Genomic DNA, 144,179 nt, shown 5'->3' with positions numbered 1-144,179 from the left:
CAAATCTGGAGAAAAATACAACTATTAGGTCACCAGTCAGATTCAACATAACCAAGTTTATCTATGAACATATTATGATCAAGCTCTCCAAAGGTGAAGATAAAAAAAAGTTCTTAAAGCTGCAAGAGAGTGGCCAGTGCTGTGGTGTAGTGGGTTAAACCACCACTGTGGTGCCAGCATCCCATATGGGTACCTGTTTGAGTCCTGGCTGCTCCACTTCCAATTCAGCACCCTACTAATGCTCCTAGGAAAGCAGTGGAGAATGGCACAAGTCCTTGGGGCCCTGTGTTCATATGGAAGACCCAGGAGAAACTCCTGGCCTCATCCTGGCCCAGCCATGGCCATTGCAGCCATTTGGGGAGTAAACCAGCAGATATAGGACCTCTCTCTGTGTCTCTCCCTCTTTCTCTCTCTAATTCTGCCTTTCAAATAAATAAAATGAATCATTTTTTAAAAAGCTGTAAGAGAAAAGAAGCAAATAACACATTAAAGGGTTGCAATTTCCCTGATTCCAGACTTTTCAACAGAAACCTTACAATCCAGGAAGGAGTAAGATGAGCCCTTTGTAGTACTTAAGGAAAAAAAAATGCCGGCCAAGAATACTGAACCCAGCAAAGTTATCTTTCAGACATGAGAGTGACATAAAGACATCCTAAGATAAAGAAAAGCTAAGAGAATTTATTACCACCAGATCTGTCTTGCAAAAGATCTTAAAGGGAATTCTTCAAACTGAAAGAAAAAGACTAAAAAATAAGAAGGAAAAATCATAGGGGTAGAGGAATGACTGCTAAGAGCAACTATACCAACAAATTCAGAATGCTGCAATATTGTAAACATGGCGTTGTTTATATCTTTACTGTGAGAACTACAGCAATTATAATTACTACATGAAAATGTTGAGACAGTTAATGTGGAATGAGGTCAGACGTAACATCAAAAATTCAGATTGTAGGGAGGAATGGAGTGGAAACATGGATTTCTTTGTCAAGATTTCTTATCTTTTTGTTTTTTGTTTGTATCTTTGTCTTTATAATCAAGATTAAGTTGTTATCATTTCAAGGAAAAAGGTTTTTGTAAGCCTCATAGTAACCATGGAACAAGAGCCTGTATTAAGAGTGTGTTCCTTTTGGGAAGTCAAGCTGTTTTCCTTATTCTTGTTTCTTGAATCTCTGTGTTTATTTTTAGGCATTTGTAGAAATACTTGTAGGTTTTTTTCCTCTGATTTCTTTTCTCTTTGAATTATACTTCTATGGCTTAGTGAAGTGTCTGCTCTTTCAGTGAATACCCAGAAGTGTTTATTGAATGGGGAAAAGCTGAAGGCTTTCTATGGTCCAGAACAAGAAAAGATATCCCCTTCACCATTTTTATTCAGTGTAGTACTGGAGGTCCTAGCTAAGGAAATTAGGCAGGGGAAATATTAAGGATATCCAGGTTGGAATGGAGAAAGTTAAGATGCCACTGTTTGCAGATGACATGATCTTATCTACAGGAAACCCCAATGACTCCATCAAAAAGCTGTTATTTAGTGTATTAAGTGGAGGATAGTCTTATGTCTCATAAGTTTTAGCTAAGCCTAAGTGCCCAAATCCATTGCCTGTCTCCTTAGGTGCTTCTTTGATTAATGATAAAACTTGTTCTCAAATAAATATGTATATTATCACAAAAATTAAAAGAAAAATAAAAAAGGAAGCAAGAGAAAGGGTGAGAGGGAGAGAGGAAGGGAGGATGGGGTGGGAAGTGTCATTATATACTTACAAATAATAAATTCAGCTAAGTTTCAGAATACAAAAATCAGTAGCATTGTTATATGTACCAATAGTGAATCATCTGAAAAAGAAATCTAGAAAGAAATTTCAGTTCCAATAGCTCCAAAAAATACTTGCAAATAAATTTAACTGAAGTTGTGAAAGATATCTACAATTAAAAATATAAATCTTTGATGAAAATAAAGAGGACAGAAAGAAATGGAAAAAATTTATTGGAAGGATCAACATTATTAAAATGTGCATAGTACCAGAGCAATCAACTGATTAAATGAAATCCCTATCAAGGTCCCAATGACATTTTAGGAAAGGCACTAGTAAAATTTGTATAGAACCACAAAGAACACTGCATATCTTGAGTAAAAAAAAGACAAGACATGGAGGCATTGCAACTACCTGACTTTAAACTATAGTACAAGGCTACAGTAGTTAAACATCATGGAATTGCTGTAAAAACAGATCCCTAGGGAACTGGTGTTGTGTTTTAGTGGGTAAAGCAAACATCTGCAGTGCTGGCATCCCGTATGGGCAGCAGTCCAAGTCCTAGCTGCTGCATTTCTGATCCAGCTCCCTGCTAATGCACCTAGGAAAGTGGTGGAAAATGGCCCAAGTGCTTGGGCCCTTACCACCCATGTGGGAGACCCAGACAAAGCTCATTGTTCCTGGTTCCTGGCTTTGTCCTGGCCCAGCCCTGGCTGTTGCAGCCATTTGGGGGACTGAACCAGTGGATGGAGGATATCTAGCTGTATCTCTCCTACTTTCTCTGTGACTCTTCCTGTCGTAATAAATAAAAAATTATTTATTTTATAATTTCATGTATACAGATTTAGAAATATGGTGATACTTCCCACCCTACCCTACCTCTTGCCCACACTCCCATCCATCCTCCTTCTTCCTCTCTTATTCCCTCTCTTAATTTTTACACTGATCTACTTTCATTTTGCTTTATACTCATAAGATTAATCATATACTAGAATAGTCTTTTTAATGAATGGTGTTTGGAAAATTGAAATGCAGAGGCAAAAGAGTGAAACTATACCACTGTCTCTCACCATTTACAAAAATAGGCTCAAATAGCTTAAAACCTAAATGTGAGATCTGAAAATTTTGAGACCATCAGAAGACAACATAGAGATAACACATCAAGACTCTGGGATGGGCAAGGAATTTCTTGATCAGGTACTAAAATCTTAGAAAATAAAAACAAAAATAGACAAATGGTATTTCATCAAATCAAAGAGCATTTGTATAGCAAAGGAAGCAGTTAAGTGAGTGAAAAGATGACCTTCAGAACTGGAGAAAATATTTGTAAACTATCCGTGTGACAAGGGCTTAATATCCAGAATAGATAGAGAATTCAAAAATTCAGTAGTAACCCCCCAGACAGTCCAATTAAAAATAGGTAATGGATCTAAATAGACATTCCAAAAAGGAAAACATGCAAATGATCAATAGGAATATGAAGAAAGCAGCATCACTAATCATCAGGGAAATGCCAATCAACACCACATGATAGATCACCTAACTACACTAAGATTGGCTATTATCAAAAAGACAAAAGATAGAAAATGTTGGCAAGGATTCATAGAGGAGGGAATTCCTGTACACCATTGGTAGAAATGTAAATGAGTACAGACATTGTGAAAAACAGTATGGAGTTTCCTCAAAAAATAAAATAAAATTACCATATGATTTAGCAGTCCTACTTTTCCATATATATTCAAGGGAATAGTATCTGTCAAAGACAACTGCACTCCCATGTTTATTTCAGCACTGTTCGCAATAGCCAAGAAATGGAAACAACCTAAAATATCCTAAAATATGCTCGATACATTATTACTTCTCCATAAAAACATGAAATCTTGTTGTTTGCAGCAACAAGGATGGCACTGAAGGTCATTAGGTTAAGCGAAATAAGCCAAGCACTGAAAGACACATATCACATGATCTCGTTCACATGTGGAGTCTAAACAAGTAGGTGACGTCACAGAAGTTAAAAATATAGTTGTGGTTACGAGAGCCTGGAACAAGTGTTGGAAAGTGATGGATTAGGAAAGATTGACTGACATATATTGTATTATAGTTACATAAGAGTATTAAATTCTGGGGTTCTATGGCATACTATTGTGAAGGTAGATAATTTACTATTTCTTTATTAAAAATACAAAATAGGATTTTGGGTTGTTTTCCCTATCAAGAGATGTTAAACATGAAAAGGATAAATATATTTACCCTGAATGGACATTATACAATGTGCATGCAATTAAGCATCCCATAGTATCTCATAAGTATGTACAATTAAAAATATTATTGGAGGGGATTCTGAACCCCAAAGACTATAGTGAAACTGCTTGCAACTTCCCCTTGAATGTATCCACCTTTCTGACCTCCAAGCCAGATTACGATTAACACTGAGTTTCTCCTAGGATTCTCCAGATGTAGATGGTACCAACAATAGACATTTTTCTCAAAAACTTCAGATCAAAACCCCATAATACCAGAACAACTAACCACTACTCTCATCTTTCTCTTTTCGTGACTGTCACATTCAAGATTTAAGGATTTTGATTGTGAAAATGAGATTCTTTCAGGTTATTCCCTTAATCCTGCTATTCTGGATAAAGCAGTATAATCTTGCTTTCTGCAGATTTGGGGTGGGTATAGACTCTGTCACGGCTGGTCTCAGCTAGGACCTGGTCTTGTTAAAAGGCATTGCTCAAGGCGTTCTGCAAAATCTCCTTTCATTCTTATGTCCAAAGTAATTTCCTCTGTCCTCTCTAGATGCTTAACTACTTTTATGCAGCCACTCACTCAACAAATGAATTAAATTCAATTACAGAATAAAGGTCACAAGAAGCTCTGATGGCAGTCATCAACAAATAGGCTCAGGGTACTATTGCTGAGCAGTCTAAAAAAAAAAACAAATAGATCAGGAGTTTTTAAAAATAAAACACGATATGGTTGATAAAGTTGAGACTTGACATCCCTGTGGACCAAGACAAGAGACCTTGAGCAACCTTGAATGCATAAAAATTTTCTACTTTGGCACTGGAAAGATGTTAGCTCCCACAACCATTCCTTCCACCTTTTGCTGGTAGTTCTCACATGATCTTAGCGCCCACCCTTACTGATAAAACTACATGGCTCAGCGAAAGGTTCCAAACCACAAGAATAATTCATCCCTCTTCCAAGACCCATGTTTGATGAATCTTTCCTGAAATTAACAGTAACTCAGTGGCCTACTCTTCCTAAAGTTTAGAATATCAGTTTAATCGTTCCTGAGAGTAAAGCACATGTGTGTGTGCATGTGTGTGCACACACAGAGACACACACACAACCCACAACAGGGTTTGCCTGGATGCTCCCTTACCTATTTCACCCCTATTCATTCTTCAGATATCAGGATTTAAATGTCTCAGAAAGGTCTCTTTTTCCCCCTGCTGTATACTCTTTCTCTTATATAATTCACATTTATCTACTAGGTGATTCTTCCATGACCATCTTTCTTCCTGAATAAACTGTATGATTTTTGAAAGCAAGGACTGAATCTGATTTGATGCCATTTTATGCCCAGTTGCTAACCACAATGTGTAGCATGTAGTGACCTCATGTAAAGTGTTGGGAGAATGAAATGAACAAAGTAATGTGATTTCATTCATTCATAACAGTAGGCAGGAGTGATTCATCCATGGGACTGAGTTTCAACCATCTAGAATGAAATTTCTGCATTGTCTCTGCTGCAGGTGCTTTGACTGGGCTTCATTTTTACAATTTATGGCTCTTACTGGGCATTTCATTTTCCCTGTTACTAAGGCTGTCTATCTTTCAGCTCTGTTGATACAGGTAACCTAATAGCCATTAGGTTTTGTTGATCTGAGTACTCAGATTATTTAATTAATGAGGAAGAGGAGAGAGGAAGGAAGAGAAGAAAGAGATAGAGGAGGAAGAGGAGAAGAAGAAGAAGTAACTTTAATAATGAGACATATTTATAGAACAAAATATATTGCATTATTTTTGGAGGTAATTTGACTTAGTATTACCATAAGCTACATTTGAGCCAAAGGAGATCTGATTGCTGCCTGATCAGGCAGTGCCTCAATTAGTGTGTGATGTGTTTTTCATGCCCTTTTAGAAGGAAAATTGTGAGCTGTCATAACATGGTTCCAAATGGAAAGATAATGTCAAAACTTCTTATAAAACACTGTAGGGTATTTCAATTCTCTTAGCAAGAAAGAGCACAAATTTAATTATGGATCAAAATGCCTTCTGCATCCAGTGGAGAGAGGTGGATATTGGAAATCCTGTGGTGCCACTTATTTTTCAATATGACAAGAAACCAGAAACCCAAATATACAAATGATCCAATTTATATTTGTTCCCATGGTTTCTAATATGTAGCAATACTTCATACACATCTATTTGAAAACAAAAAAGGTTAATGAATTTCTTAATAATATGCAGGTATACCTAAATCTGTTTTTATGGTCTCCGGCAACATTCACAAATGCACACATTTATAATCGTTGGGGTGCTGGTAATGTACTGCTGATATCACACTTACCAACACCACAGTGAATTATTACTTGCGACTTGATTAGAACGTTCCTAGAGTTGCAAAGGTCTGAAAATCAAGATTTCCATAACAGCATCACATGCTAAGCCTGGGAGCTGGAAAGCAAACTCAGGACAGAGAACCTCCTGTCACTCCTCCTTGGTGAACACTCAACCTGTAGAGTGAAACCCAGTCACAGCATTGTTACTGTTCACTGTTTTCCTGTGGATAAACTATAACCAGCAGGAGCTAACATTTTCTGTCCTGGATTACCAAGAAAATGGACGCAAGTCCACATTCCCATTATAACTCTCATGTAGGCAAGAGTAGAGGCTACTGAGAAGCAAGAGTTGAGAGTAGCAACCACTGTCAGCGTCAAGAGTAAGGCAATAACACATCCTGTGTCCTTCATCGCATGAACAGAACCGATACAAAAGCAACTATGAGTGATTCTTTTGGGTTTAATGAGTGAACGTTTGATCTGAAAATAAGAATGTTCACTTTTTTTTCTCATGAACAAGAGTACTTGGAAATATGTATCAGGAAATATTGCACTTAAATATTTTATAACAAATGTTTCAAGTTTGAAATAAACAGCACTCATCAGTTCATTCTAAGAACTCTTTGTGGTAGGCACAATGACCTCCCAAAGATACCCGCATCCAAATTGTCCAGAATGTGTGATGTTACATTGAACAGTAAAGGGGACTTTGCAGATCTGATTCAGTTTAGGATTTAAAAATAGGGAAATTAGTTTGATTGCCTGGACAGGTAATCTCATGAGCCTTTAAAAGCAAATTTCCTTTTCCTGGAGGCAGAAGCAAATGTGTAGAAAGGAATGTGGAAGATTGATGGAAGAGATACTTAAGAATTGGAAGCACTTGGCCACTATTTCTGGTTTGAGGATGGATGGGTAACCGCACGAGGAATGCAGGGAGCCAAAGAAATCCAAAGAGGCTCCTGGTCATCTGCCAGCCGGGGCATGAGGAACTCAGCCCCACAGCTGCTAGAAGTTCGGTTCTACCAACAACCTGAATGAGCTGGGAAGCAGAATCTTCCCCAGGGCCTGCAGACAGAAGTGGTCCTGCCTACACCTTGATTTTAGCCCTGTGAGACTCCAGGCAGAGGTACAAGGAAAGCCATGCTATACTTCTGGTTAAAAGGAGCTCAGGTAAAGCCAAGTGCTGTTTTGAGCCACTAAAGTTGTGATAATTTGTTAGGGAAGCAAAAATGGCTCCACCTTAGATTACAGTTAGATAGGAAAATAAAATTCTGGTGTTCTATTGCACAGTAGGGTGACTATTGATAATGATGATGCAATGTGTATCTCAAGAAGGCAGAAGAAAGGATTCAGAATGTCTTCAACATAAAGACATGAGAAATGATTGAGGAGCTAGATGTGTTTACCCTGATTTGAACATCCCATGATGTAACATGTTCAAATGTTGTATGTAACAAAACATCATATGGTACCCCATAAACATGTTCACTTTTTATATGTCAATTAAAGACATTTAATGGATTATGCGTCTGATTAAATTTACTGATGTATAAAATACAGAAAATCTTTTTGTTCTCTGAGGTATGTTTTCTCCAAAATGTTCCGATTGCTCGATAGGAAAAAAAAACGTAGAAACAAAAAGCTTTGAACTCTGCTGAGAATCTTGAAGACATATATTCTGAGACAGCTTACACATGGCAAGACGTGTCCGTCCATCCTCTGCCTTTACTTTCTCGCCTAACCAGGCAGAAAAGCCCTCCCTGGAAAATTGGAAGCCATAGGTAATGCTGTCATGCTTCCGTTCATTTAACACCTGCTGCAGAGCCCCTCGTTCTTATTATCTCAGCAACAGATTTTGTCCTTGAACATTTTGTTCAGCAGAAGTACAAAAAGAAGCAGGCTGTTGACAAAAAGGGATTATTGTTTTTCTGAATCGGCCCTTTTAATTTAAAGTGGAGCTGTAGAGAAAAGAGGGATTCCTTTGCCAGGTTTCCTTTCAATCTCTCGGGGGCTGAACAATACTGCTGTTAAGATCTGGTGCACCCCACCCTTGAATGCCGGCTCCTCCATTGTGCTCTGTAGTCTTCAGTGCTCAATAAAGGCTTGTAGAGGAATGTGACAAGAGTAGTCATTTTATTCTACCTGTCCTGGAGGGCTGAGGCCCAACTTTTATGCAAAGTTTTATCTTGAGTTTGCGGTACCCCTGGCACTGCATCAGCTCACTGTATAGAGTATCTCATGCAGTTTGGGGCACCATACCTGTGTATCACAGCACGGAGGGTGTCCTGCACTTCTTGCCTATGGAAAGTTGCTCTTGCCCTACAAACAGCACAAGGACCTGGGAATCATAGGATGTGTCTTGAAGCTAAAGGAGCATCACTTTTGTAGGCTGTGGAGGGGCCCATTCACTTACTGCTGTGGAGAGACTTGCACTGACATTGCGCTCACAGAACACCTAACAGCTAAGGTGTGTGTGAGGTGAACTGAGTGATGCCCTCACTGATGCTAAAGCCAAGCCAAAAACAAACAGTACATTTTCTTGTGCAGGAATGATTTAATTTTCAAACGTACGCATCACTTAGAAGTTTTCTGATGTTAAGGAAATGATAATTTTGGTTTTTCTGCTTACTACCTGTTGTATTCTTTATTTGATGGAGGTTTAAGCTTGTGACTATAAAGTAAATTGAAAGTTTGTCATTGTAAAAAATTAAAAGAAAAATAAGAAAGGGAGGAGGGTGGGAAGTACCATTATGCTCTTAATATTGTATATATGAAATACATGAAATTTGTTCCCTTTATATAAATAAGAAAGTAAAAAACAGTAAATTAAAAAATTGAGGCCAGAGTTCTAATATTTGAGGGATAATTAACTATAAAATTTTACTTTTAAATTTTCCTATATTTTTTTAGGGAGTAAATGGGGAAGCTCCTTTATTAGCTCCCTAATAAACTTTATTAGTGACATATTTAGGTGTACACACAAATAGACGTACATATTCTTTAGTTACATGTATTTTATCTGTATATATATATTTTTTTTTGGTCAGGCAAACAGTGAGAGAGAGACACACAGAGAAAGGTCTTCCTTTTCCATTGGTTCACCCCCCAAATGGCCACCACAGCTGGTGTGCTGTGCTGATCTGAAGCCAGGAGCCAGGTGCTTCCTCCTGGTCTCCCATGTGGGTGCAGGGCCCAAGCACTTGGGCCATCCTCCACTGCACTCCCAGGCCACAGTAGAGAGCTGGACTGGAAGAGGAGCAAATGGGACAGAACTGGTGCCCTGTGGGGAGCAATCCGGACTGGACTGAGTTACTGGAATTAAGACTTATTCTATGCATCTGCTCTCCCACAATATGGCACTGGGAGAGAAGTAAACAGCTTCCGCACAGCTGCCTCCAGTTCAGCTAATAAACTGTAGGACTTGCTCCTGATTGGAGGAGAGCAGCGTACTCGGCGTGTGGGCAGCCGAGTTGGGATTGGCGGAGGAGGACTATAAAGGAGGAGAGAGACGGCATTCACCAGGAACATCTATGGGGAACATCTAAGGGGAACACCTGTGCAGCCCCCGAGAAGAGCCGGCCGGCGGTGTGCCGCTCCCCTGCGGAAGTGGGGAATGTGGCCAGGGGGAACTGCCCTTCCACGGAGGTGGAAGGGATAGTAGCCAACCCGGGAAGAACCAGCAGCAAACCCGGGGAGGGCCGAGCAGACGAAAGAACAGCGCAGGGTCCTGTGTCGTTCCTCCACGAAGAGGGGGAACGACATAATGGTGCCGTGACTCGGATAGGAAACTTAGGACGGATGGGAAACTTAGGAGGGAAGAAACGGGAAGAACTGGGAAAATATCGGAGAGAGAGACTAGCAAACAGCCTAGGGAAAATATCGGAGAGAGAGACTAGCAAACAGCCTAGGGAAAAGCCGGACGAAAAAGGTGCCGGAAGAAGCTATTGAAAGCCTAGGCATAGACTCAGATACGGACTACGGGGGGAAGCTGGGAGAAATCTCTAAGGTCGAAAGTGAAAGTGAAAGCTAGAGCAAACAGACTCGGATACGGACTGTGGGGAGAGGCCAGGAGAAATGAGGGAGGAATATTGTTGGAAGAAAACTTAGGGAAACATACCGGGTAGAGAAAAGTGTTAGGGAAATTGAAGCCGCGCAGAGCTGTGAAGCCGCCGCGGGTCGGGCGCCGGCGGGGCGAGGCGCCGGGAAGCCGCGCAGAGCCGTGAAGCTGCCGCGGGGCGAGGTGCCGAGAAGCAGCCTCGGGCGGGCGCCGGGAAACCGCGGGGATAAGAGAAACAGAAGTTTAGAAGTAAAATGAGAGAAATAGGAATGCTGGAAGATAGAAGTAAAATGGGAGAAATAGGAATGCCCGGAGATAGAGAAATAGAGAAATAGAAAGGCCTCCCCTCAACATGGCAATGAGAAAGCTTGGATTCGGTCTGCCTGATTAAGTGAGGCGATGAGCACCTGCGGTGGCTAGCAGCTTATGCGCCGCAGGTCACCGAAGACAGGCACGAATTAACATCAGTAAGGCCTCCCCACAATACAATTAGGAGGCTTGGATTCGGTCTGCCTGATTAGGCGATAAGCACCAGCAGGCAGCTCGACCAGAGTATGAGCTGCAGGTCACCGAAGATAGGCACGAACCTAATAAGTCTCCCCCACAATACGGCAATGAGAAGGCTTGGATTCGGTTTGCCTGATAGGGCTTGTAAGCCCCTGCAGGCAGAGCAGAGCATGCGCTGCAGGGCACCGAACACAGGCACGCATCAGCGCCTAAAAACCTCCTCACAACATGGCGAAGAGAGGACCCGGATTTGGTTTGCCTGATTGATAGGACTTGTAAGAGCCTGTGGCAACTCTAGCAAGTAGAGCAGAGTGTGTGCCGCGGGACACTGAAGACAGGCGCGTATCAACGCCAAAAAATAAAAAGAAAGGGGGATCTGTGGGGAGCAATCCGGACTGGACTGAGTTACTGGAATTAAGACTTATTCTATGCATCTGCTCTCCCACAATATGGCGCTGGGAGAGAAGTAAACAGCTTCCGCACAGCTGCCTCCAGTTCAGCTAATAAACTGTAGGACTTGCTCCTGATTGGAGGAGAGCAGCGTACTCGGCGTGTGGGCAGCCGAGTTGGGATTGGCGGAGGAGGACTATAAAGGAGGAGAGAGACGGCATTCACCAGGAACATCTATAGGGAACATCTAAGGGGAACACCTGTGCAGCCCCCGAGAAGAGCCGGCCGGCGGTGTGCCGCTCCCCTGCGGAAGTGGGGAATGTGGCCAGGGGGAACTGCCCTTCCACGGAGGTGGAAGGGATAGTAGCCAACCCGGGAAGAACCAGCAGCAAACCCGGGGAGGGCCGAGCAGACGAAAGAACAGCGCAGGGTCCTGTGTTGCTCCTCCACGAAGACGGGGAGCGACAGTGCCCCAACCGGGACTAGAATCCGGGGTGCCGGTACCGCAGGCGGTGCTGGCCTTATCTGTATATTTCTGTACTCTTTATTTGTGGTTCTTTTTCATTACTCAGAATCCTTGAGAATATATATCTGAAAAGCATTACATTATGAAAATATTTATGCCTACTTTTTAAAAACTGGGAAAAAATTACAGTGATGTGTTATGACTTGGATGACTCCAAATCCTTCCTTGTCCTTAATCCCATACGACTGCTTGCCAGAGGGGTATTTGGACACAGGTGGGCATGCAGTGAAACACAATGGCAATGTAAAAATGGGCATTTCCAAGCCAAGGAGAAAAACCTGGAACACACGCTTTACTCAAAGCCCTGAGGAGCCACTGACCCTACCCTAGGGTTTCAGCCCCATAACCTCCAAAAATGCAAAAGAACGCATTTCCATTGGCTCAGCCACACACTTGGGGTATGCTGTTATGACAGCTCTAGAAAGCTCTTTATTTATTTATTTTTTATTTTTTGACAGGCAGAGTGGACAGTGAGAGAGAGAGACAGAGAGAAAGGTCTTCCTTTTGCCGTTGGTTCACCCTCCAATGGCTGCCGCGGCTGGCGCACTGAGGCCAGCGCACCATGCTGATCCGATGGCAGGAGCCAGGTGTTTCTCCTGGTCTCCCATGGGGCGCAGGGCCCAAGTACTCCGGGCCATCCTCCACTGCACTCCCTGGCCACAGCAGAGAGCTGGCCTGGAAGAGGGGCAACCGGGACAGAATCCGGCACCCCAACCAGCACTCGAACCCAGTGTGCTGGCGCCACAAGGCGGAGGATTAGCCTAGTGAGCTGCAACGTGGGCTCTAGAAAGCTCTTGCACATGTTTAGACTACTTATCAGCTTGCCTCAGTACCTATCTTTGTGGTAGGCAGATGGCTGTTTAAAAATCCCTACACTGTGGTCCCGAGACCTGAGAATGTGCAAATGGATCACGTGTAGATGAAATTAAGGCTATGTACCTGAAAGTAGGGGAGATTATTTATGTTATTGTGGATATCTGTACACATATAATGAGGACAAAACCACAAAATAAGCCTCAGACCTACCTCGGCTAGGTCTTCCAGCAGGCTCAGTGGACTGAAGTAGCAAACTTGTGTCTTCTAAAGTCTGAATGAGAATTTATCATCCGTTGTCATTATTTAAGTATGTTAAAATCATATTAATTTTTTTTTTTTACAGGCAGAGTGGACAGTGAGAAAGAGAGACAGAGAGAAAGGTCTTCCTTTTGCCGTTGGTTCACCCTCCAATGGCCGGCACGGCCGGCACGGCTGGCATGCTGTGGCCAGCGCACCGCGCTGATCCAATGGCAGGAGCCAGGTGCTTCTCCTGGTCTCCCATGGGGTGCAGGGCCCAAGGACTTGGGCCATCCTCCACTGCACTCCCTGGCCACAGCAGAGAGCTGGCCTCGAAGAGGGGCAACCAGGACAGAATCCGGTGCCCCAACCGGGACTAGAACCCCGTGTGCAGGCGCCGCAAGGCGGAGGATTAGCCTAGTGAGCCACGGCGCCGGCCAATTTTGTTTGGATTTCAAAGCCTATTGAGGATGGTGTAAGATTTTTACATTTATAAACTATGGGTTAAAAAAGGTGAGGCCCCGTCTACATTAGTGTTTCCTTCCTGCGTTCAAAATGATCCTCTGTGAATGGGGAGGTCCCACTCCTTCACCTCGCATGTGCTTCTCTACAGGAAATAGAATCACACAGAGTGAGAGACCTGCATGTTCATTAAAAGAAATGGTATTGTGTTAGCTTTTAGAGACTTTTCAAGGTGATTGCCATTTTATACCCTCTCTTTATTTTTCCACATTGATTTTTAATTGCTTCTAACATCTTACATTTTTTGCCTTGCATGCTAACCTATAACTGCCTGCTCCTCTTCTCTCTTTGTCCAAGCGGCTTTTATTTTCAAGGCACTGAAGTGAGTAACTCACACACTTACAGATGACCCTTTTATATGTCCTCAATGTCTTAATGTATTTCGTCTTCACTGTACACCTGAGACACACCTTTTGCAGCACATAGAACATCTTCTATGTCAGGAAGCCGACTTCATGCCCATGTTTTCGGCATTATCAAGTGCTGATGCTAATAAGGATTCTAGGTGTGTGTGCATGTGGGTGACTGCATGCACTTGAAAAGAGGATGTCTGTACTAACTCCCATCCTCTGCACTTTGCCTTTTATGATGAAATGACTAAACACAATCTTCCTAAGCTTATCAATTACTGACTCCATTTTTACAAGTCTAAGTTGTGTCTGATAATCACAGAGAAACTGCATTATTTTTCTGACAAGAGCTTTTGACTAACTCATCCGAAAGCGTGCTGATGAGTCGGCAAGTCAATATGGCACGTTCCTGGTTTGTAAGCTAAGTTTCTCTTTTGTGTGAAGCAAGAGACTGGTCTTTGACAGCTGGGGAGAGGTACCCTCCGGTGCTAGCATCCTGGTTAGGGGGCCCCTGTGAAATGAAGCAATTCATGCTGAGTGCAATCTCTCCCTCACAGCTCACTGCCATAATTTATCCAGGGCTTCAAAGGTCAGGTGAGGAGGCTGCTGTACAATAAAGCAGAGGGCTCTTTTCTGTCCTGCCATGTGGTGTAAATTAATATTTTTGGAGTTATATTAAAGGGGGTGTTGTTGATATCCCACTGGTAGGAGAATTAATTCATTACTTGTGGATTATTAGTGCATGCTCAGCAAATAGGTTTATAAGATTGGTAAGAGGCAGCAAACATGTTGGCTAATTAAACTTCCCATTTACTTTTTAGGTTTCATTTTGGAACTTTCAAAACTTGTGCTTCGGTGGAACAGGCTTTTTTTCTTTTAATGGAGATTTTAAATTGACAATTTTATGGCAACAAAAAAATTGTCCTAAAAGCCTTGTCATTTTAGTACTAAAGAGACTGAAGAACAGATTTCTGGCTTCACAGAGCTATCATACACTGAAAAGAGTGGCTGCAGTTCTTCAGGTTTTATAAAAGTCTCATTTAAAATTGTAAGGTCTTAGACCAGCACCACGGCTCAATAGGCTAATTCTCCGCCTTGCGGCGCCGGCGCCCAGGGTTCTAGTCCCGGTCAGGGCGCCGGATTCTGTCCCGGTTGCCCCTCTTCCAGGCCAGCTCTCTGCTATGGCCAGGGAGTGCAGTGGAGGATGACCCAAGTCCTTGGGCCCTGCACCCACATGGGAGACAAGGAGAGGCACCTGGCTCCTGGCTTCTGATCAGTGCCATGCACTGGCCGCAGCACGCTGGCCGCGGCGGCCATTGGAGGGTGAACCAATGGCAAAGGAAGACCTTTCTCTCTCTCTCTCTCTCACTGTCCACTCTGCCTGTCACAAAATTGTAAGGTCTTATCTCACATGAGAAGAAAAACTGTTCAGATGCAAAATAAAGAGAAGAATTGCTTGATATAAATTTGCTTAATCTCATTAGAAACCAGCTTTAGGGCAGGTGTTGTGGCACAGTGGGTTAAGCTGCGGCCTGCAGTGTTGACATCCCATGTTGGGGTGCTGGTTTGAACCTCAGCTACTGCTGTAAGGCAGCAGAAGGTGGCCCAAGTACTTGGCCCCACACCAGCTATGTGGGGGGCCAGGAGGGAGTTCCTCACTCCTGATTTTGGCCTGGACCAGACCAGGCTGTTGTGGCCATTTGAGGAGTGAACCAGTGGATGGAAGATGTCTCTCTTTCTCTTTTTCTCTGTGTCACCCTGCCTTTCAAATAAAGTAATTACTTAATATATTTTTAAAAGAAACCTACTTTTTCTTTTAGCCACACTTGGGATTTGAAGCTTTAATTCCCATCTCTCATTTATTCCACTAAGACTCCAATAAGCCTGCAGATCCGGCGCTAGTGTATAACATGTCTTTGATGGCTAGGAATGTGGAGCAGTGGTTAAGATGCTGCTTGGGATGCCCACATCCCACGTTGGAGTGACTGCCTTGGTTCTGGCACTGCTTATGATTGCAATTGTCTGCTACTCTAGACCCTGTGAGGTAGCTGTTGATGACTGGCCCAAGTACCTGGGTCCCTGCCATCCACGTGGGAGACTCAGATGGAATGCCAGCCTTCTGGCTTCAGCCTGGTCCAGTTCCCACTGCTGTAGGCATTTGAGGAGTGAACCGACATATGGAAGACCTCCCTCCACTCTCTCTCTTCGTTTCAAATAAAGATTAAAATACAAACAAAATACATTTTTCAACAAGTTGGAGAAGACTCTTCCTCTTAGTGAGTGCAGTGGGGCAGGTACAGAGCATTTGTGAGCGGGAGCATTCCCAGGGCAGGATCCCACAGCATAGATGGCTCTGCTGGAGGTGGCTGTGTGTAACAACACTGCTTACTTACTCCTCAGTGCCTCTGGCCGTGCCTGGCCACCTATCAAAACCTTGCTGCCAAACCGCCACACTCAAGAAAAGGTGTAGCCGGCACCGCGGTCACTAGGCTAATCCTCCACCTGTGCCGCCGGCACCCAGGGTTCTTGTTCCTTTTGGGGCGCCGGATTCTGTCCCGGTTGCCCCTCTTCCAGTCCAGCTCTCTGCTGTAGCCCAGGAGTGCAGTGGAGGATGGCCCAGGTCCTTCGGCCCTGCACCCGCATGGGAGACCAGGAGGAAGCACCTGGCTCCTGGCTTCGGATCCGCGCAGCGGGCTGGCTGCAATGCACCGGCCGTAGCGGCCACTTGTGGGGTGAACCAATGGATTCTCTGTGTCTCTCTCTTACTGTCTAACTCTGCCTGTCAAAAAAAAAAAAAAAAAAAAGAAAAAAAGAAAAAAAGAAAAGGTGTGTCAGACCTGCTACCTGATAGCAAGCCATCGGGTTTCCCCCATAGAGCGTCCATCAGGATCTTCTCTCAAGAGAAAAAGTGCAACAGACCTATTTACAAAGCAGCAGAGGAAATCTTTGTCAGTTCTCAAGGATCACTGGATGTATGAGGGGAACCAAGCAAACGAATGACAAAGCTCATCCTGGGAGGTGGCGATAATACAGAGAACTGAAGGGAGATAGCACAAAACAAGTCAGTATAAAATTAGTCCTGTCATGAGACTGACAAAGAAACTGCAATCTGTGTAAAAAAAGAACAGCATGGTATAGAAAAAGTGTGTCATTTAGAAATATAAGAGTTTATAGAAATCACACACACGCACACACACACACACAACACAAACTATTTCCTAGAATGTAGAGCAAGACAGAAATGAAAACATCAGCCCTTCGTGTAGTGCGGAATTGAGAGAGATGCTGTTTTGCATGGGGAGGGAGGTGGAGTCTATCACGAGAGGAGCAGTGGAGAGGACACAGTCCCCTACTCAGTGTCCACAGCTAGACAGGGTATGGGGACGTTTTCAGATAAGTGAAATAATTTGTCAGTGCTGGGGAAGGATGCAAATCTTCCCTCTGAAAGAATCCAGAGGATGAACAAAGTGAAAATAAACCCTATTGTTTCAGTCTGTTGTGTGCGGTTACAACTAACTAGGTTGTTTTAGAACGGGACTCTCCTTACCTCATGGTTCTGGAGGTTGGAAGTCTAACATTGAAGGCCTTCATGCTGGATCATTCCATGGTAGAAGGTGGAAAGGTAGGAGAGCACACAAAGCAGGGTGGGGGAGCTAAACTTATCATTTTATTGGGAACCCAGTCCCCAAATAAACTCACTCCTGAGAAAATGGCATTAATACATCAATGAGGTCAAAGCCCTCATTGCCTAACCACCTATTGAAGCTGCTACTTCTTAACACTATTGCACTAAGTTTTCGACGCACAAACTGTTTGAAGAGCATAAAGAGAGCAAGAATGAGATCGAGAGAGAGTGAGAACTAGTGAGAGCTCTCCCATCTGCTGATTCACTCTCCAAATGCCCACAGAGGCTGAAGCTGATTGGGGCATTACCTGTAGCAGCTGCCCAGGATCTGCCTTGAGAGGACGCTGAAACTGGGAGCTGGAGCCGTTATTGAATATGGACCATAGGTATTTTAACTGGCATCTTATCTACTAGGTCAAAGTTCTACCCCTCATCATATAAACTTTAAGGGATACATTCAAATCAAATCACCAGCCTAAACTTGTCAATAGAATAACAAGAAGAGAAGTTCCTAAAAATCTTAGGGAGAAAACAACAAACAAAAGCAATCAGGCTATCTATAAAGAAATGAGAATAATAGAGTACATGTCCCGTAATTTCTTTATCCAGTCTGCTGTAGATGGGCATTTGGGTTGGTTCCAGGTCTTAGCTATTGTGAATTGAGCTGCAATAAACCATAATGTGCAGACAGCTTTTTTGTTTGCCAATTTAATTTCCTTTGGGTAAATTCCAAGGAGTGGTATGGCTGGGTTGTATGGTATGACTAAGGAATGGGTATTTATATAGTTCTGTTTATTTGTCTTTCAATTTTTAAAATCAACCTATTGCCAGCACCGTGGCTCACTAGGCTGATCCTCTGCCTTGCGGCGCCGGCACACCGGGTTCTAGTCCCGGTCAGGGCACCGGATTCTGTCCTGGTTGCCCCTTTTCCAGGCCAGCTCTCTGCTGTGGCCAGGGAGTGCAGTGGAGGATGGCCCAAGTGCTTGGGCCCTGCACCCCATGGGAGACCAGGAGAAGTACCTGGCTCCTGCCATCGGATCAGCGCAGTGCGCCGGCCTCAGCGCACTGGCCGCGGCGGCCATTGGAGGGTGAATCAACAGCAAAAAGGAAGACCTTTCTCTCTATCTCTCTCTCTCACTGTCCACTTGCCTGTCAAAAAAAAAAATCAACCTATAAACAAAGCACAATTTGTTTGAGTTTGCATCAAATATATCTGTGTTTTCCACTTTGAAAATATAGAATTCTTGTGGGGTCTTATCTAAAAAGTCTTTTCCTAGGCCAATGTCTTGCAATGTTTCTCCTATGTTTTCTTCTAGTACTTTGATAATTTCAGGTCTTAAATTTAAATCCTTGATCCTTTTTGAGTTGATTTTTGTGTATGGTGTAAGGTAGGAGTCTTGTTTCAAACTTTTGCATGCAGAAAGCCAATTTTCCCAACACCATTTGGTGAAGCAACTTCTTTTCTCCAAGGAAGGTTTTCAGCACATGTGTCAAAGATTAATTGGTTATAGATGTATAGATTGATTTCTGGGGTTTCTATTCTGATCCATGGATGTGGAATAGTGGAATACACACACACACACACACACACACACACTTTTATGGCAGTACCATGCTGTTATAGTTATGATTGCCTTGTAGTATGTCTTGAAATCTAGTATTGTGATGCCTCTGGATTTTATTGTTTAAGATTGCTTTGACTTTTCATAGTGTTTTGTATTTCCATATGAATTTTAGGAATCTGTTTTTTCTAGTTCTGTAAAGAATGTCATTGGAATTCTAATGGGGTGCATATTGAATCTATAAATTACTTTGAGTTTTATGGACATTTTGATAATATTAATTATTCCAATCGCTAAACATGGAATGATTCTTCAGTTTTTTTTTTGTGTCTTCTTCTGTTCCTTTCTGTTCCTGTTCCTACAAAATATTTTATAATTTTCATTGTAGAGATCTTTCACATGAGACTGTTCTTATAAGTTCTTTCTCAGTCAGATAATTGTTGGTGTATAACAATGATATTGGTTTCTATCTGTTAACAATTTTGTATCCTGGCCTTTGCTGAATTCTGTTATCAGTTCTAATAATCTCTTGGTAGAGTCTTTTTTTTTTAAGATTTATTTATTTATTTGAAAGTCAGAGTTACACAGAGAGAGGAGAGGCAGAGAGAGAAGAGAGGGAGGTCTTACATCTGATGGTTCACTCCCCAGTTGGCTGCAATGGCCAGAGCTGTGCCAATCTGAAGCCAGGAGCCAGGAGCTTCTTCCGGGTCTCCCATGTGGGTGCAGGGACCCAAGGACTTGGGCCATCCTTCAATGCTTTCCCAGGCCACAGCAGAGTTGGATGGGAAGTGGAGCAGCCGGGTCTTGAACTGACGCCCATATGGGATGCCGGCGCTTCAGGCTAGGGCATTAATCCACTGCGCCATAGCGCTGGCCCCAGTGGTAGAGTCTTTTGAATCTTCCATATAAAGAATCATGTCATCTGCAAACAAGGATAATTTTATTTCCTTCTTTCCAAATTAAAGCCACAATGAGGTAACCTCTCATTCTAATTAGAATGGTATTATCCAAAAATTGAAAAACAAAACAGATGCTGATGAGGTTGTGAAAAAAAGGGTACCCTAATACATTGTTGGTGAGAATGAAAATTATACTATCATTGTGGAAAACAGTATGGATATTCCTCAAAAAACTAAAAAATGGATCCACCATATGATGCAGTTGCCCAAATTCTGGGAATATGTTCAAAGGAAGTGATGTCTGAATTCGCATGTTGTAGCAGCCCAATTCATGATAGCAAAGACATGGAGTAAACCTAGATGTGCAGGGCCAGTGCTGTGGCGTAACAGCTAAAGCCACTGCCTGTAGTGCCAGCATCCCATATGGGCACTGGTTCATGTCCCAGGTGTTCTACTTCCAATTTAGCTCTCTGCTATGGCCTGGGATGTTGCAGTGGATTCGCTCTGAGAGGAGGAGCGTGGTGGGGGCAAGAGGTGCAGAGTCACCACACTGACCCCGGGAGTCTGGTAAAAGTGGGCCAGAGGTGAGCAGCCCACAGACTCGTTTATTTCAGTTGGTACAGCAGCTTAAATAGCCAAGGCAGCCAATCCTGTCAAAGGGCGGTTTATGCCCTAACCAATCACAGCCTGTCGCTAGGCAGGCTCCATTGCCAGGTGGTTTCCCAGAGGGTTTCCAAAGCCACTCCTGAGTAACTGACGCTCACTTTCCAGTGGCCATCTCAGCATGGCCTTCTCATTCCACCACACTGTGAAAGCAGTAGAAGATGGCCCAAGGCCCCTGTACCTGCATGGGAGACCCGGAAGAAGCTCCTGGCTCCTGGCATTGGTTGTGGCCAATTGGGGAATGTACCAGTAGATGGAAGACTACTTTCTCTCTCTGCCTATCCTCTCTGTGTGTAACTCTTTCAATAAATAAATAAATCTTTAAAAAAAAAAAAAAACCTAGATGTGCACTAATTGTTGACCAGATAAAGAAAATGTGGTGTATAAATTGATAATGAATACTACTCAACCGTAAAAAATATATTCTTGACATTTGCAACAAAATAGATGGAACTGGAGATCATTATGTTGTGTGAAATAAAGCACACATACAGACACAAATACCACATATTTTTCTCCTATGTGGAAGTTAAAATATATAGTGAGAGTATAAAAATTGTGTGGATGTTATATTATTGCTTATATACATGGTTTTAGATATTGTTTTCACTAATTTATACCACCTTTAGTACAATATACCCTTCTTTCCTCACTTTATGATCATTGTCATGAATTCCACATTATGTGATATAGATATACCTATTTTCAAGAAAAATTAATATGTATGTGTATAATATTTGCATATGAAGTGAATATAGCCAAATGTTAAAAATCGTTAAATCTTAAATTTTAATACCTCTAGGAGTACAAAGAGAAAAATGAAATAAATTCTATGCACTTTTATATTTGTTTTTCCATTATGCCTACATGTGCCAATTTCAACTGTGCTGCAGTAATTATACATATATTCTATATATGTCCATATCATATACATTATATATACTTTTATATATCCTGTTGTTTTTCAGAGAAATAAGTAGATATTTTGTATTGTAAAAATGTTGATTTCTTGTTAGAAAGAGAAAATATAGAAATCTGTACAGAGGTAGGTGTGGGGGGAGGATGTATGTGGCAGGTAGAAGGTGTGGTTAGGGCGCTATTAGTGCTATTCTATCACCCAAGGAAAGTTGTCTGATGGGCGGTGCCATGGCTCACTTGGCCAATCCTCTGCCTGCGGTGCCAGCACCCCGAATTCTGTCCCGGCTGCTCCTCTTCCAGTCCAGCTCTCTGCTGTGGCCCAGAAGGGCAGCTCCTGGGCAGTGGAGGATGGCCCAAGTGCTTGGCCCTGCACCTGCTTGGGAGGCTGGGAGGAAGTACCCGGCTTCTGGCTTCAGATCTGCACAGCGCTGGCCGTAGCGGCCACTGGGGGGGGTGAACCAACGGAAGGAAGACCTTTCTCTCTGTCTCTCTCACTGTCTAACTCTCCCTGGCCAAAAAAAAAAAAAAGTTGTCTGATATTATTGATAATTGATCCCATGGAAATGATTTCGACTATTATTCCAGATACTCAGGCAATTAATAGAAAAAGTTTATATAAGTGTACAACTTCATAAAAGAGAGTATGAGTCAGCACAATGAATTGTATTCTTAAGAAATGAATGTATAGATGCATGCATTAATGTTATATACTATAACACAATTTGAAACAGAAAGACTTAAAAGCATTTGTCCCTGATGAAAAGTGTTGGGATAGTGAGATCTGGGCAAGAATGAGGAAACATCAGGTTTTTTTTTATCATGAGACATTTTCTAACACATGATTTTGTACACACATTATTCTATGAAACATGAAAAAATCAGTTGAAAGTGTTTAGAGTGCAAATAATTCTATATACATTAAAACAATTTGGTTATTATTTAGAAAGTATCATATTTAGTATAACATTGGAATGCTATTGCACATATACAAAAACCTCTGAATTATTATTTTCAGGTACTCACTGGATAATTTAACTAAATTCACTGCACTTAGGGCCAAAAGCCCATCAACAGCTTCCTAACAGTTAGAAGCTGTAGACTATGCTTAACGACCCTAACTGATGTCACCTAAACATGAAAACAAGCTGCTATATGGAACATGTCCAAGTAGTTTTGAACAGTTCACCCTCAAATAGCTCAAGAAAAATTCAGTCACAGTTTGAAACTATTTAAGCGAAATGAGCAAAGGGGAGTTGTGTTTCAGTTCAGGGAAGGAATTAGATGCAAAGTTTAGAGAAGAAGCTTGGGTTTTTGGAAATACCTGAAATTCAGAAGCTTACAATTCATAATAAATTACAATTATAATACACATATTTCTAGAAAACGTCAATGCAAACTCTTCAAAATAGTCACACAGAAATGCTGTGTTTCGATAGAAAATTTGACCTTACTCATTTGGCATTTTGATGACAAGAACACTGCCAGTGTGTGCGGTGGAAATCCTTGACCATTTCCGTCCTGCTCTTGGCACTTCTCAAAGCCTTATCTCATCCAGAAGTATAAATACTGAGGTCCACTGTGCTGGAGTATAGCTGTCTGCTGTAGTATAGATGGTCTGCAACTCACAAAAGTTCAACTGAGTTTGAATTTCCAGCTTTACAACAACGTGTGAATAACGCACAGTCAACGGAAACCACTTTGCGTTTAGACTTCAGAGCTTTTGCTGGGTAGCAACACACAACAGGATCCTCTCCCGTGACACTGGGTGGCAGCAGCAGATGCAGCTCCCCATCAGTCCTGCCACAAAGGTAAACAGTGGAGCCTCTGCAGTGCACTGTGTTGCTAAGCTCGGATGTTCAGTATGCTGAGTGTATTAAGTGAATTTCTGTTAGCAGTATTTCCAGTTTTTGATAGACCTACCGGGAGGTAACTCCATTGTAAATTGAGGGGCAGCTGTATGGCAGATTAGGGAGTGAGGCTGGGGAATGAGAAGGGAAGAAAGGCTTAGGAGACACACAAATTCTGTATTTAACAGGTAAAGTTTGAAGTGCCTGTGGGGTATGGAGGTGCACACATCCAGATGTCACTGGGTCTTGAGGATGCAGGGAAGTTCAGGTACAAGATTCCAAGCAAACATGTGTGTATCATCTACAGATTGCAGTTCAGATGCTGAGAGTGGATTAGACTGCCGACAAAGAAGGGATAGAATCAAAGGCCAAAATGGGGTGGGCACTGTTGCACAGCAGGTGAGGCTGTCACTGGGGAAGCTGGCGTCCCATATTGGAGTGCTGGTTTGAGCCCTGGCTCCTCTGCTTCCTACCCAGCTTCCTGCTAATGCATGTAAGGAGGCAACAGATAATGGCCCAGGTACTTGGATCCCTGCCACCACATTGGAGACAGGTGGGGTCTCCAGTTCCTGGCTTTGGCCTGGCCCAGCCCTGGCTGGGAATTTTGGGAATGAACTAACTGATGAAGATCTTCTCTTTCTCTATGTCTCTCTCTTTCTCTTTCTTACTCTGCCTTTTGAAGAAATAATTAAATTAATCTTAATAAACTTAAAAAATGGCAGAGCATTGTCAGGTGAGTTTGTAGTTTTTATTAAGCACAGATGTCTGCTGATCTCAGGATTCCTCAGAACGCTGTACTTACGGTAAATTTATCATGAGCCTTTTACTTACAGAATAAATAGGACTGGTGCTCCTGGGTTACTTCGAGGATCAGAATAATAACATAATGTGATAATATTATCTGGGTTTCATGCGAGGGAATCCATAGCATGTACAATGGTGGTGTGATTTTGTCTGCTGTCAATATTGTAGTGGATAGGAAACCCTGCCTCCCTCGAGTTGCACTTGTCATGTGCTCAGCAAGCACTGGGTAACGACTATGAACGTATGTATGTGTGAAGCCCTTCCTGTATGTAGAGGGGAATCTATGCCAAACACTTTTATTAATGGCTTCAAGGACTACAAATACCTTACCTGGCTGAAAGTTTTATTGGCTATGATGAGTAGCTAAAAAGTATTATATCTTGTTAATTCATCATTCCAAGTGATTCCTTTATTGTTAGGTTGAGGTGATGGCTGGCATTATTAAACTCAGTGCAATATTGGATTTTCCTTACACATTTTCATTTTCATAGTGATAATGTTTTCTACAATACAACCCTGTTCGTTTATTACTTTAATTTCATTTTCTTGAACTTTTGTTGTCATACATATCCTAAAGTGACTAAGCTTAGGGAAAGCCTCCAGACTTCTCATACTTAGCCCTTTTGCAAATTTATGGAAATTTGATATGCCTTCCTGTTATGATATTGGCACATGGGATTTGATTCTCATCTTGGAGTATATTTTGTCATAACCAGAAAGAGCCTTGGTTTCCCTATCTTTCTTGTTGTTTTTTTTTTTTTGTTAGAGATAATTTGGTGCACAAACATTCATAGTGTAGAGAAATATGATCAATATTAACAAGATCAGAATGCTAGAATCACGACATTGAACCTGTAGAACATTTTAATTATAATACACTTTATAATTTCTCCTCCAATAGAAATTGCTTTTTCATTTTTGAATTCCTGATCATCTTGATAATTCCCTTGGCTTATATTTAATGGTTTTTGTTATATCATTGCTTTTGATGGAAAATTTATGGTGTAGGTTTCAACAGCTCTATAGTACTGAGACCTTTATCCTTTGGAATTAGATTCCTGTTCATTAAAAAATTCAGTCACTTAAATACAGCATTGTAATGATTTATCACTAAACAACAGCATTTTGGATAAAATGTTAATTACACCATGAAACTTCAATTATCATAATGGTGGTGATAGTCAAATTTTCATTCTTTAATCCCTTCAGTGTGTTAACTCTTTCTGTTCTAACAGTGGGATATCATGCGTCTGGTCTGGGATTTCCAGAAAAGCCCTTTGACCTAAATTATCCCTGGGACTTTGGACTAGTCTTGCAAAATGTCCAGACCTCAGTGTAACCAACTGTATAATTTAGCAATTTAACCTTCTACCATTCTAGATTTGTGATTCTAAGCTTTGTGTTTGCTTTGTCTTTTATTCTCTCTCTTATATTCCTCATTTCCTACTCCTCTTTCCTGCGTTTCATGGGCAGGTCTAAAACTCACCCTGAAGCTGGCACATTTTCTGCAGACATTAAGAATTAACAGCCACGGTGCAGTTTGACATCCATGTCTCAATGGTACCTCTGGGAATTTTTACAGAAGGCACTGTTGGTGTGAGCTGGAGAAAGAAAGGCTAAACCGGCAACTGTAAGGATGGATGATGAAAGCTTTGAATTGAGAATATTGTTTAGAATGTTAAATATTAAAAGTGCTCCAGATTTATTGTGCCCTTGAGGCTGAACGAGTTCTGCACAGCCTGATTTTCATATGTGATAGTGCTATTTTTGTTGGTTGATGCAAGCTGATAGCATCTTTTGATGAAATTTCATGAAACTGTGGGTTGGAAGCCTTTAGGGGGTCACCAAAAGAAACGCAGTCCTTTAAATGTCAACAAAATGAAAGGACACTGTCAATTTCTATTGGTATTTATAAACCTACCTGCACTCGGGGAGATTTTCTTTTCTAAGCCTTCTCATTCTTACTCAAGATATTTCTGTAAAAATAGGCAAATAATATTTGAGCATGAGTGTATTTATAAATCTATTTGTATAAAGGTGATGTAAATACTAGAAATAGAAGCAGATCCAGAAAAAAAGTATTTAAATATAGGTGAGAAAAGCTAGCTGTTGCTACTATAAAGAAACAAAAACAAAAGAAATAACTGCTGATTATTGTTTTAAATTGGAAATTAAAAAATTTAAATATGAAAACATTTTAGAAAACTACATTCAAGTTATAGTTTAATAGCAGAATTTCTCATGTCCTTGGCTTGCGGGGTGAAAGAGAAGATGCTGAATACCATGTGAAGAACTTGAATATCTTGGTCTGGAAAAAATTCAGCAAGAAATTAAGTCAGATCTGAACCTGTGTTCATTAGTTGTGAAACTCAGGTGATCTTCAGTTATTTTCTGTAACTCAAGGATTAAAGGCAATATTGGAATTTGGCATTTATTAAAATGAATCACAAATTGCAATTTAATAATTTATCGGTATTTTGTAGATAGATCACATTTGCAGTTTCAACTTTTTGAGAGTAGTACCTATTTTTTAATTTTTTTATTTTTATTTTTTATTTTTGACAGGCAGAGTGGACAGTGAGAGAGAGACAGAGAGAAAGGTCTTCCTTTTGCTGTTGGTTCACCCTCCAATGGCTGCCGCGGCCAGTGCGCTGAGGCCGGCGCACCGCGCTGATCCGATGGCAGGAGCCAGGTACTTATCCTGGTCTCCCATGGGGTGCAGGGCCCAAGCACTTGGGCCATCCTCCACTGCACTCCCTGGCCACAGCAGAGAGCTGGCCTGGAAGAGGGGCAACCGGACAGAATCCGGCGCCCTGACCGGGACTAGAACCCGGTGTGCTGGTGCTGCAAGGTGGAGGATTAGCCTAGTGAGCCGCAGCGCCGGCCGTACCTATTTTTTAATATTCATATTTGAGCATTGCTTTATGTATTAAATTCATGGCAGTTTAGAAGAAAATGATGAAATATAAATTTGAATAAAATCAGAATTCAAAAAATATAAATTAGAATAGGAAGTACAGTTGAGGAGAAAGTTGGATCCTAACAATGCAGACAATATGTGTCCAGTATTTATTTCAGTTGAGGCAAACATTTGGATCTAGTTTCATTGTAAACATAAAGTGAGAGTTATTCCTTTCCATAGACTTTATTTGCTTGAGAAGTTATACTGAATTTGTTTGATTATGGGATATGGATACATTTTTCTGATCTCTCCAAAGTAAAAAAAAATTGACTTGGGGCTGCATAAAGGAGGCGCTAAACAACGTTATGGACAGTGTCTTTTTAAATAGACTATGATGATAATAAATGCAAAAAGCTACAGTGGGGAGGGGGGCAGATGTCCTGGGCTATTTCTTTCACTGCCCTCCCTGGAACCCTCGACTCAGATACCAGATTGCCACTCAGGCACAGCGAGGAACTGCAGAGTCAGCATGTGCAGTCCTTTGAGGGAGATTTGGCGCCCCAGACTCTTGTAGACCTTCAGTCTTCTGTTCATGTTTAAGGATTAATGGTTGAGACATGGAAGGTGGAGGTCTCACGCAAGTGTGGCGTCTGAAGCGGAGGCCTTTGGAGAGTGATCAGATAGCGACAGGTTTCTAGGATGAGACCCTGTGATTGAGTCACGATGGCTTTGTGAGTGGTGAGCAGGCTTCTTGTCTCTGTGCTTCCAGCCTCATCATGTGACTGTCCCTCCATCATCTTCCAGCCTTGCCAGTGGCCTGAACTTGTAGGGCTGCCCAGTTGTGGACTGTGAGCCTCAAAACTGTAACCCAAAGTAAACCGCCTGACTTCCTCAGTAGCTCCTTGTAGGTATTTTAGCTAAAAATATAAAAAAGCTAACCTTACATAGGCATCTCAATGATTTAGTCTATTTTATACATAGAGTATACATTGAAGCAACATTTTAATGAAGAAGTCCATTCACTTCTTAAACTCTTATCAGTCGGTCACTGTGTACAAAATATTACAGCTGCTCTGGGAGAGAATGAGCACTCTCAGCTCTTGCACTCATGATCTCTCAGGGGCCTCTCGTACATCTTCTCTACCCTCAAACCTCCATGTTTTCACCACACTATGATGATGACTCTAAGGTGACGACTGTTTCTTGCTCTCCAGACAAAAAAGGAGCAGTTGAAAGACATGTCCTGCTTACTCACCCAGTTAGCTGAGCCACGTGCATCTGCTCCTCATGCTCTGCCGTTACTCCTCCTGTAGGCGGGCTATTGCTGAAACCCCCAAGGCTGTATACACTCGAGAACATTGGTCCAACGTCACTCCAGTGCTTGCCCCTCAACGTCTTGCGTTATAATGTTCTCCTCTTTTCTGGATCAGCCTTGTCAGTGTACAAGTACATTGTCATTTTCCATTAAAATCTTTCCCTTGATACTGAATCTTCCTCCTATTGCCATCTCATTTCTCTGCTGTTTATAACACACATCCTTGAACCATTTTTATATCCATTTTTCTCCTATTTTTGCTTAAATAGACTCTAATAACATTTTAGCCCCATCACAGTACCAAAACTGTTTGTCAAGGTTACCAATGTCCTCTGCTTTGCTACTTTTAATGGTCAATTGCAAAACCCTAGGTCTTCTGACATACCATTTGTCATGAGTAATTATCAGAAAACCCCCTTTCTACACTCTGTATCGGCCTACAGCACCTGTAACACACTATGTGTAGGTCTCTCACACTCAAAGCAATTCTCCAATATTTTGTGCATTCAATAGGGTTTCTTACAATTTATCTCAATTTTGACACCAACTGCCCAGAGTTGGTGCAGACCCTAAGGATTAGGAGCTCAGTTTCACAAGATGGCTCCCCAGTCACAAATGTGGGCTCTTATACTCCTGGACCACTCACTATGAATAGGGCCTCCTGTTTGAATGACTCACAGAATTGAGAAACACTGTGTAACTACAGTTACCACTTTATCATAGCAGGTACAACTCATGAGCAACCAAATGGAAGAGATGCATAGGCGAGGTATGGGGGGCTGATGTGACGCTTCCACAACTCCAGGTGTGTGAGCCACTCAGCCCCTCCATGTGCTCAACAACCCAGAAGCTCACTGATCCCTCCAACAGAAGGGAGTATCCTTCTGTTGGAACAGCTGACCACATCATAGGCCGTTAGTGGTTAGCTCGGTTCCCAGCATCTCTGCCTGCCTGAGCTATTACAGGTCAGAGGTGAGGATAGGGCTGAAACCCTCCAGTAATGAATTCACCTCCTTAATATTAAGTCAGATGTTGCTGGGCGTACTCGTTATGAATAGCAAAAGGTGGTCCTTTAAACTTCACTGCTTTGCCCACTTCCACCCTGGAGATATTTCCAGAGCTGGGAACCAAAGCCAAATATTGTAACAAAAGACAATCCCACTGTCTGATCAGGTGGGAAGTGGGATCACAGATGCTCTGGACAGTGTCACGGAACCCTCCCCTCCATCGGGCAAAGCTGTCATTTGGCTACTAGGACTTACCATTTCTCAGGTTCCTGAACTCTGCTCATCTCTCCAGCTTCCCTGAAGTGGGATAGTCTATAAACCCTTGACTTGGTTCCAAATGCAGCAAAGTTTGAAAAGCACACAGAGTAGGTGAGACTGAAACTGTTCTGTTCTGAAACAAGAAAATCCCAGTCCTCAATCCATACACCCAACCAGTCATTTATCGTTCATAAATATCTTTTTTTTTTCTTTTTTTTTTTTATTTTTTATTTTTTTTTTAACTTTTATTTAATGAATATACGTTTCCAAAGTACGAATAATGGATTACTATGGCTTCCCCCCCATACCGTCCCTCCCACCCACAACCCTCCCCTTTCCCACTCCCTCTCCCCTTCCATTCACATCAAGATTCATTTTCGATTATCTTAATATACAGAAGATCAGCTTAGTATACATTAAGTAAGGATTTCAACAGTTTGCTCCCACACAGAAACATAAAGTGAAAAATAATAGATGATTTTTTTTAATGATGATGAAATCAGATCAGACCTATTGTCATGTTTAATCCCAGTGAGAGTCAAGTTGGGAGTTGATAGTTTCTTTTTTTTTTTTTTTTTTTTTACAGAGGATCAGTTTAGTATGCATTAAGTAAAGATTTCAACAGTTTGCACCCCCATAGAAACACAAAGTGCAATATATTATTTGAGTACTCGTTATAGCATTAAATCTCAATGCACAGCACATTAAGGACAGAGATCCTACATGAGGAGTAAGTGCACAGTGACTCCTGTTGTTGACTTTACCAATTGACACTCCTGTCTATGGCATCAGTAATCTCCCTATGCTCCAGTCATGAGTTTCCAAGGCTATGGAAGCCCCTTGATGGCAGATGCCCTAAATAGCACTCTGGCCTCAGAATCAGCCCTACAGGCACTCGGATCTGGCTGAAAAGCCCATGAGAGTATTTCAGGCATGGAAAGCCAAGACACTCTGGCAAAAGATCTCTGTGAGTGAGATCTCAGTGGAAAGAACAGGTCTTCAAAGAAGGAGGTACCTTTCTCTGAAGGGAGGAGAGAACCTCCACTTTGACTATGACCTTGTCTAAACAAGATAAGAGTCGGAGAACATAAATATCTTTTTAAAGAATTTCTTTACTTCTATGCATGCCATGTGTATGTTATGGGGCTAACCAAATGAGATTTAGAAATATAACTAAGAGGTTGACTACCGTGATGGATACAGCAATTCTCATTTTCTGTTTTGTTTTCCCTAGCATCCTTTGATTCAGATTTGTTGGCTTTAGAAATATATATGTATTTTCAAATTCCTACTTATAATCTGAATCATCATTAATTAAAAAGTAGATTTTTTAGAAGAATAAAGTAAGTTGTGATTGTGTATGTGCAATGTGATTCAGTATTGAGCACGTGTGTTATCTTTAGGTGTTGGGTCTATATATGATTTACAGTTTTGTGTGTATTCTGTGTTATTTTATCAAGAAAGTTTTATAATCACAAATACCAATAATGACAATTTAGGCCCACATTTTACTTTTAAAAAACATAAGATTATAATACTATGTATGTATTTATATATTTGTCCAAATACTTTAGTTGCTGTTTAATTCTTAGTGATAATAGTAGATAATAATATAAGTGCTCTGCATATCAGAAAATGACACAAATCCAAATACAAAAAAAGATTTACATGGATTAAATCTCCAATTAAGCAACATAAATTAGAAGCCACTAAATTGTACAAAGGCAAGTCCTTTGCTATTTTGTATAACCAGACCACCTTGGGGATGGGCATCAGGTAATTCTATGGCAATTTTCGTCAACTATCATCATGTTTATTATAGAAGGCATCATTTTTACAGATTAAAATCTAATCATTTATGTAATTAAACCTAAAAATCCCAACTTTCAGAAATGCAGATGGGGCCCACATTTCAATACTAATCTTGACCTAATGTTACTAATATGTTTCTCCAGCTAGGCAATATATTTAACCAAACAGTAGGGTAATTTAAGGATTAATTGCTCCAGAAATCAAGATAAAGTAAATGGTCTGTTGTAATGAAATCAAAGAGCAGCCTGTTATTGGCTTTATCAACACTGTAATCACTGTTTACTAGGATCTTGTTGTTTGTTGTTACTTGGTTTGAAAAAGAAGAATAAAGAGTGACTGACTTATTTGCTTCTTATATTAAAATAGTCACCCTCTGCCCCCACTTAAAAACAAATTCGTGTGTCTCCAAAATGGTGTTTTTATTAGTGCATTGCTATGCTACAGCGTGCTTGATTGAGGGTGCCGGCCTGTGCTTTCAGCTCTTCGTTCCGAAACCATGGTTTCCAAATTCTTCTCTTGGCTCTGTCCTGGCTCCACAAGTCAGCTTCCAAGTAACAGGACATAGTCTTGTTTAGACAGCAGATCTCAGAAAGGAAAACTTGTGCTGTGCAGGGATACAGAATTGATACTAGCTGTCTCTGGATCGATGGTTAATCTCTTTTTACTCTAGTGCTTATGCATTTGGTTAAAGCTCTCTAAAACTGAGTTCCTATGATTTTCACTCACATGCAATTAAGAGCGGCATATATGTGCCTCCTTTACCAATTTGAACCGACTTCTCTATCCTCAGGGTGGCTTTGCCTGTGGTTTGTGAGTATGGACTGTAGGTGGCAGTATAGGGTACGTAATCAATTCCTCAATTAAAGTTGGTTTTGATGGATGGCTCTCAAGAGACTGAGTAGGTGGACCTTTAATTTCAGGAGTAGTTTTCAACTTTGCATAGTATAAAAAACTCAATTTGAAAAGTGGAAATTTTCCTACTAATGACATGGTACTTCATGCACGGTCATGTAATGCTGCTTTTAGTGTTTGACAAGTTAAGGAAATGTTTGTGCGTGGATGAGATAGACTTGGACATAGACCTCAAGCAAGACAGCTTCTATTGTTTCCATGGAAACAACTTAAAGCTTATAATTTTCACTAACATCTGATTTATGTTAAAGAAGCAGGAAGCTGTCTGGTAATTTTCTTAATTACGCTTTATGACACACCCCGAATACCTACAGTCAGAAACCCTGTTTCCTAGGCAATTCTACCCTGAACCAGGGCAACACAAAATTACCCTGATCATCCCCAAATCATCCTGCCTTATATACTTCCACGTCCACATTTCAGGGAGGGTAGGGTGGTTTTCTCCTTTAGAGTGATGCTTCATCTGTACTTTAAAATAACTGTGGCCGTCCCTGGAGTAGAAAGTGTCTCCTAGCCGCCCGGCTGCAGTCTGTCTTCCAGCAACTCATGCATGATGACTGCTGGCTTGGACACTTTTTAACCCTTCCCTCCCTTTTCCTTTCTTTTTATATTTCTTTATTTCTTCTCACTCCCTGCCTGCCTCCCTCCCTTGCTTCCAGCTTTCCTGTTTTTCCTTTCACGCTAGTATATAAAAGAGTACGGGCTTCAGATCTACCCATCCAATTCTACTGAAACCTTATACCTATTAAGCAAGCCTTGGGAAAGTGATCAAACATCTTTGAATGTTGTTTTCCTTACCTGTAAAATAAGCCTAATGATGCATTCTTCATATAGCTGATGGAGACAACTGAGTAAGTTCATGTTATTACCTGGCAGGTGCTATTATAAATGCTCAAGTGAAGTTAACTTTATCTCATAATATGAGCAGAATAAATGGAAGCCATTAGTATGTTGATACTATTCAGACATTTTGGTATTTAGTTCTTTCATAGAACACATGTATGTTATTTAAATATAATTTCACTTACAGTTCCCCAGCAACTTAATATCATTTCACTCTCAAATCTCAAATTCACACATTCCTGCGTAATGATATTTCAGGTCAGCTACTGACATAACTCCATGGCCACAATGGTGGAGGCAAGACTCAGTTAGGTTTGGGGAGACTTCTAGTACTGCCAGTAACTAGCTCTGGGTCATTTGTTGAATATCCTTTTGGACAGAGACTTAATTTTCCTGTAAGACAACTCCCAGAATTGTGAAAATTATACTCTCAGAGAGGGATAGAAAAAAGATGGGAAGAAACTAATCTAATTACAAGAAATGCAGATAGAAGAAGACAAGAGCAAAGCAAAAGCCAAGCGTTGATTAAGCCCAGGTGTACAGGTAGAGAAAGAAATATTTCTGGAGTGACTGCAGGAAACATAGACACACCTGTTTGTGAATGTTTTCAGTTTTTACGTGAGAGCCAGAGTCATGATAATGTGGTAAAGATCACTTCCAAATGCAAGCTTTGGGGATGACAGAAGTAAATGTCGGGAAGTAAGCAAAATAGTAGAAGATAAAGGAGAGAGATGAGGATAGCAGGGGTGAGCAAAACTGAGAAGGGAAGAAGAGAGGCAGTGCTAACTGGAAGTTGGACATCTTGGGGGTGGGGTCTTGACTTGTTTTCCTTTATAAGTGACACCTGTGTATCTGTTGAATTGAATTTGTCCATTTTGTCTTCCTTGAAGTTTGTTAGATGAATGAAGAGTGACAAGGGAATAAGGGAGGTCAGAAAATTTGAAAGAGGAAGGACTTGAGAAACTGTTAAGAGGACCTTATTGCAAGACGGGGCAATCTAGTAATTGTTGTTCAATTGTTGTTCAAATTGGCTAGTAATGTAATTGTGATGACCATTACAATGAACATTTGTAACGGGGGGGGGGGGGGGGGGCGGTGCGGGGTGGGGGTGGGTGCTGCCCAACCCTCTGAGCAGGCTGGAGAGAGGGAGAGGGCCACTCTTTGCTGGGCCTGATAGCTAGAATGTGTGTGTGTATTCTAGAAGTGGTTTGTTTAAGATTATTAGTAACAAGTATGTTGGAGAAGCAAGTCCAGCAGCCTGGAGTAATTGTATGGGTAGAGTGACCACAGTGGTATTCTAAACAGATATGTCCCTCTTTTGGGAGAAGTGGCCAAGCATTTTCTACCTTAATTCTTACAAACCTATTCTGCTAGGTTTCAAATTAATTTTGTGAGGTGATCATTTTATAATAAATTCCTTTTATTGTTTCATTTAACAAATTTTTGTTTTTATATAAAAATTTTGTTTCTGTTTACTGTCCCCCAAGATGTCCAACTTCCAGTTAGCACTGCCTCTCTTCTTCCCTTCTCAGCTTTGTTCATCCCTGCTATTCTCATCTCTCTCCTTTATCTTCTACTATTTTGCTTACTTCCCGACAATTACTTCTGTCAAATATTACTTGTTAGTATAAATCAGTACTTTCCAAAAATGATCAGTTTTATAATCTCAAATTTCAGCATCCATTCTTTAAGGTGCTGTTTATCTTAGGTTTTATAATAAGGAAAGTTAGCTTGAATACTGGTCCTAAATACTAAATATCTTTGTAATCTTGGGCAAATGGCAATCTCCAGTCTTAGTGAGCTTAGCTTCCCTCATCTGTCACATAGCACCTTGGCTATAGCTGAGATGTTGCCTGGAAGTACCATATCCCTTTGGAATCCTTTTTCATTTGCTCATATGTAGATGTGGGTGCATTTAAAGAGAAAACTTTCTTGGTGTGTTAGGAGGGCGGGGGAAGAAAGGAAGATGGCGAGACAGCATAGAATCTGTCCTCTCCTGGATCTGTTCAACTGAACTCTGTTCATTTTTACAGGAACAAATGCAGAAAGTTCAAAGGAGAATTCTCATGGAAACTGGTGAAGCTGAGGCAATGTAGCGCTTAAAAGGAACCCAGTAAAGCAGTGGCTTTAGAGATGGGGTTTTGTTTCTTGTTTCTGCATGTAGTCCAGTGTCATTTTGGATGTCCTGAGGATCCTGAGGGCTGCAGTGAGGTCCTCTGCTGACCCATGAAAGTGAGGAGGGCAGGAGGGAAGCCAAGTAGCTGACCCTGTCTGGAGTGCTGGTTGATGAGCACAGGTGACGGGCCCACACCAAAGAATAGACCTGATGTGTTATAGGAAAGATGAGAGGGTAAAGTCTTGTAATAAACTTGAGTGTGTCTGGCAGATGTCTAAGATGTCCCTCCAGATTCTTCCTATGGGCGTAGACAGTATAGTACCCTCCCCTGTTAGTACAGGCAGAACTGTGAGTGTGAGGGAGTACCACTGCATGCTTCGTGAAGTTATACAGCAAAAGGGATTCCACAGATGTAATTAGGGCGCTTAGCCATTGGCTTTTCAAAAATTTATTTTTAAACATATTTTATTTACTTGAAACGCAGAATTACAGAGAGAGAGGGAGAGACAGAGAGAAGTCTTCCATCTACTGTTTCATTCCCCAAATGGCTGCAATGGCCAGGACTGGGCCAGGCCCAAGCCAGGAGCCAGGAGCTTCCTGGGGGTCTCCCACATGGGTGCAGCGCTTGGCTCTTTGCTACTTTCCCAGGTACATTAGCAGGGAGCTAGATTGGAAGAGGAGCAGCCAGGACTCAAACTAGTGCTGCAGGCTGCAGCTTAACTCCCTGCTCCACAGTGCCTACCCCAGCCAGCTGACATTGGTTTAATTAAAAGAGGCCATGAGTGTGGTCCCAGATGATAGCTAGCAAGAAGGTGAAGACTTCAGTAACACGGCCATCTGCACAGAAACACATTCTACTTGCAAACCAAGGCAGCTTTGAAGTGAATTCACAGTCCAGCATCCAGGTGAGAATGCAGCTCAGCCAACACCTTAATTTCAGCTTTGTGAGACCTTGGGCAGAAAGTGAAGGTGAGCTGTACTTCTAACATATAGAAACTGAGATAATAGTACATGGTTATTGTTTTGAGCTGCTGAATTTATGGTAATTTTTTCATACAAAAATGATAGAACTGTTATAGTAAGGAGCTCAAAGCCAACGTAGCTTGGGCATATGTATTGATATGACTTTATTTAAAGTCACAAGCTAGTGAATCTGGAGCCACTGTTTCTATATGAATTTTACTACACTTTCCTAAGATTTTTGCTGGCCAGCGCCGTGGCTCACTAGGCTAATCCTCTGCCTGCGGTGCCGGCACTCAGGGTTCTAGTCCTGGTTGGGGTGCCAGTTCTGTCCCTGTTGCTCTTTTTCCAGTCAACCTCTCTGCTGTGGCCCAAGTGCTTGGGCCCTGCACGTGCATGGGAGACCAGGAGGAAGCAGTGTACTGGCCATAGTGGCCATTTGGGGGATGAACCAATGGAAGAAAGACCTTTCTCTCTGTCTCTTTATCACTGTCTAATTCTGCCTGTCAAAAAAAAAAAAAAAAAAAAGATTTTTGCTTCTATGAATGTGAATGGGGAGGGGCATTAAATGATTGATTCTAGAATCAATTGTATAATCCCAATCAAGCTCCTAAATGTCTCTATCTTGGATTTGGTGAGTATGCATCTTTACAACACTCAATAATGGATATTCACTTAGTTCACAAGATCTCTTTTCTAATATACAGTAGAAAATCTAGACTTCTACCACTTTGTCAGGGTTTAACAATCATCTCTTTTTGAAACTGTTCACATTTCAATTTCTTCTTTACATACTTTTTCATACCCAATATTCGTTCACACATTCTGTAAGCACTCATTGTTACCATAAGGTTTTAGGCTCTGGGGACACAGGAGCACAGAAGAGAAACAGGTCCCTCACTTGTCACCAAGATTGGTGCACGTTTTCCATCCCTTCCAGATAATTAAAATTCTCTGTTTATTTTTACTCCTTGACTGACACATGAGACTGAGCATTCAACTCCATGGCTTTCTAGAGTTGCTAAGTCCTTTTGCGGGCATACTCTTTGACCTCTTGTTTGCTCCACAGTTCTTGAATGGAACTGGACTACAAAATAGAGCTATGGGACAAATGCTGCAACCATGACTGGAATGATTCACACCTGATGTAACTGAAAAATAAAGGCCCCCTTAGAGGAAGGAAAAGTTTGTTCCGCAGCTCAGAGCCTCAGATAGTGAGTGCAAGATGCTAAGAAAGAAAGTGAAATAACCTGCAAGTTAATACATCATGGAAAATCTTTCTCAAAGTCCATGTCTCATCTATCCCTTTGCTTCTATGGTTATTACAAGATGGAAATACCAATAGATTTAAGATTTAATCAGAAAGATTTAAAATGTAGTACTCCAGAGTGGTCAGTGACCTTAAAATTGGATGATACAAATAAATCACATTTCTGTGGCAAAGGATTATGCAAGATAAATTGTTGAACTTTAAAAGACTAATAAATTATATTGTACTCAAATGTGATATCTTTTAATCCACAATGAAGTAGATGTCTGGAGTTTTTTAAGTATTTTGAACAGAAAATTAAGTTTTCTCTGGCTATCATTCACATACCGAACACAATGTCTGGATGTGAAATTCACTCAGTGTAAGACTGCAACACAGAGACACCTTAAACACCTGGCGCACGACAGAGTTCAAAGCCACTGCTTGCCTTTCATTTCTGGGTGTTCTAAGCTAGGCTTTTATTGAGGCATATAGGATTGATTTAAAAAGAAAATTCTGCTTCTCACGCTGCAATCATCCTTGGCTTTGAGGCTTCAGTGTTCCTCTATTCTGGAAATTAGAATGACAACTGGTAGTGTATTCTGAAAGATGGGAGGCATTCATGGATCTTTTATTATAGGATTAGGGCCCCCACTTTGCGAGCTAATTTTCTGTAAGGTAATTCACCCTGTGTTTCCCCAGCTCTTAAGGAGGATGAATAGCTTTGCAGTCCCTGTTGGGGCTTTAATTGTTTGTCAGACATTGCAGATCTCCTCCAGCAGTGCTTACGATGCTTCACAGTGTCCTTGTTCTTGAGGAGTTTCTGCCGGTCTGGCTTTTTGAGTAAACTCTAGTGACAATACTGTTGACAAAGCATGATGAGGATTCCGTCCATGTTCTGTCCTGGAAGTGAATTACAGGCAGTAAGAGAGCCTGAGGGTGGGTAGGAGGGAGAGGGCGCCTGCAGCCGTGCTGACCAAATCTCGGACGTTGTTAACGATAATGAAGAGGGGCTGTTTCTTTGGTAAAATTGCTCTAGTTAAAAGCAGCGGACCAACCACTAAATCTTCACGCCATGACAATTTTGTTGTCTCCGTGTGCAGCTAGCGTTCGTTCCTCCATCTGCCCTGATAGAAGTGTACTTCCTCAGTAGCATGCCTGTTCTCTTTCTTTGTCATTTTCCCTGTGGTCACCAGAAACCTTTGACTTCAGATAGCTGAGAGTGCATCTCAAAAGCCCTCTCCCTCCCTTCAATCCCATAATTTTGCATGAGATACCAGCATATGTGCAGTGCCCATTTTGAGGCCTGCAGGGAGACGAGGGGCCGTAATTTCAGAGGAAGAAGCAGTGGTCAATGCAGGCCTAAGAGCAGAAAAAGAGCTAGACTCACACCAGGAGGGAAGACAAACGACCTGAGATCAAGGCCAGCACAAGAGTGTGGAAAACCCCAGCCACATAATTCTCCGAGCCCAGGCGCTGGAGAGCGGGGGGCTCTTCTGAAAGTGGAAGACCGAGGAGGTAGGCTGGTCCCTCTGGGGTTCCTGAGTAGGCAGAACTTTTGGAAGCAGCTGCACAGTGATCAGAAAAGGGCACAGCTATGAGCATAGTGGATCCTACTTAGAAAGAGGCTGAATTTTCTCTATATCCTAGTAGCAATTAAAACACACACACACACGCACACGCACACGCACACACACACAGAGGAGTTTATTTTGACTACTTGGCAGGTGGGAAAGCTGTTTCCCTGCCTGACTTCCTGAAGAAGGTATGAAATCAAGGCAAGTGTGATGGTACTCTGGGCTGAGGGAACTCGGCCTGCTCCTTGGTTTCACTTTTGAGAGTGAACCATCAATTCATTTTCTCACAGTTCTTCGGGCTAGGTGTCCAGACCAAGGTGTCACTGTTTTGTGTTTTTCGGAGGCCTCTTTCCTTGGCCTTCAGTGGCCACCTTCTCACCACATCCTCCTGTACTCGCCCCTCAGGCTGTATCTGACCTCTGCGTCCTTGGACCTCATCTTCTTACAAGGTCGCCAGTCCTGTTGGACTAGGGCCTATGTAAATACCTAAGTTAACTCTTGAAGGCCTCCGTCTCCAATACAGTCACATTCTAAAGTATCAGGTATTGAGCCTTCAACATAACAAGTTTGAGAAGAGGCACAATTCATCCCATAACACCCTGGAACTGCTAATATACAGCCCTAATCCCTAACATCCACGTACTGACCTCTACACTTCTGTGCTGCCTCCAACCCAGAGAACTGCCAGGGCAGGTCTCTGTGGCAGCAAAACCTTCAGTGCATTGATCTGACCAGTTTAGTTCACATTCTTGGAGCAATGCCCTATTCATTTTCGGACTGTCTGTGCTTGACTGGTGTGTCAGGTATGGTACAACCAGAGAAACAGAACCAGCAGCATTGTGTGTGATGAATATGTGCTAGGGTTTGAATATTTGTTCCCCATAACTCAGGGGTAGAGTTCCCATAGTCTTACATCAGTGGTACTAAGAGGGGAGGATTTCCTTTAATTATGGTGTTGGGTGGAGAGTTTGGATAACGACAGATTGGATGATCGAGTCTCTAGTGTGGGGCCCCCATGATTGAACCCTGGTGGCTGTGTAAGGGTAGAGATAGACCCACATCCATGTGATGCTGTGAGTTGCCGTGGGACTCTGCCAGAGGCTGAACTGGATCTGGACTGTGAGCCTGCAGAACCATGAACCAAAATAAAGTGCTTCCCTTCATAAAGTTAGGCTGCCTTGGGAATTTCACTATATTGATGGGAAATTGACAAAGTATGTGTTCATGGAGACCATGTGAGTGGTGAGTGTGGCATTGGCTTACACTGTGATGAGGTGGGGTAAGAATCTATCTCCACGTGTGCTGCTGGATCCTGGTCAGGAACTTGGGGGTGGGAGTGGAAATGAGAAGGCTGAAACTCCATGAGCACCAGCTGCAACCCCTCCAAAATGGCCTGAAACCCATGCCCCTTCTTGCTGCCTCTGACTTAGTTACAAGGGGATCTTCTGTAGCTGGGGCTCTTCTTTGTAGAGCTGATCATGTGACACAGCCAGTGCTCATGGAGGAGTCAGCAGGTCAGCAGCAGCATACACAGACCACACAGTGGCTGTGGTCACATTGCCAACATGTACAAGCTTCCGGAATTGCTCCTGTATGTCCCCCTAGCCACCCATACAGGGGAGGGGGGTTCTAGGACATATACTTCCACCTGGGCAGGTTGGCCTACTACATAAGGCAGGTGCACTTTGTGAACCCTGTGATTCCTGTCAGGCACTGGGCTAGGCTTATAGAATTCTTTCATGAGATCTTGAGAATCACCCATGAACTGGCTTCTATTTTTTCCATTACAGATAAAGCACACAAATCACAGAGACCTCAATTTGCTAAAATGCATGAAGCTTCTAAGTGGCAAAGCCATGACTGGACCAAAGTGGTTTCCAAACAAAGGTTTTTCAGAGTGTCACCTCTGAAGCATACATTTCTTTAAACAAACGGTTAATTCTCTTGCTCTTTAAAATGTCACCGTTGGGGGTGGGTGTTTGATATAGCAGCGAAGCCTCTGCTTGGGGCTCCAACATTCCATATTGGAGTATTTAGGTTTGAGTCACAGCTCTGCTCCTGATTCCAGCTTCCTGCTAACCCTGGGAAGCAGCAAGTGGTGGCTCAAGTACTTGGGTCTCTGCCACTCACCCAGGAGGCTTGGATTGAGTTTTGGGCTCTTGGATTTGTTCTGGCCCAGCACTGGCTGCTACAGGCATTTGGGAAGTGAACCAGCAGATGGGAGATCTCTGTCTCTATTTGTCCATCTCTGCCTTTCTAAACAAAACAGTCACATCTGGTTGAAAGGGCAGCATGTATGGCAGTGGAGAGAATAACCACACAGTCATTTGTCTTCATGGAAAAAAGTAGCCAATTTGGAGCACCAAAATTTTACAATCAACTAAGTCATGTATCCCAAGATAACTGGGGATTTCTGGCAGGACCGAAGAGCCTCATGGTCACTCGCCATCTCACTACAAACGTTGCAATGCTTCCAATGTACTTTAAATGTACCGTTTACATAAAATGAACCACATCCATGACATCCTGTCACACATTTACATTATGTTCATTTGCTTGCATGAATAATGCAGTGAAGAAAATTTACTTGTGCAAGTTCATAGACTCACTCTGGGATTCTTTGTTCCAGGGAGGGCAGCTGTTCTATCAATGACTGTTTACACAACTTTCCCACAAAACATTGTTGTTGTTGTTTTATATAAGAAATAATTCAGCATTTAAATCTTCTCTGGTATTTCTTTCTAATACTGGCTCACAAAAAGTAGCTTTTCAATATGCTTCATTATTAAGAGACTCAACAATATGCCAGAGTACTATAAGCTTGATGTATTAGCAACATCTGTATTTTCATCTCACTGTGCAAGAGTTTTCCCACACTGCATATTTTTTACCATTTTTTTTTCAAAATTTCAGCTCTGTTTTCTATGTATTCTAGCAGTATTTGCTGACAAAGAAATGTGTGTGCCATTTCACTGTCTTTCATGTATTATTTTAGTCATTTTTACCATATACAATAGAACAAATGCTTACAAAATGTGTTTTTAGAAATTTTTAAGAAACCTCAAAAGAGCCTTCTAAGTATTTACCATTAGCTTCACTGAAAAAATTTAAGGTATTTTATCATTTGCTAAAAAACCAAGAAGTGGTATTTTCATATGTTTGCTCTTGATTTTAAAATTAATTACTGATATTTAATATCTTACAATATATTCATTTAGTTGCATATTGAAAATAATAAATTTTATATAATATTTTGCTTTAATTTTTTCAAATCTAATAATTTTACCATCATTTTTAAACTCAAATAGAAAACGCTTCTAATTGGAAAATGCAATTATCACATCTAATATTTTTTTATCTGAGTTCCAGTGATACTCAGATAATATTATTTTCAACTTTGGTTTCTTTGCAGAGTTTTGTTTACAATTAACTACCCATTTTTAATTTAATGAAAAACTGGTGAATATCATTGAAACTGTATAAAATTGTACCCAAGGAAACTATCTTTTATGAGTTGTCCTTAGATAGTTCACAGAAGATGTATATTATTAAAAAGTTGTGCATGCTTCTCAAAAAATTTTTGCACCAAAATAAACTTAGCTGTTAATTCAATTTCTGTGTACTCTTTGAAGCGCTCCTGTTCTGTAGCTCACTGAAGGTGAACACATGAGAGAAAACCACTTGCAACCACCTTGCTGTGGAGTGTGTGCACTCTGCTTGCACACAAACTGGAGGGGAGGACCTTCATTTTCAAGTCATACCGTAAACATTAGCAGAGTTCATTTCTCCTGCTAAATTGTGTTTATTTAAAAAGTTTTTTATTCTTATATACTTATTATTGATTTTTATTTGAAAGGCAGAAAGATTGGAAAGAGAGAGAGAGAGGGATAGAGAAAGAGAGGGAGAAAGGCAGATAGGGGCAGAGAGGGAGAAAGAGAGGTTGGTCTTCCATATATGGATTCATTCTTCAAATACCCACAACAGCAGACTGGGCCAGACACAAGTCAGGAGCCAGGAACTCAATCTGAGTCGCTCGTGTGAGTGTCAGGGACCCAAGCACTTGAGCCGTGGGTGGCTGCCTCATAGTATGCACAGTAGCATGAAGCTGGAATTGGAAGTGGAGTTGGGACTTGAGCCCAACACTCACGTTTTGGATGCGTGTGCCTGAAGTGGTTTATTAACCACTGTGAAAATGCCCACCCCTCCTATAAGCAGCAGCTTAACCCACTGTGCCACAACACTGTTCCTGAAATATTTAAAGTTTCTTACAGGTAGAATTCTTTGCAAAATTTGGTTTTGCAACACCAGAACCAAACTCTCCCACAGCAGATTTTATATTGCGGATTTTTAGGCATGCACAGATTCTATAAATTCTGCATATGGCACCAAAGTTTCTGATTTTTTTTTTTTTTGAGAACCAGACAGCCTGGGTGATACTTAAACACACATTAAAGTTTGAGAACTCTGAGGGTAGAGAAAACAATTGTACCATCTCTTTGAATGCAATCTAAGAGAGGTTATTGAAAGAACTTTAGGAAATGTGACCATTTTATCCAAGGGTGCATTACTGTTAAGGGAGGAAAAATTGAGAATAACCAGACCATTTTGCTCTACTATATGATAGCAGATTTCAAAAGCTTAAGTAAAATTTCAGCCCCATTTTAAACGATAAGTTTTGAAAAAGAAATAGTTTGAGAGGTTTGAGCTTCTCTGAACAGGCAATCCAGTGTGCAATTATTTAACTTCCGCATGATGAAAAGGGTGTGGATATGGCTATTTGTGTAGAACGCTCTTGGAACTCTGCTTTCTGAAACTGTGCACAAGATTGAAGAGTTATGGGACTCTCTGTTCAAGGGTGTGTAGATGTTCGGGCAGAACTGCCATGGTGTAAGAAAAGGTGTATCCTGAATTGACCTAAGGTGTGTTGAAAAGGCTATGCACAACACAGGTTTATTTACTTATCTCTTCAGTTTCTTCATGTTACAAAAATCTAGGAAAGAAGGTCTTGCTATTAAGCTGATGACCAGATGAGAAGAGTTGACACCTTCAAGTGCTATTCTGTGTTCTTAGTTGTTTTTAATGGGCAAAAGGCATAGAAAGCACGCAGATAAAAATCAACACACCCTAGAAAGAGGATTGTTTCTTCCCAAACAGAAATAGATTGAATGTGGCACTATCACACACTATTCTGTGGCTTTGAGAAATTTGTGTCTTTTACTAGCTTTATTTCTTTCCCTAAAAATGGCAGAGATAGGGGAAACCAATTGGTTTGTTGTGATAATATAGGTATAAAAAAGTAAGATTCTTCTTAAAACATACAAAATGTTATTATTCTTTTAGAAATTTATTATTTGAAAGGCAGAGTTACAGAGAAGGATGGAGAGACAGAGATTTTAATTCAAGTTTCTGAGATTTCTTGCTATCTTATCAAAGTCTTTTACAAAGAAAATTGGCAATTGCCTAACCAGCGGGGTCCTTTTGACTACATAAGAAATGGGAGAGGTGTGAAATTAGTACCATTCTGATTTTTAAAGAGGGAGCGATGTCAGATTCAGAAAAGCATGGGTCAGTTTGATTAACATTGCTCTTCAGCAGACTTTATGTATCTTATTGAGAGTATGGCATGCTTGTACATATGTGAGACACAGATTGATACTTAGGGGCCCCAGATGGGAATCCATCGTGTGCAAGTTTCATCAAATGAAGCGGATTTCTTTTGATGACAAGGCTATGAGATGTGTGGAGTGAATCTTACTGAGCAGAAGTGTGTGGATTATTTTGAGGCTGATTGGATGTTGATTCCCTTCCATGCTGTTAATTTTCTTCAGAATCCCGGATGTCACCCTTCTTAAAATAGGTTAACATGAAAAATGAGGTTGGTGAGTACAAGGTATGTGGATGTTTTTCCTTTGCAGCTCTGTAGATCTGTTCTTCTAACAGTGCATTCCTCTCAGTGGAATTGTCAACTTGGTTTTCTTGAAAGTGGGCATGGTCGAGGGGATGCAGCAGAGAGTCAGGGAGTGGATCCCAAAGATCAGTGCATTTCTAACGGTCAGGGAAGAGACGTCTGCGCAGTTTTCTCCAGGGTTAAGCTACCTTTTACATGTGTATTATTTTTCAGCATCCAGTTTAAAACCCAGAGTTTCCTCAAACTTTACTTTTTTTGTTGGATTCAGAATTTCCTAAATGAACCAGTTTCTTTGGAAAGTGGTGGGTAGATTTTATTCAAGAAGTTAAAGCTTGGGGTGAGCATTTGGCACAGAGATTAAGGTGCTGCTTGGAATGAGAGAGAGAGAGAATGAGACAGAGAGATTTTTCCCATCCGCTAGTTCATTTCTCTTTCTCCTTCGCCTCCTCTCCCCCACCCTTTCAAAAAAGCAGTTCAGGCTTCTCTCTCTTCTCCACTGGGGTGAATCTGCACGCACCTGACCAGCTACTTTAGATAAAGGGAACTGCACGTTGCTCGCCCGTGGTCTCACCTCTCCTTATATTTGCGGATTCTGTGTCTGAAGCTGTGCTCATTCTGCGCGCAGTGCTCCTGGAATCACTCGTTCCTCTGCGTCTTGAGTGAGTGTGTGTCTTGGCTTGTTTTTCTCCATCTCTGTTTTGTTGTTTTAATTTGCAATTTTCCCATTTCATGTTTTCTAACATTGTTAGGATTTTTGTTTTCCTTTGTATTTTACTTTTTGCTCTTTCAATGGGAATTTAAGAAAATGGAAGATAAATAGACACAGCAGTTATCTTGTTTGGGTCAAAATATTTATATAGTACCTTCTTCAGGGAAAAAATATCCAAGAAGACAAAAATCTCACTAGTCATGAGGATAACAGCTTTAGGAAATGCTGATACAGCATTTTAAAGTTTAGAGAAAAAAAAAAAACATTTAGCTCTGTGGACATTGTGAAGTAGTTGTTACTAATTCAAGGAGATGAAGAAACTAACATTTAAATAGCTTTATTACTTGGCCTCAACTAATGAATAGAAGAGCTGGGGTTTGACCTAAATCTCATGACTCCAAAGGAAACAATTTATAATAAATGTAGCAAAATTGTTATACAATGTTGGGTGAATTAGAAATAACTTTTAAATGTCATAAAATGCAGAGCAATGTAACTAGAATATCCATTTATTATTGTTTTACTACTCAGAATTTAATGTCTTTTTACACAGTTGTAATTATTATGGGCGCTCTTAAAATATTTTTTCCACCAAAAACTTAATGTTCTTGCTATCACATACATCTGTGTGCATTTGCTTTTGGGACAAATTCCCCATGGTGGAAATCTCAACTCAAGATTTTAAGGTTCCTACTACATGTTGACAAATTGACTTTCAGATGTCTTGTTCCAGTTAACCTCGCTATCATAACAAACTGTATTTCATTGTAACTCTCCAGTCATTGCTACTTCCATAAAATGTTTCCAATGGGCTTAAAGTTTAGGGTGTTGGAAATGAAGATCCACAGTTACCAATGTTAAAAAGGACAAAGTCTATTTTGAGTCTAAATCTACACAAGGCAGAGAATGAAAAGCCAGGAAAAAAAGGTAATATGATTTTTGCGCTTCTGATAAAAACAGAATTTCATTTTGAAAGTTTGAGTCCTTAATTTGTTAAATCACAACCAGAATACCAAGAGCACTGCATAATTCACAATATTCATTATGTAAGGAGAAAATCAAGTACCGCTTTCAGTGTTCAGGGGTATCATTTAAAACGGGTGTGTGTTTTTTGTTTTGGTGTGTGTGTGTGTGTGTATGACATGAACATGAAAAAGCTTCAGATTTTGGCACATTAAGAACCATATTAAATAAGACATTAGTCATCACAAAAGAGAACAGCAGAACATGGTAGTCTTAAAAATAGTATTCAAGTTGAGTGATATGACATGGCCAGGGCCAAGATTTCAGTAATTTCAGGTCGATGTGTGGAAGAGCATTCTAACAAATCCAGTTTTAAAATACATAGTGAGGCCAGCGCCGCGGCTCACTAGGCTAATCCTCCGCCTTGCAGCGCCAGCACACCGGGTTCTAGTCCCGGTCGGGGCGCCGGATTCTGTCTCAGTTGCCCCTCTTCCAGGCCAGCTCTCTGCTGTGGCCAGGGAGTGCAGTGGAGGATGGCCCAAGTGCTTGGGCCCTGCACCCCATGGGAGACCAGGATAAGTACCTGGCTTCTGCCATTGGATCAGTGTGGTGCGCTGGCCACAGCGCGACAGCCGCGGTGGCCATGGAGGGTGAACCAACAGCAAAAGGAAGACCTTTCTCTCTCTCTCTCACTGTCCTGTCAAAAAAAATTAAAAAAAAAAAAAGTCTAGTACTACAGTATCATATATAGGTACTGCTGATACAATTGCTGGTAAGGTTTTAGAATCTCTACATGTATTAATGCACTTAACAACAGCCACAAAATTACAGATCTGAGATATGAGCTCAGTCTGTTTGGTTCCCAAGTATTTGTAACCACTGCAGCAAAATAGATACAACCAAGGTAAAATATGAATCTAGCAAAGGGTTAGAGTGTGGGGAGCAACTCGGACTAGACTGTTACTGGAATTAAGACTTATTCTATGCATCTGCTCTCCCACAATATGGCGCTGGGAGAGGAGTAAACAGCTTCTACCCAGCTGCCTCTCACCAACTTGACAAGCTGCAGGAGCTGCTCCTGATTGGAGGAGAGCAGCGTGCTCGGCGTGTGGGTAGTAGAGTTGGGATTGGTGGAAGAGGACTATAAAGGAGGAGAGAGACAACATGCACCAGGAACATCTATCTGAATAACACCTGAGGAACATCTGAGCAGCCCCCGAGAGAGCCGGCCGGTGGTGTGCCGCTCCCCCGCGGAAGTGGGGAAAGTGGCAGGGGGAACTGCCCTTCCACGGAGGTGGAAGGGTCGGTAGCCAACCCGGGAAGAACCAGCAGCAAACCCGGGGAGGGCCGAGCAGACAAAAGAACAGCGCAGGGTCCTGAGTCGTTCCTCCACGAAGAGGGGGAGCGACATTAGAGTTCCTTCCAAGAAAGCCCAAAATTCAGTTGTAAGACCCAAGGAAAGAATTGAAAAATAAAATCATGGGGCTCACCAACAGTAAACCACATATTAATGATCTGAGAAATAGCAAGAGATAAACCCACACGTCTTGGGAAGTTAAAGACTTCATGGAGAAGGCACTGGTTCAAAGACCGCAAGAGGCAGGAAACAGAACAGAGAAGCATGACAGAGCACTCGCATTTGGAGGACTGGAACGTTTGATAAGCACATTTGAGGGTGAGAAAGTGGCCCAAGATTGGACTCACCTTGGCCAGACCACCAAACACATTCCATGCCAGTTGTTCTCCAACCCTACTCTGTGGGCCAGCAGCATGAGTTACCACCTGGAAATTCATTAGATGTACAAGTTCTCAGGCCCCATCTCAAACCATCCCTGCATTAGAGACTGCGGATGGGGCCCAACAGTCTGTATTTTAGGAACTTCCCAGATGTCTCTGGGGAATGCTCAATCTTGAGAGCCACTGACCTAAGCTGTTGTCAAGGGTTTATACACTGTTAAGGGATAAAAGAAACCATGCAATGGTTTTATAGAAAAAAAAAAAGATCCTTAAGAGGTGAAAAATGGAACCCCAACGTTGTTTGTGCTAAGATACTTTGAAAACAGATTAACCATTTAAATCTCTTAATTAAAAGTTGAGCGATCAAGTTTTTAGGTACAATATTTAAGTAAACAGACATTGTACATTAAGTCTAGCTAATTAAAATATACATTCCTTCAGAGTTATCTTTTTGGTGAGAACACAACCTCATAGCACCTATAGTTTCATAAGGATTTTTTTTTTTAAAAGAATAAGTTAAATGTTCTTACTACATCTCCAAGTTCTAAAAAATGTGATCTCACACACATTAGTTATAAAACAGACAAACAGACTTTTGGCCATGATGAATACATACTACAGACCCCTTTCAAGCACATACATGCACATGACATGAGAAATTCTGATATGAATGTGGAGAAAATTATGTGCCTACAGAACTAGGGAACAGGCAACAATTTCCTTTTGAAGACCGCATTTCAAAATTGAGTGTCTGGGGGCTACATCTAGTTTCCAAAGACTCCTTCCTCAGTGGGAAATTTCCAGAGAATCTGACTGGTAACAAGGCCAGGCTGTCATTAGAGAAGAACTATCACATTCCTCTCCTTTGGGAGATAGCATTTCTTCCAGTTGTTCAAGATTTAGTAATTTGATCTCCCAACAATGAATTAGCAACAGCAACACACAGCAGCAAAGTCATTTTTTAAAACTTGACTCATGATGGAATAAAGGAGAAATGGAAAGATTAAAGTTATGATTGTATTAGGATGGAGGTGGACAACCATAAAACATTATCATCCTATTGTAACACTAGGGCACAAGGAAGGGAGGTAGATACTACCTCTAGGAAGAAATAGGAGAAAAGTATCCAGGAAACTATCAATCACCACCAACATCTGTTCCTATCCATGCTGCTCTTGTTTAGCCAATGTGCTGGGAATGTCCCGGAATCCCCATGTGTGAGACAGCTGTGTAACTAGGTGGTTTATTCCTTATATGGGCTATTCCATTCATTTAGGCTTTCCCAATTTGTTTGCTTAAAGGATTAGACAAAATTCAAGCATTTAATTATAAAGTGATTAATAAAAAACCCATCACTTTGTTATGTGAATTATAAGACTAGAATTGAACCTGCTTCCTTACCAATAAGTGCCATGAACTTTCTACCTGTGCCTTCCAGCTGTATCTATCTAACACACAACATACTCAAGACCTCTGAAACTCATTTTTCAAAGCCAGCTATTCAAAGTGCAGTAACTTTAGAACACAAAAATATTTAGTCCCCTTGCTTCTGGCTTGCCTTCTGAAGCAGCATCAGTCCCACTTTGTCTTTCCCTGTTGAAGATTAAGACACTGAGTATATGCCCACTTTATTGGCTTTCTACTTTAATAATTTCCCATATGAATAAAAAACTATCCAAATATAAGTGATCTATAATAGTAAGTAATCCCTTTTAATCAAACATAAAATAACTTGATAGATAATGACAAAGCAAATATTCTCTTTGGAAAAATGCATATTTGAGAACACTTCCATGAATCAATGAATAAATTCATTACTCAAAGGTCTCAAGAAATATGAAAATATTACATTTATTGAAAACCACCCAGTTATGTGGAAGCAAATTACACATATCTTCCTCTATACCATAAGTAACTAGATTACTTATAATAACTTGATATAATGTAACTACTATATAAATATTTGTATTGTTTACAGAATTATGAGAATAAAGGCTGTTCAGTACACGCTCTAATATTTTAATCTCTTGTTGGTTGAATCCATGGATGTGGAATTGCTCATAGGCATGCCAACTGTATTTGCTTTAGAAGTTAACAACTCAAGTTCAATAAAACTCTTCCAAGAAAGTTTTCCATTTTTCTGGTTTATAGAAAATGAAAAATTCCAATGTCTCAGAGTATTGTTTTAATAACACGATCAAAGTAATTATTTTCATTTTAGTGGTTCAGAGACAAATAAATGCAATTGGTTACATTATTGAAACTCTAATAGTATTATCACTTTTATTGAAATGATTCTCCATTGGTGTTGCCTACAGAAATGGGACAAAGCAGACCAACTTATGAGATGTATTGAATATCATCTTAAGAAAAGTTGTAACAAAGGCCGGCACCGCAGCTCACTAGGCTAATCCTCCGCCTTGCGGCGCCGGCACACCGGGTTCTAGTCCCGGTCGGGGCGCCGGATTCTGTCCCGGTTGCCCCTCTTCCAGGCCAGCTCTCTGCTATGGCCAGGGAGTGCAGTGGAGGATGGCCCAGGTGCTTGGGCCCTGCACCCCATGGGAGACCAGGAAAAGCACCTGGCTCCTGGCTCCTGCCATCGGATCAGCACGGTGCGCCAGCCGCAGAGCCATTGGAGGGTGAACCAACGGCAAAGGAAGACCTTTCTCTCTGTCTCTCTCTCTCACTGTCCACTCTGCCTGTCAAAAAAAAAAAAAAAAAAAAAAAGTTGTAACAGTGAGTAGCACAGTTACTGAACCTAAGTTTACCAAATCTAACTTTTCACTAGGAACGCCACAGAATTTCTAGTGAGGTGACCAAAAATTCATTAGCTTTCAGTATGCATTTTTTTTTTTTTTTGGGACAGGCAGAGTGGACAGTGAGAGAGAGAGACAGAGAGAAAGGTCTTCCTTTTGCCATTGGTTCACCCTCCAATGGCCGCTGCGGCCGGCACACCGCGCTGATCCGATGGCAGGAGCCTTTTCCAGAATGACACTGTATGGCTTTTGGGGACTGGCTGCTTGAATTCTTTTTAATGTTGTTCTATGTATTTTTATGGTTTTATATGAAATCCCATTGTATGGATACACCATCATTTGCTTATGCACACACCTATAGAAGGTCACCTTGGTTACTTCCAAGTTTTTACAATCATGAATAAAGCTCCTATAAACACTTGTGTAGTTTTGTGTGGGGAAAAAGTTTTAACTGATTTGAAGAAATATTGCAAAGTGCAATTGCTGGATCACATGGAGAACCTGCTTAGCTTTACAGGAAACTAACAAAGTGTCTTCCAAGGTGGTAGTGCTGTCTGCATTCCCACTAATAGATGTGACTATGTTGCTGCACATCCAGGTCAGCATTTGGTGCTGTCACTGTTGCAGGTTTTGGCTATTCTAATAGGTGCTTATGGGAAGGATATGTATGTATAGCATCCCCCTTTGATTATTGCTGGCAATGTGCTTCTTGGCCAATAAACTGATGAGATGATGGCACAGTGGAATGTCAGAGACTCCTGGATTTCCAGCTGGAAATAAAATTCAAGAGAGTTAGGCCAGCTTAGCTGTGGTGAATGTGCTGCGTGGTATCATGTTGTGAGAGTCCCAGGAGGAACCACCTAATTAATCTTGGGACTGGGGAGCACAAGCAAAGAGCTGATCTTCAACGTAATCTTTCCAAGTTGGTATCTGCATCCCAGTCTCCGTGCCGGGGCACGGGGAGAAAAGTGAGTGCTGGGACCAAGGGCTTTGGGTTAATGTGTCCGATTTGCTACTGCTTAATCTAGTGACCTCAAGTCAGTCAGTTAACCTCCAGACCCCAGAGCGAGTTGTGCTACATGATTTATAAGATCCCTTTAAGCTCGCAAATCCTGTGATTGTAAAATCAATCTTGCCACTACTCTATCACCATGGAACAAGGGGCAGAGAGCCTCCTAGCACACACTTTGAGACAGACATTACGTTTCAGCAGGCAGAAAACTCGTGAGCACGTTGTTGGTCTTTGAAGCAGCTGAGATTTGTGACCGGGTGAGCGCAGGTAAAGTTCGTTGGGGGAGACGTGGAAATTTTCAAAAAGGGGGATCATGTATTTGACCCAAGCATGGGGATCGCAGCAGGCTGTGCATCTCTGGCTGGACCAGACAATCTGTGATGAGCAGTCACTGTGCAGCAGGGGATTCGGAATGGGAGTGAGACTCATTTTAAGAGGCCAGTTTACAGCAAAGCTCTGCCACCCTGAGTTAAATTTTTTTTTTATTTTAAGACAAGGTTAACGGGATTGTGTGACAAGCAAATTAGAAACTGGATGTGGTAGAGAGAGGAACGCAGGAAAGGGCAGGGGAATGACAGAAAAAGGCTTGTCAGGCCATGCATTGTGCATTTGCGCCTGTGGCTAAGTGTGGTTTTTAGGGGCCAATGAGATCACCGTGCTCCCTGTGCGACTGAATGGCTGGTGTGATATTGCCAGGAACAAAAGGGGACATTTAGCTTTAAGAATATGAAAGGTGTCTCTCCGATGCTCCTGTCATGCTCACATCTTTATCTCCCATTATGTCTCCCACAGAGCTAATTGGCCGTTTGGGAAAGTTGCTGGGGCGCAGGGAATCAAATAGCTATCGGCAAAGCCCTGATGATTTTTACCAACTCCCCTGGGTCTGGGAGTTGTCCTTAATGATAAGTCAGTTCTAATAACTGTCCTTTATGGTAGTAGGGAAGAGAACACCTGCTCATGCATCAGGCTATTTAATCTTTCTGAAATGATCCCCCCGAGACTACTTGGGTTTCTTCAGTGCAGTATTGTCTTTAACTGCCTGTGCTGGTGACTGAACAGGTGAGGGCTCACCAGAAAGGAAGTGCAGCCACAGTGGGCTTGGTGATGTTCCCGCTGGGGTTCAGCATGGAGCAAGGCTGCTTGCGTTAGAAGGCCGTGCCGTTTACCTATGTCTCTGCTTCTGGGGGACCTAAGCCCACTGAGAAACGGACTCCCTTGTGATGATGGCTCGGGCAAGACGGAAGTTTATTTTCGTTCACCTGAGATGTTGGGAAAGCTGGGAAGGCCAGCAGCATGGTGGCCCTTTTCACACAGACCCTTTGGCTGTGGTGTGTGTGGCTGTGCAGGATACCCTGGGAGAAAATCTGCCCAAGTCAGAGGGAAAATGGCTCAGGGCATGTTTGTGGGACAAAAGGGGCTCCTATCCCTCTGTCCACATCCTGTCCACAGCTGGGTCACAAAATCTAGTCTACCTGAGAAGCTATTTTCCAATGCAACCCGTCACCATAGAAGACAAAATGTACACATACACTCTTTTCAGATGTTAACCAACCATAACAGTGTTGGGTGTATCAGGGTAATTATAGATTGTGACTTACTATAGGCAGAACATTTCGAAGATCTCCATTCCACAAGGAAGATATATATGTAATATAGCACAGCAGAGTTTCCCTTATGACGGGAAAAAAGATGCCGTGGTGGTGTGCCCCCTCCATGGTTAATGGTAGGACATGCGGGAAGTCCAGCTCTCGTGTCCCCCCACCTGCTCATTCGCACCCGGGTCTGTATTTACCAGTAAAATTCCAGCCCATGTTCCCGAGGAAAGGGGGAGGCATGGAGACGTGTGCCTCTAACTCATCCACACCATGGCCCATCCTTTGGGATCACAAAAAGCAGAAGGAATGGCCTGCCATGCTGAGACCTAGCTCAAAGGCACTTCCTTTATCAGAATTTTTGTTTTTCCTTTTAGCCATATTTTGACTTAGAAATTTATGCAAACTTTAACCCTTCTTGCTTATAGTGACATATTTTCCCAGTGACTTTGTTACTGGTTTCCTTACTAATAATTTGAAATTAATAAGCATTATGGCTTTTTGCCAGGAATTCAGAACAATTTTGAATACTGGCGCGAATAGATCAGACAGGCAGCATGATAAGTTTTAAGCCTTTTATTCAGTGAAAGAAATGCAAAGGAAAGTGAGGGCCCCATCTAAAAGAGAAATCTGGATTCATACTGAGCACCAGGAGCCAGCCACATGGAGGAGCATGCAGGCTGGGAAGCATGGAACGGTGGCCTGAAGGCCACGCAACGGGAAGGCACAGGGCAGGGAGGGAATTCAGGGCAGGGAGGGAAAAGGAAGGGGAAAGGGAAAAAGGGAGAAGAGCTGGGTCACCCACCGTGAACCAGGGCTTTAATCTGCTTCCAAAGGGAGTGATTGATTAGTCTGCTTGGCGGGTGGGCACACAGGGGTGTGGTGAAGGCGCGGTCTGCCAGCTCACAAACCTAATCAATTTTATCCCATATGTCTGCCTACATCAACATTCTGTTTTCAGCAAGGCATTATGGCTATTCTCGGCAAATGAAAAGTGCAGTGTTGTTTCTATGCCTCCCTAAATGAAATTGTCCAGTCTTCCAAAAGAAAGCTGCCTTGACTTTCTCCTTCACAACTCCCATGTCATCAACAAATTAGATGTAAGGCATTTTTATTAAAATCGTTGCTAACAGCATTAGGAACCTACTACATTCCAATGCATTATCCAGCAACAATGATATCAGAAATGACCCCCTAATATCTATATGAAAATGTGGCCCCTAATGTTCCCCAGAAGTCCCATCTGGAGTGCCACATATACTATCAAAATTTGGGGTGCCATATGATATCAACATATGTTTATTAATAAATCTCCTATTTTTTTTAAACTTTTATTTAATGAATATAAATTTCCAAAGTACGACTTATGGATTACAATGGCTTCCCCCCCATAACGTCCCTCCCACCCACAACCCTCCCCTTTCCCACTCCCTCTCCCTTTCCATTCACATCAAGATTCATTTTTGATTATCTTAATATACAGAAGATCAGCTTAGTATACCTTAAGTAAGGATTTCAACAGTTTGCTCCCACACAGAAACATAAAGTGAAAAATAATAGATGACTTTTTTAAAATGATGATGAAATCAGAGCAGACCTATTGTCATGTTTAATCCCAGTGAGAGTCAAGTTGGGAATTGATAATTTCTTTTTTCTTTCTTTCTTTTTTTTTTTTTTTTTACAGAAGATCAGTTTAGTGTACATTAAGTAAAGATTTCAACAGTTTGCACCCCCATAGGAACACAAAGTGAAATATATTGTTTGAGTACTCGTTATAGCATTAAATCTCAATGCACAGCATATTAAGGACAGAGATCCTACATGAGGAGTAAGTGCACAGTGACTCCTGTTGTTGACTTTACCAATTGACACTCTTGTCTATGGCATCAGTAATCTCCCTATGCTCCAGTCATGAGTTTCCAAGGCTATGGAAATCTCCTATATTAATAAGCCCAAGAATGTTCTTGCCTAATATTTAGAGATGAATTCTAAATATCAGCAAAAATGAGGCAGCATGGTACACTTTAGGCTTTTATTCAGTGAGAGAAATCATAGAGTGAGAGCTTTATCTGAGAGAGGGGTAAATCTGGGTTCATATCAAGCACCAGGAACCAGCCACGTGGAGGAGCATATAGGTCAGGAAGCCTAGGGCGGGTGGCCCAAAGGCACGTGCCCTGGAGGCGCAGGGTTACAGCCAGCCCCCTCCTGGCAAGAAGCCAGGGCCAGGGAGGCAGGAAAAAAGGGCAGACACACCCTGTCCCAGTTTTATTTTTTTTAAGGAAATGAAGTTCTTATTTTTATTTTAACTTTTACTTAATAAATATAAATTTCCAAAGTACAACTGTTGGATTACAGAGCCCCCCCCCCCCTTAGCCTCCCTTCCAGCCGCAACCATCCCATCTCCCACTCCCTCTCCCATCCCATTCTCCATCAAGCTTCATTTTCAATTATCTTTATATACAGAAGATCAATTTAGTATATACTTAGTAATGATTTCAACAGTTTGCACCCACACAGATACAAAGTATTAAAGTACTGTTTGAGTACTAGTTATGCCATTAATGCACATAATAAAACACATTAAGGACAGAGATTCTACATGGAGAATAAGTGCACGGTGATTCCTGTTGATTTAACAATTGACACTCTCATGAGATCAGTAATCACCTGATGCTCTTGTCATGAGCTGCCAAGGCTATGGAAGCCTCTTGAGTTTGGCCTTGTCTAAAGATTGGAGTTGGCATAGTCGAGTGGAAGTTCTTTTTTCAGAGAAAGGTACCTCCTTCTTTGATGACCTGTTCTTTCCACTGGGATCTCACTTGCAGAGATCTTTCATTTAGGTCGTGGTTGTTTTTTTTTTTTTTTTTTTTTTTTTTTTTGCCATAGTGTCTTGGCTTCCCATGCCTGAAATACTCTCATGGGCTTTTTAGCCAGATATGAATGCCTTAAGGGCTGATTCTGAGGCCAGAGTGCTATTTAGGACATCTGCCATTCTATGAGTCTTCTATGTATCCCGCTTCCCATGATGGATCGTTCTCTCCCTTTTTGATTCTATCAGTTAGTATTAGCAGACACTAGTCCTGTTTATGTGTGATCCCTTTGACACTTAATCCTATCATTATGATCAACTGTGAACTGAAACTGATCACTTGGACTAGTGAGAAGGCATAGGTACATGCCACCTTGATGGGATTGAATTGAAATCCTCTGGCACGTTTCTAACTCTACCACCTGGGGCAAGGCAGCTTGAGCATGTTCCAAATTGTACATCTCTTCCCTCTCTTATTCTCACTCTTATATTTAACAGGGATCACTTTTCAGTTAAATTTAAACACTCAAGAACAATTGTGTGTCAATTGAAGAGTTCAACCAGTAGTATTAAGTAGAACAAAATAAATACTAAAAGGGGATAAAGTATTAAGTTGCTCATCAACAGTCAGGACAAGGGCTGATCAAGTCACTGTTTCTTATAGTGTCCATTTCATTTCAATAGGTTTCCTTTTTGGTGCTCGGTTAGTTGTCACCAATCAGGGAGTACTTATGATATTTGTCCCTTTAGGACTGGTTTATTTCATTCAGCACGGTGTTTTCCAGATTCCTCCATTTTGTTGCAAATGACCGGATTTCATATATATTTTTTTAACTGCTGTATAGTGTCTATAGAATATGTGTCCCATAATTTCTTTATCCATTCTTCTGTTGATGGGCATTTGGGTTGATTCCTGGTCTTAGGTATTGTGAATTGAGCTGCAATAAATATTGAGGTACAGCCAATTTAATTTCCTTTGGGTAAATTCCAAGGAGTGGGATGGCTGGGTTGTATGGTAGGGTTATATTCAGGTTTCTGAGGAATCTCCAGACTGACTTCCATAGTGGCTTTACCAGTTTGCATTCCCACCAACAGTGGGGTAGTGTCCCTGTTCCCCCACATCCTCGCCAGCATCTGTTGTTGGTAGATTTCTGTATGTGAGCCATTCTAACCGGGGTGAGGTGAAACCTCATTGTGGTTTTGATTTGCATTTCCCTGATTGCTAGTGATCATGAACATTTTTTCATGTGCCTGTTGGCCATTTGGATTTCCTCTTTTGAAAAATGTCTATTGAGGTCCTTGGCCCATCTCTTAAGTGGGTTGTTTGTTTTGATGTTGTGGAGTTTCTTGATCTCTTTGTAGGTTTGTATTGTATTTTTTTTTTTTTTTTTGACGGGCAGAGTGGACAGTGAGAGAGAGAGATAGAGAGAAAGGTCTTCCTTTGCCGTTGGTTCACCCTCCAATGGCCGCCACGGCCGGCGCACCGCGCTGATCCGATGGCAGGAGCCAGGAGCCAGGTGCTTTTCCTGGTCTCCCATGGGGTGCAGGGCCCAAGCACCTGGGCCATCCTCCACTGCACTCCCTGGCCACAGCAGAGAGCTGGCCTGGAAGAGGGGCAACCGGGACAGAATCCGGCGCCCCAACCGGGACTAGAACCCGGTGTGCCAGCGCCGCTAGGCGGAGGATTAGCCTAGTGAGCCACGGCGCCGGCTTTGTATTGTATTAAACCTTTATCAGTTGCATAATTTGCCAATATTTTTTTTCCATTCTGTCGGTTGTCTCTTCACTTTCCTGTTTCTTTTGAAGTACAGAAACTTCTCAATTACTTAATCCCAATAGTTAATTTTGGCTTTGACTGCCTATGCCTCTGGAGTCTTGTCCAACAAATCTTTGCCTGTGCCTATTGGAAGGTGTCTGGCGTGTAACAAATTTTCCCAGACAGATGAATCAACTAATTCACAAACTTTTATTGGAATTCTGATCCTGGGAGAGGTTCACCGGTCCCTACAGAGTAGGGGCCAGGGAAGTCTCACATCAGAGGTTGGGAGGGCTCCTTTTATAGATATAGGGCATGGGGGTTAAAGGTTGTAGCAGGTCTGATCCTCATTGGTAGACCTTTTGGCACCCGCAGGGACCTTGACAAGGACTTTTCATTCCTGGAAATGTGGGTAGGGACTCTCCATCCCCAGAAGTATAGGCCTTGTCTCCTTGTGGATCCCAAAGCTACCACCTATATCTTGCAGGGTTTCTCCAATGTTCTCTAATTTTATGGTGTCGAGTTAGATTTTGATCTTTAATCCATGTTGAGTGGATTTTTGTGTAAGGTATAAGGTATGGGTCTTGCTTCATGCTTCTGCATGTGGAAATCCAGTTTTCTCAGCACCATTTATTGAATAGACTTTCCTTGCTCCAGGAATTGGTTTTGGATCCTTTATCAAATATAAGTTGGCTGTAGATGTTTGGATTGATTTCTGGTGTTTCAATTCTGTTCCATTGGTCTATGCTCTGTTTCTGTACCAGTACCATGCTGTTTTGATTACAACTGCCCTGTAGTATGTCCTGAAATCTGGTATTGTGATGCTTCCAGCTTTGTTACTGTTGTACAAGATTGCTTTAGCTATTCAAGGTCTCCTGTGTTGGAGTTGAGGTGAGTTGAGGGCATTTACATTCAATGTGACTATTGATAAGTAGTAACTTTGCTCTGCCATCTTTCCAAAGATATTTCTAATATATGCTTTGAACTTTGTGTGATCTTTTACTGTGAGGTTTTCTTCCTTTACCTTCTTTCTTATTGATGACTGTGTTTCTGTGTCACATCTTTAAGTATCTTTTGCAGGGCTGGACGAGTGGTGACAAATTCTTTCAATTTCTGTTTGCTATAAAAGGTTTTTATTTCACCTTCATTCACAAATGAGAGCTTTGCAGGATATAATATTCTGGGCTGGCAGATTTTTCTCTCAGTACCTGGGCTATGTCTTGCCATTCCCTCCTGGCCTGTAGGGTTTCTGATGAGAAGTCTGCTGTGAGTCTAACTGCAGATCCTCTGAGAGTAATCTGGCATTTCTCTCTTGCACATTTTAGAATCTTTTCTTTGTTTCACTGTGAGTTTGATTACAATGTGTCATGGTGAGGCTCTCTTTTGGTCATGTTTATTGGGGGTTCTATGTGCTTCCCGTACTTGGATGTCTCCTTCTCCAAACCAGCTTGTCCCAGGCTTTTAATTCACTCTCAAAGGGGAGTGGTTAATTAACCTGATTGGCTGGTGGGCACCCAGGTGTGGCCAGGTAGGGGTGTGAGGTTACACAGGGGCATCGCAAAGGTATCAGGTATGATATGAGGTCACACATATGCCTATATGCCTGCCTACTTCAGCAATATGTAAGTTGTCAACAGGCAAATTTCCACATCTGTAGGCTTTACACCAACTAGTTACCTGTCTTTCTTGTGTGCTAGACTGTCTTTCTAGTGTGCCTCTGTGGTGTGGCTAATCTTGCTTACTTTCATTCCCATTGTCTAGGTCCTTTGGCACAGTTCCCCCTGTTTGTACCCTTGGGCTGTGGGTTTTGGATAATAATACCAGCAGTTATGTGTGTGCATTTCTCATTTTTTCAAAAGCCTGAGAACAAATGTTGGCCTGGTCTCTCCAATTACCCCAAGGTAATCCCAAGGGGGATTTTCATCTTTCCTTTTCTTATGTTATCCATTTTTCCTTCCAAGAACACATTCACCCCACCCTTTTCTGCACACCTGCATCTCCATTAGTTTCATGTTTAACACTTACCACTCATGACATGAATTTAATCTACTAACATAAGAGCATATTATCCTGGAAATTTAATTTATGCCTGCCCATAAAGAGGTCTTCAAAGGAAAATAACCAAGTGCTTAAATGTTTGTCACTGCTTGCCTATTAGAGTTCAATACATATTTGTTGCCCAAATAAAAGAAAGGTATCTTTCATTCTCTCTACCTTTTTCTTTAAACTGTTGACTAGTGTTTTGGGGAAACCTTCAAGAATAAATGACTGATGGGGCTGGCGCCGTGGCACAGTGGGTTAACGTAATGGCCTGAAGCGCCGACATCCCATATGGCTGTCCTGGCTGTTCCATTTCCAATCCAGCTCTCTGCTATGGCCTGGGAAGGCAGTGGAGGATGGCCCAAGTCCTTGGACTCCTGCACCTGCATGGGAGACCTGGAGGAGGCTCCTGGCTTTGAATTGGCACAGCTCTGGCTGTTGTGGCCATTTGGGGAGTGAACCAGTGGATGGAAGATCTCTCTCTCTCTCTCTCTCTCTCTCTCTCTCTCTGCCTCTCCTCTCTGTGTAACTCTGACTTTCAAATAAATCTTACCAAAAATAATGATTGAAAAATAGGTCAACAAAATTGAGACAAAACATTAAACTGATTTTTATCTAAAATTCATACTAATTTGTAACTTTAAACGTTTAGTTATTTTCAAAGACTTCAAGATGAGAGATCTCTATAATCCTCATAACTGATCTATTAATGAGGAAGAATGTAATGAAAATAACTACTTTAAAAAGTAAAATTGATAAATCTAAGATTCTAGCTGCTAGCTACTTCTAAATCTAGCTACTTTTTGAGATAGCTTTTCTAGGAAAAAAAATCCACAGATATGCAAATGAGACAATGAAAAAGGAGGTAAGTCTATGTTTAAAACCCTCTGGGTATGTAAGAGGTACAATTCTATGTAAAATTTAAAGCATGTTTGAAATGAGTAATTGAATCAGAATAAACTAGATTAACATTGCACTTTACATGTGGAAATAATTTAAAACAGTGATAGAAAATACCTTTAAAATGGTGATTACCTCAGTGTTTTGCAAGTTAAGTCCTTCAGTTATATAATGTTCTTCAACAAATGTATAAGCAAAATAATTCTTCCTGTATTTAACTGAGCATGTATGCCAGGATTGGAAACAAGTATCAAATAATGAAACAGTATTTCTTCTTGGAAATCTGTTATGATAATGTTAAATAGTCTGAATAAATGGTAAGTGGTAGTATAATACAGCAATACTGTTTTTTCAAATAGGCTCTATTCCAAAAGAAAATAGATGGATTAATATTAGGAAAGCTATCACTGTCATGAAATCAATAGGTCAGAGATATGAAATGACCTTAATAAAACAAATATTTTATGATAAGGCAAAGTCTAAGCTTCTAGTTTTCACTTGGAGATCCAGATCTAGAAAGTAATTTCAAGCTGAGAAGTAATGACTTTTATTGAACCCGTGAGAGAACTGAGGTCACAGGACAAATGACTAATCCAAATTCTGGAAAGGTAAACACCTGTGCTGCCTTTTGGAAACTATAGAAATAGCAAATTAAACACAGTCCTAGTAAAAACAAATGAATAATTTCATGATTTATCCTTTAATATTTAAACAGAGAAATGATAGAGAAAAATCAATAGAACCAAAAGCTGTTTCTTTGAAAAGAAAATAAATTTGATAAGTCTCTTGCCAAGCTCTCCAAGGAAGGGAAATAAGACATGGTTAAAGTACAGAGGATGAAAGGTGAGATGTGATTACTAATCCAATGGCCGTTGAAAGGATGATGAAGGCATACAAAAACAACTCTGTCCTGATAAATTAAAAAACATAGATGAATGGGACTGATTCTTCAAGAGACATACTTCTAAAACACTCAAGGGATTAGATGATCTTGCTTTAAAAGACTAGGCTCAATCTGTGGATTCTACAAAAGCATTCCAATTATGCACATTTTCCAGAAGATGGGAATAGGAACATATCTCCATGAATTCTATATTCCAGGATTATCCTAATATTAAAACCAGATAAGGATGGCATAAAGAAGCCCACATTCCAATATCTCTCTCAAACCTAGATTACAAACTTTTGTGAGTATATTAGAAAGTTAAATGTAAAAAGTTATGGATCATGACTACTTGGATTTTATCCATAGAAAGCAAGGATGGTGTGGTTTTTTTGACAATCTCGTGAGCCATGTGAGCACTGCTAATAAATGATAATAGATGTAGAAAAAGAATTTGTCGAGTCAATATCACTTGAGATAAAACAACTGTTAAGAAAACTAGAAATAAGGAAATTGCCTTAGCCTAATAATGGCCCACTACACACATACAAAGTACATAGGCGAGTACATGGTGAGAGACTGAATGTTCTCCTTCCAAGATCAGGAACAAGTAAAGCAATTCCTGAAACACTGACTGCCATTAAACACAGACCTGGAAGTATTTTTCTTACAGAATAAATTCCATGCAGATCTTTACCTGAAATCACCCTTGTTTGGAATCTGCCCATTTTTTTTCTTTTTTTAAGATTTTATTTATTTGAAAATGGTTAGGGAGAAAGAGAGGAAGAGAGAGAGGGAGATAGAGGTCTTCATCCACATCCGCTGGTTCACTCCCCAGTTGGCCACAACAGCCAGAGCTGCACCTATCTGAAGGTGGGAGCCAGGAGCTTCTTCCAGGTTTCCCACATGGGTTCAGGGGCCCAAGGACATGGGCCATCTTCAACTGCTTTCCCAGGCCATAGCAGAGAGCTGGATCAGAAGTAGAGCAGCTGGGACTCAAACTGGCACCCATATGGGATGTTGGCACTGCAGGCGGCGGCTTTCCCTGCTATGCCACAGTGCTGGCCCTAGCTTCTGCCCATTTCTTATCCTGCTTCTAGTTCCTTTAGTGGTTTCTCCTGGAGCACACACTTGACAGATCACACATGTGTAAGTCTTTTATTTCAAATGTTTGACATATAAAAACTACCATATTTATGGGGTTCACTATGAAGTTTTGATACCTTATGCAATGTCCCATCAGTAAATGTATTTAAGTGTATTTCTTTCTGGTAAAAACATCAGAAATTCTACCTTCTAGTCTTTTTAAAAGAAACGGGCAGTGCATCAAGGTTTGTGTCTCAGTATGTTTTGGTGTAACAGGACCGGAGGCAATCCCCTTGTGACATTCTTTCCCGTTATTCTGATATTTTCTGTGCAATTTTTAAGTACATATTTTAAAAGGTCACCCTAATGAACATAGTATGTGGATCTTCTCATGTTTTATATTTACTCATTCATCTCCCTTTCTGTCTTTCACAAGTTGAATACATTTAACATCTATGTTCTTATGTGTAATCCTTTCTCTTCTGTGGTACTCAATGTGTTACCTACTTGTCTGTAGTTCAGCATTACAGCAGATAACACTGTAGAGAATTGCCTGGGCATCTTCTTTGGGGTTATACATAATTTTCAATGTTATATATGTAGAGATGAAGTCACTTGACCATAATTTGTATAATTGACTAACGGATGGTAGACAGTTCTCTAGACTGATTGCACTGTTTTCCTGAAAGCTGGTATGTTGGCATTCCTGCTGCCCACATCCACACACACTCATTGGTTATCATTTGATTTTTCTAGTTTTTACTAAAATTATATCAACATACAATGCTCAGCCAAATTGCCATTTAAATTGCATGAGAAATTAGAAATACACATTTGGCCTCTTCTATACACTTTGCTCAAACACAAAAACAATGGGTTCAGTCAAACATAAGAGGAGTGAAAGAAGGAAATGGAGTAATGAGGAAAATGGTGAACTTTATGTAACACAAGTAACTGCCAATCCTGTGTGGCTGTGATGTCTACGACAGTCAGTAATGAGTGACTGCTACAATAGCCACATTCAGGAATAAATACTCTAAATTATTCGAACAGAGCTTTTGTAGTGCTAAGTAAAATCATCTTGAGCTTATGATGGATAGTGATTAAATCTCAACATGAATGGAAAATATAGGTTTTAAAAATGTTTTAACATAAATGCATTAGAGAATTCTTAGTATTTCAGATCTGATAAAAATCTGATAAATGGAAAACATTAAATATGCTAGAAAAAAAGAACAAAAACACTTAACACAAATGGCAGATGCAGAAATTAAAACAGTAAGTCCAAAGGTTCAGCTCTAATAGTTTGTTTAAGCATCTTTGCATTTTAATGAAGATTTTAGACATTTAAAATAGGAAACAATGAAAGCAAATTTCTCACATGAAACTATTGAAATAACATCAAACACAACCGCACAATCAAGCAAGTGACCAGGCTCTTTCACTCAGCTCAGAGCACGGACCATGTGGAAAATATCTATAGGCACAAATGACACAAAAGCAGAGGTTGTGCAGGGAGACAACACACGAAACTCAAGAGAAAAGCACTATGGGTCAATCTCTTCTATAAATACACAGGCCAACAGCCTAAATAAGACAACAAAAACTAATTAGCCTGTCTGGAAGAATAATGTCCCTTGACTGACTGTGACTCATCCCAAAAGGCGCAAGGATAACTGAACATTCAGGTAGCAATTAATGTAATTCATCATACTGTGAGATTAAAGTAGAAGATGGACACTATCATTTCAAAGATCCAAGATAAGATTCTGATGAGCTGTGTTAGTGTCAAGAGCTGAGCAATGGCAAGGCTGCCAGGTGGTTAGATGGTCAATTAACAAGGAGCCACACAGGAACAATCCAGACTTTATTCAGCTACTTCCACAGCTCCAGTAGGAGGCTAGAAAGGAGATGATGCCCCTCCAGTATCACATGGCCCCTCAATTGGCTGCAGTGGCTGGAGCCTCCTCCAGGTCTCCCATGTGGGTACAGGGGCCCAAGCACTTGGGCCATCTTCTACTGCTTTCCCAGGCAATAGCAGAGAGCTGGACCGGAAGTGGAGCAGCTGGGTATTAAACCCAGTGCCGGCCATACCACCCTGAATGCACTGGATCTCGTCTGAATCCTTTATTTTTTTAATTTTTAAGATTGATTTGAAAGAGTTAGGTCTTCCACCCGCTGGTTCACTCCCCAGATGGCTGCAAGGGCTGGAGCTGTGCTGATCCGAAGCCAGGATCCAGGAGCTTCTTCCAGGTCTCCCACGTGGGTACAGGGACCCAAGCACTTGGGCCATCTTCCACTTTTTTCCCAGGCCATAGCAGAGAGCTGGATGGGAAGTAGAGCATCCAGGACTCAAACCTGTGCCCACATGGGATGCCGGCACTGCAGGCAGGGGCTTTAACTTGCTGTGCCACAGCACGGGGCCCCTCTTCTGAATCCTTAATCCTTGACAGCAGCTCTCTGCTGGCTCAGCAGTGCCCTGGTGTGCTGTGGGGACAGCAGCTCCCCCTTGCGGCATCTTCCAAACGAAGCCTCATAATTGCCTAGGTCAGATTTGAAAATCGCGGTAAGGTCTTTGGCCTAGAGATGAGTTCCTCAATTTCCTCTTGTAAAGTGTGTGTTTGCTTTAAACAAGACTTCTCAAGGCCATAAATAACAATTATTTTGTAAGGTGGGGAAAAAGAACTTCCTTACCTTCGTAAAATGTATATGTCAATGTGTTACAGCAGAGTATTTTAAGATTTTGGATTATTGCTATCAGAAATAGGAAAATGATGATCATTATCTGGAAAAGAGCCCCATTAGAAACTCTCCAGTAGTGTTTTAAAAAAGCAGTTTGAAAGAAGGTCAAATAGCAAATATACTAGCAATAAATAGCAACCAGTTAGTGCCATGAGGAACAGAAAAAATGTCTTTACATAGAGCCAAATGCTCTAATAACTAGGAATAAACTTAAAAATCTATCAAGCAAGCAGCAAAAGCTTTGAGACCCTTATGAAGAAAGCTATCCAGCTTCACCAAGGAAGTGTCCCAAGGCCAAGAATCGGTATTTTGAACAGCTCAAGTATCAATGAAGTTCATCTGGAAGTGGGGTGCGATTATCCCAATGTCTTGCTTTGAAATGATAATTGGAGATGTTGAATCTAAGCTTTCTCTGCAAGTATATATGGAGAAATATACCCAAGGCAAGTTTTAAAAGATTTATGTGAAAGGCAGAGTGACCTATAGAGGGAGGAGGAAAGGAGGGAGAGGGAAGACTGACGGAGGTGAATCATTGTGCTATTTCCATCTCCTGGTTCAGTCCATGAATGGCAGCAACAGTTAGGGCTGGTCCATTCATGGTCTCCCACGGGGGTTGCAGGGGGTCCAAGCACTTGGGCTATCTTTTGCTGCTTTACCCAGGTGCATTAGCAAGGAGCTTAATTCTAAGCAAAGCTGGGACATGAAGTTGTACTTGGATGTGGGACGCCAATGTTGCAAGCAATGATTAATAAGTTGTGCCACACTGCTCCCTCCACCACCTCTGCTCCCGCTCCACTTCTTATCCCAGCTTTCCTCTTATGTTGAAACCCTAGAATACAGCAGTTGGAGGGTCAGCTCCTTGGGTCTCTGTCATCTATGTGGAAAGCTCAGACTGAGTTCTAGTTACTGGCTTCAGCCTGACCCAGCCTCAGTGACTACAGGCATTTGGGAGTAAACTAGCAGATGGAAAATCTCCATCTGCAAATTTTTGTTTAAGTTGAACTTCTACCTGATATCATTCACAATAAATTCCAGGTAAGTAAAAGACAAACTTAAATTTATATATATCACTATACAACATCACATACAAATTATTTCAAAAACTTTAAAAATTTATGGAAGACAGTAATGCACAATAAATGTAATACAAAACGTGGAAGTTTGGAAACCGATATCTAATAGGCATGTCTCCAACATATCTTTATTTTATTTTTTGACAGGCAGAGTGGACAGTGAGAGAGAGACAGAGAAAGGTCTTCCATTTGCCGTTGGTTCACCCTCCAATGGCTGCTGCAGCCTGCTCACTGCGGCTGGCTCACTGTGCTGATCTGAAGCGAGGAGCCAGGTGCTTCTCCTGGTCTCCCATGGGGTGCAGGGCCCAAGCACTTGGGCCGTCCTCCACTGCACTCCCGGGCCACAGCAGAGAGCTGGCCTGGAAGAGGGGCAACCAGGACAGAATCTGGCGCCCCGACCGGGACTAGAACCTGGTGTGCCGGCGCTGCAAGGCTGAGGATTAGCCTAGTGAGCTGTGGCGCAGGCCTCCAACATATCTTTGTGACAGCACACTTCAACCCGTAACAGTAACCTCTTCTTCACAGATGAGGCCTGTGAACTGTTGCCTTTCCTTGGTGCAACAGTGATAACTTAGACTTCCATCTTTCTTAATTTTCTGTATATTTCTAAATGGGAAGTAATGTATTAAAGTATAAACTTAAAAATGAAACAATGTTAGTGAATCAGTTTAAAAACTCCTCACTGAAGCTATGAATAGTAGTTATTTGCAGAAGGGCAACATTGATAAATAGATAAAATTATTGTCAGTAATTCAAAATGCACAAATTTTAAGTTTTGCTTGCTCATTTTCCAACAGGCTTCCCCTCTTATAAAGTATCTGGGAAACGAGTTTACTGATACATTTTTAAGCATTTTGTTCTGTATAGTTTTAAATTAATAAGACACAAATTGTGAGGTAGTGATACACAGACTTCCCGTGGTATCTTCACCTTTCTTGACCTGTTAACCTGTCATTAGCATCTTTGTCACTATTAGTGGATCACACCTAGGTTCCCTCATTTCTTGACTTCTTGCACATTCATATTTCTTAGAGTTCTAGAAAGAGTGGCAGAAATGAGCTAATGTATTACAACCAGCAGTGGTTTTGAGCCAGGCCAAGTAGAATGATCTCCTTGCTGGAGTGCTTAGTGTCTGCTCATGTAACCTCACAAAAGTTAGGATTACAGCACAACTGGGTGACTGATGGTGGCTTGTCTGAGGTATCTGGATAGCTACTGTTGCCAAGTAAACTGCTTGATAACTTGACTGCCTCCCATAATGACACATTCTAGATGGATGCCATTTTCAGGGGTGGGACATTGCTAAAATCAGAGTAGAAAAAGTATGCTAAAAATGAAAGAATCTGTAAAAGGGAAATGTACAAAATGTTTTCTTGAACAGTGCACTATTGTTGGGCAATTAAAGACATTTAGGTTTGCCAGGCTCATTACTGCACATCTCGCTGTGTTTGACTCTGAGAGGGGCTTAAGGCATCAGGGATGCAGAAAATTGGTTTAAAATTCCATTTATAAATCCTGCAAAGCCTGCACAAACATGGCATCAAACCCAAAGAAGGGGCAGCATTTATCTTGTGAAGTTGTTTACACCCTTTTTTGCAAGGAGAGTTTTTTTTTTTTTTTATTTAAAATTTTTTGCTGAGCCTGTTAAAACTGTTTACAGCAAATTGTTCTCTCTGTTCTCCACACCTTACTTCATGTATTGCCCTGCATGAGATACCATCTCCCAGGATACTCTGAAAGACCTGCTGGGCTCAGCTAAAACAAAACCCAGTTGCTGTGACATAGAACATCTGGTACACAGTTTGTGTGTCCTATGGCTGTCATAGATGAACACGCGATATCAGCTGTTCAAGTGACGTTAGTTTCTGAATCTTAATCGTCTAGAATGATTTGATAACCAATCCAGCATTTTATAAATCAAATTATTTAAAAATCTCTTTAGCTGACACTGCATCATTGGTAAAGACAATTAATATAATTTGAACTTTTTCTTTAATTTGCTTTTATGTAACTCTTTGGATACAATAGTATGGAAATCTAAAGTTGTACCCATTTCTTTAAAACTACGAAAGATAAGATTAATAGTATATGTGTGTATGTCTTTATGAGCTTATACTAATCAATTTGGTCTCTTCTGAAGGTAATTTTGTAATCTAATCATCTCCTTTCTCTTCAAGTGAGTTTTATTTTCTTGATTTCACTGTGTGTTTCTTCCATGAATCAATAGATGCTTACGACTGTCTCAGTCCAGAGATGCTGCCCCTTTTACTTCAACATTTGCTCTGCTCTGGTTTAATCTGAAGACAAGATTAGAATTTCTAGTTGTTGTTTTTTTTTTTTTTTTTTTTTTTTTGATTTATTTGAAACCCAGAGTTAGAGAGGCAGAAGCAGAGAGAGAGGTTTTCTATCTGGAGGTTCACTCCCCAGATGACCGCAACGGCCAGAGCTGTGTGGATCTGAATCCAAGTGTTCCTTCCTGGTTTCCCATATGGGTGCAGGGGCCCAAGAACTTGGGCCATCTTCTGCTTTCTCAGGCCATAGCAGAGAGCTGGATCAGAAGTGGAGCAGCCAGAGCTCTAACTGGTACCCATATGGGATGCCGTCACTGCAGGCAGCAGCTTTACCCTTTATGCCACAGCGCCGGCCCCTCTACATTGGGTTGATGAATCTACCTATATCAGTAAGTCAAAAATAGATGAGCCCAGAAATGGATCATATTTTAGCTGTTTTCCTTTCCTTTCCTTTCCTTTCCTTTCCTTTCCTTTCCTTTCCTTTCCTTTCCTTTCCTTTCCTTTCCTTTCCTTCCTTCTTTCCTTCCTTCTTTCCTTCCTTCTTTCCTTCCTTCTTTCCTTCCTTCTTTCCTTCCTTCTTTCCTTCCTTCTTTCTTTCCTTCTTTCTTTCTTTTTGACAGGCAGAGTGGACAGTGAGAGAGAGAGACAGAGAGAAAGGTCTTCCTTTGCCGTTGGTTCACCCTCCAATGGCCATCGCGGCCAGTGTGCTGCGGCCGTTGCACCGCGCCAATCTGAAGGCAGGAGCCAGGTGCTTCTCCTGGTCTCCCATGGGGTGCAGGGCCCAAGCACTTGGGCCATCCTCCACTGCACTCCCTGGCCACAGCAGAGAGCTGGCCTGGAAGAGGGGCAACAGGGACAGAATCTGGTGCCCTGACCGGGACTAGAACCCGGTATGCCGGCGCTGCAAGGCGGAGGATTAGCCTAGTGAGCTGCGGCGCCGGCCAGCTGTTTTCTTTCTTAAACACTGTGTACCATCAACTTAGTTTTTGGGAGAATTTTATCTACCCTCCTGTTACTGTTCCAGTACACTGGACAGACCATCCTTCCTTAGCTCGAAATGCTAAGTGCTGCAGATGTCCTCCTAAATTATGCCTTCAACCTAAGTTGGGCCTTTACTGTTTGTTATCTCTCTGTTCAAACCCTCCTTTCTTCTCTTTTTCCTATTTATACAACATCCTGATTCAGGCTGGCCGTTGCTCTGAGTGTCGTGAGGTTACAGGCATCAAATGAAGTGCCTGATAAATTGTTTCATTTAATTGTGATAAGCCCTGTTAAGCTAAAATATGAGGGGCAAGACTTCCTGCTAAAAGTGGCATTTTGAGTGAACAACGCATGTTGGAAATTTAGGCAAAGTTGTAAAGGTCAGTTTAGGGAAGAAGAAACATTTATGCAAAGTTTGTGAGGCAGAAATCCAAGGATCAGCTACCTGACATCTGATGAGAGAAGACAGTGGTTTCTGAAAGAATGGTGATGACATCAGGGGCCAGATCATGTAGGCTATTATTTAAAATGAGCAAAGGATAGTGCATTACCTTATGCTAAGACAAACAGGCGTCTTTTGAAGGTTTTAGGCAGTGAATAAGAGATAAGATTTGTTTTGAAAATATGCTAGTTACAAGTGGACAGATTGGAGTAGGAGCCAAGATGGTGGTGACTTGGATCAAGGTGATGGCCAAGGCAAGCAACAGACAATGGAGAAATATGGGAAATATGAGGATTAGCACCTGTGGAACATAACTGGGTGTGAACGTGAATGTAGTCCAAGGAGTGACGTGTGGATTGTCAGCCTGAGGTCTTGGTGATGCCATTTAGTGGGAGAAAAAACACAGGGTAGAAGGTAGCCTGTGGTTTGTTGGTTTCTACAGCATAGATTTGAAGAGACAGTGAGGACCTGTGAGCTTTCTGAAAGGAGAGAAGCCTGGTTCAAGTTTGTCATCGGAAGACCTGGTCTTGCCACAAAAGTTGGTGATATCGGAATCGTGAACACCCAGAGCTGCATCGCTGTAGCATCAATGAATGCCATTGTCATTCACGTGAGTGTGGTTGCTAATTGGTAAATGCCTGAGCCTTCCCCCATGCTGTTCCTCCTATGTATTAGAAGGTTCACCACTCCCACCCACCGCACCTGCTTGAGAAGCTGAGAGCAACTTCCTACAGAGGAGGAGAAAAGCTGCTCTCATGACCATCTCTCACACATTGTGATTCTAGTTTTCTTCTTTATGGTACAATGCTAAAAAAATTGTATTTTTTCCAGAGAATAGTTAGCCCCCCCCCCTTTTTTTGTTCATTTCCCAAAACTCTGCAGTAAAGGCCAAGGCCAGGTCCTGGAAAGCTACCCAGCTCTCCCACGTGGAGGGTGAGAATGCAGTTACTTGAGTCATCACCATTACCTCCCAAGGTCTGTGTGATCAGGAAGCTGGAGTAGAGAGAGCTGGAGCCATGAGGTTGTACTCGGGTACAATGATGTGAATATGGATTTCTTAACCAGTGTCTTAACGAGCCAGGCTAAATGCCTGCCTCCTAGATATTTTTATCAAATATATCCTAATCTATAGGAATACAGAAAATTGTAAATTTTGTCTTGGCAAGTTGCCTATAAAACTTTATTTAAAGGAAGACATCTAGGTAGTTGAATATACTGCTTTGGGCTTAAAGTTTATCTGGTTTGGAGGTATAAATTTATAAGACATGGGAATGATCTTATTAAATATTGAATAGTGATTTATATATCCCTGGTGTTCAACATTCCTTTACAAATAGTTTATAGAAAGAAATCTTCAAAACAACCCCAAAGTTTATCACTATTATCTCTACTTTCCCAGTGAGAAAACTGAGGTATAGAGAAACTGACTTTGCTAAAGGCACACAGCTACAATGTGGTGGAGAATGTGAATGTCAAGAAGCTGATATAAATGCATATCCTTAACCTTGTGCCATGCTGTTTAAGGAAAATGTCAACATTTAGCCAGGGTAGGGGTCTTGGCCATCCTAGAAGTAATGACTGGACCCTCACTAGTTTGTTGATGTTGGACTTCCCTGCCTCTAGCACTGTGAGATATTCAATTTCTCTTCTATATAAGTGACCCTGTCTATGGTGTTATGTTACACAGTGCAAGTGGACTAAGACACTTCCCAGTGAGAAAACAAAGGGAAGGTTCAGTGCATGCACCCATGGGAGGCTCCCTGTAGGTAGGAACCTTAGGTGGGTATTCTGCATGATTGGCTAGGGGAGGCGTTTAGTTAAGGTGGAAGCAAGGATAGGTTTTCTGTTAGCAAAATGGCGCTCTCTGTTCTGGAACCTCATTTTCCTTACCTGGATCTCCAATTCTGCCTGTGGAATTCGAGGTTCCATGCAGCGTGACCAGCAGGAGGTTCAGCTGCCAGGGAGCATCTTTTTCGTTGTTGATGAGCTCGGTCCTCTTTCCTTTAAAACCCCAGCATCTGTCACTTCCAAAAGAGAGCTCCCTGGGTGCCCTCCGAATGTCTGAGTTCCTCTAACACCCACTGTTAGGACATTGCTTTTACAGTATCTGTCTCATTGCATGGCCATGGTTTCTTAGCTGGTATTTTCTTCCCAGACTAAGCACTTCTGGGGAATGCTCCCGAGTCCAGTGCTCTGGTAAGCAGGCAGTAAGTACTGTTGTACCTGAAACATCCGATTCCCACCAATTAAGACCACCAGGAGCTGAGGCTGATGCAAACGCAAGAGTTTTATTTCAAGCTCGAGTTTGGTCTGACGTCTGCACCAGGTGCAGCTGGGCTGGACTGGCGGCCTCTACAGTAAGGTCGTTGACATACAAAACATACAAGTTCTGCTATACAGTATCTGATAGGCTCATGTTCTAAATTCATACTTGTTCTACAATTGGCTACTATTCAAGCGAGTAAGCAGTTTTTTTTTTTTTTCTCAAGTTTAGCATAGGGTCCATTCTTCCTGACAGGTACTCAGCCAGTGAGTTCAGCATAGGTCAGGTTTCTTGGTATTATTTTACACAAGCATCCCATAGGCCTGGTCACCTGGTCTTTATCTTGTTAGCTTGTCAGCCATCCGGTCTTTTGAACTAGTTCCCAGGATTTGAAGAAAACTCAAAGGTAAGGGGAGGCCTGTTATTACAAGATGTTAATTTTCAACATGACTGAGTTTAACTCCTTCAGTATTTACTTCAAATAAAGTAATCTCATAATGGAAGGTAGGGCAAAGCTCTAGAGGGTCACAGAATCCCAGGTGAGCCCTGGAAAATTGTCCTTTATGAGTTTGTGGAAACTTGACATCAATGAATGGAAAAGCTGTCCTGTGTTGGAATAGAAGGTAGATGACTTTATGCTACTACTGTAATCTGGAGAATAAGAGGGCAGATGTATGATGTTCCCCGAGGCCACGTGGAGAACAAGGGGAGCTGAGAGGGTCACCATGGAACCAGCCCTTCTGTCTTAGGCGTCCTTGGGGAATCCATCTATTGGGCACCTGCTAAACCTGAAGGGCCACAGTAAACGCTGCTATTTCACACACTTCTTCTAAACAAATACATATCTTTGTGACTGGCAATCAGTGCATGGGTTTCATCCTTAAAGTTTGCTTGCAGTTAAAATGTCTTTTTTTTTTTTTTTAAACTAAAACCTGCCCCAGGACAGAGGTCACTGGATGGTTTATTTGCAGTGCTGTTGTAGACATTTTAAGTTGCTTTAGTCCTGTGATATGAGCTGCTCTTATTAAAAATCATCCTGCAGTTTATTTTGTTCATGGATCCAAAAAGAGATCCTGTGGGAAGCATACAATGCATCACTTGCCTCCCATCATCCAGGAACGTAATCTTAGGAAGGTTTTTACTGGGGTACAAACTGCCTTCTGAGGTGGCTAATCTGGGCCATGTGCGAGGTCATGAAATGAATTACAAAATGATGAGGTTTAGTAGGAAGCGTTCACCAAGTGTCAGCTCCACTTCCCTTTCTGTGGCTCCTCTGCTTTGGTTGGGTGTGGACTTTGCTGCATCCCTTCTAAGACCTGCATTGCTCAAGTAAAATAGAGCCAATGACCCTGCTGATGGCCCATTCTCCTGGCATAACCTCCCTGTCTGGAGAAAACCTGCTCCCTTGTCAGCTCCTCTGCAGTGCTCTGCCATTTCAGGCTCTGCAGATCTCTTGATTTATTTTTCCTTGCTTTCCAGTATTGCAGTCTTGCTGTTCCTCATTGGTGATGAATGCGGCCTTACCTTGACTTCCAGGGTCTGTGTTTTTGAGCTCACAATGTACACTTGGATGGATTCACACTTGTAACTCATTGAATTCTGAGCGCTGCCTTTTTCTGTCTGATTTGGTGACTTGTTCTCATTTAAAACCTTAGAGAGCTCTAGTCCCAGTCATCACCTGTGCCTTGAACACCCTTCCCGGGTCCCCACATCCAGATTGCTCCTTGCCCTGGCTCTGCTGTAGAGGAAGCCTCTGCAGGATGCCCTGTTAAGAGAACATTTGCTATCAAGAGGTAACAGCATGGATGAGTCCTGAACTAACAATACTTAAACAGTTACTTCCAATTTTTATTTTTAATTTCTTTTCTAATTTTTCAATTATAAGGCATTCATACATATCTATCGATACTTTTTAAAAAGTATTGTTTCAGAAGTGCCTTGAGGAGACTGAAGGCTGAATTATTGTAATTTCTACATGATTGGCCTATCAATAAGCAGGGTTACTTTGTAATCACATTCCTAAATGGTACACTATACTTAATTTATTTTGGAGTCCTTTTGAAAGCATTCCTTTCTCTGTAAATATAAGATCGAACACAGAAAATCTTTGGTTAAAAATTATGTGCACCTGAGACATCTATTTTTTTTCATATAGTCTATTATGAGACAATTAGGAAAGAAATTTTAATGACATCAAGGAAGAAAATAAAAATTGTTGAATAAAAAGACAAATTTTGTATCTGCAGATGTTTTTAAGCCATGGAAACTAATGAATAGCAGACATTTTGACCTTAATTGATATAATTACATCTTTTTCCTAAAGGATAGATCTCCCTATTGACATTTTTATAATCATCAGGTATTTCATTTTTCTACATGGAACAGTCCACATTCACATTTAAACAGAAGCATGGCTACCTCAATGTGAAATTCAGTTAAATTAATTGCTGGTGAATAGATTTTTGGGGACTATACTGCTTAACAATTTGGGTGCAGAAAACAAAATGAAATATGTAAATTATGATTGGCAAACACTTTAAGATAATGAGGAAAAAATGAAGATTTTCAGAAAAACTAGTCATGCATACAATATATGGATGATTAATTTTTACATTAACATTTCCTCAGATTAAAATATAGAGAATAATACTGATTATCATATACTTTAGCTATAATTTTTAGAAAAATTGGCATAAAACTTTGTGGTAAATGTTAGTTCATACTTAAAAGTTCAGATATGAAAATGTGAACTTTCTTTGCCGTGAATCATTTTGTACCCTTGCCAAAAGCTAGCACTCCATAGCAACACCTATTAATTAAATCCCTAGGCCAGCTGTGTCCATGGCTCAACACCACTGGCAACCAATATGGCACACACTGAGATGCTAAACAGTCTATTGTAAGTGTAGGGCACCAAGAGGAGAGAAAGGCACCATGGAGGGGCAATCCACTGCCCTTCTGGTGTTCTTGTTTTTATGTTTTGGGTTGAACTTTGATGTTCACTTTTAATACTTTTTAGTTTTAGATTGAAGAAAAACCAATATGGATATATTATTACTACATGATTACCTAAAGTATATATGTGATTCAGATAGTTTCAGTTTTACCTAATGCCCTTGTCTTTTTCCAGAAACTCTCCAGGATATTCCATTGAATTTTTTTTTTTTTTTGACAGGCAGAGTGGACAGTGAGAGAGAGAGACAGAGAGAAAGGTCTTCCTTTTCCATTGGTTCACCCCCTAATGGCCGCTGTGGCCGGCACACCGCACTGATCCAAAGCCAGGAGCCAGGTGCTTCTCCTGGTCTCCCATGGGGTGCAGGGCCCAAGGACTTGGGCCATCCTCCACTGCACTCCCGGCCACAGCAGAGAGCTGGCCTGGAAAAGGGGCAACCGGGACAGAATCTGGGGCCCCAACCGGGACTAGAACCCGGGGTGCCAGTGCCGCAGGTGGAGGATTAGCCTATTGAGCCATGGAGCTGGCCCTCCATTAACTTTTATTTAAAAAAAATATTTGAGAGATCCAGGTAGAGTGCTCCCATCCACTAGTAAACTCCCCAAATGACAGCATTAACTGGGGTCAGGCTGGGGGCAAAGGTGGGATCTCTGAACGCAATCCAAGTTGGCAGTGTGGGTGGCAGAGATGAATGTGTGTTAGCACCTGCTGCTTCCCAGGTTGCAGGTTAGCATGAAGCTGTAGTCGGGGCCCAGGGGCAGGTGCTGGACCTGGTGTGAGACGTGAGCGTCTTAACCCACCAGGCCAAACACCCACGCCTGTATTTAGTTTTCATGTTTCCTGTGTAAGGCCAGCACAAAACACACCAAACACCAAAATATCAAACACCTGAGTAGGGGGAAGGGTTTTTTTGATGGGAGAAATCCAACAGGTTGGAAGGAAGGGGTGAAGAAGGCCATGTGTATGGGAAGCACGTCCTATTATACCTTTGCCTGGGGGGCGGGGGTGGACAGGGAAGTAGGATCAGCGAATCCCATTAGGGTGGGGGGTGGGGGTGGAGTTGACACCAATGGTCGGGCCATGGGGCTTAGGACTGAAGTTTACTCTGCAAGGTGGCGACAGGGGCCAGAGCCTAAGATGGTATCTCAGGCACAGATGACACCATAGATAAGACTAAGATGGCACTATTTTACTAACACCTTGGACTCCTCTTGGCTGTGACTACTCAGACTTGTTATTTTTTGGTGATCTTAACAGTTTTGAGTAGTATGGGTCAAGTATTCTGTAGGATATTCCTTTGCTGGAATTTGTTGTTAATTCTTTTCATCATGATTGGACCAGGATTGTGGGTAAAGCCACAGAGGTAAAGCACTATTTTCCAAACTGTTGCATTGGAATATAAGAAATAGTCTTAGGTCATGTAGCCAAAACAATCCATGGTATTCATTTGAACTTAAATGCTTTGGAGAAAGGTTTGAACCCTTATTTCAACCAGTGAAAATATCTCCAATTTAAAAAAACTAGATTTTTTTGGTGGCTGAATAATTACTGCTTGAGCATTTTTTTTAAAAAAGCAGATCTTTTGATATAAAGCAACTTTTTAAGATTTGAGAGAATTCAAACTATTTCTCTTGCTATTAAATTTTTCTCTTCAATTCTTCAGATAGCCTTGGGCCATTCATGTTACTAAGATACAGTTAAAGAAGAGAGAAAAGACTGCTGCAAGAGGTTAGCTCAACACTATGGGGATTCTAATTCCTACTTTCATTATAGAATTAAATTAGATTGAAATTGTTACCTCTCTTTTCCTGTACACAGAAAGAGAATGGGAAAGCTAATGCAAAACTGCTGTCTTCCTGAGTGTTTTGCAGCCATCTCTGGGCTGCAGAGGCAAAGGTGCGGGCATTGATATTCTGAGGGGAATCCTGGTGGCTTTGTTAGGAATGGGCAAATGATCTGAAAGTCCCCACACAGGCCAAACCACACTGATTAAAGCTTGGCATTTGTTTTCTTGCTCTTTAGAGCAGACAGCATGCTGCCTGGAATTAGAAATATGAAAGACAGAGGAACTTCACACTGTGCAGGGAGTTTCTTATGTTCCTATTTTCATAAAGCAACGAATTGTAAAAACTTCCTTAAAAATAACTTGGATCCCTCAAATGCAAGAATAGATCTTTTCAATATAGTCTTTACACAACAATCCAACCCACACCCCTGAAACCCTTGTGTGGTTGTCCCTTCGTAGTTCTAGCTAATTGAGGAGTATTTTAATTGGTAAAAGTATTAGCTAAGGGATTTTATTTTCTACAGTTAAAGTGTCACTCATTCATAGGTTTTATGGTTACTCTGTTAGGTGTTGTTGATTAATGACAGCACAAAATCATTTTTGTCTCGGGGGGTTTGGATAACTGTGGAGATCATGAATATGTTAACTTGGTTCAGTATAGTAATTATTTTAGTATATATGTGACTTGTAATAGCATACTGCATATCTCAAATATACATAATCAAATTTGAAAACAAAACTTTTTATGTCACTATATATGTAATGATTATTTGTCAATCCAAACAAAACCTGCAAAATATTTTATTTGGAGCCTTAGGAATTACAATATTGGTAACACATATTCTGATAGCTCTAGATCGGTGATGAAGAAGTTAGAAAAGGTGGGAGTTTATAGATGACAACAGTGTTTTATTAGACAGCAGTAAAAAGTCTTCTATGGTGAAACGTCTGTTAGGGTGGGAACAAGGACTCTGATGGGGCCATGTGGCCCACAGAGGATAAAGGGAAGAATGCATGCTTGTGGTAAGGATGTCCACAAGACAAGCCTTGGGGACAGTGTGCTTCTGTGTGCAGGAGCCTGCAATAAAGGGGTGAAGGAGACAAAGTCCTCATCCCAGACAGCTGCTGGAACCCTGTATAAGTTCTGCTTCCCTAATGGCTTCTGGTTCCAATTTCAAACGTTTCTTCAATGTTGTTGTTATGTCTTGTCCTTTATTTCCCAGAATAGTTAGCCTTTTACCATGGCATCTAAAGTGATGCAGAAACACTGACAGTGTCTAACCACATGAGATTTTTGTTCCCTTTATAATGTTAGGAGGTTGAGTCTATTTGTGTGAAAATTCAGTGTAAGATGACAGAGTTCTGAATTTAACATGAAAATCTCTCCAAACACTTCATGCTAGCATTGGTAATTGTGCTTTTCATATAGTTAGTACAATTAGCCTGCTAAATTTACCTGGCCATCAATTGATTATTGAAATCTAATATGGTCACTTGCATTACAACAAATACATCTCCTACCCTTAGGTACTACTGCAGTGTTGTTGATAATCTTGCCAAGTCAAGCAGCTTTTATGTGGCAGCCAGGAGTTGAATGCTGGCCTCCTACCTCCAGAGGCCCTGGGTCCTGTAGCATTCTTTGAGGGTATGTTTTGCAATGCTTGCCAACTGAAGAAAGCTTACTGAAATGAAAGTAAGCAGTTGTGGGGCCTGCACCGTGGCGCAGTAGGTTAATCCTCCACCTGCAGCGCCAGCGTCCCATATGGGCGCCAGTTCTAGTCCCAGGTGCTCCTCTTCCAATCCAGCTCTCTGCTGTGGCCTGGGAAAGCAGTAGAAGGATGGCCCAAGCCCTGGGCCCCTGCACCCACATGGGAGACCAGGAAGAAGCTCCTGGCTTTGGATCGGCGCAGCTCCGGCTGTTGGCGGCCATCTAGGGAGTGAACCAACGGAAGGAAGACCTTTGTCTGTGTCTCTCCCTCTCACTGTAACTCTACCTTTCAACTAAAATCTAAAAAAAAAGGGTTGTAGCATTATTTTAGGGAGGGCCTTGCATTTACTTTACATAAACAATAAATCACTCTCAAGGTCTCATTTTATAATTACAGATCCCTAGCAATACACCTTTTGATTTGCAAATCAGCAACTGTGAACTGTTACTCATTTACAGCATTGTTTCCACGACTGAGAGGTCCATGGTACTTGTTTTCCTGAGGGACCTCTCTGGATGCTGTCGCATCATTCCTGGCTTTTCTTCCATGTTGCCTTCCCTGATAGGAGGTTCCAGCATCAGAGTACTTCTATCCACAAATAACTGAGCCCTATCTCGGCCATTTCTGGTACCCACTCTGGCCTCCGTCTGTTCCGTTATCACAGCAGAAATATTTATTAGCCTCCTAATAGTAGCACTATTGGGGCTGGCGCTGCGGAGCAGCAAGTTAAAGGCCCAGTCTGCAGTGTTGGCATCCCATATGGGCGATGCTTCAAGTCCCGGCTGCTCCACTTCCGATCCAGCTTTCTGCTGTGGCCTAGGAAAGCAGTAGAGGATGGCACAGGTCCTTGGGCCCCTGCACCCACGTAGGACACCTGGAAGAAGCTCCTGGCTCCAAATCAGCTCAGCTCTGGCCGTTGTGGTCATTTGGGGAGTAAACCAGAGCACTGGAAAACCCCTCTCTCTCTGGCTCTACTTCTCTCTAACTCTTTCAAATAAATAATTCTTTAAAAAAATAACCTTCCTTCTGGCTACTATCCATGATAAAATCAAGCAAACCATCTTCCTTTTTTTTTTTTCCCTCAATTTACTCTTCAAATCAGACCCTTTAATGTCAAAACTACATTTAATCCAAGCACTAAAATCTGTGTTGGCACATGAACAACTTTCACTTTTTTTCTTTGTCTAATGCAGGAAGAATAAAATTACTTTCCTGAAATCATTGTACATGGAAAACCCAATATAATATTTCATATACATGGAATCCAAATTGTTCAAATCTGTTTGGTCTTTTAAAGACACTGATAGGACCTGGAAGCAACACATTGATTTCCTTCTGCATACTGACCCTACATGTCCTTAGAAGTTCACTACTTATGTTAATGTTATAGACTTTACTGGCTGTCCTCTCCAGAGTCTCTCTGCCTGTGATCCTAAAGGGCCCATACGTGGATAGCTTCGAGGGGTCTGTAATCTTTGTGAAATTATATGCAACATCTTGCCAACCTGCACACTTTTTCTAGAGTTGAGGCCTCTGATGCTTATCAGATTATGTTAATGATCAGTGACAATAAAATTAAGAATCTCTACAAGGCTTGTGGAGTAAATGACAGACAGGAGCTGGGCTGTGAGTAATAAACAGTAAGTTTGTTAGATGACACACTGATCTCTAAGCTTGCAGGAGGCTGTAATCCTTCGAGTGGAGTTACTGGTTAAGTATCTTGAAAGGCACTGCCGTTATAATACAATTAGTTCTCTGATATAATGCAAAAGCATTGTTTATAGAAGATCTAGGTTCATAAAGAAATATCCCAAGAGGGGTGGAATGGAAAGCAGTTAGTGGATGAAAAGTCAAGATGTCTTTGAAGCATATTAATTTGTTAACTGAGGCCGGCGCCGCGGCTCACTAGGCTAATCCTCCGCCTAGCGGCGCCGGCACACCGGGTTCTAGTCCCGGTCGGGGCGCCGGATTCTGTCCCGGTTGCCCCTCTTCCAGGCCAGCTCTCTGCTATGGCCAGGGAGTGCAGTGGAGGATGGCCCAGGTGCTTGGGCCCTGCACCCCATGGGAGACCAGGAAAAGCACCTGGCTCCTGGCTCCTGCCATCGGATCAGCGCGGTGCGCCGGTCGCATCGCGCTGGCCGCGGCGGCCATTGGAGGGTGAACCAACGGCAAAGGAAGACCTTTCTCCCTGTCTCTCTCTCTCACTGTCCACTCTGCCTGTCAAAAATAAAAAAAAAAAAATAAAAAACAAAAAAAATTTGTTAACTGAAGTTAAAACATTGAGAAGCAGGACCACAGCGATGTTCGTTTCTGCTGTTGACTGGTTGTGACCCTCCGCCTTTCCCCCCCAAATTCATGTTGAAGCACTGACTCCAAGGTGACTGTATCTGGAAATAGGGACTTCAGGAGGTAATTAAGGTTAGATGAGGTCATGGGGGCATTAGAAGAAATCACCGTGCTCTGGCATGTGCCTGTTCCGTTGCCTTCTCTCAACTCTTTGCCCTGCCACTCCCTGTTTTCCCCCACGTCACCCCACCATGTGAGGAAACCACAAGAGGGCTGCTGTCTGTCAGCTAAGAGGAGAGACCGGCCCTGGAACACCGAGGAGGTGACTTTGTTCTTTTGGCTTTGTTTATGGTCCTTGGTTGGGACAGTCTGAGCAGAGCAAAAAAGTTGATTTCTAGGAACTAGTTTAGTCAATCGTGAGTTAAGTGTAAAAAACTCCGAAAACGAAGGTAATCAAGTTACCATAGGTGAGAGTACTAGGAACAATACATTCCTAAGGGCCATACACATTAACATTAATAGGGAGAAAATATATTGACCACTTATGTAATACATGTAGAAATAAAAGCATACAACAACAGATGAATATCAAAAATGATCAAGTGGGATTGAAAAATAACAAGAATATTAAGATATAAAAAACTGGAAAAAGTATAGGTTCAGGTAAAGAATAAATTAGACCAAAAAATATTTTTATAAGGATTTCTGAAGATATTATGAAGGAAAATAACAGTAATTAAAAAGATAACAAATTTGGAGTAAAAAATGAGGATATAATCAGAAAAACCAACTCATTTAATGAGAGTTTTGGGGAGAAAATGTATGAAAAGTGAATAAATAATGGTTGACAATTTTCCTAAATTAGAATTATATCAGCAGGTATGAGATGCACAACATATAACCAGCGAATTGAATTAAAAAATGCATACTCAGGCACGTTGTCATGAAACTGGAACACCAAAACACTTTAAAAACATGGATATAGAAAAGATAAATTCCTACCAAGAAATAACAGATTCTGGAAACAGTCTTCTCAAATGGTACTGCTAGAGGCCGAAAGACAATAGCATGAAATCTTAGTGTTGATAGGAATGATACGCCCAGCAAATCTAGAAGTAAAGGGGAATAAATACGTTTTTGGATAAATAAGACTGAACAAGTGTACTAACTAGCCTTCTGAAGAATATGCTTCACCAAATAAAGTAGCCCCAAAGCTAGTGTTTTAAATCAAAATAGAAACTTTAAAACACGTATCATTGCTGCATAGGGGCAGAGAAGAGGATTTTGAATGTTCTCACAACAAAGAAATGACAAATGTTTAAGGTGGTGGCTATGCATATTATCCAGATTTGAGCATGACACAGTGTATATATGTCCTCATTGTTTTTCACAAATATAATTGTCAATAACTTTAAAAAATATAATTGATAATGACAATGCAACAAATGAACACTGGCATGAAGTAAAATTGTTAAAATGATATTTTATAAATTTATTAAAGTTTCCACTTGAGAAGAAAGGCTGAAAAATTAAGGCTAGCAATCCAACTTAGTAGGTAAAGAAAAAAAAAGTAGTAGGAGAAATAACTGATTTTTTTTTAAAGAAATCCACAAATGACAGAAAATAATTTTAAAACCGAGAAGAGAAAGACTAAAAAGTCGTTTGAAAAGAGTAGAACACCGAAACAATGTAAAAAAAAAAATTTCTGCATAAAATATTACAACCAAGTTTGGGTTTTTGCAGGAATGTAAAAGATGAATATATAACAATATATAAAAGAAATCTACCATATTTTAAAATAACTTTCAAAAGACATAAAAGTGAGAATGCATGAATAAACCATGCTAGGGACCAATAAGTATACATGCAAGCACAAGTGCATTTCAAAAATTTATGAGAATTATATAAACATTTATGTGCCTCCATACTTGAAAGTTTAGGTAAAATGGACACATTCTGGCCAAAACACATGAAATCACACGTAGGTCCGTAACTGATTATTTGTAGCTAGTGATTCGATCTATTTATCCTTATAAAGTGCCAGACTCGCATAGCTTTTCAAGAAACGTCTACTCTACTTCCACAAATCAGGTAATCGGGTCATTTCACATTCATAAAAATTCTGTCAGAAGTAGTTATATCACCAATTCTTTCTCTGACTCCAAGTTACATACTTGATGTAACTGAAAAGGACAGTAAAAGAAAAATTACTGGTAAATATCGTAAGCATTGAATGAACATTTTTAAATGAGAAGTGTGTGTGTGAGAGTATAAATGTATTGAATCATAACCATCTTTAAGAATCTCGATGACCAAGTCAAGATTAAAGTACAACTGTATTTTGTGTAGGAAAAATAAAAAATCTCGATGACCATCTAATAACACTTTTAAATGTCAAATTTATAGTTGAGAGAAACCAACTGGTCATCTTTCTGTATGCACTAGTGGTTCCCCGAAACTCTGGTAGACATGGATCTGGTAACAAGGGATTTGGAATGTTCTCTTCAAGACCCATTTAGTGCCAACCATAGAAGAAAAATTTTAAAGCTAGAAGCTTTTTGTAATTCTTAACCAATATGTTACTAGTGTCTTTAAACCATGAAAGATGAGCACAAAGTGTAAAAAGCTTATGGAATACAAATAATCATTTTATAGAAGAGAAAAAATGTGTGAGGATAAATATTCTCAATAGTAAGCAGGGGAATACAACTCTCAACTGCTGGGATGCCAGCACCACAGGCAGAGGCTTTACCCGCTACGCCATGGCGCCAGGCCTTTGACTACATTTTTTCTTGTCTCCAGCATATAACATCTATCTTACCAGTTTCTACATTTGGCTGTACTTTTTCCCCACTTACTTGCTTTTTTAATTTGATTAGGTTTTTTTTTTTTTTTTTTTTCTGCTTAAAGACTTTTTTTTTATTTTAAAGATTTACTTATTTATTGAAAGAGAAGGAGATATTCCAACCGCTGGCTCACTCCCCAAAGGGCCATAGGTTCTGGGGCAGGCCGGGACCAGGAGCTTCTTCCAGGTTTCCCCTCTAAATGAGGGGCCCACAGTTTGGCAATTCCGCCATCCTCTGACACCCTCCCAGGCACGTCTGCAGGGCGCAGGGCCAGAAGTGGAGCAGCTAGGACTTAGATCAGTCCTCACCACAGGCCGGTTTACCCAGGGTGCCACCATGCCTTCGCCTGTTTTTTTTTTTTTTTGAAGGCAGAGTCAGAGAAAAGAGGGCGAGAGACAGCTTCCTGCTGGTTCATACCCCAAAACAGCCAGGACAGCTGGAGCTGGGCCAGGCGAAGCCAGGATGCTAGAACTCCTTCCAGGTCTCCTCTGGGGGTGGAGGGGGCCCAAGCACTCGGGCCTTCTGCTTCCTGGGAGCTTTACCCGGGAGTTGTGTTGGAAAGGGGGCAGCCAGGACTCCAGCTGGAGCTAGTGTGTGGGATGTGGCTGTGAGGGGAGCCGCTTGACCTGCTGTACCCAGCGCCCCTTCTTCTTCATAATGTATGTGCCCACATTTTATCCTCCGGCTTTGTCCTTTATTATGGGAAGTTTTATAGCTATTTCCTTCTGAGCACAGTTCTTAGAGAATCAGTTTCTTCAACAATTTAGGTATAAATTTCTAAGTGTCAAAAATAGTCAAACCTTATGGTTACTTTTAAATTTATATATTTTATTCATGTTTTATACACACACGCAACTTGGCTGATAAACTCATTGTATTTTATCTGAATTTTATTATGTATTTCTAATTTGTTGGCATTCACCAGAGAAAGGAGACTGGGGAATATGTACTATATTAAATTGCTCATTGTAGCAAATTACAAGGTTATCTTTTAAAAAATTCCATAGACTTATTAAACAGGCACATTATCACTTATTGGTTCATTCAGGTTTGTTTATTGTACTATTCAGTTCTTTATGTCCCCTTGTTTATTATTCCAGGCCTCTGTAGAGGTGTGTTAAAGTCTCCCACTGGAGTAGTAGCCTTTCTGAATGTTGTTTTTCACCATACATAACTGCTGGCTGTAGTGTGTAGTGTGCTGGCTATATTCCCTTCATTCAAGGTTCTTGTATTTTTTCCTTACTCTATGACTTCTCTTTATCATGTTTAGTACTTCTGACATTAACTTTATTTTGTTTGATTTTAACCTTGTTTCTCATGCTTGCTTTGTTTTTATTCTCCTGATATCCATTTGTACACCCTACTATTTCACATTTTTTTGACACTTCCTTTTAAATGTGTTTCTTGTAAAGAAAAAACTTTTTTAAAGGCAATTTAACAATCTGTCTTTGAATGGGATTTATTTTCTTGCACATTATATATAAATTGCAATACACTTGGATTTTTTTATGCACTTATTTGTAAGGCAGAAAGATCTTCATCCACTGCTGTATTTCCCAAATGCCTGTACCAGCCACGGCTGGCCCAGGCTGAAGTCAGGAACCAAGAACTCTGTCCAGGTCTTGCATATGAACAGGAGAGGCCTAAGTACGTGGGCTTTCACTGTTGCATTAGTAGGAAAGGAGCATTCGTAGGAAACTGGATAGTAAGAGTATTGAGGACTCTATTCCCAGGTACTGTGGTATGGAATGCAGGTATCCCAGTGGGGGGCTTAACCCACTGCTCCACAACACCCACCTTGCTTCCATTTTTTTTTTTCCATGCTGCTTTAGGCTCCACTGGCTTTTTCACATATATTTTCAGACGGGTTATATCACATTGCACTTTAGTCATTTTGTTAGACATTTTTTTTTTAATTTATTTAATGAGCACAAATTTCCAAAGTACAGCTTATGGATTACAATAGCTTCCTCCCCCCCCCGTAACTTCCCTCCCACCCACAACGCTCCCCTCTCCCACTCCTTCTCCCCTTCACCTTCACATCACGATTAATTTTCAATTATCTTTATATACAGCAGATCAATTTAGCGTATGTTAAGTAAAGATTTCCACATTTTGCTCCCACACAGAAACACAAAGTATAAAATACTATTTGAGTACTAGTTATAGCATTAATTAAACACCTAAGAGTAATTGTGTATTGATTACAGAGTTCAACCATAGTTTTAAGTAGAATATAAAATGCATCTTTTGTATTGTTGTGGCTTCCCCTCGCAACCTCCCTCCCTCCCGTGGCCCTCCCCTCTCCCACTCCCTCTCCCATCCCGCCCTTCATCACGTTTCATTTTCAATTACCTTCATATACTGAAGATCAACTTAGTATATACTAAGCAGGGATTTCAACAGGTTGCACTCACACAACCGAACCAGGTATAGGGTATTGTTCGACTAGTAGTGTTGTTTTTGAGTTTCATAGGTAAACATATTAAGGACAGAGATCCTGCGTGGGGAGCATGAACCCAGTGACTCCCGTTGTTGATTTAACAATTGGCACTCTTATTTATGATGTCAGCAATCACCCGAGACTCTTGCTATGAGCTGTCTAGGCTATGGAAGCCCCTTGAGTTCACCAACTCTGAATTTGTTTAGTCAAGGCCATATCACAGTGGAGGTTCCTTCCTCCCTTCAGAGAAAGGCGCCTCTCTCCTTGATGGCCTGATCCTTCTCCTGGGGTGTTTAGACTTGTTTTTTTCTTTTTGGTTTGCCATACCAGATTATCCTCACGATCCATTTGGTGTCTGTCATCCTGGGAAATCACTAATGGAGCCCCTTTTCGCTCTCCAAGGCACTCCTTGGGTGATGTAGCGTGTGGCCACTTACTCCTCCTGGCTACTCCCCCTTTTTCAGTGTTCACAGTCATACGTGTGTTCTTTACTATCACGTGGGATGGTTCTCACATGCTCTGCCCTTAACCCAGCAAGATGATAATCTTCCTCATAGCACCGTTTCCCCCATTCCTTTCCTTCACCCTGAGGAGACTTCAAAACACTTTAACTTCCTCCCTTTCTCCACAGCACCAAATCTGAGCCTTCCCTTTGATATTCTGGTTCATTTAATTCTAAAATATCACGAGACTGTGCTGGCTGTATGTTTTTAATGTATATTTCATGAATCTTATTTAGCATTTATATTAACTCCCAGTCAGAATATCATTGTCCCCTTTGATGTAACCCAGGAAGAATCCCTCACTGTTTTCTCCTGATGATTTCAGATTTCCATTCTGGGTTGTTTTTTTTTTTTTTTCATTTTCATGTGGATAGGGATTTTCTCAGGCACTTTATCAGAGGCAGTGAGTCTTTCCTGTTTTCCCAGTGCCATCACCAGGAGACAAACGAGTTGGAATAATGTGGGGAGCATTGCTGGTACAGCCCCTTGGTGATCTCTGGGTAATGAACTGTCTTCTGTGGAATCCCTTCCTTCAGGATTCTGTCTGGACCTCACGTGTTTGTCTCTGAGCACTGTTGCCTTGGTGCTTTCTCTCCTGCCCTCCTAGATCCAATGACTAGGATGTGCATGTGGGGTCCCATGAATGGATCCAAGCTAGTGCAGCAGTTGGCAGGTGCACACCTGTCACTCTACCACTTTCAAGGTAGAAAGTGCAATATCCTGCTCACTTCCTCCTTAACCGAGTGCCAGGAATAAAACACTAAAAATCTCTTCATCTGTTTTTAGACACAAGTGAGTGCTTGTTGTGAGTTCCGTTCAGACAACCATTACCTCATTGGAGACAGATTGCTCGGCACTTTTCCTTTTCCGCTAAGATCATTTAGAAGGGGAAGGAAGTTTTGTCTGTGTTGACTGCATTATTTGCAGTACTAACAAGAGGGCCTTGCATGAGTGAGTGAATGGATAGATGCACTTTGGAAGTAATCATAAACCATAAGCTGGCAGGAGTTTGAAAAGTGATTTCTCATAGCAACTTCCTAGCATTATATGATCATTTGTTATGATAAAGAAATTTTACTTCATAAAAACTGTGCAGTACACCTATTTGACTTGCCAAGAATAGCAGTTAACCAATTTGTCATCTTCATCTTTTTTTCCCCTTCAATGGAAAAAAATGTTAAGCATTTAGTGAATGTTAACAGGACTAAAGTCTATAGAGGAATTTTACTGTGGTCCTCCTCAGTCATCCTCTCAGATTCACAGGTGGGTTTGGACCATGTTTCCAGTAAAGTGTCTTTCCTCTCTGAATTATGGCTGCAACATTTGGCTTGTTCTTGTGCAGGTCACTTGTGGTCTGGTTTATAAGAGGCAGACAGGTAAGACCCAAAAGGCTGCAGACAGAAGTTACCATCTTCACATAAGGCTGGAAGAAGGAACAGATGAGAGTAGACACAGGCTAGACAATGAGTATCACCTTGTGGTGAAATTGGACATGGTGTAATGAGGACTTGGCAAGGCTGACACTTGGAACCTTTTTCCTGTTCTAATTTAAAATGGGGCAGTAAAAGACAGGTTTGGATTTTGGGTACAAATCGGAGTTAGAATAAAGGCTATGCTTGACACAGCTCACAGCATAGTTGGGTGATTATAATTCACAACGTCCTAGTTATATTTTAAGAACTAATAGAAGAAAGGAGCTTCAAGACTCCAGTCATATTGTCAAAGTTAAGTGTTGATAACACTGATTTGATCAGTACATGTTGTATACATATATTGAAATGTTGTGGTACAGCCCACAAATAGTACAATTACTGTTAATAAAAAATTTCATAAAGGCAGTATTCCTGTTACTCTAGATCTATCATTTGCACTAATGCCATCTTTTGTGCTTGAAGCAAATAGTCTAAAATTAGACCCATGTTGGAAGCGCCATAAAGGGATGTTAGTATGTGATGCACAGTCATGTCCTATATTTTAAGAGCTGACATCATGGAACTTAAGCATTATATAGACATAGTGATGTAATTCACTTTTCCAGACGTGTGCACCTTTTTTTTTCCTTTTTTTTGACAGGCAGAATGGACAGTGAGAGACAGGGAGAAAGGTCTTCCTTTTCTGTTGGCTCACCCTCCAGTGGCTGCTGAGGCTGGCGCACCGTGCTGATCCGAAGCCAGGAGCCAGGTGCTTCTCCTGGTCTCCCAAGCGGGTGCAGGGCCCATGCACTTGGGCCATCCTCCACTGCACTCCCGGGCCACAGCAGAGAGCTGGACTGGAAGAGGGGCAACCAGGACAGAATCCGGCGCCCTGACTGGGGCTAGAACCCTGTGTGCCGGCACAGTGGGCGGAGGATTAGCCTATTGAGTGTGGTGCAGGCCTCTTCTCCTTCTAATGTTGGTAAATTCCATTGGTTCCACCTCTAAATGATACCTGTTATCCATTCCCTCCTCGTTGCCTATTATCATCCTAATACGTCACCATCTTCACTTGGTTTGGTTAATTCAGTAGTTTATTTTCCATTTGCTGCTTGCTTTACATTCTCTACCCAGAAGCCAGAATGATCTTAAGATGAAGCCATGCAAATTTCAGTATGATGAAAACCCCTCAATGGCTCTCCATCTTGTCTAGATAAGACAGGGTACTCCAAGGCTGGCAAAGCATGTGTAATCTGGATCCCAATGATCTTGGCCTTTTACTTTCTGTATCACTTGCATCTTATTTTGCTGAGACCACACCTTCCTATTTCTTGAGTCCAATATACACTCTGTGAACTTGGAGCTCTTTGCACATGCATTTCCATCTAGACACAAAGATATTTGTGTGCTTCACTCCTAACTTCCTTAATGTCTTTATTCTGATCTAAGCTCTGGTTAGTTTGTTTTTGTCACCTTATTTCAAGTTTCAATTTCTGTAACACTTCCCATTATACTTCCTTCCTTCCTCCCCCATGCCATATCTAATTTACTCAGTTATTTTCTTTAACAAATGAATCTGAGCTCCTTGAAATATTGTTGGTTTTTCTGTTTTCTTCCATGAAGAGCCAGAGTTTTGAAAGTTACAGTTAACATAGTCAGAGCTCAATAAATATTTGTCAGAGAATGGCTAAGTGAATCTATCTCCTCTGAGACTGTGATGTTGGCCACAGTGGCCAAGTGGTGAATAATACATTCTAGAGTTGCGAATTAATAGCACTTGACTTGGGCTTTTATTCTTCTAAGAGTAAGAGGAGACTAATGAAAACTGGTGTTTTATTATAGACCCTTAGGGGTTCCAGAAATACCAGTTAGAGAGGACTCTTCAAAAGAGGGCTAAAAATCCTACAAGAGCAGGAGGTATTCTTAAAATAGTGACATTTGGTCTTGCATATTAACATGGTATCTTTGGTTATATATATTGGTTAAAAACAACTGGTCACTGAGGTCTTTTGTATATGTGTGTGTTGATATATCTTTGCATACATCGAAATATTTGTTCCCATGTTTATACCCACTGACATTTAAAATGTTAACAATGATCATATCCTATACTTAGGGACAAAATTCTCAGAACCTGTAGTACATTCTTCCTCCCTCCCTTCTCCTTCCTTCCTTTCTTACAATTTTTGCTTGAATGGGCTTTTCCTGGTAACAAAAAGGAATTTCTAAAAAATGGATTGTTTAAGGACATTTTGGCACTATTCCTACCTTTGCACGGCTGAAGACTTAGGATTCTATCTTTAACCTGTAGAATGATTGTGTAGGTAAATCCCTGAATATCCAATGGGTAGCCAACTAATCTTAGGGATTCTAACTACTTGATCCCAGCCTTTAAGGAAGAGACAAACTTGCCTGTGAACTGGGGTATTTTCCCTCAATGAGTAAGTGATGTTAACTAGAAACTGGAACAATCAAAAAACAGAAATATGAAATTTTATTTGGTTTACAGATCCGGCTATAAGACCACTTTTCGTGTCTGTTTGCTGATAGGTAATTAGTTAGCCATAATTTGTCTTGGTGTGGCTTTTTTTTTTTTTTTTGACAGGCAGAGTGGACAGTGAGAGAGAGACAGAGAGAGAAAGGTCTTCCTTTTTGCCGTTGGTTCACCCTCCAATGGCCGCCGCTGCAGCCGGCGCACCACGCTGATCCGATGGCAGGAGCCAGGATCCAGGTGCTTTTCCTGGTCTCCCATGGGGTGCAGGGCCCAAGCACCTGGGCCATCCTCCACTGCACTCCCTGGCCATAGCAGAGAGCTGGCCTGGAAGAGGGGCAACCGGGACAGAATCCGGTGCCCCGACCGGGACTAGAACCCAGTGTGCCGGCGCCGCAAGGTGGAGGATTAGCCTATTGAGGCACGGCGCCGGCCCTGGTGTGGCTTTCTTAGAGTAGCTAACATTCATCTGTCTTAGCCTTGTTTGGCAAATATCAACCTCTATTCAGTGTAGTATATATCAGTTCTGGCTTAAGTCATGTTCTAACAGTTACCATGTTTAGGAGGAAGTGATAGCTAAAATTCTTATGTTAATCCTTTCTCTATAGTTTGCAGAACGTTAAATTTCATTTTAAAAGAAATCATTTAGCTGGGTTTTACTTGAATATTTGTATTTCAGGAGAGGGCACAGCCTTTGAATTTTTTTTTTTTTTTTTTTTTTTTTTTTTTTTTTAGATTTCCATTTATTTGAGAGGTAAAATTAGAGAGGGAGAGACAGTGAAACAGTAAAACAGGTCTTTATCCACTGATTTACTCCCCAAATGGCTGCAAAAGCTGGAGCTGAGTTCATCCAAAGCCAGGAGCTTCTTCTAGGTCTCCCATGCAGGTTCAGAGGCCCAAGCACTTGGGTCATCTTTTCCTGCTTTCCCAAGCTATAGCAGAGAGCTGGATCAGAAGAGCAGCAGTTAGGGCACCAACCAGCACCAGATGGAATGCTGGTGCTACAGGCAGAGGCTTAGCCTACTACACCAAAGCACTGGCTTCTTTTTCTTTACTTCTACTAGATAAATTTTAGCATATTTTTAGTATATTGATTTTTCAGCATTATTTGGAGATCATAGAATAGAATGTTTTTGGTTAAAGATTATTAAAAATCATATTTTATCTTGGTTTCAATTTCTTATTTGGTATTTCCCAGAGCATTAATTGCCCTTAATTTCAACTGAAAATGTCATACAAAATATAACCCACAATTAGCATTTATTTCCTCAGCAGTAGGGATGTGGAGGATTTCACTCTGCGTCTTCATTCCACTTTGCTTTTTATTCCTTTTTAACACATTCGGAGACTTGAAAAACAAGCACCGGGAGCTGCACTGTCAAAGGTGAGGTTCTGAGTCCTTTAACAGAAGCAAAATGGAAATCTACAGCCACTGCGACATCAAGAGAACTGAGTGTTGGCGGCAATGATCCTTTCACATTCAGCAAATCTTCGTGATTCCTCTGTCCCCTGTGAATATTATCACTTGTTATGGAAAATGTTTCTATATCCTCATGCTTCTCTTATGTCTTTCTTAGGCAATATGCTAAGCACTTGATTAAAATCATATTTCCACTATTCTTTATTCATAAATATAGTTTATGTGCAGGAGAGTAATGATTTCCTTTGATAAAAACCATATAAAATTGTAGCTTTGAAGGATAGTGTCATGCATTACCTAGTAATTAGCATTAAATTAACAAGAGTTCTAATTTTATTGTCATCTCTGTTGAGGAATAACTGGTAGATACCAATGGTATACATTTGAAGTGTGCAACATGACTGATACACATATCTATTGTGAAGTGATTCCACAGCTAACATATCTGCCTCCTCACAGAATTGCCATTTTAGTGTGTGTGATAAGAACACTGAGGATCTAATGTCTTGGCAAATTCAGGTATACAACAGAGTGTTACTTTAGTAATCATGCTGCGTGTTAAATGCCAGAACCTAATTTTATTGATAACAAAATTAAACTTATCCCAGTACCTTTTTTTAAATAAAGAATTTATTTATTTATTTGAGAGGTAGAGACAGAAAGGTCTTCCATCAGCTACATCACTCTCCAAATGGCTGTAATGGCTGGAGCTGGGTGGATCTGAAGCCAGGAGCTTCTTGCCGGTCTCCCACGCAGGTGCAAGCGCCCAAGGACTTGGGCCATCTTCTACTGCTTTCCCAGGCTGCAGCAGAGAGCTGGATTGGAAGTGGAGCAGCTGAGACTAGCCCTTGTAGGATGCTGGCAGTGCAGGGATGAGGTTTATCCCACTATGCCACAGCACTGCCTCTTCCCACCAGTACTTCTCAAATGTAAAATGTGATCTCATCTTTAAACACAATGCATTTAAGAAGTAAGATTTTGGGCTAACTTTAGTTACAAAAGAGATAATTATAATTTGCACTTGTCTTTTTTCAGACTCATCATATTTACCTGATGCTTCAAGTTTTTCAATCTATTCTGAGATGGGCAGGACTTACACCAAGGTCACTTCTAGCCTCTGTTGGGTCTGATGTTGACACAACTCAAGGTAACTAGACGATGATGGAGTACTATGCTAAGATCCTGTCTCACTATTGAGCATCTATATATTTTTCATTATTTACTTTTTATACCTGAGCTCTGTGATCTTAATAGTAATTCTGTAGTGCTAGTTTTCTCATCTCTGAAATATGAGTTGTGTTAATTATGTAATATTTAGGTTCCACTCAAACATTAGCATCCATTGAGTTAATGATTATCAAATGTTTATTTACCACAGATTATACACATGCTGCGGGCCATGGTAAGGGCTGAGATGACAAATTCTTTCATAATCATAGATTTCCAAACCAGTTGAAAGAGTAAATAAGAATTTCCAGTGTTATACAGTATCACTGAAGTGAATGGGGCAAATCTTGTCTGTTGCAAAATTTCATTCATCTTCACACACTGGGTGGTTGGAGAAATTTTAGAAAGGAAGAAAGCTTCATCTGGACCCTAAGAAAATCATAGATATTAGATCAATAGGTCTTAAGGTTGTCATGGAGATTTTGAAAGCTATAATTTGGCTAAGTGCGCATACCATAAGTGCATTTTGGTGATCATTCTGTATTTAGTGCTCATATATGTATTATGCACATGTGTATATTATTTTGTGATTCTAATGCATTTTATTACTTTGAAGTATAGAAACCTTTCCATGTGGGTTCCTATATTATGTTTAATATTATGTTTAATATTAAACAGTGTTTCAGTTTTTGTTTCAAATATCAGAAGTCACCAAGAAAACTGATATGCAGGATAACTATTGTATTTACTCATATTTCGGCCTTTCTCATTGTTCATTCTTTCTAAAGATCCAAGTTTCCGTCTTTATCATACCCTTCTGTTTGAACAACTTCCTTTGGCTATCCCTTAAGGATGTCTACTAGCAACAATCCCCACCCCACCAACCCCACTTTTAAGGTTTATTTCATCTAAGAACATGTTGATTTGCTTTCACTCCTATAGGGCAGTTTCACTGGATATAGAATTCATAGTTGGACTGTGCTTTTAACACTTAAATTGTTGGTTTGTTTCCTCTAGTCTGTGGTTTCAGATTATTGCTGTTGTCATTTAAATTGTTGTTTTCCCATAGGCAATAGTACTTCTCTTTGGCTGCTTTTTAGATGCTTTTTATCTTTAGTTTCTAGTTTTATGATGAGTTTTGCATAGGTTTGTTTTTTCTTTTTATTTGAGAAGTTTCCAGCTTTTATTTGAATACTATTTTTTTTAAAGAGTTGGAGTCTTTTTTTTTTTTTTTTTGACAGGTAGAGTTATACACAGTGAGAGAGAGACAGAGAGAAAGGTCTTCCTTCCGTTGGTTCACTCCCCAAATGGCCACTATGGCTGGTGCTGTGCCGATCTGAAGCCAGGAGCCAGGTGCTTCCTCCTGGTCTCCCACGTGGGTACAGGGGCCCAGGCACTTGGGTCATCCTCCACTGCCCTCCCGGGCCACAGCAGAGAGCTGGACTGGAAGAGGAGCAACCGGGACTAGAACCTGGCACCCATATGGGATGCCAGCACCGCAGGCAGAGGATTAACGAAGAGAGCCACGGCACCGGCCCCTATTTGAATACTATTTAAGTCCACTTTCTTTCTCTTTTCTTAGTATCCAATGATATGAGTATTGGACCTTGTGTCACTGTCCCACTGATCACTGAGGTTCTTAATTGTTTTCTACTCTGTTGTTTTGGGTGAATTCTGGTTGTCCTAATATTTACTAATTCTCTGTTATTTCCATTCTATTATTGAATCCATTCAGCGAGTATTTTTTTTCTGTTCTTTAACTTTCCAGTTCTATAATTTCAATTTAGTTTTTTTTAAAGATTTTTATTTATTTATTTTGAGAGGTAGTTACAGACAATGAGAGAGACAGAAATGCCTTCCTTCCGTTGGTTCACTCCCCAGGTGGCCGCAATGGCCAGAGCTGCACTGATCCGAAGCCAGGAGCTGCTAGGAGCTTCTTCCAGGTCTCCCATGAGGGTTCAGGAGCCCAGACTTGGGCCATTTTCTGCTTTCATAGGCCATAGCAGACAACTGGATTGGAAAAGGGGCAGCCAGGACTAGAACTGGCGCCCATTTGGGATGCCGGTGCCACAGGCAGAGGATTAACCTACTGAGACACAGCACTGGCCCCCTCAATTTCATTCTTTCACACAACCTCAATTTCTTTGAAACTTATTTTTCATTCTGTATTGCTTTAAAATAATTTGCTGTTTGCTGAATTATATATAGGATGGTCATTTTATAACCCTCCTCAGATAATTTCAGAAACTTATTTACCTTAATGTTCATATGAGTTTATTATCTTTTCTCATTCATCTCATGGTTTTATTGGTACTTAGAATGATGAGTGATTTTGATAGCATTCTGGACATTTTGACTTTTATTATATGATATTGTAGATACTTAATTTTTCTTAGCAAACCTTCACTTGTTCAGGTTTAGCACATAGGTTGTGTCCTGCCTTTCTTGGTTGTGATTCTAGTGTAATTCATTTTTAGAGTCTTTTACATGTATTTAAAATGTTTTTACATAAAGAACTAACAGTTCCATAAAGTTGTTTATAGGGTACTAAGTGATGTTATATACATTGTTAATTGCCCAATCATGGTAACATATTTATCATTACATAACTTAAAACTCACTTATAGTAAAATCATCCATAAATCCTATTGTCTAGTTTTTTAAAACAAGGAAGTAAACAGTAAATCAGTATTTTCTATCTTCACTGTACTGTGCCCTAGAACCCCAGAACTTCTTATGCCTATCTAGGTATAATGTACCTGTCAACCGACTTTTCCCAATCTTTCCCAGCTCCCTTCTCAAGTCTGTGGTAACCACAATTATATTTTAACTTCTATCACATCTTTTGTAGTGTTTGGTTTAAAGGCTCCACTTATGAGTGAGGTCCTGTGATATTTGTCTTTCTGTACTTGGTTTATTTTGCTTAACTCTGAGTTGATCCATATTGATGTAGATCAAAATTTCACTATTTTTATGACTGCATAGCACTCCGTTGTGCCTAAGTGCCACATTTTCTTTACCCATTCATCAGCTGATGGAAACTGTTCTCTCCATTTCTAGGCTATCATGACTAGATCTGCGCTAAACATGGGAGCGCAGATGTCTGACAAATGGATTTCATTCCCTTGGATATATATCCAGAAGTGGGATCATTGAATTACATGGTAGTTTTATTTTCAGTTTTCTGAGGAACTTTCAGCATGTTTTTCACAATGCCTATACTAATTTACATTCCCATCAACAGTGTTCAAGGGTTACATTTTCTCCATAGCCTGACCAACACTTGTAATGTGCTTTTTCTTTTTGCTAGCATCCAGTCTTACTGGAGTGAGGTGCTACTTCCTTGTAGTTTTGGCTTGCATTTCCATGATGGTTAGTGGTGTTGATTGAGCATGTTTCATGTGTCTGTTGGGCATTTGTACATCTTTCTTTGAGAAATATATGCTTAACTTTATCAAGTATTGTGATCAGCTTATTTTAGAGCTTGGTAGCTCCATTGGTCCCTGCTGATGTCCAAGATGGGGGCCAAATGAGATTTCCCAGTGCAGGGTGCCTGTTGCCTCTAGGTGAGAGAAGGGAATCTCCGGTGCTTTAGGCTAGAGAGTTTTCCAGGTCCAGTTCTTCTTGCTGGAGGGTTCCCTCTGCGTGTGGCTATGGTGTGGATTCTCCAGGCAGGCGCCTCTTTGTGGCAGCTTGGCCTCCGAGTCTCTCTCGGTTTGGAAGAGAAGTCCCCCCACTCAGGGGGCAATGGGGAAGGAGAAGAGTATTGCCTTAATTTCTTGCCACTGCTTTTGGATTGCCTGATGGTGTTGGCCAGGCTCCTGTTCAATCCTGTGGAATAAAGGGCATACCTTGGCTACTTGTGATGTTAGTGGGGGAGGAGGGGCTCCATGACCTGGTGTTGCTTCCTTTGTGGGCTGTGGCAATGACGGGCGCTGCTGCCGCTCTGCTCCTCCTGTTCTGAGTCTCTGATTGGCCTTTGTCTTTTCACATTTTTTGAGTTCTCTCTTGCTTTTCTGGTATCTTATTCCAGGGTTTATGTTTCACTTAGTATGGAGGAGTGGGGAAGAGACGAGTTTTTTATTTTTTTGTTTTTTAGATATTTTCTCAGCAGGCAGAGTTAGACAGTGAGAGAGAGAGAGTTATAGACAGAGAGATACAGAGAAAGGTCTTCCTTTGATTGGCTCACTCCCCTAATGGCCGCCACGGCCGGCGCTGTGCCAATCTGATCCAGGAGCCAGGTGCTTCCTCCTGGTCTCCCATGTGGGTGCAGGGCCCACACACTTGGGCCATCCTCCACTGCATTCCCGGGCCACAGCTGAGAGCTGGACTGGAAGAGGAGCAACTGGGACAGAATCCGGCGCCCCAACCTGGACTAGAACCCAGGGTGCCAGCGCTGCAGGCGGAGGATTAGCCAAGTGAGCCACAGCGCTGGTCCGAGAGACAAGTTTATATTGTACAAATCAGAAGTCTTAGTGCCTAGAGATGGACTTCCAAAAGAAACAAACATCTTCAACAGTGAGTTACAAAAGACAAATCTAGCACGATTGTCTCTCCACCTGCTCTTCCTTCTAGGACTTCTCAGGGTATGTCCTGCATATCTGTCCGTCGCTTAGATTCAACATCTAATATGACAGTTGCACAGCTTGAAGTAGCACATTTAAAAGAAAATTTTCACCATGCTTTATTTTCTTCACAATTTAAATTGGTTAGAATTTCTGAATGTGATATTTTCCAAGTTACTGTCCTGAATTCAGAATCATGAAATGTAATAACAAATGAGTTATTGTTATAGCCTTAAACTTTTGACACTGTTTATTCAAAATCTATAATTCTATAGGCTCAAGAATTTTCAGTAAATCTAGATTTTAAATAAAATGTTATCTTTTGAAAATCACAGTAACGACAATAGTATAAAATGAAAAATGTTTGAAAAATTCATTTTAGAAATTGTGTTTTTGCATACTGTGTAACAGACATGGACAGTAAAATAACTTATTTTCTCATTTTATTACAACTTATTCTAAGATAACTGCCATTAAACTAAATCTCCCAAAAACTGGCTCTCCCAGTTTTTAAGTATTTAGTGAACTTCATAGACTCTTCCTAAGCTTCAGGGTTTGTCACATTAAGTTTCACAAATGTTTATTTTGGGTGGCATGATTATCAGTGGTGCTTTAAGGCCTGGAGTATTGAAGCTGTAGGAATATAACTTAGAAGTTATCTATATGTTGCCTATTTTTTGTGAGTGATGTGAGTCAATTTTTGTTTTCTTTGCCTTCTAAGTTTTTTAGCATCCCTGTAAATACTGCCTGTTAAATGAATACACATATTACACTGGTCATAGTTAAAATGAATTCATTTTATTTCCACGTGAGGAACTCCCCACCCCCCCAATTTTATGTTGTTTAAAATTTGAGTTGGTTTATTTTAGCTTTTATACCTTTGCAGAAGTCCCAACATACCTTAATTTGGACAGATTATCTTCTATATGCAATGCGTTAAACTTAGATCATAAAATAGTGACATAAAGGAGAATAGAAGCCTGATTTAGAACGAATAACCTAGGATCCATGGCTTTTCTGTAATAAACACTAATTACATTTTTATGTATTCCAAATTAAAATCAATTTTATAGTTGGAACATTTTCCTGTTAATCCTTAATGCAATCATCTTGGTATTTAAAGTGATACGAATTAGCAGAGTTATAGAATTCTGCACTGTAGGGTAGACATTCTAATTCTTGACCAAGCATCAGGAGGCACATTTATTTTTCCTGGAGACAGGATGACAATTTCTTTAATGTTAGTACAATATTTATATGAGATTCCCTAGTTAGTTAATACCACTTCTAGAGCAAAGATCACTCATAGCTAATGCTCTCAACAGGGAATCAGGAATATTTGCCCCAACCCTCAGGCTAGAGACAATTTGAAAGGGCTCTCTAATTCTAGAAAGAATGTGTTAAAACTTCAATTAATATTTAAAATTCTCATCTGTTTTTAAAGACTTGAACCACCTTGAAATCTGTCCTTATGACTGAATTGTTTCTTGACCAGTGTGTGCTGGGTTGTCCTATTGATTGATAGTCATATTTCCTTATCAATTTTTGGGACCAAAAGGTACATAATTATATCTGGGGATGCCCTATGGTTCTTTTCCTATCTTCTGCCTCATCTCCATCTCCCAGCAGCAGCATTGTCAACATGATTCTCGTGAAACTATCCCTTAGTGTTTATCAGAAACTGTTAATGTTTTATATACTTCATTTAAGTGTTAAACATTACTGACAGGTGTAAAAGTTTCTCTGGACATCTTTTTTGGAAAATGTTAAAGCAGTAACTTTAAATAGTCATCTTGAATACAGCAGAGTTTTGTTAACCCATCATGCTTTTTCTAGCTCTATAATTTGCACTAATTGACTTAGCATAATTTAGAGATTCAAATATATAATAATTTGATAAATTAATAAACAGTAAGTGAATTACTTATTTTATCATGGTCAGATTTTCTTTTAATCATATGAATTATTTAATTAAACTTGCTACTATAAAGTAGCAGGCATTGTTACTCCATTGTTTTAAGGCTGAAATATGAATCTTAGAGAACTTGAATTTTGTTATTTTATAGCTAGCTTGTGGGATCTGGAATTGAAATTCATATCTGTATGCAATAGAGAAAAGGGGAATTTGGTGGACGTAGAATCAACTTTATGTTAACATCTAGAGCAAGTATTTAAGATTTTGAATTCTTGATCTGCTCATTCTGCTATATAGGGGTGGGGAACATCCAGCCTGTGGGACGTAGATGGCCTGTGAAATCAACAGCAGGCAAGACTTGAAATTCAAGTCAACAGCATGCTGATTCTCAAGTTTATAATTTTGTATGTCCCATAAATGATGTTATAAATATCCAAATGGCCTTTGGCAGAAAACATGCTACATACATTTGCAAGCCAAGAAAACAAACAACAGATTCTTTTCTAATTTTTATTTTTTGACAGGCAGAGTTAGAGACAGATAGTTATAGACAGTGAGAAAGACAGAAAGGTCTTCCTTCTGTTGGTTCACTCCCCTAATAGCCACCACAGCCGGTGTTGTGCAGATCTGAAGCCAGGAGCTGGGTGCTTCCACCCCGTCTCTCCCATGTGAGTACAGGGACCCAAGCACTTGGACCATCCTCCACTGCCCTCCCAGGCCACAGCAGAGAGCTGGACTAGAAGAGGAGCAACTGGGACTAGTACCTGGCGCCCCAAACAGGACTAGAACCCAAGGTGCCGGTGCCACAGGTGGAGGATTAGCCAAGTGAGCCATGGTGCCAGCCCGGTTCCTTTTTAATTTTGAGTTGACTACTCTTGTACTTGAGAATGTTTTTCATTATTTAGCCTAGTAGGTTGGTTCTCATCCCCATATACCATATAGCTAACACATTCATATATATATATATATATATGTATATATGTGTGTGTGTGTGTGTGTGTGTGTGTGTGTGCTGTTGGGTTAACAAAACTCTGCTGTATTCAAGATGACTATTTAAAGTTACTACTTTAACATTTCCCAAAAAAAGATGTCCAGAGAAACTTTTACACCTGTCAGTAATGTTTAACACTTAAATGAAGCATATAAAACATTAACAGTTTCTGATATATATTGAGTATATATATTCAATATTTTTTTTTCAAAATTCTGTCCACAACTGTCATAGGTTCTGGATACCATGATGGATGAAGAGCACCACCGACCTGAAGTCACGTGACAAGGTTTACTTAAGAGCCCTTCCATCATCCACCACTAGTTCTCAGTATCTCACGCTCATCCTGTCAGTAGGTGGTGGTATTTAGCTTAAAGCAAGCATCTTAACTCCAAAGAGTCCTCTCTGACATTGCAAACATCCTGGCACACGCTTTCATCTCCACACCACTCTGTGGCATTTAGACAAAGATTGTAGAAGAGTAGATGGTAGAACTTTGCATGTACCCTTATCATTCCAACTCCTATATCTATCTGTTGCTTCATTGGAGTTCACAACCAGCCACATCTTCTTGACCATTTCATTAGACGGAATTGTGTTCAATTTTAATAGGCCATTCTTTCTCATTGGTTTAAGATGGCTTTTGGTTCAAAACTTTTATCACATGGGAAAAAGAAACTGTCTTGGAATGATCAGTTTCCAAAGTGGGAACCAGACCACCTACTGCCAGATGTATTACCCATCTATGTCTTGGGGCAATATGTTCAGCGTTCTTCCCCCCACATCCCGCTAGTTCTCAGCTCTTCTGGGACTTCGCATAACGAAACTCATCCTGTGAGTGCTGAAGGGTTCACGGAAAACCCTACTATGCGGATTTGTATATGTTTGTATATGTTTTTATGTACCCTCTATTATGGAAATAGAATACTTAGCTGCATCTAAAATATAAAAGACTGCTTTAGAATACATGCAGTTCTTATTCCACCAAAATTGCTTTGTATATTTCTGTCATTGTTGAAATAGGAAGGGACATACACCATTTTTCAAATAAACTTTAGAATTTGAGAACGGTTTGAGATTTACATAATTATGAAAATAGTTTCCATATATCCCACGTTTGATGTTTTTTATTTTGTAAACATGTAATGAGGTGAATGTCTCATGATTCTGAACTGATATTAATGTTACCAGTAACTGAAATCTGTACTTATTCAGGTTCCCTCAGTTTTTCTCTTTACTGCCTTTTCCGTATTTCAGGAACCAATACAGATGCAATCTCAGATTTAGCAGTGCTGTCTCCCTGAGCATCTTTCAGTTCTGAGAATTCCTTAGACTTTGTTTTTGTTGATTAGTAGACTTTTTTGTTTTGATGGCCTTGAGAGTCTAAAAATCACTGGTCAGGTATTTGTAGAGTGGCCTTCGGTTGGAATTGCCCAATTCATATCTAATGATTAGACTGTGAAATGGTATGTTTTTAAGAAGACAGCAGAGGTGGAGTCATTCTCATCAAAGCCTGTCAAAAACACATAACTGATGAGATGTATTAGGAATATTTAACATTACATATGAATAATTATCTTGGGGTTATACTAGATTATTTAATTGCTCAAGTTATACCCGATGTGGTTGATTGCTGTGTCGTTTTGACAAACTCCATTGTCTTGGGCTTCCTTTGCTCTTATTTCTGGCCCTAGAAGATGCTGTACACTCATATATTCCCTGCCCTAGTCCTGGAATTAACCATTGTTAGCATCAAATAATCCATCTTTCTTTGTGGAGAATACTATTGAAAGATCTAGCTATGCTAGTTGATACCAAGGTAATATTTTTGTAGGCCTTCTCAACTGACAACAGCAAGGGGGATACATGCATATTTATCATCTATTTCTCAACAGAATCATTTAGATCAATATTAAGCTTGAGAGGAATACATGCTGAGGTCTTTAAAGCGTGGGTGCATGGATCTTTTTAACCTTCTCTTATCTATGACCTCTGACTCCAAAGTGAGAAATCCAACCATCCATTTATTTATAGTTCCTGTTTTGGTATATGTACAATGTGGCTTTAGAACTATTAATCAGACCCCTGTGGGAAATAACTTTTTTCTAGTCATCGAAACTGTATTGCTTGCTACAAGTCTTTCTGCCTTTTCTCCTTCAGCCTCATTTCCAAAGTTTCTTAGGTCAGCATCCTTCTCCCTCACCCCCTTTAGTGAGATTGTCTCATTGATTTTTAAACACTTTTAACATGTTGTTCATTCCATCTCCAACTTCCTCAATGATTTTTAAAAACTGGTAAACTGTAAGATTTCCTCTTTGTGCTGACAAGTTCTATGGGTTTTGACAAATACTTAATTGTGGGGAGCAACTGAGACTAGACTAAATTACTGGAACTGGGACTAATTCTATGCATCTGATCTCCCACAATATGGTGCTGGGGAGGAGCAAACAACTTCTACGCAGCTGCCTCATCAGTTTGACTGATAAGCTGCAGGAGCTGATCCTGCTCCTGATTGGAGGAGAGCAGCGTGCTCGGGGTGTGGGTAGCAGAGTTGGGATTGGTGGAAGAGGACTATAAAGGAGGAGAGAGACAACATGCACCAGGAACATCTGAGGAACATCTGAGCAACCCCTGAGAGAGCTGGCTGGCGGTGTGCCGCTCCTCCACAGAAGCGGGGAAAGCGGCGGGGGGGGGGGGGGGGGTGCCGCCCATCCACGGAGGCGGGGGGGCCGGCAGCTAACCTGGGAAGAGCCAGGCAAAAAGAACAGCACAGGGTCCGGTGTCGTTCCTCCGCGAATGGGGGAGTGACACTTAACGTTTCGTTTTTCCCATTAAAATATTCTAAGAATAGTTCTGCATTGAAACCTCAAATATGCTTCACCTTGTCCAATACATATCCCAACCCCAACATCTGATAACCATCAATATTTTTATTGTCATATAATCTGGCCTCTTACACAATTGCAGTTATAAAATATGTAGCTATTTCCTGGACTTGATAGCTCATTGAAAAAAAAAATATTTGAAAGAGTGTCAGAGAAAGAGGGAGATACAGAAATGGAGGTCTTTTACCTGTTGGTTCACTCCCCAAATGTCTGCAAATAGCCAAAACTGGGCCACGTCAAAGCCAGGAGCCTGGAAATACATCTGGGAATCTTGCACAGGTGGTAATGGCCCAACTACTTGAGCCATCATCCACTGCGTTCCCAGGTTCATTGGTAGGAAGCTGAATTGGAAGTAAAGCAGACGGGACCCAAAGTAGCAATCTGATAAGTCGCAGGCATCCCAAGCAGCATTTTAAATTACTACATCACAATGCTGGCCCATCATTTTTAAAATATTGTGAAAAATAATCCACTGCATTTACATAAATGGTTTGTTTTTCCTTTTGCCTATTCAAGATCAACTTGATGAAATTTTATAAATAAGGCTGCTATAAATTCTTTCTTGCAAGGTTTTGGTCATAATTTTTCATATCAGTGGGTAAATACCAAGGACAACAGTAGCTTGTTTGTATGGTTATACCATATTTGCTTTTGTAGGATACTACTAAGCTATGTTCCAAAATGCTATGCCAATGTGCATTAGCATCATCATTATAAGATATACTGTTTCTCCACATTATTGACAGCAATTGGTATTGCCAGTATATTGGATTTTAGCCATTATTATTAGTATGGAGTGGCATTTCATTAAATTGAAATTCCCTAATTATGTTGTGCATCTTTTCATACTATGTCAATTTTAAAGGACTCTTTTTAAATTGTTGATTTATTTTTAAAAATTTTAAACAAGTTTGTGTATATCTGAAATTTAAAATTATCACATATATTTGATTCATTGTACAATTGTTGACATGTTATACAGCAATCATTTCTCACAATGCTATTAAGCCATGGAGCTTACTCGGGTTGTTTGTTGTCTGTCATGTTCTGATTAAGGATCTGCAGATGTTTCCACATTGCAGTGAGTGTTCTTCTTTAGTGTCCATTAATCTAGGAAAATTCCCTGGTTTTTGTCTTTTACATCTTGGGGGTTTTCTTTTGTTTTTGTTATTTATTTGAAAAGCAGAATTGGAGGGAAAGGAAGAAACAGAGAGGTCTTCCATCATGGTTCACTCCCCAAATGCCACAATGGCTAGAACTGGCTGGGCTGAAGCCAGGATCCAGAAGCTTCTTCAGGTCTCCCACATGTATGTAGGGGCCCAAAGATTTGCGCCATATTCTGCTTCTTTCCCAGGTGCATTAGCAGGGAGCTGGATTGGAAATGGAGCAGCTGGTACTTGAACTGGTGCCATTATGGGATGCTGGTATCAGAGGTGGTGGCTCTACCCACTACTCCCCAGCACTAAATGTACTGGCTGGGTTATTCGGCAGATTGTCCGTGTATTTGGTCTCTCAGATGTTTCTTTATTATTTCATGTTATACATTTAATATATTTCATATTATATAAACATATATAAACAAAACATAAAATTATATCTAAACATATACATTATATTTGCATATACTTTACTATTCAGCATCCCCAGCCCAAAAATCTAATATGCTTCAAAATATGGAACTTTTAAAACATATTAGTGCTTAAATTTTGTTTTTGAATTTTGAGTATTTATGATTTCAGAGCATTTCAGAGTTTGGACTTTCTATTAAGGAAGCCAAACCTATAGAAGTGTTGCTGTCCCCAGCAGTCTTTTAACAATAATTGCCACAGAAAAAGACATTTAATAGAAATAGGAAAGAAGCACCAGTTCTGAGATGGCACCCTTAGGGAGTAGTGAACAGATAGATTGCATACATTCCTACTCTTGAAATGGCAAACTTGGGGGATAAGAGACGATGAGAATCCAGCCCCGATTTCAGATCAGGAAAAACATAAGCATTATCAGTACTTCAGTCATCCTGGTAGTGTCTGTCTTGACTGCTTGGGTGGAGTTTGATTCCTCCAAACACGAAACTGAAGTAAAACTGAGCACCAGGCTCTGTCAAGCCTTTCTGAGTATTCATTATCCTTATCAGCCGCTCATCAGCTGTCAAAGCCACGTAAATAGAAACTGCTGGTTCTTGAGTGATAAGGGGTTACTGTAACCCTTTTCGTTTTAATCTTATAAAATCATTTCAGGCTTTTTTTTTTTTTAAACTTAAATGTTACTGAAGTTTGTATCACTTGGCTGCTGTTCGGTTTAGGCTGGCTGCTTGGAGTCTCAGGTGTGGTGACCCTACAGCTTTGGCCCAACTGCAACAATGCAATGCAAATCTGTGGGTCTCAAGACAGCAGTGCTCCTGTGAACACTGAGAAAAGGAATGTCCCAGGGCTGGTCCTGGGCAAAACTCGAGCGACCTGTGATTCTGTTTTTAACTGTATTTCTCGTTGGCATCTCAACCCCCTGTCCTGATTTTAGATCGGTTCTTCCATGCAGTTGCTTTTTAAACTTCTGTTTTAGAGATGGTGCTCAGGAACACCATCTCTTTAGTGCACCATGTAGTTAGCAGATCCTACCTCTCCACCAGTCATTCTTTCCTGATAATATAGTTCCTGCAACTCAACACAGTTTAACTTGTGATTTTTTTATTTCCACAGGATTTCCCAATGTTCTCTATTATAAATAAAGGTTTCTAATATATTTTTATTGTAGCCCAGATATATATATATAATTTGTCTATAATTGATTCCATAAATATTTCAAATTTGATAAGAAATTTCCATGTGCCAAAAATAGAATATAGCATATTGTACTGTAGAAATTTGCTAGATGTAGCTTCTCCATCTCTACAGCTTACATGTACTTTATGTGCACTGTCATGCATAATGCAAAGAATATTCCTTTATTCAATACATTTTTTTTTACAGGCAGAGTGGACAGTGAGAGAGAGAGACAGAGAGAAAGGTCTTCCTTTTGCCGTTGGTTCACCCTCCAATGGCCACCGCGGCCGGTGCACCACGCTGGTCCGAAGCCAGGAGCCAGGTGCTTCCTCCTGGTCTCCCATACGGTTGCAGGGCCCAAGCACTTGGGCCATCCTCCACTGCACTCCCTGGCCACAGCAGAGAGCTGGCCTGGAAGAGGGGCAACCAGGACAGAATCCAGCACCCCGACCGGGACTAGAACCCAGTGTGCCAGGCGCTGCAAGGCGGAGGATTAGCCTATTGAGCCACGGCACTGGCCTCAATACATTATGTTGACATAGCCCTGTGTGTTAGGTGCTATGAGGAATCCAGATGGAACGGAACTTGCTCACTACTCTCGTGAGATTTAAAATGTGGCAGGAGCAGCTGGGGTTGTGTTGTAGCAGCAGGTAAAGCTGCAACCTGTAGCACCGGCATTCCATATGGGCACCAGTTCAAGTCCTGGCAGCTCCACTTCTGATCCAGCTCCCTGCTAATGCCCCTGGGGAAGCAGCAGCAGATCGCACCCACATGGGAGTCCCAGGATATTTTGGTTCCTGGCTTTGACCTGGCCCTGCCCCAGCCATTGTGGCCAACTGGGGATTGAACCAGCAGATGATGGGTATCTCTCTTTCTCTCTACCTTGGCCTCTCCTTTTCTATAACTCTTTCAAATAAATATTTAAAAAATGTGGCAGGAAAACTATAAATTTTTAAATAACTACCCCAATAAGTAGGCAGAATTTTGTAAAGTGTTGATGTTGTTTTCCATCTGATCCCAGGATAGGAAGGAATGAAGCTACAATTGAAAAATTGCCTACAATTGAGTAATTGGGAGTCCAAGTGTGGATTACAGATCAAACTGCACAATAAGCAAAGTCTGTATTAGTATCGTATCATATGTTGTATTAAAAATGTGGGTGTTTGTTCATGAGTAATACAGAGATATTGTAGAATTTGGAGCTAGAGGTATGCGGATTGTGATTAACCCCATTTGTAAAGAGTACTTGATCACAGAGTAGAAAACTGGTGTGGAAACAAGCGCGGCCTGTGCCATTTCAGCAACAGCACCAGCAGAGCTGCGAAGAGCCGGGTTTCTCTGAAGTAGAAGCCTGTGCTCAACCGCTGTGCACCTCTATTCTTTGTCTACTCTGCAGAACGTGTACTTCTAGCACTTAACTAACAGGCAGTGGAAATGTCTAATACTCCCTTTGAAAAGCAAAACTAAGAGATGAGAGGGACAGTCCAGGTTTTACAGGCCATTGCCTGACTTCTTCCAGCCCAGGGATTCTCCACCTTGACTACACATGGCTATCAACTGGGGAGCTTTTCAGGTTACTGACCGTGGCTCCACACCCAACTGGTCCACAGGTTGGTGATACCAGAAGGAGGCTCCTGTTTTCTGAAGTGCCCCCACAGTTGCTTATCACACACTCACAGTTGAAAACCTCCAATTTCCTCTGGGGAAGGTGGCACACGGGTCACTGGTGACATTATTTCCTCAGATGAGTGCGGAATATTTTTGGAGGTCAAGCTTTTATATTAAAGGATATTTGGTGTCTTTCAAAGTCTGTAGGCTTTATTTTTTCAAAGTCTATAAACTTTAATATGAAAATGGAACGTAGCGGTATCGTGACCCACATCAACGCACTACAATGACGGATGTCTAAATCCAGGCTGGGCCACTGGACATCTCTCTTCAGTCAGGAACGTAGTCTCTTGGAGCACAGGCAGGCAGCAGACAGGAATGAGGGATCTGTTCTTGACAGCAGAGCTGCTCCCGTCAGTTTCCCTCTTCCTAAACCAGATTCCTCAGGAGAGGGCCTCCTGAAGCTAAATCAACCTGGGCGTCCACAGCCTGTCTCCCTCAGAGAAGCAATGAGGCATCACTGTGCGTTCCAGAGCCTTCTCCCCTTCATCTTGGTGCTCGGAATTACTGTTCAAAATGCCCTTTCCTTGGTAAGATGGAAAAGAACACGAGACCTGTTTTTTTCTGCTGAATAGCTAATAATGAGAAAAATGTCTTTGGCAAGTGTACACCCCAAGAGACATTGCAAGAGGTATATCGGCTAGCATCTCATTACAAAGGGAAACTTTTATCATAACTCATGGAAAATATTTTGAGTTTTTTGTTATGTGACTTTTTTTGCCTTAGAAGTTCAGAATTTTCTATGTGATCTTTGACTTCAAGAATATTCCTTGGAGTTTAGCAACCATTAGTGTTGTCTTTGAGTAAAGTATATTTTATATTTTGGTCTGATGTGGAAAGATAGCCACTCTCCTGCCTTATATATAAAATATAAATTCTTTTGGAGAAAACATATGTTTGTAGCCTCTTAAAATATTATTTTACCACATACTTTCATACAAAGATTGTGTTGTCCAGGGTTTATTGGAAGTTACAGAATACCATATCTCAAATCATTTCATGGTATTAAACTCAAGTGATAATAGCATCTATAATAATCTGCTTCAGACCAATCATATTTGGCTCTCTGAAGTGTTAAGCATTAGATATTTTTAACTGGTCATCTTAATAACATTACACTGTTACGTTTCCTGTTTATCTCATTCCTCTTATCTCTCTCTTAAACACAAGCTGGTTACATGATGGCTAATTTTACATGTGAATTTGGCAGGTTAATGGAAGATCTAAACGTTTCTGAGAAGGCATTTTGCGGGTGCGATTCAAGTTCAAAATCAAGTTAAGTGAGAGAGACTGTCATAAGTAATTGGAGGGTACCTGATTGGATAAGTCGAAAGGTTTTGAGAGTTGAACAGGGAGTTCTCTGAGGAAAGAGGATTCTGCCTTTGGCTGGATGGAAGCCTTACCCCTTGCCGAGTCCCAGGCTGGCCTTCTGCATGGCTGTGCTGTGGTTCATCGGCTTGCTTTGCGTGCTGGCTCGTAAGGCGTTTGGTTACTGTCTGAGATTCACGTAGATTCTTGTTGACTCTGTTCTCTCTGGTCAGAGCTGCACAACCTTGTGCCTTCTAACTTTTCAGGACCTCTGTGTGCTTCTGCCCTCCTAAGCAGATTGTATAGCTGTGCTTCTCAATCCTTAATCTGCATGAGAATCATTTGCTGGTCTGTGGGATGGAGCCATGATCTGCTTTTCCAGCAGCCTCCCAGGATGTGGATAAACTTGACCATGAAGGGCTGGAGAGTAAACTTTTCAGGTTGTGGGTACATTGTCCTATCCCCACTGCTTGTCTCTTCCACTGCAGTACAAAATCAGCTATAGATAAATGGAAACAGATGCACGTGACTTTTTCCAATGCTACTTTATTTCTAGGAAAGGGACAAGCAGGGGGTAGCCAGTGTTTGCTCACACCTCTCCAGGATTCTGCCAATGCCACTGGTTCAGAGACTACACATGGTGTGGCAAGATTAAAAAGCAGAGGTTGAGCAGTAATGTGGTCTTTTTATCAAGTCTATGTGGTCTGTTCAGGAGTGAGCTGGAGCCTTCTGCTACTAGCTCATGAGAGCCAGTGGTTACATATTCAGGTATTTCATAGGCAGGTTAGTAAACTGTCATTCTATAGAGGTTAGTCTGGTAGAGATATTTACATTGTGGAAGTGGCAAATGCTTTGAGCAAAGGAGTCTATTTCCTCCCTAGGACAAGCATTAGCAGTGTACCACTAGTGTTGACTCTTCAGGAGTTTTTAAATTGGAAAGTCTGAGTTGGGGGTAGAGTGGGGAAGAGAGAGAGAGATCATCCATTTGCTGGCTTACTCTCCAGATATCCACAATAGCCAGAATTGGGCTAGGCGGAATCTGGGCCTCCCACGTGGATGGCAGGGACACAAGCACTTGACCATCGCCTGCTGCCTCTCAGGTGTATGTTAGCAGAAAGCTGGATCGGAAGTAGAGAAGTACCTGTAACCAAGCACTCTAATAAGAGATACGGCTATTCCAAGCAGCTGCTTAACCTGCTGTGCCACAGTACCTATGCCTAAGATTATTTACACTGTGAAGCTTTTTTAGGTCAAAGTGTTTGACACAAAATAAAAAATTAGTTTAGCTGATATTCATTAAATAGTCTGTGAAAGTTGACTTTTGGTGTCCAGTTTTCCCTGTAGGGTATGACAAAATCAGACTTTTAGTCCACAAATAGTTGTGCAGGTCGGGAGTTAAAGGTTGTCTTGTTTGTTTCCCTCACATACCTGTAACTTCTCTTGTGTGTATCATCTATAAGGATTCTTCAAAAACATACACGGAAAATAATATTAAATGCTTTGGTGCTAAACAAGTTTTAAGTCCACACATAGTTTCTTCGTAATACACATCCTCCATGAATGTTCTGAAGATACTTGTTTCCATGAATGTTTAGAAAATGAGTGGATTAAGACCTTTCTCTCTGTCTCTCTCACTGTCTATAACTCTGTCAAATAAAAATAAAAGGGCCGGCACTGTGGCTCACCTTCAGTGCTGGCATCCCATATGGGCGCCGGGTTCTAGTCCTGGTTGCTCCTCTTCCAGTACAGCTCTCTGCTGTGGCCCAGGAAGGCAGTGGAGGATGGCCCAAGTGCTTGGGCCCCTGCACCCACATTGGAGACCAGGAGAAGCACCTGGCTCCTGGCTTCAGATAAGCACAGCGTCGACCATAGCGACCATTTGGGGAGTGAACCAATGGAAGGAAGACCTTTCTGTCTGTCTCCCTCACTGTCTATAACTCTACCTGTCAAATTAAAAAAAAAATGGATTTCAAACTTGTTTTGTACCAAAATATGCATCTTCTGATTTCATTTTCCATGAACGAATTAAGTATCCTCATGTGCTCTCTGTGGAGCTACAGAATACCAAGATAACCAACATTTAGAGTAAAAAAAATCATTCTCAAGGTCAACTGCTATTATTTTCTAGTGGGGCTGGAAGGGGGTATATTTTTCATTAACAATTTACATAATCATTCTAGAAGTATCAGCTGTGTTTGTAAGTATTTATTAAAACTGTCCTTAAAATTGTTTGCTTATATTTCAATGTTATGAATAAGGTGCTGGAATCTGATAAGTGAAATTGATGCTACATTCTGAATGTCAATGTCAGCTGAAAATTCTCAGGTTGAAATCCTAATGCCCTGTGTGATGGGACCAGGAGATGGGACGTGAGGGCTGGGATGTGGTCAGGAGTGTGGGGTCTCATGAATGGGGTTAGCACTTTGTAAGGGGCTGAGGACACCTTCAGTCCATTTTCCACTGTGTGAGTTCTCATCAAGAAAACAGCCGTCTGTGAACTGTGCAGCAGGCCCTCAGCAAACACCACGGCAGCTGGTTTCTTGATCTTGGACTTCTCGCCCTTCAGAACCAGTTCTGCTCTTTAAAATCTGCCCAGCCTGTGTTACAGCAACTCAAATGGACTAAGTGATGAAAATATAGCCAGTTAGTGGCAGGATGGGGCATGAACTCAGCTCTCCTTGCTCCCTGGACAGTGCTGACTTCATTGTCCAGTAGGATTTTTTCAGTTTTTTAAGCTGCCCCTCCTATGTACCAGGTTGTGCGCTATACTCTGAGCGTGTATAGCTGATTGAAAGTTGCCCCTACTCGGAGCTTACAGTCTCTTTCCGTGAGTTCTGTAATTTGAGGCTGCTTAAAGTTTTATGTAGGTAGAAACTAGCTCTGCAGAGGTGGAGAAGATGGAACAAAGAACTCAGCAGTGACTGGTGGAGGAAAACTACCAAGTAAACGAATATTAGATCTATTTCTAAAAAGTGTACGTTGGTTGAAGAGCTAAATGCATATCACGAAAACATACATAATGGATGAATGAGGCAAAAAGCTTAGCCTGATGTCTTGGGTTAATGATATTCATTTGGGTCAGTTTCTTGCAGAGTTACATGTTAAGGGAAGTGAGAAAGGGACTCCTCCTCAGGATGGAGATATATATATATATATATATATATATGGATATATATATAAGGATATTTTATACATATATACAATACATTTCCACAGCAGCAAAGATACAGCTTAAGGGAGTGTATTTGGCAAACAACCTAGTAAGAGCTCTAAACCCAGCATCTGGGGTGTGAAGATGGACAGGAGGCTGGGCATTGATATCTGCAAGCGTTTCCTGGCCCTCAACTCTGGACTGTCAGTTGGTGAAGTTGTCTCCATTGGACTCATCCGGGTTGGGGGGAACACGTCAGCTGGCATGCACCAGCTCCTCAGAGACGATCCTGCTCGGCTCTGCACAACTCCACACTCGCTGAGTTGAGGTCAGCAGCCGTGGTGGGAAGTGAGCAAATGGAAGAGATCAGAAGGTTGGTTTCAGAGAGCTTGTTTTACTAGCATCTGATCGTATATTTCTTGGTTCATGCAAACTTCTGGGAAGCACACAGAAGTGATCAGAGCCAAGGCAGTGCCAGTGCCCTGTGGTGGAGATGGATGGAAAAACTGCTGGTGAATGGTTATGCTGGCAATCGTGGTAGAAGGAACATCACATGGGAGGTCCTCCAAGCATGGAAAGAAGCAGCTGGTGCTGACACAAGGGTCACCTCTCTCACCACCACCACTGTTGAAAATTAGCACTGATCTGTGTACCGACCCTGGGGCATGGAGAGAAACTCAGGTGACACATTAACCGCCCTTGAAGGGATAATCTGCTATCCAAACGTTTTCACAAGTTTGGACAGGATCTCCATTGCATTCTCTCAGCTTAACACGCAGAAAACTATCGGGATTCAGTGAAATCCTAAATCTTGCTGTAGATTGCCTCAGTGTTGAACTGAACTTCTCGAAGTTCAGTGTCTCTTAATTTAGCCTTATTTTATTTGCTTTATAATAAATTTACAGATTCAAAGTGAGAAAAAAAATTGAAGTTCTATCACTATACGAAAATGTTGATTTTCACATTTCTTTATTGGATTCTTTCTTCTTTTACCAGTTAGTCCAGACGTTCCCTTCACAATCTTTTACAGGCTCTTTTCTTCCTCTCTGGAAATTATTCTTTGGGTTGGTTAGTTACAGAAAGGAACATTTTTGCCTCCAGGTGAAATCAATCATGTTGGCCACAGAGGTCTTTGGCTGGAGAGACCATGCGTGTTCACATTTTGCCGTGCCCTCTTTTCCTAACTTAATTCTTTCTATTTTGCTTAAGGGACTACAACAACATTGGCTTGAAGATATCAGGATCTAACTGGACAGGATTCTGTTTTCTTTCCTTTCATGTTGTCAGACACTATGGGCAGTGAATGTTTAACAATAATAGGAGCAAGCGGTTCTGACAGATCTTCCATCTTCTGTGTCTCTCCTTAGGGTAGCAGGGTTCAAAGATACAAAGTCCCTGCCTCCAATGGCCCTTAGGCTGAAGTCTGTATTTCCTTAACATACTTCATACACTAGAGTTGAATGTGGGCAGGTTTGATTCTCAGTAGCGCAGTTTCATACAAATTATTAGAAGTGCATTTGTAATTTGGTCACTTGATCCGACCTTGCTTATCTCATCTTTATGTGAGCTGAAGTGAGAAGAACCCAACACTCCTTTTCTTAGCTGTGAATGATGTACACACTGTGTACTCTCAATTCTGAGTAATTATTTTCCTGACTCGTGTTTGACCTTGGGACACATAATTTGGAATGAAGACCTTTGAAAACTAATTTCCAAATATAGATATTTGCTGAGTGTGATTTGAGGGGCCACTTACATTGAATTGTTCAGAGATTTAATAATTATTTCTCCAACATAGCATCTAGGGTTCATATCTTTAAGGTAATATATAGAAATTTAGCAAGGCTAGGAAAATATTTATACATGTTCTATTTTGAATGTTAAATTCCTTAAGATAAAAATGAACAGATATATACATGAAAGGAAAAGAAGCAATATTTACATTTTATTACTGAGAAGTAAGGTAACAAATGCAGTCATATTTTACTCAAGTTTTCTTCATCATAACAATATTTTACACATGGGGAATTTTCTTAATAGATAAAAATTAAATATCACATACCAGAGAATTACTGATTCAAATTTTATCCCTTAAAGGAGTCTTATCTGAAAGAATTTTACTATTATCCTCTTTTGCATTTTACATTTTGTACATAGAAATATTTATATTAATGTAGAAAAAGTTCAAAGTTTAGGGGAACATCTGTTATTAAGGCTGGTGAAAATTCTTTCAAGTGCCATTTTGAAGGGAAAAAAGTGAAAATATTGATGCACAGAGAATCAGCAAATTAATCTGATAATATAAGTGAACTGAACAAGCTGTGCAATATAAATATTTTAATCACTTCTTGATCCAGAAGTGCCACAACCACAAAGTGAGCGATTACAGTCTACCTCATGAGAGCCGACTGTAATTACAAAGCAGTGGGATGTTGCTAAATGCTAATAAATGTGAATACTGAGCATGAGCGCCTTGAATTTCCATGTGACTTCTAAAATTTTTTTTTATGTTTGCGTCTCATGAATTCGGGTGTAAACTATGCAGGTGCAGGAGTTCAGAATTGTCTTTTATTATACAATATTGTTCACTACTTCTAAGAACAGATATTTTACAACTAGCCAGTGAAAATGTGAAACATTCAGAAAACTAAAAGCTTAGATTTCTCCATATACTACACCCAGGTATTTGTGCTATGGAATCGAAGACTACAATATATTCTCAAAGTCACTGGGGGAGCTGTGTCCATTGAAAAGTTAAAATAAGCCAGATACTTAGGCTTTGATAATAGCTTGTTGGCTTTCAGACCTAAGACTAAGGAGGCTCAGCTGTAGAGCTTGACCCTTTCCTTTTGCATGGTTTTCAACCCTGCGCCTGAATTCTAGAACCTCACAGGGCTCTTACAGGTCGAAAACTTAGTTTACTACACCAGCCAGTGTGTAGCTGCCCTGGCTCAGATTTGATAGGAAGCTGGCAGAGACTGAGTGTGGGAGTGTGCTGTCACCTTCTTGTACTAGGACAGAGAAGGAGAAACTGTGATTTTAGGTTCTTGTGTTGATGAGTAAAGCCGCCATTTGTACAGGTAGTGTGGTACCCACATTGGTGAGGCTAAGTGCAGCAGTGAGCATTGCCTAGCTGACAAAAATTGGTTAATTAGTCACCCAATGTCGGTAATAGAGGTCTTGACTTAGATTATTGCTATCTTAGGCCTGATAACACCTTCAAAACAACACTGTTGAGTTTCAGATAGTCTTCCTGATTGCACCAAAGGCTATTCTTGGTTTTCCTTTTCTACTGTGGCAAGGCCTGTTGACATCTGGCTTTTAAGAATTTTGGCGCCTAAATGTTTTGATTACCTACTTCAATAGTAAAACCTGGAAGTATTTACCCCTCTCCCTCCTATCCCCAACATTTGATATATATTTATGTTTTTATACATTACATGCCAGCGTATCATTCTCTACTTTGTGGTGGATGAGATTTTAAAAGATGTATAGGTTTGAAAGTTGTGCCTTCACTCCAAAGTATGATCCTGCATAGCCCGTCAGATTACATGCCTCCTTCCCCTGGTGGCCACTGTATGCATTGCCAGGGGACAGGCAGTCTGCAGAAGGCCCAGAGAACAATATGCTTAACATTTGCTGTTCTCTGTCTTATAAAGACATTACCATTGCACTGTGAATGCCAATTGATATGAGAAGGAAGACACCTCACTACAATATTTCTCTCACCATAAAATTTTCCTCACTATAATATCTTGTGGAAGAACTGGTTACCATATAATTTTATGCTCAAAATTTGTTTTTACCCTCTAGGTGGCCAGCTCAAACCACCTGTAGTTAATCATGTTACTTCAGACTGTTCTGGGGAGATATTTTGTCAAATTCCTAACTATCCTAGGTGGGACATGTCTCCTAAAAAGCTGTAGCTGCCTCAGAAACATAGCAACAAAAGGCATCTTTTGTTATTCATACAAAATATGTGAAGAGATATTTCAGCAGGTTACTTTTGTCCAAACTCTATTTTGGCATTCTCAATTCCATCTTGACTATGCATAATTTATACTTATGACTATTTTGAGGATATTTTGGGTTCAAGACAGTGCATGTGTATGACAACTACTTGATGAGGGATTGATGAACAATTTAGCCAAAAGTGTCAATTAGCATTTATTTAAGCTGATTTATCAAGTTTCTATTTTTCAAAATGAGAAAATTCAGTATGATTTATTTTGAAAAGTTTCCATCAGTCACTTACTTTGGCCAAGTCTTGCCACAAATTGTAGAAATACATCCATGAATTTATTTCTTGAAGTGTGGTCTTCATAGATATGAGAAGGTATATAAGAGTGTTAATTGTTAAATTAACAACAGGAATCATTGTATACTAATTTCCTATGCAGGACCTCTGTCCTCAGAGTTGTGTTATAATTATATCTAAGTGCTCAAAAAAGATGTATCATTCTTGGGTGATTCTTTAAAGTTAATTTCACTTTTTAAGAAACTTAATTAACTTCAAGATGCAGTGACTTTGAACAGCCCTTGTCTTGACTGTTGAGGAACAGTTTTTATGCAAATTGTTGAACTTTAGTATAGAATTGGTCTTTTGTATATAAAGCTAATTGAAAATGGATCTTAGTGGAGAATGGGACTGGGGATGGAAGAGGGAGGAGGAGGGGTGGGAGGGCGGGTATGGTGGGAAGAATCACTATATTCCTAAAGTAGTACTTATGAAATGCCTGAAGTTTGTATTCCTTAAATAAAAGATTTCTTTGGAAAAAATAAAAAGAAAGTACAAAGCAACATAGAAATGGTGATTTTATCTTTATATGTCCTTCTTAATCTAGAAGCCATGGCTTCGATCCAAAGCAAGCAAGATCTCATTCTAGACAGAAGCACGAGGGCATGTACTTCCTTGTCTGATCATCATTTACTCTCAGGAGGACTCAAAATATAGACAGACTAGCAGTCATACTCCCTGTATAAGATTTTAACTTCTACAACTTTAGACCCAACCCTTGGGTCTATTGATCATTAATTCAGCCAATAAAAAGTATCAAAGCATTTCTAGAAATGCCCCAATGTTCTCATCAGTGCCGTCTTTGTGTCTTTCCAAATTTGGATACTGAAATTCTTTTACAGAATCGCATGTCCTATGCATAATGAGCAAATATAGTTCACAGGGAAATGGTTCTGTATTGATAAGGAAAGTGTGCTCCGGCTTTTGTCTGTTTTCAAATTCATGCTTAAGCAAAATATGAGAACGGACACAAAGGAATTGGGAATAGTATGGTGTAGACCGAAGAAGCAGCCATATCTAATAGTTTCCTGGCACAGATTTGACAAATGGGTCAAATGGGCCAGGAAAACTGAAGAGAGTTGACTATAGAATTTGCTCCAGAAAGAATGATAAGACCATTCTGGAATTTAGTTTTATATCTTGAATTTTTGAGCATTAAGTCTTTAAAAAAGGGAATGTTGAATTAGATTGGACACGTGTTACAAATGGCCGTGAATGCCAGGGTGGATGGTCAGCTTTAATTCATTAGGCAGCAATAAAAATGTGATAGCAGGCAAGAAATGCTATTAAAATTACACTTCTGGAAGATTAACTTTATAACAGTGTGTAGGATGGATAGAAGCAGTGAGGAAGGTGTTTGGAATCTTAGATGATATGTCAGTGGTCAAGCTGGAGATGAGTAAGTTCTGCATAATTGGGGTTGACGGGGCAAGTTGGCTAAATGGAAAGCAGGAAGGATATTTGAAAGATTTTTCTCGGATTTTTTGTCTCTAGTAATTGATAGTGGCATTTAACCCCAAGAGAAAATACAGACGAAATCCAGTGTAGTGTGGGAAGAGTGTGTATGTGTGAATTTAATGGGGGAAGGAGCTAAATAAGCATTGGTAGGAATAACTAAGACTCATTTTTTTAAAAAAATATTTTAAGTCTGCATGGGAGTATCCAAGTCTTTCATTGATTATAGAGTATTTTCAGACATGAACTCTTGGAATTTTTTCTTCTTTTCCTTTATTTTTGTTCTCTTCTATTAGAAACAGATTGACCTCATTCTTCACATTATAAAAACTTGCTGTCATGTTTTCCATCTGTTTAATTCTCTGGGTAAGTTTCACACATTCACCTCCTTGTTTACTAAATTTTCAGCCATTACTCATCTACTCTTTTATCAACAGCAGTTGATGTATAGGTAATACGTAAACTATTATTGGATTGGCTATAAAGGCCTCAGTTGGGCTCAGCTATTTTTTTTTTTTTGAAAAAAAAAAAAAAAAAGATTTATTTATTTGAAAGGCAGAGTTACAGAGAGGCAGAGGCAAAAAGAAAGAGGTCTCCCGTCCATTGGTTCACTCTCCAGTTGGCCACAATGGCCAAAGCTGTGCCTATCGGAAGCCAGGAGCTTCTTCCAGGTCTCCCAATGGGTACAGGGCCCCAAGGACTTGGGCCATCTTCTACTGCTTTCCCGAGCCATATTAGAGAGATGGATTGGAAGTGGAGCAGCTGGGACTCAAATCAGCACCCATGTGGGATGCTGGCACTGCAGCCTGCAGCTTTACCCACTACACACAGTGCTGGCCCCTCAGCTATTCTCTCGGCTTCTTGGCTCACCATGTTATCTTCCTTATACCCTCTGCTGTTGCCATTCAACGGGCCACATCAGATGAATGAACCAATGAGGCTGTGCAGTCATAGACTATGACCCTCCAAAATTATCAAGTAAAATCCCTTTTCTTCATTAGTAGCTTCTTTTACCTGTTTGTTACAGTGGTAAAAAACAGATTGATATTCAGTTATTCATCTATTGTCTCTTTGCTCCAAGTCCACCTTCTATAATCACCTTTGTGATGATGGGGGCAGGGACTCTGCAGATTGCTTTGCCAGATACTAAGATTGGAAAGTAGCAGAAAGAGACTGGAGACTCCCCACCAATCCCCAGTTTCTGTCAGTGTTACTCCAGCTGCAGCTGTAATAGCTCTGTCTCCAAATTCTTTGACATTCAAAAAATGGCCACATGTTACCTCCTTGTAGAAGTATGATGTATTGCACAAGCTTTAAAGATCTAAACACCTGTTCTCAGGGTCCATGCTATCAGCTCATAAGATCTATTAGCTATCCCCCTTCACTTTTGGTCTCCCCCACTTTAGTAGCTGCTGCTTTCTGTTATGAATTCTGTTATCTCTGCATGCCACTGGTTTTCTTTCTCTCTTTTTTTGAAAGATTGATTTACTTATTTGAAAGGCAGAGACACAGATCTTCCATCCATTGCTTCATTCCCCAAATGACCGCAACAGCTGGGGCTGGCCCAGGCCAAAGCCAGGAGCCTTGAACTCCGTCTTGGTCTCCCACATGGGTGGCAGGAGCCTAAGCACTTGGGTCATCTATAGGGCACTATATTTCAAGTGGCGCACCTGATATTCAACTGACACCCATATGGGCTGCTGGCATTGAAGGTGGTGGCTTTACTGCTACACCACAGCACCAGCTCCTGTTCATTGGAGTTTAACTCATAATCTTGGAAACAAGAAAAATAGACCAGGAAAAAATTTATTCAAAAGACAAAGGCTGTGGTTGTACAAAACAGATACGGGATTTGAGCATAAGTTTATTATTTATGCTTAAAAAATTTTACCAGACTGACTTGTGTGTACTGTTTCAAATATTTTGCAATATTTTTCTTGGAGCCAAGAGAGGGATGGAGATACAGATATTAAGTTAAAAAGATGGATATTTTCTTTGAACAAATAAGGATTATAGGCATTAAAAATAGAAGAAACTTTGGAATAATTACTATGGAAAAGCATCGAAGTAAAAGCTGCACAAATGAATTTTTTGGATTACTTTTTATTGACACAATTGCACATATTTATGGGGTACAATGTACCATTTTGATACATGAATACATTGCAAAGATCAAATTAGGATAATTAGCATCCATTACTTCATATATTCAAGATTTCTTTGTAGTGTGAACATTCAAAAGTGTTTCTTCTAGCTGTTTAGAAAGATGCAATATATGAGTGTTAACTCTTGTTACCCTACAGTGCAACAGAACACCAGAAGGATTATTTTTGCAATAAAAATACTTTTTAATTAACTTTCTGAGGTTTAATTTAAGCATATTTTGAGAAAATTAATTCAGTTTAAAGAAGAACCCAAGAATGATATATCTATTGTGACCACTTAGACATAACTATAGCTTTTGAGACATTAAAAATAACCTCCACTTAATACACTAAAACAAAATAAATCTTTGAGAACAAGTTTTACTATTAACTCTCATAATCCAACTCTTTGAGGACAGAGGTCCTGCATGGTATTTAGTACACAGTGACTCCTGTTGTTAATTTAACAATTAATGCTCTTACATATGACGACAGTGATTGCCCGAGACTCGTGACATGAGCTGCTAAGTCTGTGGAAGCCTTTTGAATCCACAAATTCCTTCCGTATTTAGACAAGGTCATAAGCAAAGTGGAAGTTCTCTGAAGTGGATTTCTAAGTATCAATGAGAGTATCTGAGGTGTAAAATAAGGCTTTATAAGATATTCAGTCATAAAAACCATATAACATTCTGTTTCTCTAACTAATTAGTCACCAATACCACCTTCTTCAAATATATTCCAAACTTACTTTTCTTTCTTCATAGGTATTTACATAAAAATTTCTCATGCACAGCTAAGTATTTTAACTGTTTTCCCAACTTCCAAGCTCACTCTTTAAATTCTATCATTTCCTTTTGATCAGAGTGAAAAGTGTGGGGAGCAACTGAGACTAGACTAAGTTACTGGAATTAAGACTTATTCTATGCATCTGCTCTCCCACAATATGGCGCTGAGGGAGCAAACAACTATGCAGCTGCCTCATCAGTTTGACTGATAAGCTGCAGGAGCTGATCCTGCTCCTGATTGGAGGAGAGCAGCGTGCTATGGCGTGTGGGTAGCAGAGTTGGGATTGGTGGAAGAGGACTATAAAGGAGGAGAGAGACAACATGCACGAGGAACATCTGAGAGAACACCTGAGGAACATCTGAGCAGCCCCCCAGAGAGCCGGCTCCTCCACAGAAGCGGGGAAAGCGGCGGGGGGGAGCCGCCCCTCCATGGAGGTGGAGGGGCCAGCAGCTAACCCGGGATGGCGTCGTTCCTCTGCAAGTGAGGCAGCTAACCCGGGAAGAGCCGGGCAGATAAAAGAACAGCACAGGGTCCAGTGTCGTTCCTCCGCGAATGGGGGAGTGACAAAAAGTATGAAATGATTGGTGATCCCTTGTTTAAAATACTCACCTACTTATTAGTCATTCACAAAGTATGCCACGTAAAAACTGCTAATGGAAATTTTACATATGCACAGAGACATATTTCACAAATAATTTTATGAAATTCTGAGTTACAGGAAATTAAACTTCTTGACTATAGGACTTCTCAGAACTTCTCTTAGACCTTGTGACTATTAGGCAGGTATAATGTGCAATACTTTTTAAATTTAAAATTTAATTATTAAATCAAGTTTCTATTGGGACAGTGTTTCAAAAAATATTTGAAAAATCTTAGTTTTGGGAAAAGGTTATAAGCTCTCTTGGGTTAAGCCCTTGCCTAACTCTTTGATCTTTTCTTCTCCACTTTTATTATTTATCATCTATACTTCAACCATTTTAGACCATTCATCTGTATAAAAATATACAATGGTGTTCAATGTTACTACCAGTACATTTGTGTAGTCTCATTGAGGATTCTGGCGTCTTCATTAATGCAGTGATCTCATACTAGTTATTTCAGAGGGATGCAGAGAGTGACAGACCAAGGGCTGCCATCTAGTGGTTCACTTCCCAAATACACACAATGACTGCGGGTAGGCTGAGCCAAAACTAGGGAGCTGGCAGCTCAATCCATGTGTCCCACAAGGGTGACAGGAACTCAACTACTTGAATTACTGATGTCTTCTAGGATCTGCATTAGCAGGTAGCTGGAGTCAGCAGCCAGAGCTAGGTCTCAAACCCAGGTTCTCCATTCTGGGATGTGGGCATCTTAATTGCTATGCTAAATATCTGCCCATTGACATTCACTTTTTGATAATGTCTCCTCTGAACTGTCAGCCATTGCCTTCTCAAGTAGCATTGATCAGAAGAAGTAGCATTGATCAGAAGATTCTTTTTATGGCAGATTCCTTGTAAAAGCCATGTTGTAATTGTCGATCAGTCTATTCAATAAGACTTCTTTTTTTTTTTTTTTTTTTTTTTGACAGGCAGAGTGGACAGTGAGAGAGAGAGACAGAGAGAAAGGTCTTCCTTTGCCGTTGATTCACCCTCCAATGGCCGGCGTGGCCGGCGCGCTGCGGCCGGCACACCGCGCTGATCCAAAGCCAGGAGCCAGGTACTTCTCCTGGTCTCCCATGGGGTGCAGGGCCCAAGCACTTGGGCCATCCTCCACTGCACTCCCTGGCCACAACAGAGAGCTGGCCTGGAAGAGGAGCAACCAGGACAGAATCCGGTGCCCTGACTGGGATTAGAACCCGGTGTGCCGGCGCCGCAAGGCGGAGGATTAGCCTAGTGAGCCATGGCGCTGTACTCAATAAGACTTCTTAATGACAAGGGCTGTCTTAGGTACTCATGGCATGATATGTAACATTTAGTTCACATTAAGTTATTCAGAAATGTTTTTCAACCTAGTTAATCTTCGTTAACAGGGCAAAAAGAGTATGGGGGAGTTAAAAAAAAAAATGCCCATCTAACCAGTGAAACACACCCACTAATTCAACACATCATTGAACTCCCATTAAACTAAACACACTTGTAGTCACTGGGAATATGGTGTTAATGCCTCAGTGGTGGCTACTGCACTTACAGAGCTTAAATCTAGAATAGAAAGAGAATGGAAAAGGAATTGTAGCAGTAACTGCAACATAGAATACTGTGGGAATATATGATAAAAAGACCTAATTTTGTAAAGATAGTTGACCTATATGATATATTTGGTTTTCCATACATTAATGTTAACACTCTCTTTACTATGGTTGGACACATGAAATAACAAGGTGTCCCTCCCATAACAATTGTGATAGTTGATGGAAACCAGCTGCGTCCTGGAAATACACAGAAAAGTTTACTACCACACATAAAGGAGAATTTGTTTCTCCTGCAACTATAAGCGTAATTAAAAGTAGTCTCTTTGTCACCTACTTCCACCAGCTAGACTATAGACTATTATCAGCATCATAAAACTGACCAGCCTTGGGCTTAAGAGACAACCAGAAAAATGAAGCATCACAAAGTCATTTACTCCTCTTTAAATAAAGCTTCTCTGAAGGTAACTGCTGGGGTTAAAAACAGGTCTATTTCCAAGTTCTTAGCTTAAACTTAAAATTGTAATTGACAGAGAACATTTAATATGATTTTTTTTTATAAATGCCACATCAGAAAGATCATCCAGCCAAACCAAGTGGGATTTATCCCTGGTATGCAGGGGTGGTTTAATGTGCACAAAACAATCAATGTGATACACCACATTAACAGACTGCAGAAGAAAAACCATATGATTATCTCAATAGATGCCGAGAAAGCATTTGATGAAATACAACACCTGTTCGTGATGAAAACTCTAAGCAAACTGGGTTTGGAAGGAATTCCTCAATACAATCAAAGCAATCTATGAAAAACCCACAGCCAACATCCTATTGAATGGGGAAAAGTTGGAAGCATTTCCACTGAGATCTGGTACCAGACAGGGATGCCCACTCTCACCACTGCTATTCAATATAGTTCTGCAAGTTCTAGCCAGAGCTATTAGGTGTGGGGAGCAATCCGGACTAGACTAAGTTACTCGAATTAGGACTTATTCTATGCATCTGCTCTCCCACAATATGGCGCTGGGAGAGAAGTAAACAGCTTCCGCACAGCTGCCTCCAGTTCAACCAATTAACTGTAGGACTTGCTCCTGATTGGAGAGCAGCGTACTCAGCCGAGTTGGGATTGGCGGAGGAGGACTATAAAGGAGGAGAGAGACGGCATGCACCAGGAACATCTATGGGGAACATCTAGCTGAAGGAACACCCGTGCAGCCCCCGAGAGAGCCGGCCGGCGGTGTGCCGCTCCCCTGCGGAAGTGGGGAATGCGGCCAGGGGGAACTGCCCTTCCACGGAGGTGGAAGGGATAGTAGCCAACCCGGGAAGAACCAGCAGCAAACCCGGGGAGGGCCGAGCAGACGAAAGAACAGCGCAGGGTCCTGTGTCGTTCCTCCACGAAGAGGGGGAGCGACATAATGGTGCCGTGACTCGGATATGAAGCCTAGGCAGGGCTTAGTGTCGTTCCTCCACGAAGAGGGGGAGCGACATAATGGTGCCGTGACTCGGATAGGAAACCTGACTCGGATAGAAAACTTAGGACGGATTAGGAAACCTAGAACGGATAGCAAACTTAGGAGGGAAGAAACGGGAAGAAACGGGAAGAACTGGGAAAATATCGGAGAGAGAAACTAGCAAACAGCCTAGGGAAAATACCGGAGAGAGAGACTAGCAAACAGCCTAGGGAAAAGCCGGACGAAAAGGGTGCCGGAAGAAGCTCTTGAAAGCCTAGGCATAGACTCAGATACGGACTACGGGGGGAAGCTGGGAGAAATCTCTAAGGTCGAAAGCGAAAGTGAAAGCTAGAACAAACAGGCTCGGACGCGGACTGTGGGGAGAGGCCAGGAGAAATGAGGGAGGAACATCATTGGAGGAAAGTTTGGGGAAACATACCGGGTAGAGAAAAATGTTAGGGAAATTGAAGCCGCGGGGGGCAGGCCGAGGCGGAAACGAAAGCCACTTTGGGGTTCTCAAGTTAGCCCGGGAATAGGGGGCGAAAAGTTGAAACTAGAAGCTGAGACGCAAGCCAGGTTGGGATCCGTCTGATTAGCCCGGGGAGCAAAGGACGGGAAGCCAAACCGTGGGGCGGAGACGTACGCTGGGTTGAATTCGCCAGGCTAGCCCGGGGAACTTAGATTGAATCCTAGTGGCGGAGACGCAAGCTACGCTGTGTTACTCGCGGAAGCCGCCGCGTGCAGAGAGAGCACGGGGCGTGAATAGATAGGGAACGCTGGCGTAGGCCGTGGTTCAGACGCGAAAGGGTTAAGCGTGGAGACCGCGGAGCGCGCAAAGCCGAGCCGCGCAAAGCCAGGAAGCTGCGCAGATGAGAGAGGCGCGCGGGCTGAAGCGGCTCAGCCGGGAAGCCGCCGAGAAGTAGCCTCGGGGCGGGCAGCGGGAAGCTGCGGGGATAAGAGAAACAGAAGTTTGGAAGTGAAGTAAAAGAAAAATAGGAATGCTGAAGATAGAAGTAAAATGGGAGAGGTAGGAATGCCCGGAGATAGAGAAATAGAGAAAAATAAGGCCTCCCCTCAACATGCCAATTAGAAGGCTTGGATTCGGTCTGCCCGATTAGTGAGGCGATGAGCACCTGGGCGGCTAGCCGCAGGTCACCGAAGACAGGCACGAATTAACATCAGTAAAGCTTTCCCACAATGCAACAATTAGGAGGCTTGGATTCGGTCTGCCTGATTTAAGGCGGTAAGCGCCAGCAAAGCTCGACCAGAGTATGAGCTGCAGGTCACCGAAGATAGGCACGAACCAACACTAATAAGTCTCCCCCACAATAAGGCAATGAGAAGGCTTGGATTCGGTTTGCCTGATAGGTTTTGTAAACACCTGCAGGCAGTTCTAGCAGAGCAGAGTATGCGCTGCAGGGCACCGAACACAGGCATGCATCAGCGCCTAAAAACCTCCACACAATGGCGAAGAGAGGACCCGGATTCGGTTTGCCTGATTGATAGGACTTGTAAGAGCCTGTGGCAACTCTAGCAAGTACAGCAGAGTGTGTGCTGCGGGACACCGAAGACAGGCGCGTATCAACGCTAAAAAATAAAAAGAAAGGGGGATCTGTGGGGAGCAATCCGGACTAGACTAAGTTACTCGAATTAGGACTTATTCTATGCATCTGCTCTCCCACAATATGGCGCTGGGAGAGAAGTAAACAGCTTCCGCACAGCTGCCTCCAGTTCAACCAATTAACTGTAGGACTTGCTCCTGATTGGAGAGCAGCGTACTCAGCCGAGTTGGGATTGGCGGAGGAGGACTATAAAGGAGGAGAGAGACGGCATGCACCAGGAACATCTATGGGGAACATCTAGCTGAAGGAACACCCGTGCAGCCCCCGAGAGAGCCGGCCGGCGGTGTGCCGCTCCCCTGCGGAAGTGGGGAATGTGGCCAGGGGGAACTGCCCTTCCACGGAGGTGGAAGGGATAGTAGCCAACCCGGGAAGAACCAGCAGCAAACCCGGGGAGGGCCGAGCAGACGAAAGAACAGCGCAGGGTCCTGTGTCGTTCCTCCACGAAGAGGGGGAGCGACATAATGGTGCCGTGACTCGGATATGAAGCCTAGGCAGGGCTTAGTGTCGTTCCTCCACGAAGAGGGGGAGCGACATTAGGCAAGAAAAAGAAATTAAAGGGATACAAATTGGGAAGGAAGAACTCAAACTATCCCTCTTTGCAGATGATATGATTCTTTATTTAGGGGACCCAAAGAACTCTACTCAGAGACTATTGGAACTCATAGAAGAGTTTGGCAAAGTAGCAGGGTATAAAATCAATGCACAAAAATCAACAGCCTTTGTATACACAGACAATGCCATGGCTGAGGAAGAACTTCTAAGATCAATCCCATTCACAATAGCTACAAAAACAATCAAATACCTTGGAATAAACTTAACCAAGGACGTTAAAGATCTCTACGATGAAAATTACAAAACCTTAAAGAAAGAAATAGAAGAGGATACCAAGAAACGGAAAAATCTTCCATGCTCATGGATTGGAAGAATCAATATCATCAAAATGTCCATTCTCCCAAAAGCAATTTATAGATTCAATGCAATACCAATCAAGATACCGAAGACCTTCTTCTCAGATCTGGAAAAAATGGTACTGAAATTTATATGGAGGCACAAGAGACCTCGAATAGCTAAAGGAATCTTGTACAACAAAAACAAAGCCAGAGGCATCACAATACCAGATTTTAGGACATACTACAGGGCAGTTGTAATCAAAACAGCATGGTACTGGTACAGAAACAGATGGATAGACCAATGGAACAGAATTGAAACACCAGAAATCAACCCAAACATCTACAGCCAACTTATATTTGATCAAGGATCTAAAACCAATTCCTGGAGCAAGGACAGTCTATTCACTAAATGGTGCTGGAAAAACTGGATTTCCACGTGCAGAATCATGAAGCAAGACCCCTACCTTACACCTTACACAAAAATCCACTCAAAATGGATTAAAGACCTAAATCTACGACCTGACACCATCAAGTTATTAGAGAACATTGGAGAAACCTTCAAGATATTGGCACAGGCAAAGAATTTCTGGAAAAGACCCAGGAGGCACAGGCAGTCAAAGCCAAAATCAACTATTGGGACTGCATCAAATTGAGAAGTTTCTGTACTGCAAAAGAAACAGTCAGGAGAGTGAAGAGACAACTGACAGAATGGGAAAAAATATTTGCAAACTATGCAACAGATTAAGGGTTAATAACCAGAATCTACAAAGAGATCAAGAAACTCCACAACAACAAAACCAACAACCCACTTAAGAGATGGGCCAAGGACCTCAATAGACATTTTTCAAAAGAGGAAATCCAAATGGCCAACAGGCACATGAAAAAATGTTCAAGGTCACTAGCAATCAGGGAAATGCAAATCAAAACCACAATGAGGTTTCACCTCACCCTGGTTAGAATGGCTCACATACAGAAATCTACCAACAACAGATGCTGGCGAGGATGTGGGGAAAAAGGGACACTAACCCACTGTTGGTGGGAATGCAAACTGGTCAAGCCACTATGGAAGTCAGTCTGGAGATTCCTCAGAAACCTGAAGATAACCCTACCATTCGACCCAGCCATCCCACTCCTTGGAATTTACCCAAAGGAAATGAAATTGGCAGACAAACAAGCTGTCTGCACATTAATGTTTATTGCAGCTCAATTCACAATAGCTAAGACCTGGAACCAACCTAAATGCCCATCAAGGGTAGACTGGATAAAGAAATTATGGGATATGTACTCTTTAGAATACTATACCGCAGTAAGAAACAACGAAATCCAGTCATTTGCAACAAAATGGAGGAATCTGGAACACATCATGCTGAGTGAAATAAGCCAGTCCCAAAGGGACAAATACCATATGTTCTCCCTGATCGGTGATAACTGACTGAACACCAAAAAGGAAACCTGTTGAAGTGAAATGGACACTATGAGAAACGGTGACTTGATCAGCATAGCCCTGACTGTTAATGAACAACTTAATACATTATCCCTCTTAGTAGTTTTTTGGTCTGTTTTACTTAATATGACTGGTTTAATTCTGTAATTATCACACAGTTATTCTTAAGTGTTGAGACTTAACTGAAATGTGATCCCTGTTAAACATAAGAGTGGGAATAAGAGAGGGAAGAGATGTACAATTTGGGACATGCTCAAGCTGACTTGCCCCAAATGATAGAGTTAGAAACATACCAGGGGACTCCAATTTAATCCCATCAAGGTGGCATGTACCAATGCCATCTCACTAGTCCAAGTGATCAATTCCAGTTCACAATTGATCATAATGAAAGGACTAAGAGTCGAAGGGAGCACATAAACAAGTCTAGTACCTGCTAATACTAACCAATAGAATAAATAAAGGGGAGAGTGATCCAACATGGGAGGCGAGATACTCAGCAGACTCATAGAATGGCGGATGTCCTAAATAGCACTCTGGCCTCAGAATCAGCCCTAAAGCCATTCAGATCTGGCTGAAAAGCCCATGAGAGTATTTCAGGCATGGAAAGCCAGGACACTCTGGCAAAAAAAAAAAAAAAAAAAAAAAAAAAAAAAAACCTAAATGAAAGATCTCTGTGAGCGAGATCCCAGTGGAAAGAACAGGTCTTCAAAGAAGGAGGTACCTTTCTCTGAAGGGAGGAGAGAACCTCCACTTTGACTATGACCTTGTCTAAACAAGATAAGAGTCGGAGAACTCAAGGGGCTTCCATAGCCTTGGAAACTCATGACTGGTGCATAGGAAGATTACTGATGCCATAAACAGGAGTGTCAATTTGTAAAGTCAACAACAGGAGTCACTGTGCACTTACTCCTCATGTAGGATCTCTGTCCTTAATGTGCTGTACATTGAGACTTAATGCTATAATGAATACTCAAACAGTATATTTCACTTTGTGTTTCTATGGGGTGCAAACTGCTGAAATCTTTACTTAATGCATACTAAACTGATCTTCTGTAAAAAAAAAAAAAAAAAAAAGAAATTATCAATTCCCAACTTGACTCTCACTGGGATTAAACATGACAATAGGTCTGATCTGATTTCATCATCATTTAAAAAATCATCTATTATTTTTCACTTTATGTTTCTGTGTGGGAGCAAACTGTTGAAATCTTTACTTAATGTATGCTAAGCTGATATTCTGTATATAAAGAGCATCGAAAATGAATCCTCATGTGAATGGAAGGGGAGAGGGAGTGGGAAAGGGGAGGGTTGCGGGTGGGAGGGATGTTATGGGGGGAAAGCCATTGTAATCCATAAGCCGTATTTTGGAAATTTATATTCATTATATAAAAGTTAAAAAAAATGCCTATGGCTTTTCTTTAACGATTACTAACCATTTATTTCAGCTGATATTGTTAAGTGCAGGCTGTAGCAGCCTCACCATTGCTGCATTTTGCATGGTGGAAGTCTCATGTTGCATTTTTTTTTTTTTTGTCTTGGTAGGATATTTTATTTAGAAGCTCCTTGGAAATAATTCTCTAAATTTCAACCCAGAATATATGTTACAGATAACAAAAACGCTATCAGCACAATGAATTCTTCTTCCTCTATGAATTGTGTTTAGATTTATGGATTATTTGTGAGCCAGGTATCTTCTCCTGGGCTATTCCAGTGTTTCCTACTGAGCACCAGTTGGAAAGAGAGGAAAGAGGTATAGGGCAGAGAAGGGAGGCGATTGGATGGGAACAGGCACAAAGAGTCTGAATGTGTCCACACCTCCTACTAAATCAGTTTCAGGCCCTCTTTTGTATGTCGTGGATGCATGAATTATGAGAAACAGTGTGGCTTGAAGCTAAAATCAGACTCCGGAGCCTCATCATCCTATGTGAGTACTAGTTCTACCAGGTCAAGCTCTTGACCTCGTGCATGCTACCCAACCACTCCAGGCACCAACTACCTCTTCTTTGAAGTAAGCAGAGTAATGGAACCTCCCTCATGGTGTTGCATTGATCATCACTTTAGTTAAAACATGTATTTTTTGGAAAAAGGGCTAGAACAGGGGAAAATGTCTCAATTAGCATCAGGTAATGCTACATGCTCTTCTCTCTCTAGTTCAGATAATAAAAAAAAATCAATTATGTCTTCCAACTGATTAATAGGAAAAATGAAGTGTGGAGAAGAAACATCTTCCTTATATCCTTTATATTTTTGTTCAAATTTTCATTTGATGACAATTTAAGGCATGTCTTGGGGAAACATAAGCAGTCAGCTATAAGATAATTTTTGCCAAGTGATCTAAGTTAATAGGTGTGCCACTCCATATACCAACAACTAAATTGCGAGGAATGGTATCTGACAGGTAGAGAGATTCTTACTGGAGAAGTAGTTTACACAAGATCCTTGGAAACAAAAACATTTCTGTGTTGCCGGTGGAAGGATTTGTCAAGGCATCCTTGGAATGAAATCATGTGCCACCTATCATTAGCTTTTGAGTTGTGAATTCCTAAAGTTAATTTTGATCTTGGGTACTGGACTTCTCCTTTCTGAATGCCCCCGCACCAAGGCTGAGCTGGTTGCATTCTGAGATGGAAAATCGCAAAAAAGAGAATACTATGACCACTTTTAAAATCAAGCAACCTGTGGAATTTGTGATTAATAAGCATTTCTTATTTCTCAAAGTATAAACTCAAAGCCTTTTTAAAATTCCCATTCACAAAATGTTGAGACTTTTATACTATGCTACTTCTATTTTATATTTTAAATTTAACCATTTCTTTTATCTGAGACTGTAATCTATGTGCTATCTCATTGCAGCCTTGAGTCATGTATAGCTATTTATATTTAAATTTGTATTAGTGGAATTGAAAGTTCAGTTCCTTGGTCACAGTAATCATTTTTCAAGCACTCAATAGCTACATATGGTTAATGCCTACCATATTTGACATGGCAGATTATAGTAAATTTTCATTATTGCGAGAAGTTCTATAAACCAGTGATGAAATTCTGGAAATTCTGGAAATCAGGAATCCTATCTTGTGCTTTTTTCACATTTACCGATGTCCTTCTACAAGAACAGTTATAGGATATATGTCAAGACATTTGAGGTTGAATGATGCCTTGTAGTTGTTCTACTTCTCATTAGAGCTTGACCAGCTTCCAAACTCAGACTGGCCTATTATTGGAAGGTTTGGTCATTTTTCTTCTTCCCCTGAGTCCTTTCCCCAGGTCCTTTGTCTCATGAAACCTGGCTTTCCCCCACAGACACCACTGCCTTTTGAGTCTTTCAGTGAGTTAACTGTTTTAATCCAGCTCCTCTCTTGGCTTCTCTTTGTGTTGTTATTCTTCACTTAAATCATCTGCAATAATGACCAATCGTTATGATTTACTCTATCATGGCTGTAAAATTCTCCTTTAAAGCTTATACTCTCTGGCTTTACCATTCTCCTTGCTTGTTTTGCTAGTCCCATCAAAGGACTTTAAATTGATACCTATAGAGGCAATTTTTTTTTTTTTTGACAGGCAGAGTAGACAGAGACAGAGAGAAAGGTCTTCCTTTTTCCGTTGGTTCACCCCCCAGTGGCCACTGCGGCTGGCGCACCACGCTGGTCCGAAGCCAGGAGCCAGGTGCTTCCTCCTGGTCTCCCATGCGGTTGCAGGACCCAAGGACCTGGGCCATCCTCCACTGCACTCCTGGGCCACAGCAGAGAGCTGGACTGGAAGAGGGGCAACCGGGACAGAGTCCAGCACCCCAACCGGGACTAGAACCTGGTGTGCCGGCGCCGCAGACAGAGGATTAGCCTATTGAGCAGTGGCGCCGGCTGGTAATTTTATTATATTTGACATCCTAGTATATATAACATCTTCTTAATTTTGGGATCATTCTAATATGACTTAATTTAATGTGCCCATCTCTTCTAGTCAATGCAAACATTACCCAAGGTAGGCCAATTAAATGTTTTTTTTTTTTTTTTTTTTTTTTTTTTCCTAGTATTTGAGACTTGACCAGGGTTATACAAAGCGTTGCAAATGACTGGAGTTCACTCAGGCCTGCATTTCCTTGGTAATGAAAATGAAATCTTGGTAAACAACATCCACAATTGTCTTGGGTCAGTCCTGTTTTAGAAACTGATGCTTCAGGCTTCTAAAAAATTGGTTTATGTCTAATATCTCTTCTCAGTTTATTTCCACTTTGCTTGAGGCAGTTAGTGTTGGTTTTCTTGCTTGCAGCTAATCTTTATTGAAACAGAAATTGGTACCTTAGTGTGATTTTTTGAAAGTGACAGATTGAGGCTTTCAGTTCTTTACTAAGATGCTCACCTGGTCTGTCAGTTTGAGCTGCTGCCTGTGAAGTTGTCATCACATATAGTCACTGGCTTGAATTCTGACTGTTCCACTTCTGATCCAGCTTCCCACAAATGCACCTGGAAAAGCAGTGCAGATGGCCCAAGTGCTTGGGCCCTTGTCACCCATGTGGGAGACCAGAATGAAGCACCTGGCTTCAGCCTTGCCCTACCCTGTCTTTTGCAGTCATTTGGGGAGTGAACCAGCAGATGGAAGCTAGCTCTCTGTCTCTCCTCTTTTTGTAACTCTGCATTTCAAATAGATTCTCTTTCTCTCTCAATGTAAAACACAAAGTTATGGAGAGAGTTGTGAAGTTAGAAATTTTTGTTATGGAGTAGCAACTTGACTGGCTAAACTTTTGTATCTTGGGCTTCATATCATGTTTTTTGAGGATGAGGGACATTGGGGTAACTGGAGAACTTTTGTTCCTCATTTTTTTGTTTTCTTTTTTAACAAGCCCTTGCTTCAGTCTGGCAATCTATGCTTACTAATTACAGTATTTCGGGTTAGAGTGAGGTCTCGTCTTTTTTGAGGAGAAAAGCATGTGACCTTTCTTTAGGCAACTAACGCCTTACACCTCTGCTATAGTGTTTTAGAATTGGTACAGTCATAGATGCTACATGCCTTTTTCTGCCACTGAAACTGAGCTTAATGATATAGAACAACTTGTTTGTTATATCACATGGCCCTTAACTCCATGAAGACAGCTCTGTCTCACAGTTTTTCAGATGCATGAACTGGTACATTCTATAGGTTTTATAAATCTTATTTGATTTTATTAATTTAAAAGTCTGAGTGGCAGAGAGACAGAGATCTTCTATCTGCTAGTTTACTTGCTACATGCCTGTGAGAGCCAGGGCTGGGCCAAACCAAAGTCAAAAGCTCAAAACGTAATCCAGGTCTTTCACTTGGGTGGTAAAGACCTAAGTACTTGCACCGTCACCCATGCTTCCCAGCTGCCCATTATCCGGAAGCTGTTTCAGAAGCCAAGTCATGGCTTGAACCCAAATATTCTGATATGGAATGTGGGCATCCCTAATGTGGCATAAGATCACACCACAATGTCCACCCATTAATACATTATTTATAGCATAAAGTACCCTGCTAAGTTAAACATTCTCTGTATTCACTAAAGATTTGGGTATGATTTTACAATATTCTAAGAGGGCTTTTATGAAATAGTGGCTGGAGCTTTTTATTCTCTGGAAGTTCCCTAATAACTTCAGACATGGCAAATATAAAAAGTTTGTTACATTAGCACAGCCTCCCTAATAATCAGTCCCCCATGTCATATTTGACATCAGAGTGATCTCCCTGCCTTATGCGCCTTCTGTATTTCTAAGACATGTTCTTCTTTTTCCTTTGGTTCACCACATACATCCCATATATCCATAATCCAATGTCCTCAGTGATAGTGAAGTCTGTTTTTATCATTTGTCTCAGAAATGACTTTTTGGGGCCAGCATTGTGGCACAGCAGATTACGCGGCTGCTTGTAATGCCAGCATCTGAGTACTGGTTCAAGTCTTGGCTGCTCTGCTTCTGATCCAGCTTCCTGATAATACACATGGGAAAGCAGTAGAGTATGGCCCAGGTTTTTGGGCCCCTACTACCCGCATGGGAGAGCTGGAAGAAGCTCCTAGCTTTGGCCTGGCTCAACTCTGGCAGTTGTGGTAATTTGGGGAATGAATCAATGGAAGGAAGATTTCCCTGTCTCTCTTTCTGTGACTCTACCTTTAAAATAAATCATTTTTGTGTGTGTGTGTGTGTGTGTTGTTTTAAAGAAACCTCTTTTTGCTGAATGGTGCAGTTAAATGATAACTTGGTAGCAATGAAAGAATTCACCCCTCTCTGCTCCTGTGGTTCAGCTGTGTGTGACTGAGTTTGGTTCAGCTGAAACATGTGACCCATATAGAAGATTGTCATCTCAGACTGGTCCTGAGTCCTTGGGAATTCCCTCCTCCTATTTGTAGGAACAATGACCCTAATTTTTCACCTTGTTCATCAAAACCCCAGCTCAATCCCTACTCCTTTGATCCTCAGCAGGTAACTTGCTTCCCATTTGGGGGAGAATATTTGGGCCTTCAGTTATCTTTCTTCTTTTCCAGTCCCCATATCTAATTTTATTTCTGTGAGACTGTCACTTACCCCATTACATGAAGATCAGCGAGTGAACTTCTGTCTTACCCTTGGAAATCAGGGCCCCACCGTCAACCTTCCCTGTGCCCGTCACTGTATTGACATCTTCTCTCAAATATTTATTTCTCTCCATTCAATGATCATCCCACCCCAGAATGTATACATATTCAGTTCTTTCTTTGCCCTAGAAGAAAAGCCCACAGTCAGTAACTGATCTTGAGACTGAAGAAAGGTGGGAGTCGGACTACTCTAGATGCTGTATGTGCGTGTAGGAGGCTGTAATACTGAAGGGGTGGAAAGCCATGGGGGAATTCAAGCAGCAGATGTGATCATAACAGCATTGCAGATGATGAATTTGGCTGTAGGTGCATGATGGATTGTAGAGGTGGAGATAATGCAACTAAAATGCAATTTACAAGTGAGCAGATACTGTTCAGTGTTACTAGGTTTTCCTGAAATTATTTTTTTAACTTTATTTAATAAATATAAATTTCCCAAGTACAACTTTTGGATTATAGCGGCTTTTTCTCCCCATAACCTCCCACTCGCACCCTTCCCATCTCCCACTCCCTCTCCCATCCCATTCACATCAAGATGCATTTTCAATTATCTTTATATACAGAAGATCAATTTAGTATATACTGAGTAAAGATCAACAGTTTGCACCCACACAGAAACACAAAGTATAAAGTACTGTTTGAGTACTAATTATACCGTTAATTCACATAATACAACACATTAGCAGCACATCTCTGAACACCCATTAACCAGATACCCCACGTGCTAGAATCCTAGTAGATTATGGCAAATATTAGAATTAAAATTATTCTAACACACAGGTATATGTTAAAATGTGTTTTTATGAATCTAAATCACCTTAATTTGTTATTTCTCGTAGCAGTATATAATTTCATCAGGGGCTTCAAAGTATTCTTTGCAGTTTTATCCCCAAACATCCCAAGATTTATCATTTTGTTAAAGGAAGGCAGTTGCCTGCTCAGATATTTCTGTCTGAGGCAGATTTTGAATTTCCTGCCATAGTATCTGATGTGGAATCTCCCTTGTTTTTGAATTTCTGCTTCACTATATTTTCCCGAGGAAGCAATTTTCAGAGTCATACTTTTCTTATAAAAGGAATAATGATGGGTAATGTTCTTTGATGCTTTTTTTTGTGAGTATGGTATTTTTCTGGATTCTCAGTTCTGTATTTTGGCTTCTCAAAACATTAGCCAGGTAAACTGATTGCTTTCCTGCTGGGCATCTGGTTGAAGGTGTACGTGGAGAAGTGTGCGATATCATCCGTGATCCCTGGCACTGGTTGAATTGTGTACTCCTCTTCTTCAGATATGGCGACATCCTACTCCCCACTACCGGAGATGTAGCCTTATTTGGTAGTAATTAAGAGGAAGTTAAATTATATTATACCAGTGTAGGGTGGGCTCTTAAGCCAGTGTGTCTTTTGTCCTTAGAAGAAGACAACAAAAGGCATGGGCATGCACATGCATACACACACAGGGAGAGAAAACACCATGTGTTTACAGAAGCATAAACTGTAGTGATGTGTCTACAAGTCAAGGAAGCCTAAGAATGGTCAGGTGTGCCAGAAGCCAAGAGAAGGGACTGGAACACAACCTCCTAAGAGCCTTCAGAAAGAGAGTGCAAGGCCCTGCCAGTACACTGATTTTGGAATTTAGGTCTCCGGAACTAAGCAGAAGGAAGTTTTTTCTTGTACGCCCCTTAGGTTATTGTACTTTAGATAGCAGCAATAGGAAACTAACACCATCCCCTGAGAACTTACCAGATCATCCTACATATTCAAACTCCCACACAGACATTCACAGGGTCACAGAAGTAATGAGTCAGGAATGATGACCTTGGCTGAGCCACTTTCACCCACACAGGTCCAGGGCTCTTAAAGATGCTCTCGAAGCATGATTATCTAGTGTTAAGGTCCCAGTGTAAGCACTCCAGACATCTGAGCAGGTACCGATGCTCTTCCACCTCCCATTCGCACTGAAAGGGGTTGCATGCCTTGCCCATCTACCACCTTGGAAAGCAGGGTATGGTCCTTTACAGAAACCAACATTCCAGGTAGGAGTGGTTGCAGACTTAGGGGAAATCTTCAGGGAAAATTTACCTGAAATGAAGACACAGCAAGAGGAACTGTGCTGTGTTACACATGGCTCAGTGAGACCTCAGCCATGAGGTGGTTGGGTTGAGCAAGTGAAAAATTTGATTTATTTTGATGGAGAAAAAAAAAGCTTTGCAATTGACACAATTAACACTGTCCTTACACAGAGCAGATATTCTTTGACCAGAATGCAAGCCCACTTTTCTGTTGGTCTGTTCTGTTTCACGTGGCATGACTCCTGCAGCAAGTTTCAATGTGCCACGTGAGGGACAAAGGCCATGTCTGTTCACTGCATGGAGATTTGTGTGAGGAGGGTAACTTCACAAAATAATGTTGGATGGTGACAGCTTCACGCCTGATTACACAAGAGAAAAATGCATATCAAAGCCTAATGGTGTAACTAATTATGCATGTGCCTTGATACATACAATTTAGAGCAATAATTGGTGTACTTGGAAAATCCCAAACTTAATGTGGTGTATGCAGAGTAAGAGGTGGTAGAAAGTGATTTGTCTAAGGAGGAATATCATACTGAATCAGGTCATATCACCAGCAAGGATGGGGATGTGGTCAGGAGGTAGACGTGGGGTACCCTGGAGACAATTGAGGTAGCTATTTTTATTCCAAGAGTAGAGCTTCTATTTTTCCAGGAAAGGGAGCATGATTAGGCCTTTTTCTAAACTTTTTATGTTTAATAATTTAATAGATAGAAGCAAGAAACTTCTCCAATTTAGTTGTGTTTTTTAGTCATTAAATTCCAGTTACTTGTGTTAAATCAATCACAGTCATCCAGTACACAATTTAGAATTGTGACATCAAAGAGGTCTTTCTTCCTTACTTGTCTGCTTATCCTGAGGACATCAGATTTACAGGGTATCTGTGTTTCCTTCCAGGGAAAGGTCATGCCTATTACTCCCATGCATAGGGAATTGAGGCATATGATATATACTGCTCTTTGTCTCACTTTATTTATTTACTTATTTATTTTTGGCTACCAATATGAGTATATCTTGGTGATGTTTCATACTCTATAATTAGAGCTGCCTGATCATTTTTTAATGAAGACATGATTTCCTATTGTATGGAGGCACTGTAATTTATTTATCCAGTTTCCTACTGTGTTTTCCTGTTGTTTATAATCATTTGATAGTAAATGGAGTTGCAATAAATATTGAGGAAATTAAATTCTCAGTGTTATTTTAATATCCTTGTGTTTCAGGTGTGTCTGGTAAAATCTAAAGCTAGCTTTCCTTTATGATTTAAAACCAACAGGCTATTCTGACTCTTGAAACATATATTATGGAGAGAGAGGTGGACAGTACATTTAATTATAAAATAGTGTAATATTGACTATTAATGTTCAAAAGAAATCTCTGAAAGTAGGGCTTGCAAGGGGTTGGAAATATGTGGAGGGGTTATTAACCATATGTCTGTTGCCAGAATCCTTAGAATGGAAATATTTTAATATAAACTCGACCTAAACAGGGAATGTAGCACAAGGGCAATCTGGGAGAAGTTTTTCAAGCCCAAAGACCTCCTGGAACCAAGGACCCAACACAAGAGAGCATTTAAATATTTCCAAAACTGGCTGGCCTTAGTGACAAGTGAACCCAGGACAGAAGAGTGGGAGGTGCAAGACCAAGATTTAACAGGCCACTTCAGGTAGGGTTCTAGGAGCCACGGAGAGGAGAGTGGCTTTTGTTGGAGTTGACGTGTAGTTGGCAATTCTGCAAGAATTCTTTCCGGAAGGAGCAGACGAGGCATGGCTGCCCCAGCAGGGAGGTCAGTGCCCTCCTGGAGGGTTCCATCATGGGAGAACAGGGTGCTGGACTAAGAAGCCGAGACTAGTCAGATTCTGGGTAGACTTTAAAGGTTAGGGTGACCAAGATGTGTTACTGGGTTGCACCTTTTTTTGGGGAGGGGGAGAAAGGGTGACTCTAAGCATTGGTAGGTGACAGTGTTCTCCACACAGAGATGATAAATGTTTAGGGAGAGAGACATGCTGAGAATAGATTGACTTGAACATTGCACATCTACCAGGACGTCCCATGATTCCCTATGAATGTATATTGATTTTATGTGCCAAGTTAAAAAGTTGGCTTAGACAATCAATGCTATTGAGGGTTTGGGAGGGAGATCAGGTTTTAGTGTTTGGACCTGTCACATTCCTTCCCTTTGCTCTCCCTTCTTCCTCTTTGCTTTCACCTTCCTCCCTTCCTCTGTCTTCCTTAGGCTGTTAGTATAAGTACTTTGAATTGTTATGTTGGCTGAGGAATTTGAATTTGTCCTCACACGGTGTCTCAACAAGTATAAGATGGGGTCCTCAAAAAGTTTGTGGAGAATGCATATGAGAGAACTCTGTATGCATTTCAAAATTATTTGCACCAAAATGAACTTATCTTTTCATTACATTTCCCAGGAATTTTTTGAACTCTATAAATCTGTAAGTATGTTTTCCATTTTTTTGTTTATATTAGTAGAGTTATGCCAGCTACATTTTGTTTTATAGTTGCTTATTATGTCCTGTCCATCCTTTCTGCTCACCTGTTATATTTTCTCTTCTATTTTGAAGACATAAATATATTATTTATTTTTTCATTTTCGATTCTCTTTATATACGGAAGATCAGTTTAGCATACATTAAGTAAAGATTTAAACAGTTTGCTCCCGCACAGAAACATAAAGTGAAAAATACTGTTTGAGTACTAGTTATAGCATTAAATCTCAATGTACAGCACATTAAGGACAAAGATCCTACATGAGGAGTAAGTGCACAGTGACTCCTGTTGTTGACTTAACAAATTGACACTCTTGTTTATGGCCTCAGTAATCACCCTAGGCTCTTGTCATGAGCTGCCAAGGCTATGGAAGCCCCCTGAGTTCACTGACTCTGATCATTTTTAGACAAGGCCATGGTCAAAGTGGAAGTTCTCTCCTCCCTTCAGAGAAAGGTACCTCCTTCTTTGATGACCCATTCTTTCCACTCGGATCTCACTCACGGAGATCTTTCATTTAGGTCCCCCCCCCCCCCCCCGCCCCAGAGTGTCTTGGCTTTCCATGCCTGAAATACTCTCATGGGCTTTTCAGCTGGATCCGCATGCCTTAAGGGCTGATTATGAGGCCAGAGTGCTGTTAGGACATTTGCCATTCTATGGGTCTGCTGTGTATCTCACTTCCCATGTTGGACCATTCTCTCCCTTTTTGATTCTATCAGCTAGTATTTGCAGACATAAATATATTTAGTTCTTTGAGAATCAGAGTTGCAGAGAGAGAGACATACACACGTAGACTCGGAGAGCTGCTTTCTGCTGGTTCACTCCCTAGATGGCCACAGGGGCCAGCAGTGGGCCAGGCCAAAGCCAGGATTTTCATCCAGGTTTCCCACATGGGTGGCAAGGGCCCAAACACTTGGGCCATATTCCACTGCTTTTCCCAGGCCATTAGCAGGGATTGGAAGTGGAACAGCTAGGATATGAATAGGTGCCCATATGAGATGCCAGTGTTGCAGGTGGCAGCATTACCCACTATACCATATTGCTGGCCCCAAGTAAAGATTTAAAAATATTTATTTACTTGAAGTAAAGAGCTACAGAGAGGGAGAGGGGGAGGGAAAGAGAGAAGCCAGGACTTGAACCAGCACTCCAGTATGGGATACTGGTGTTGCAAGAAGCAGTTTAACTTGCTGTACCAGCATATCCCATATTTTAAAAAAGTCAATTTTATTTAAACTCAGAGCATGTAGTCAAAGTTTAGTACATTAGCATATGCTTTGCTTACTATGACATTTGCATTTACTTATGCCATTTTTATTTCTCACTTTTTCCTTTTTGTTCCCTAACTGTGGCGGAAAATACATTCCTTTCATTATTACTAAAATATACTTTGTGTCTTAAACCATAAATAGTTGACTATCAAATATAATAGTAGTTCCTCTGAGTCTGAAGGATATTCTAATTTTTGACTTATATTCTTATTTTTGAGGATTCTACTTTCATCATTATAATCTCCTTAGAGATCATTTATATTTTATCTCTGAATTCTTCGAAAATCAAGCTTATTACTTATAATTGCGGTGCTATATAGTCAGTGGACATTTGTTATTTCATGTGGCATACATTGTGTTTTTGTTATATTTGAATTTTCTGTTACTTCTGAGTAATGTGCATCCACCATCTCTTCTAATAATTGTTTCCACATTCTTTAGAACTCCCACTAGTTACATTTAAGAATTGGGACTGCTTTTTCTATCCTCAAGTAGGGACTTAACCGCAATTTAAAAAAATGTATATATTCCTTCATTCAAGAGGCAGAGAGACAGACAACTTCTCATGCTTGTTCAGTCCCCTGACATCCCCAGTATCCAGGACCAGGATGGGCTGAAGTCAGGATCTGGGAACTCAGTCCAGCTCTCACATGGGTGGAAGGGACCCGATCTCTTGACTATCGCCTGCTCACTTCCAGGTTCTGCATCTGCAGGAATCTGGAATCGGGAGGTGGAGGTGAGAATCAAAACCAAGGGACTGATATGGAATGTGGGCATCTTAACCCCCACCTCTATTTTTCTACATCTTATTTCTCTTTTCTTTATCCTGAAAACTGAAAATTCTGATCTATTTAATGATCATTCAGCTATGTTTTAACTGTTACCAGTCCACCTATTAAACTTTTCTGTCAGTTATAAAATACACATTTGTATTTCACTGACGTACTGAGTTCATGTTTTGGTTCTCTAAATGTTTCTGGTTATTTTGGGTATTTCCGTGTTGCTTGACTGATTTTGTGATTTCATCATTTGTGTCTTTCTACATCTTCATCATAGTAGTGTTGCTCTGACTCTAAGGTCTGACATTTGGGAACATCTGAACCTGCCTTTCCAGGGGTGGGGACCTTGTTTTCTGCCAAGGACCATTTGGATATTTATAACATCATTTCTGGGCCATACAACATTATCAAGTTAAAAAACAGGCTGCTGTAGATCTATTAATTTTTTTTTTTTTTTGACAAGCACAGTGGACAGAGAGACAGAGAAAGGTATTCCTTTTTCCGTTGGTTCACCCTCCAATGGCCGCTACGGCCGGCTCACCATGCTGATCCAAAGCCAGGAGCCAGGTGCTTCTCCTGGTCTCCCATGTGGGTACAGGGCCCAAGCACTTGGGCCATCCTCTGCTGCACTCCCAGGCCACAGCAGAGAGCTGGAGAGGAAGAGGGGCAACTGGGACAGAATCCGGCGCCCCAACCGGGACTAGAACCCAGGATGCTGGCGCCGCAGGTGGAGGATTAGCCTGTTGAGCCGTGGCGCCGGCCTGATCTATTAAATTTTGAGTCCCTATGGTGTTTGCCTTGGCAGAGGCAGACCGAGTGTCTCTGTGGGTTTCACATAGCACACTTCTCACTGGTGTCTTATTCAGTGGGTTCTTTGATGCATTTGTAGTGAGCTCATACTAAGATGATCTTCATCTTTGTAATCCTGGAATATGTGGGAATAATGGAGGTTGATTACCTGTGAAGGGGTTGCACTGAGTTTGTCTCAGATTATGTTACTCAGCTGAAAGAAGTTTTGGTTTCATTTATTCACCTGTGTGTGTTTTGGCTACTGGAAGTTCTTTAAATTTGAATCCCAGACCCAAATCTTTACCAGGCCCATGATTACAAATGAGTACGGAACACGACATTGTTGCTCTCCTTATTGGTGCTCACGTTGCCATGTTGTCACTGCCATCATCACCTTTGCAGAGCAGAAGTAGAGGCAGATGTCAAAAACATAAGGTCCACTTGGCCGGTACTGCAGCTCACTAGGCTAATCCTCTGCCTGTGGCACCAGCACCCCAGGTTCCAGTCCCAGTTGGGGTGCCGGATTCTGTCCCGGTTGCTCCTCTTCCAGTCCAGCTCACTGCTGTGGCCCAGGAAGGCAGTGGAGGATGGCCCAAGTGCTGGGGCCCTGCAGCTGCATGGGAGACCAGGAGGAAGCACCTGGCTCCTGGCTTCGGATCGGCGCATCGCTGGCCGTAGCGGCCATTTGGGGGGTAAACCAATGGAAAAGGAAGACCTTTCTTTCTCTCTCTCTCTAACTCTGCCTGTCAAGAAAA

The sequence above is a fragment of the Oryctolagus cuniculus genome, chromosome 10, assembly GCF_051225735.1.
Source record: "Oryctolagus cuniculus isolate XC-2025 breed Fujian yellow rabbit chromosome 10, ASM5122573v1, whole genome shotgun sequence".
NCBI lineage: Eukaryota > Metazoa > Chordata > Mammalia > Lagomorpha > Leporidae > Oryctolagus > Oryctolagus cuniculus.
This window is presented reverse-complemented; position numbering follows the sequence as displayed.